At 43.2% G+C, this 143,413-nt stretch overlaps 2 protein-coding genes, 1 long non-coding RNA gene and 1 pseudogene across 5 annotated transcripts; 2 read left to right on the forward strand and 2 right to left on the reverse strand.

Annotated features, from left to right (window-relative positions):
* Window positions 1-5,418: 5,418 nt before the first annotated feature.
* LOC128122570 (U6 snRNA-associated Sm-like protein LSm5) lies at window positions 5,419-5,714 on the reverse strand (annotated as a pseudogene).
* Window positions 5,715-9,069: 3,355 nt separating this feature from the next.
* LOC128122490 (NACHT, LRR and PYD domains-containing protein 1a-like) lies at window positions 9,070-42,881 on the forward strand. 2 transcript variants are annotated; one of them, XM_052758110.1, is made up of 14 exons: window positions 9,070-9,489; window positions 10,362-10,994; window positions 16,558-18,220; window positions 23,187-23,357; window positions 24,109-24,279; window positions 26,759-26,848; window positions 29,005-29,096; window positions 30,263-30,425; window positions 31,474-31,697; window positions 34,103-34,365; window positions 34,870-34,995; window positions 35,840-35,981; window positions 41,453-41,497; window positions 41,923-42,881. In XM_052758110.1, the coding sequence occupies exons 2-14, from the start codon at window positions 10,952-10,954 to the stop codon at window positions 42,213-42,215; spliced, it is 3,486 nt and encodes a 1,161-aa protein (XP_052614070.1). In that variant the 5' UTR covers window positions 9,070-9,489; window positions 10,362-10,951; the 3' UTR covers window positions 42,216-42,881. The 2 variants fall into 2 exon arrangements, with proteins under 2 accessions (XP_052614070.1, XP_052614069.1); XM_052758109.1 differs by having other exon boundaries at window positions 10,686-10,994.
* On the reverse strand, window positions 17,160-65,199 carry LOC128122491 (uncharacterized). Its single transcript, XR_008222448.1, has 3 exons — window positions 65,053-65,199; window positions 33,766-33,854; window positions 17,160-17,272 (listed from the first exon to the last, which is right to left on the reverse strand). It is a non-coding gene; the product is annotated as an uncharacterized LOC128122491 (long non-coding RNA).
* A 117-nt stretch (window positions 65,200-65,316) lies between these two features.
* On the forward strand, window positions 65,317-111,580 carry LOC128122708 (NACHT, LRR and PYD domains-containing protein 1a-like). 2 transcript variants are annotated; one of them, XM_052758381.1, is made up of 15 exons: window positions 65,317-65,426; window positions 66,523-66,818; window positions 67,653-67,811; window positions 84,926-86,588; window positions 91,120-91,290; window positions 92,027-92,197; window positions 93,427-93,516; window positions 95,646-95,737; window positions 97,083-97,182; window positions 98,815-99,038; window positions 101,408-101,670; window positions 102,158-102,283; window positions 103,239-103,380; window positions 108,082-108,126; window positions 108,548-111,580. In XM_052758381.1, the coding sequence occupies exons 2-15, from the start codon at window positions 66,554-66,556 to the stop codon at window positions 108,844-108,846; spliced, it is 3,810 nt and encodes a 1,269-aa protein (XP_052614341.1). In that variant the 5' UTR covers window positions 65,317-65,426; window positions 66,523-66,553; the 3' UTR covers window positions 108,847-111,580. The 2 variants fall into 2 exon arrangements, with proteins under 2 accessions (XP_052614341.1, XP_052614343.1); XM_052758383.1 differs by lacking the exons at window positions 103,239-103,380; window positions 108,082-108,126; window positions 108,548-111,580 and having other exon boundaries at window positions 101,960-102,272.
* Window positions 111,581-143,413: the final 31,833 nt, after the last annotated feature.

The raw sequence follows: 143,413 nt of genomic DNA on the forward strand, positions 1-143,413 counted from the left end.
TACTGAGATTAAAGGCATGCACACAAATCCCAATCCTTCAGTAGTTTCTCACATGCTGATTTTTTTTCTCCAGGAACTGGAGTTGTGCTATCGAAGCCCTGGAGAATCACAGCTCTTTTCTGAGATCTACATTGGCCAAGTGGAATCAGACATATGCCTCCAATTGAACCAGAAGATTAGTGGGAGTCAAGTATGGGAGGCCTTACTGAAACCAGGTAGGAGTAGAACAAGCCCAAAGAGTTAAGAGATAGTGTAAAATCGTTAATGAGTCAGCTGATATAAAGAGAGTTTACATGGCTTTTCAAGATACCCAATAGCTGTTATGACTTAAATTCAAACTCCAAACAATATGATTCTAGGCCCAGTTTTCTCTCTCTTATTCTCTAGTACCTCCACACTGTCCTGGAATTAACAGATTTTGACATCCATGATGCCTTTGGAAAAATTCTTAGTCATGCACTGGCTGTAAAATAAAGGAACAAAGCCTAAATGATTGGGTGATTGATGAGTTAAGCCACCATTGGCAACATCAGATACTCAATCCTGGATCAGTATATATGTTTTCAGGCAGAAAAGACAAATTAAATAATATAATTTCAGTCTCTGGCTCTAGCACTCATATGCACACAAAACCCCAACCCCCCTAACCAGCACTCCAGGAATGACCAATCCTGCTGTATGTGTCTCATACAATGGTCTTGCCTAAATAGTAGCAGTGTTGTTTTTATCTTTGCATTATTCCAATATCTTCCTCTTATTCATCTTAATTGTGTCTCTCGGTGCTCACAGAAATCTATTCTCTTCTGTCTGGGAAATAATTCAGATACTGGAAGACTGTGACCACAGCATCCTTTGTATCTCCCATCATTATTCAAGATAAACATCTCCAATTCCTTCTTTCATTCCTCTTAAATCTTTGCTTTTGCACTCTTGGTCACTCACGCACTTTCTTCAGAAGGTGCTCTAGTTTAGGGATAAGTCAGAATGAACCAAGACTGAGCACTCATTAAGGAATACAAAGAACATACACATCCCTCCTAAAAATAGACCCTGGGTCTCCAGTACCATAAGCTGGCAACTTGTGTCCATTTCCCTATACTTAGGTCACACTGAACTTAAGATCTGCTCAAACTCTTATGCTGTATTCACACAAGCTACATAATCTATGGAGAATTCCCTCTTCTCTTAGCAAGTGATTTTTAAACCTATTTTTCCACTGTTGTTGTTCCTACTAATTTTTTCTTGTTATTTCCATGTGCTGTCATTACTCTGACCTTGATTCTGATGCCAAATCCAGAACACATACGCAGTGTGTGAGTGTAAAAGACCAAACAATGGCAAGGAGATAGATTTCTTCTGAGAATAAGAAGTCAGATGGTTTAAGTCATCAAATAAGGGACTTGGTTGGTTCTCCACCAAGGATTCAGTTCAGGCCAAGACAGGATAGAAGTAAGGCTGTGATATGGGGAGAGATTTGTATTGCTTTTTCATACAGCCTCTATTTGAAAATTATCACAGCCTCTAGGCCTCACTTTCTCCATATGTTTAAGGAAGAGATTTTGACTAGAACAAGTCTAAGGGCCCTTCCTATCATTATTCTAGATTATAAAGGATATGTCTGAAGTCTGTTCTCAAAAACTAAGAATTGCATACGTGAATGAATATTTCAAGGTATGTGGTATACATTCAAAACTAGAACTATCACAGGTACTTGATCATAAGAGTAAAACATAGGGACTCATCTCATGCCTGCAATCCCAACACTGGGCAAAGTTGAGGTAAGAGAAGCATCAGTAGTTCAAGGTCATCCTGGATTACATTGTGAGTTCCAGGTTAGCCTGGATTATAGAATGAGACCCTCTTTCAAAATAAATAACTTCTTCATCTCCTCTTTCCTTCAGGAGACCTCAGATCTGCACCAAGACTGGATGCCCCAACCCCTGCAGGTCAGTAACCACTGACACAGGCCACAGGAGCCCTTGATAGTTCCAGTGGGTGCCCTCTGCTGCTGAAGGGGAGGGAAGACTGAAAAAAGGACTTTGTCATTGAAAACTTCATCAGGATGGGGATGGAGAGGTGTATGTTCAGGGGCAGAGTGAAGCCATTTATAGTGGTACATGCTTGTAATCCCAGCTCTGGGTCAGTGGATACAGGTAGATCTCTAGAGATCACTAGTTTGCCAACCTACATTAATTAGCAAGCTCCAGGCTAATTAAAGATCCTGTCTCAATAAATTTCAGCACCCTGAAAAAAAACACCCTTTCCTGGCTTTCACATACATGTGCACACACATGAACACATACAAACAGAAATGGAGAACAACAGTAGAACCTACCTAGGAGCCTTTAGTCACTACCAATCTCACCTTCACTCCAGATGCCCCTGCCTTGCTCCACTTTGTGGACCGCCATCGAGAGCAGCTGGTGGCCCGAGTGACATCAGTGGACCCTGTCTTGGACAAGCTGCATGGTGCTGTGCTGAGTGAAGAGGAGTATGAGACAGTGCGGGCTGAAGCCACCAACCAAGACAAGATGAGGAAGCTCTTCAGCCTCAGTAGGGCTTGGGACAAGACCTGCAAAGATCAACTCTACCGAGCCCTGAAGGAGACCCATCCTCACCTGATTATGGACCTCTGGGAGGAATGGAGCAGAGACTCCAGGAGTTGGGGATCCTAATAGTTCAGTAACTGAGATCTGAGTACTCACCTCAAGTCCTGATTTTGCTTGACCTTTTCTCAGTTGCTCCATATGTAAGCAAATTGCTGTCTGAGATGCCTGTCAGCTTGAGATATATGCATAATGCCTCTGCTGAGTATTATGTCTGTGGCCAAGGATGCCTTATAAGCATCTAGATTGCCTCATACTATATTACACACAAGATGGAACATTAAAATGGTTACAATAATTCCACATGCACCCTTAGAAAGAAACAAGGTAGAAATTTTGCATATCTTAGAGATTCCTTAAATAAAAGTAGAAGGTTAGAAGTGAACCTGCTTTGTAGACTTAAGGTAGTAATATCTTTGCCTCCTCCTCCCTTTTGCAAAACAAATTTAGTCACAAGTATTTTCTGTATTATATTTAGAGAGTCATTTAATTACAGTATGGCAGACTATACCATAAGACACTATTCTTATTTTTTTAATACAGTCATAATCAAAGCTGAACTACTTTTCCAGAACAGGTGCAAGTAGCTGTCACCAGGACTGGAGGCAGTGCTACCCACTCTGTCAAAGCTCAGAAATAAACTAGACTGAACAGAGCAGAAAAGTATCTTTAAACTTGTAACCTGGGAGAGAGGGTGGGGAAATGATTTTAAGCCAGAGGGTCAACAAACCAGAAACAACAACAAAAAGACCAGTGATCCCATTTACTATGCCAGAGTGATGGCCAGAGATCTAGTGCTGTGGGATGGTCTGTATGTCAAATGTGTTGCTGATTGGTCAATAAATAAATCACTGATTGGCCCGTGGCCAGGCAGGAAGTATAGGCAGGACAAGGAGGAGAATAGAGCGGGGAAGTGAAAGGCTGAGGCAGAGAGACACTGCCAGCTGCCATGATGAGAAACAGCATGTGAAGATACTGGTAAGCCACGAGCCATGTGGCAAGGTATAGATTAATGGAAATGGATTAATTTAAGCTGTAAGAACAGTTAGCAAGAAGCCTGCCACGGCCATACAGTTTGTAAGCAATATAAGTCTCTGTGTTTACTTGGTTGGGTCTGAGTGGCTGTGGGACTGGTGGGTAGCTCAAACCGGCAGCTGCTGCTCATTTGAGAGAGACAATTAGGAAGCTGTTTTTAGCTCCATTTTTCTCAATCTTTTTCTCAGTTTTTAGGTGGAAACTCTTGCCCCACGTTGGGCGCCATTGTGTCTTCTAGGAGACACATTGCAAAAATTAAAAACCACAATCTTTGGCTCTTGACATCTTAAATAAGTTTCTTTTGGCTTTCAAACATGATATTTTCATTGCCTATTAGGGAATTTCACATCATGCACCCCAATCACACTCATCCCCCGTCCTCCCATGTTCACTCCCTCACCCTCGTGACATCCCATCCAAAAAAAAAAAGAAGAAAGAAAGAAAATAAAGCAAAAAATACAAGTCCAATTTGTGTTGTCCATACACTCACTGGAGCATGGTTAAACTCCCAGTGGCCATTCCCTTAAAGAAAACTGAGTCCTTCACCACTTATACCCCCAGCAGATGCCATCAATTGTGGAGAGCTACACTTCAGCATCCTTATTACAAATTTTAAGAGTTCTCTTTGATGGCTTCCTTTTTAGGCTGTTACTGTTTTAAAGGGGGCTTGGGGATAGGGGTTGTCACAGAAGCCTTCTATGTCCATCTTTCTGAACTGTGAGTCTGCAGTCATTGGTACCACTGCAAAAGTAGCTTCATTTCCCTTCACAGTTACCAGGAGCATGGATCATGGCCTTCCACATGGTTTATGGTGACGGCATGGACCACGAACAGCCACATGGTATCCAGCATCAGCACATGTTAAGAACCTACACTTGGTCTCTGGTGGCAGTACAGACCGTGGACGTCAAGATGGCCCTCTGCCAAAGCAGCACCAGCTCATTCACATGCTCCAACAGCTCATAGTTGGAGTAGATGTTGGGGTGGAATGACTCTAAGTGCTGGATCTGGGCCCAGATGGTAGCTGAACTGATCAGCCTAGGCTGCTGCCTGAGAGGCCTGCCTGCCTACCTACATCCCTCCTTTTTTTTTTAAGCCACAAATACTTTTTTTTAGGCAAAAATGATTTTTTCCTCAAAAATAATTAATGATTAGCTTTTTCCCCCAAAATAATTATGATTAGCTCAGAAAATTGGGTGTATATTATACAAAGTAAGCACAGGACCACTCCAAGGTATGGTTGAGGGGAAAGTTTTATTGGAGATATAAGGAAGAGAACAGCCAGGGACATCTGGAAGAGTCCATAGCATGGAGAGAAAGTTGCAGACTAAACATGGTCAACAGACTGGAATTGATCATGAGAGGACTCAGGGAAAGCAAGAGAGGAGGGCCAAAGGGGGAAGACAAAAGAGAGGGCAAAAAGAAAGCGCAGGACCCAAAGGACAGGGCTGTGCAGGAATGAGGAGCTGGGGAAGGGAAACTCATGAATCCTTGAGAAGTGTAGGCTAGGGGCCAGGATGAGAAGACCTGAGAAGAACCACAGGTACTGGGTGAACCTGGAGGCCAGCATGTGCTTTGGTATGCCCATAAGCACCACAGATAGCCTTTTGTCCCTTATGACAATGATGAAGAATGGCCCGGTGAGAGAAAAAAGGGCACTAGAAATTTGGAGACTAGAGTTTCCTTTGGACCTGACACATATCTTCAAAGTACTTCCCTTTAATGGAAACTTCCCTCCATGAAATCTAAATACTAACAGTTGAAAAGAAACCAGAATCTAGCATAACTCAAGGAAATTCATTGTTACTTCAAGCTTTGCTTCTTCAGGAACCAGCACTGTTACATTATTTCCATTTAGAAAAATCTGGTCTAATTTTGTATCCTTTTTCCTTCTGGTGTAATTTCAAACTATGACATCTTCAACACAATATTGACAAAGTCATCATATCCAAGAAATGTATCAACAATTTCTTTATCACTTTTCACCACGGTGTCAATTCTTGACCCTATAAAATTGTCCATAAGCTCTAGTGGCAGGAGCTACCATAGGTTCATGGTTGCATTAAAAGCCATGGCCATGCAGGAAGTGTGTTTTACTTAAGTGTGCAGTGTTTCCTTCCAGATGTGGCAGCCATGTTGGTCTGGACACAGCTGGTGAATGATCCAGCCCTCTGAATCCTCGTCACCTCCATCTTGCAGCAAGCCTGATTGCAGTTCCCAACATGCCTAACTGCAGCAAAACAAGCGAACCTTCAGAGACCCTGGGAAGGGTCTTGTGAGCCTGGTGTCACCTCTGCCACTTCACACTAGGTGGCGCTAGGAACGAAAGTTTCCATCAATTCTGGGGCAGACAGAGCCTGGAGCCTATGCTGAAACACTTGGCTCAGCCTTGGTGTAGGGAGGAGGGGACTGGACCTGCCTTGGCTGAGTCTGCCAGGCTGGGCTGACTCCCCAGGGGAGACCTTGCCTTAGAGGAGGTGGGAGTGGGAGGTGGATTGGGGGGGGCTGTGGGTGGGAGGAGAGAGGATGAGGGAATCCGTGGCTGATATGTGAAATTAAGTTAATTATTAAAAAAAATACTAAAAAAAGTAAGAGAAGGTGGGGCAACTTCAGGGGAGGGATCCATGCAAATGTCTGTGGTCTTCCATTGCTCCATTAGTAATCTTGAATAAATTTATTTCTATTCATAAAGATGAGCTTAATAAGTCATTCTTTGGACAGTGGGATGGTCAGAAGTTAGGGGCAGATATTAATTTTACATCTCCCCAGAAAAGTCATACAACAGTTGATCAACAAATATTTGAGCATACACAGGTGAGACTATACACTAGACGCAGATACAAACTAAGTGTGAAAATGTATATAATGAAATACTATTTAAAACATATTATCAGGTTATTTAAACTCAAGAAATTTAATTTTATTGTTTCTTTTCTTGTCTTAAGTTTAAACAGTTCAAGAGATGTTAGAGATGATTCTACAAAGTACATCTAGGAAGTGTGTAGTTTTCAAAATCTGGGACCACACCTTATCAAAACAGACTAAGATTTATAAAGCCAACCATGTTGTTTTATAGTAATCATGTATCATGGCAGTGTTTTCATACTATAATAACACAACTTGAAATTATTGTAATGTATTTCTTGAAAAACTTATCACATATGTTCGAGCTTAAAATAATCTATTGAACAAGAATGTTCTAAATGGAAAATGTTTTAGATGATAGAAAATAAAAGTTTTGTTTTTCTAAAGTAAAATAAAATGAAAAAAAAACACTCATTGGTGACAAAGGTATTTATTCATTGGCAAAGAGAAAGCCTTGCTAACAAGTGGTGCTGAAAAACTGGATACCTGCATGTAGAAGAATGATCCTCTCCTCTCACCCTGCAGAGCACTCAACTCCAAATGCACCAAAGACATTAACACAAGACTTGAAACCCTGGATCTACAAGAGGCAAAGTGGGGAAAACACTTCCTAATGCAGGCAGAGCTAAGGCCTCTCTGAAGAGGACTCTACTCATCAAGACACAATGGAACAAATTGACAAATGGGACCACATGAAATTTAAATGATGTATTTGGAACTCATGGATGGAGTCCATGGCCATCATGGCTAGAAGCATGGCAGCAAGCAGGCAGGCATGGTGCTGAAGGAGTAGCTGAGAGCTTACATACTGATACATGAGCACAAGGCAGAGTGAGGGCTGTGTGGGCTTTTGAATCTTCAAAGCCCACCCCTAGTGACACACCTCCTCCAAAAAGGACACACTTCAAATCCTTTACAAAGAGTTCCACTAACTGGGGACAAACATTCAAATATATAAGCCTATGGAGGCCATACTCAGTCAAACCACCACAGGGTCTCAGCACAGCCAAAATGACTGTTCGTAAAACACAAAAGGCAAATGCTGCTGAGAAGAATTCTCAATCATTGTGTGAGGGAGTTGTAGTAGTCTCAATGATCAAAATATATGGTATCTGAAACTATTTACCAGAACATTGCAGCAGAGGTCATGGAGAGTGCTGCTCAGTGGCTTGCTCTCCAGAGTTTACTCAGCCTGCTTTCTTACATAGCTTGGGACTACCTGTCCTGGAGTGGCACTGCCCATAATGGGTGTGGCCCTCCTGGATCAATCATATTTTCCCAGGAAGAAAGTCACACAATAGGCAGCTACCACCAAGCCTGGTGTCCAGAATTGAGTCACAAAGTTACACATAGTGGAAGGAGAGAACTGACTCCTGAATGTTGTCCTATGACTAGCACATGTGATCCATGACATGTGCATACACAAACACACATATACACACACCACATCCATATACACATACAGCATGCACATACCACTAAACAAATATTCATATTAAGAAATAAAGAGGTCCCAAAGACTTTGAACACCTCTGTGCTGATATTGTGGGTCAGGCACTAACTTGGGCCCAGGGAAATAATGATCAACAAACATGGTTCATCATGTATTCCAGAGATTCCATGCTCTTTGTAGGTAGAAGTGACAGAAAGAAAGCAAGCCTGTGCTGTTGGGTGGCAACAAGTGTCAAGCAGAAGAATAAAGGAGGATAATTCTGGAAGGGCAGCACTACTTCAGAAAGCAGGGAGCAATCTTCTTACTAGTGGGAAATCATTACAAAAGAATAGAGAAGCCAGTTCAAAGGTCGTGAGGTGAGCAAGTTCCTGGTGTGTTCAAGGAATAGAAAGGTAGAGCAGATAACCCACAGCAGAGTGAGTGAGGAGCATGAAGTGGGATCTAATGTCAGAAAAGGGCAGGGTGGGATGGAGAAGGTCATGTAGAGCTCGGGACCACTGACAGGAACCAGTATTTCCCTCACAGTGAGACAGAAGGGATAGGAAGGTTTGACTAAGAGGTGACTTAAACTAACTTACGTATTAGATTGTGGCTCTGGCCTCAAGACTGAGAATAGACCATGAAGCATCAGCAGGAGAGTTAGGAAGCTGGAGCACAGACCCAGGATGCTGGCTGGACCAGCAGTCTCCTGGGCACAGTGAGAAGAGTCAGATTACAGATCTGTTTAAAAAACAGTGTCAGGGCTGGGGAGATGGATCAGTGGATAAACCACCTGCTATGCAAGCACGAGGACATTTGCTCTGATCCCAGCATCCTCACTAATGCATGCTGGGATGGCTACAGGCTTGTCATCCCAGAGCTCAAGAGGAGGAAACAGGAAGTACTCCCAGCTGGATGACTAGTTAGACTAGCCAAATCCATAAGCTCTCAAGTCATACACATGTGACTCCACATGCACATTAACATGCACACACACCACACACCTGCAGAAAAAAGATGATGTTAATGAAAATCAAATACCAGATTTGAGATTAAGGAGAGTCCAGAAGCGAGAAAGACCCAGGGTTTGGGGCCTGAAAGCTGTTTCCTGAAATGAAGAGCCTGTGGGCTGGGCAGGCTACGGAGAGGAGAAGGAGTGCAGAGATCCAGAGCACAAACCTGGGGAGATCCAGGAGCCTTTGCTAAACTGGGACCTGTTGGCAAACCTGGGAGGCCCACATTAGTAGATGAGTGAAGTGAGGCTCAGACATGAGTCCTGCACTCAGGAGACAGGGCCTCTGCAGGCCTGGCTGAAGCTCTCAAGCCTGACTCCTCCTCCAGCCCAGGCATCTGCAGAAACTTCACAACAGGAAATGAGCTGAGTAATGTTGAAACTCCACTCTCACAGCTCAGAGGAAGAGCATCTGCGCAGGCTCTCTGATGCCTAGCTTCCTGGAGGGGCCAGAGTTTCTTTCACTTTCAAAGAATACATTGACTAGCTGAGGAGCCTTGGCGTGGGACACACATCAGTGAGCCTCTTAGAAGAGCAGGGTGAGTAGTGGGAACAACAGAGTCCACCAAACCATTTGAGTTGTGGGAAGGAAATCCTGGCCCAACGGCACTAAAGCATACTGTGGCAGACATGGGTGACCCGTCCTGAGAGCCAGGGCCCAGGCTCCAGCCCTGTTTGGAGAATCTGCAGGTCAGCTCTGGTGAGAGGGAGGTGGCTGGATTCCCCTGTGTGCTTCATGTGCCTGTTCCTGTCATAGTCTATCCTGCACCCTCCTCTCTCCTGTCTGACCTGAAGCTGCAGGAATAAGGGACTCCATTGGTGAGGGGTTTTGTGGGAAGCCTGAGGATGAGAAATAAAGAAGACGAAAGTAGCAGCTTGGGCCAGTAGGTGTTGCCTAAGCTGATGACTTATGCCATGCAAATTTGTTTAAAAGTACAACATCATATAAACTATTTGCAGGGGAAAGTGGCCAAGGTCAAAAGAGATCTAAGTCAGACAATGTTAGCAGAAAGAATACAGGATGTCTCAGATACAGCTGCCTTAGGACTCATAACCACAGCCCAGGGGGAAGAGTCAGGTCCCCAGAAGGCACAACATCCTCTGAGTCACTGGCTCCAACATCAGGCCATCCTTGCTAGGTCCACCCCTAGACAAAGACAGAACTAATGTCCTTTTGTCTGTTCATCAGGACCTCTGGGAAAGTCTTGGGTCTGTCTGACTCCCCACACTTTGCCATGTGTCTCCACTTCAGCAGATCAATTTCAAACTCTTTTCCTGTTACCTGAAGTCATTCCACAACCTACACCCCCTTAAATCCTAGGGACAGACCCTACCACCACCTCCATCTCCTCCTCTCACAGGAAAGAGCCAGTAAGAGAATACACCTCCCCTTCTTTTTCTCTGTCCTCAGGGTCAGATAAATGATCTTAATAACCTAAAGAAGAAACCTTGGACAAGCTAAGAACTCCCAACTCAACATAATGATAAGCACACCTGCCTGACAGGAAAGTCAGCGCAGTAAGGAGAACACCCACTGACATCATTCATGAAACTACAGAGAACATATCCACTGATAAACTTTCCTCCCAGAGTTCCCTCTTCTGCCCTATAAAGCCCAAGCCCTGCACCTGGACACACAGTCTCCATCCCCAGGAGAGACTGGAGTCCTTCAGATGTCCTGACCAGAGGACAATTGTCCCAGTAAAGGCTACTCTACTCTTTCTTTTATTTCCAGCTCTCCTCTATCAGTTCCAATCAAACACCTTTTCCCAGCACAGAAATGGCTGACAGAGACAAGAATTCACTGGCCTCCTGCTTGGAGCAACAAGAGAAGGGAAACATGAAGCTGTATGGACAAGCGCTGCACAGTCAGGCATGATCCGGGGGCCCTATCAACACAGGAGCAGCTCAGTCCCAAGAGGCTAGTGCCAAAGAGGAAGCTCAGCATAAGGGTCAAAAGCTCTTGGACCCCTCCCACCACACCTGGAAACAGACCTAGAGATGCAGCAGCCTTTTTCTCTGTCAGAGGAGGACTTAATGCAAAGTAAGTACACCAAAGACCCCAACCCACCACTACAGTGACCCCTTCATTACCACTGAGCCCTCCTGACAGGTTTCCTGGGCAGGCAACCTGTTAAAAGAGTTCACAGGTCCCAGGAGAGGCTGGAACAGGAAGGCTTTCAGAAAAGCTGTAACTGAATGCTAAGCCACACACAGTTTTGTACACCTATGCATTTCAGGCTCTCATGTGGTCCTCATAGCCCCTGTGAAAAGCAGTCAGAAGCTGTAGTGAGGAGAGGCAGGCATTCAAAAGGGCTCTGAGGAGGCTGACACAGGGATCAAGCCAACTCCCAAGAGAAGTACTTAGTGACACTGAAGTTATAAGCCCAGACTTGGAGCTGGGCAGAGGCAGACTACAACCCTCCTTGAAGTCTCCATCTGGAAAATGGGAAGGTAAACAGTTGTCTCCCTAGACTGTGCAAGTAAAGTGATAATCCACATTGAATATTAAACAATATATTATTCAATAAATGTTCAGTAATTATAAATACAAGCCCATGTGCTTGCTGATGCTCTTATTATATTTCATAACCTTGTGGGACAGAGGCTCAGAGCCCCACATGAGGGAGCTGAGGCTCAGAAAGGAATACAGACTCCCACAGAGGACTAGTGTAGAACCAGGACAGCTGTGTGGACTTCATGGTCCCAGAGCAGGACCATTTCCCAGCAGCACTTGTGACAGTGTCTTTCTCCCCATGAGACTACAGAGAAGGGTATGAGGGTGAGCAGGAAGGACCACACCCTTGCTTGTTTGGCTTCTACGGCTGCCTCTCTGACAAACACAATCACTGTATCCTTCCCATTGCACATTCTTCTTCATTTCCCAGATCCACAAACACACCCAACATACATCCCTTAGCTGGACAGAAACCTTGAACCATGAGCTCAGACCATGAGACTTGGAGACACTTACAGATCTTAAAGGGGAAACTTTTTAAATTGGAACCTGAGGAGTCTGGATTCAGAAGCAAAGACAAGCTGAGCTGAGGGCTGTGGGTGGGACTTCAAGTCCACATAGATGATGTTTCTTCATGGGTGAGCCTCCACCTGTATGGGGACTTGGGATAGGGGACTTAAGTGGAAAGGCAGAGGGGCCATGGTGGAGTGCTAAGAGTCACAGGCTAGAAATGATCCCTCCGGGCTCTGCGGTGCTGAAACTGCATTTGACACAAGGAACCTGGAACCCATGGGGTCACCAATGAGCCTAGTGTAACTGGCATTCAGAGTTCAACTCAAAACACGAGTGGGAACTGAAAATCTCAGAGATTATGCAGGCCCTGAAGTTCCAAGGTCTATTCTCTTGGGCTGGACCCCAAGAAGAGGGTAGGCTCCTGTCTCAGCTTCAGCCAGTTTCTTCTACTCCCTAGACTAACAACTCAAAAGAAGGCTTCTCATGCCTGTTTCTAGAGTTTATGTTAGATAGTCTATGGCTTTTGTGGAAGCAATGTCATCCCAAATGGAATATCTTCATTAATGTGTGTGTGCATATGTGTGTGCATAGGTGTGTATACACGTGCACTTAGAAGTAATATATGTAATTTAAGTACATATGAAACAATGTAATTCCCTAAATAATATCCTTAGTGTTGTTTATCCCTCCTTCTATTTCTATATTGTCCTCCTTCCCTCTCTCCAATTAAAGCCCTTAACTTCATTTTTCCAATTTCCCTTTTCATAGAACCTGTATCATTCTATTCCCCTCTCTAGAGCTCCTTCCCACCCCATGGTTCCTTTTCCCTTCCCTGGTTTCTGCAGTGACTCAAGGCTATGTAATAACATCTGAAGATTTGGAGCTAGGAACCACAAGTGAGAGAGAACATGAGTGTGTCTTCCTAGGTCTGGGTAACCACACTTAATATAATATTTTCTAGTTATATCCATTTACCTGCCAAATTTGTGATTTTATTTATAGCTCTGTAATAAATCTTGAAACCTGGAATGGTAATCCCTCCAGCATTGTTTTGCTCAGGATTCTTCTGGCTGTCTAGGGTTTTTGAGGCTCTATATGAATTTTAGGATTTTTTTTTCTATTTCTGTGAAGAGTGTTGTGGTGAAGAGGGCATGGTGACACACGTGTGTAATCCCACTACTCAGGAGGCAGATCTCTGAGAGTTCAATGCCAGCCTGTTCTATCTACATAGTGACTTTCTTGACAGCCAGTGATACAGAGAGAGACTCTATTGAATAAACAAAAGCAAAAACAGGAGAAAAAATGTGTTGGGTGCAGAGACTAAAGAAATTGCTCTGTGGTTAAGAGCACTTCTTATTCTTGCTGAGGACCCAGGTTTAGTTCCCAGCACCCACACAGTGACTCAGAACCATCTGTAACTTAAGTTTCAGAATCATTGTTCTCTTGTGACCTCCTGGGCTCCCGGCACAAACATGGTACACATACATACATGCAGACAAAATACTCCTACACATGAAATAAAATAATCTTTCTTGGGCTGGAGAGATGGCTCAGAGGTTAAGAGCACTGGCTGTTCTTCCAGAGGTCCTGAGTTCAATTCCCAGCAACCACATGGTGGCTCACAACCATCTGTAATGAGATCTGGTGCCCTCTTCTGGCATACAGGCATACATGCAGACAGAACACTGTATACATAATAAATAAATAAATAAATAAAATAATAATCTTTCTTAAAAAGGAAAAACGTTTAAAAATTTTTAGCAGATGTTGTAGGCATTTTGATTGGGATTGCATTGAATATGTAAGTTGCTTTTGGCAAAATGCTCATTTTTCACAATATTCTGCCAATCTACAAGCATGGGAGTTCTTTCCATTTTCTAGTGTCTTCCTCAATTTCTTTCTTCAGGGATTTGAAGTTTTAATTGTAGAAGTTTTTAACCTATTAGTTAGGCTTATTCCTAAATATTTTAATTTCTTTGATGCAGGTAATTAATGGATGCTGAGAAAGAGAGACTCAGTCTTCTCCAGAGATGAGTCCCTTGTAGGTTATCCAGTCCCAAGTGGTCAACATTAAATACACAACAGCAACGTGGAATAGACTCGGCAGAATGTGTATGTGCATGCATGTGTGTATGTATGTATGTATGTGTGTATGGATGGATGGATGGATGTAGCAATCATTAAAGAAGAAAAGGAGAATTTGAGAGGAAAGAAGGGGACACAGGAGGAATTGGAGGGGAGACTAAGAAGGGTGGAAATGATGTAAATATGGTATGGATGTAGTTAATTCTCAAAATGTAACTTAAAAGAAACTTTAAAAATGACAAATTAAACATACAAATCTAAATATAAGTATCATACACATAATATATGATTATATGTTATATGATCCACAAATAACAGGGAAAAATGTTGCATGGTTCACTAAGTAGAATATTTTCCATTCTATCAGTTTTATGTGGATTTTTATTGGCCTTTTCTTCTTCCTACATGTATATGTGTGTTTTGAATACATGTGTGTGTGCATCTTTGCATGTGTTTGGGCATACATATGTGGGGGGTTGTAATTTGTGCTTGTGAGCACCTAAATTGATATCTGGAATCTTCCTTGGTTGCTCTCCCATATTCATTGAGACAGAGCCCCTCATCCACGCCCAGAGCTTGTCTAGCTGGACACCTTGCTCTATGGATGATCCCTTGACTCAACTTTCTGAGCCTGGAATAACAGGGGCCAAAATGCAAATGCATCATGTACAGGGGATCTTGGGAAACAAATTCTAGTCCCCATGCTTTCTTGTCAAACTCATTAACTTGCTGCCCCAGATGCTTTTAGAGTATGACAAAACTGAAGAGGACTTAGATGTGTGCATGGTAACAGATACATCCCAGATGAGAGGTCTTGGAGAGCACAGCCAAGGAAGAGCTGAGCCCTTTCTTTGCACCTTGGGAAGACATGGCCTGAGTAAGGCAGACTTTGCCCATAGACATGAGTGATCAGCATGCTACACTCAGGAGATGTTAGATGTTGTCCTACAGAAGACAGTGTTAGCAGATCTGTAGATCCAGATTTCAAGGGAAGTTGACCCCTGAAAGCCAGGCTCTCAAGGGCTAATTGTGTGATAATATGCTCTCACTAAATTTTCTCCAGTACTTTGGCCAAGGCAGGACAGGTAGCTGCCTTATACTTTGGGAAACTAGCAGGTGCTGAGGATTGGATTCTGGTCCATGGGGCATCCTCCTATCTGTCTTATCTTCAGTTCCTTCCAAAGAAGATGCTGAGATGAGATTTGTGGTCAGGTCCACATGGAGAGAGGACTCTTCAGATGCACTGGTTGGAGGAAGGGGGAGTAGGGCAAGAGGGAGGAAGCCAGCGAAGTGTGCTGTATGAACAGTGGGGCATGTGACATCAAGAGCAAGTGTGTTAGTTGTTGTCCATTGCCAGGACAGGAAACAGAGACTGGGTAACTTTTGTTGTTCTTGTTTGATTGATTGATTGATTGATTGACTGACTGACTGTTTGACTGACTGATTGCAGCCCAGGATGTTTCCAAACTCATCGTATGGAAAAGCTGGCCCTGAACTCCTGATTCTCTTGCCTATTTTCTCAGTGATGAATTACAGGACTATACAACCATGCTTAGTGGCCTTTTTGTTTGTGTGTTTAGTTGGTTGGTTTTTTGTTTGTTTTTTTTAGAACCTGTATATTTAATTATACTTCTGGAGTTTGAAGTCCAAAAATAGAGACTACAACTACTCTCCTTAAGAAAAAAAAAGTATACAGGCGAGAGGCTGCCTGCAGGAGAGAGAGGGAAGCCCTTCCCACAACAGCTTGCCCATTCCTAGAAGAAAAGTATTGGTCAGCTAATAAGGGGCCTGCCCCCATGACTCTAAACCCTTAGTGCCTTATTAGACCCTTGTCCCCTTAGTGCCATACTGTCAACTGAGTTTCAGTGTGAACTAAAGACATCCAAAAGTAGTCACAAACAAGGCTTGTTGTTACCAATGATATCTGGAAGGCCTGGGGAGAGGGGTCCAAGTCTATGTCATGAAACATGAACCCTAAGCATCCCAAGATGATCCCTTCAGACCCACAATCTCAGGACTTACAGAATGATGTCGTCAGGACTGCAATGGTGGGGGCCAATGTGATCAGTCAGGAGCAGACATTGGCTCCAATGTCTATAATCTCCCCAGTACTCCATGGCCTCTTGCAGTAGAGATCACGGCCCCCAATTACAGATGGGAAAGCTGAAGCACAGTGGAGCTATGGGATCATCCCATAGACTGAATGAGGACAGAGCTGAGCCTGTGAACTCACTCTTTATTCTCAACCACTAGAACAGACATGGCACAGAGTAAAACATTAATAAATATCTAAAGTGTGAATGAACATTGTACAGCATTATTATTAATTAGACAAGTGAAGACTTGAACTAGATCCTTCTAGTCTAAATCTCACATTCTTTGCACTGCGCTTTTCAGAATATCTCAGCGCCCACAGCCAGTATGTTGTCCAGCTTAGACAGATGTTATCCAGGTGTTGAAGGGTGAAAAGAAAAGAAAGAATGAAAGGAGAAACACTCTACTGTGGACAGTTATGCTCCATCATTCTTCCCTAATTTATGATTCATTTCAGAAATACATCAGAATGAAGAGAGAGAGAATCTTTACCACACTGCGTCCTGGAAAACCAAGGATTTGCTCCAAAATTTCACACAGCTATTACTTCTACAAAAATCTTGCCCAAGAGGCTGGGACACCTTGGTCTGGAAAAGATGGCGTAAAAGTAAACCAGAGGAGAGGGGACACCTGATTGAGATCCAAGAATTATTTTATCCAAACCCAGATACCCAGGAAGAGCCTCAACTAGTCGTATTAGAGGGGGCTGCTGGGATTGGGAAGTCAACACTAGCCAGGCAGGTGAGGAGAGCTTGGGAGGAAGGCCAGCTCTACAGGAATCGCTTCCAGCATGTCTTCTACTTCAGCTGCAGAGAGCTGGCCCAGTGCAAGCAGCTGAGTCTGGCTGAGCTCATAACAAAAGACCAGACTGTGCCTGCAACTCCCATCAAGAAGATCCTGTCTCAGCCCGAGAAGTTGCTCTTCATCTTGGATGGCATAGATGAGCCAGCATGGGTCTTGGGAGAGAAAAATCCCAAGTTCTGTCTGCACTGGAGCCAGCCACAGCCTGTGCACACACTGCTGGGCAGTTTGCTGGGGAAATCCATCCTGCCTGGGGCTTTCTTGTTGCTCACAGTTCGGACCACAGCTCTACAGAAGTTCATTCCTTCTTTGGGGCAGCCACGTTGGGTGGAAGTCCTGGGCTTCTCTGAGTCTGGGCAGAAGAAATATATCTACAAATATTTCACAGAGAAAAGAGAAGCAATTAAAGCTTTTAGATTTGTTAAATCAAACCCAGTGCTCTCAACACTGTGTCTGGTGCCCTGGGTATCCTGGCTGGTCTGCACTTGCCTGAAGCAGCAGATGCAACAGGGAAAAGACCTCTCACTGACCTCACGGACCACCACAGCCCTCTGCCTGAAATACCTTTCCCAGACAATACCAGCCGAGCACCTGGGGACCCATCTCAGAAGGCTCTGCTCACTAGCTGCTAAGGGAATCTGTACAAGAAGGACCCTGTTCAGTGAATTAGCTCTCCAGCAGCAAGGGTTGTCTGAGGATGTCATCGACAATTTCCTGAAGGTGGGTGTCATTCAAAAGCAGCCCAGCTCTCTGAGTTACAGCTTTGCCCACTTGTGTCTCCAGGAGTTCTTTGCAGCAATGTCCTGCATCTTGGTGGATAGTGAAGATAGATATGGTGATATGGAAAACTACAGAATTGTGGAAACACTGATAGAAGTGTATGGAAAACATGACCTGTTTGATGCACCCATTTTGCGCTTCCTATTTGGTCTTTTAAGTAAAAAAGGAATGGGAGAAATGCAGAAGATCTCTGCCTGCAGGTTTCCTTGGAGGACATGGTTGTACCTGCAATGGCACATCCTAGAGGAAGCCCTGTACCATCAACCATATTCTCTGGGTTTGCTCCATTGTCTGTATGAGATTCAGGATAAGGAGCTCCTGACATTTGTGATGGAAAATTATCAAGAAACAAGGATGCATGCCCCAGTGGATATGCTACATCCAAGGTTCCTGACAAACATGAAGCATTTGCTGGTCCAGACAGACATGGAGCTCATGGTGGTCACTTTCTGCATTAAGTTCTGCTGCCATGTGGAGAGGCTTCAGCTGAATCATGGTGGACAGCAGGAGAAAGTGCTGATGGCCCCGAGGATGGTTCTGTGAGTATCCAGACACAGTACTCTCTCCAGCTTCCCTGTAGATCCCATGAGCACACATGTTCTGAACTCCAGCAGCACTCTTAGCTGGTTCCAGGGCAGCAGGATACAGGTCATCAGTAACATCTAATTGCTAAATTTGATTATCTTTCTCTACTTCCCTCTGTGTGCCTGACTATGTGATGGATTATGAACTTTTATCTCTCCCTATGCCTCAGCAAGGACAACCTACCTTCTCTGATTCAAATTTTCCTCACCCTTCACAAGGTTCAAATGGCGCAGAGTGACTCATCCTCTCTCTTACCATGCTTTCTCTCTGAGAGACTGCTCATTCAGCTCCTACGGACACCATCCCCTATCCCCATAAAGATGACCTTAGCACTGAGGTCTTTCTATCATCACCTCAGAAGGTATATATATATATATATATATATATATATATATATATATATATATATATATATATATATATATATATGTGAGAGTCCTTATATTTTTCCTGTCCAGATTACTTCCCTGTGTCAATGAAGGCTGCATGGGCCTGGCACTCAGCCTGAAGGCTTCCTAACTTCCTGCCAATCCAGCAGCAATGTAGACCTCCCCTTCCAGAGTCTCCTACTGCTGTGCAGAAGTGATGACTCAGTATCAATATGTGTTTCTCTCCTCTATAGATGATTCATTAAGTGCTGATTTTTATGTCACACCCTACCAATCAATTGCAAGAAGAGACATAGAGTTGCTGCCCCCGAGGATTTCAAAACTGGGAGAGAAGACAGCGAACTACTCTAATTAGGGCATGACTGTTGCAATAATAAGGAACATGCTAGTTATTTTGAGTTGAGGACTTTAACAACACAGCAAGAACCCATGTGAAAAACTCAAAAGTAGTGGAGCAAAGGTTGGAGAACAGGAAGAAGATGAAGAGAGGGGAAACGGGTCAAAAAGAACAAATGTGATCAAACTTTCTTTCATGTAGGAAGTTGTCTCAACGACTCTCACTTTATATGATTAGAATGTACCAATAAAAAACATGCTTGTTGTAGAAGAGTGTGATTTACCAATTATCAAAACAATAAAAATTAGTATCTGTGGTGATATAGTGTGTACCCTAATAAAATTGCCTGAAGTTCAGAGAACAGAATAAGCCACTAGATTAAACACAGAGGCCAGGCAGTGGTGGCACACACCTTTAATCCTAGCACTCAGGAGGCAGAAATCCATCTGGATCTCGGTGAGTTCAAAGCCACCCTGAACTACATGAGATTGACTCAGTCTAGGAGGGAAACAGAGCCAGGCAGTGGTGGCACACTCCTTTAATCCCAGCACTTGGGAGTCACACACCTTTAATCCCAGCACTTGGGAAGCACACATGCCTTTAATAGCTGGGCAGAGAAAGGTAGATAAGGTGTGAGGAAGCAGGAACTAAAACTTTTCAGACTGAGGAGTCCTAGAGGTAAGACGTGGCAGTGGCTTGTTCCTTTATTTCTCTGATCTCTCAGCATTTGCCCCAATATCTGGCTATGGGTTTTCTATTAAGACCTTTAGAAATTCAAGCAACAAGTATCCTCAAGAATTCAATTAAGGACAGCATTAAGGACTGGGATAGCTGAGCTTGGTCATACACACCTGTCATCCCAAATTCAGAAGACTAAGGAAAGGTCAGAAGTCCCAGTCCAGCCTGGGCTACATAGTGTGAGGCTGTCTCAAAATATTACAGGCTAAGGATGTAACTCATTGATAGAGGGATTGCCTAGTGTATTGGTTAATTTTCTGTTGCTGTGATAAAACAACATGGCCAAGACAACTTATAGAAGACTTCATTTGGGCTTATGGTCCAGAGGGATCAGGGTCTACCATGGCAGAGGAAAAGGATGCTAACTAGAGCAGCATCTGAGAGCTCATTTCTTGAACGACAAGCAGGAAGCAGATGGAGTGTCCTGGGAATGGCTCAAGGCTTTGAAATATTAAATCTTGCCCCACTGACATATTTTCTCCCACAAAGTAACACCTCCCAAGCCTCCTCAAAGAGTACCACCAATTAAGAGCCAAGCATTCAAATGCCATTGATTGGGTAGCATCTCATTCAAAACACCATACCTAATAGCCCAAGTCCCTAGGTTTGGTCCACAGCATGAAAGAAAAAAATGTGACATGTCCTTTAATATTTTCTCTATATACTTTTATATGGGAACATTAAGCCACACTATCTCTGTTGTCTTATATTCACATTTATTTTCTTACTGACTCAAGGATGTCTTCTCTGGTTGCTAATGGTCTAGTACAATATCATTCTGAATAGCCTTATGATATTGCCTAGGGAGAATACCTTGGTGAATTGGATCATTTTCTTGTTCTTGGCCAGTATAAATTGTTTCTAAGTGTATATGGTTATAAACAAGTGAGTCTTGAAGGACCTTGATACAGATGTTGCAAGTAGAAGTGGTCTGCTGTGGGGCTTCAGAAGAATTCTGAATATATACCGAGACAGAGACCAGATAGGGCGAGAGAAACAAGAACACCAGCCTGCTTGCAAAGGACAGTGGCCTTAAGAGCCTGGGGACAACACCAAGGGAAAGGGAGAGGCTTCAGCTGCTAGTAAGAAAGAACAGTTGAAGGGAAAAGTCAGACAAGGCAGGGAGATCAGCAAGGAGGCCTTTGCATACTAAGAAAACAGGAGTGGAGGCTGGCCAAAGTCAAGGAATCCAAAATGGCAGGTGAGTGTCTTAGTTAGGGTTTCTATTGTTGGAAAGAGACACCATGACCACAGCAACTCTTACAAGAAAACATTTGATTGTGGTGGCTCACTTACAGTTCAGAGATTCAATCCATACCATCATGGTGGCAGTGTACAGGCAATCACGGTACTGGAGAGGTAGATGCTACATGTTGATATGCAGGCAATTGGAAGAACTGTGTCACTGTGCATGGCTGGAGCATATATGAGACCTAAAAGCCTGCCTCCACAGTGACATGCTTCCTCCAGCAAGACCACACCTACTCCAGTAAGGCCACACCTCCTTAATTTGCTACTCCCTTGGTGGGGGGGCATTTTCTTTCAAAACACCACAGTGAGCAACAGCTTCTGTGTGTGTGTGGCTCATAATGGTGCCTTGTGTTTTTTTGAATAGCACATTCTGAAGTTCCACTTTCAGTCAGTATAAATACTAAACATGCATCAAAACTAACATCTTTTGGGGACTGAGAGAGTGGTTCCACCCTTAAGAGAGCCTGATGCTCTTTCAGAGAGTGTGGGTATTTCCCAGCACCCACATCAGATGGCTGACAACCGCCTTGCTCACAACCACCTTTATCTATAGTCCCAGAGGCTCTGATGCCCTGCTTCAAGCCTCTGCCGGTTTCTGCATACATAGAGTACACACAGACAAGCAGGCATACAAACATACACTGTCTTAGTTCAGGTTTTTATTGCTGTGAAGAGACACAATGACCAGAGCAACTCTTTTTTTTTTTTTTTTTTAGTTTTTTAGTTTTTTTTGAGACAGGGTTTCTCTGTGTAGCTTTGCGCCTTTCCTGAACTCACTCTGCAGCCTGGGCTGGCCTCGAACTCACAGAGATCCGCCTGGCTCTGCCTCCCGAGTGCTGGGATTAAAGGCATGCACCACCACCGCCCAGCCAGAGCAACTCTTATAAGGAAAACGTTTAATTGAAATGGCTTGGCTCGCTTACAGTTTCAGAGGTTCAGTCCATTATCATCATGGTGGGGAGCATGGCAGTGTGCAGGCCGCAGGAAGTTGACGAACATCCTCAGTGGTATCCTGAGCAAAGGAGACCTCAAAGTCTGCCCCCATGTGACACATTTCCTCTAACATGGCCACACCCACTCCAACAAAACCACACCTCTTAATAGTGCCATGCCCTATAAGATTATGAGAGCCAGTTACATTCAAACTTCCACACATACAAAAAGTAAAAAATAAATAAAACAATTTTTAAAACACCATCCTTCAAAGTTTAGTATTTGGTTTTTCTTAACATCTTTGTTTATAAAAGAATCCTATACTTTTGTTTCAGTCAAAGTTGGCCACCTTTAATCCGTGTTTTTGAACTTGTGGTTTTATTTTGATTTTGTTTAGTGTTAGGGATCAGATGTTGCACACACCAAGTCCTTGTGGTTTGGAGCTCAGCCTGATCTAAAATTCACCATTCTCCTGCCTCTGTAAACTTAGTTTCTGGCATTAAAGGAATGGACTACCACTCAAGGTGGTTCTCACTCTCTACCTCTCTGTCTTTCTCTATCTGCCTGCTTGTCTCTCTCTGTGTGTGTCTGTCTCTGTCTCTCTCTGTCTCTGTGTCTGTCATTTACTTCTATGTATGTCTGTGAATTTCTCTTTCTCTCTATCCTGCTCTGTCCTCTCTATGTATCTCTGTCTCTCCCTGTCTCTATCTCTACCTATCTACTTATCTATCTCTCTATCTATCTATTCATCCTCTCCCCTTTCTATTGTAAAGATATAGGGACCATATGGACCAACACATCTACAATAATGTTTATGACCATGCTTAACATCCCACCACAGAGTTGATCTCAACCTCTTCCTCTGTCCAGTTTTCTTTTATGAGATTCTAGAATTCTGTTCCAAAGAAAGCAGTTATATTCTCATCAAAAGGAAGAGGTTGAGTTACGAAGGTTCCCCCTTAGTGCCAGGGTCTGTGGTTGGTATTGTAGATTATAAAGAAAAGATGCTAGCCACCTGTTCATACCTTGTGGGACACTTAGACAGAGTCAGAAAGAGACATACAAAATGAACACACAGCATGCTATAAGGATGTAGATGAGGAACCATCTATCAAAACATTGGAACAAAGGAATATGTAGAAGCTGGTGAATCCTGGGGGTTGCATATTGAGGCCTGGTGCTCAGGGTAACAGAAACCTAATCTGCTGTGTGGGGCTCTGTGAACACACAAGTTACATCCCTCATGTCCTTCTCTTTCTCTTTCCCCCTCAGGTCCAGGTGGACCCCAATCACTAATGACAGTTGGAAGATTCTCTTCTCCACTCTTAAGTTCACAGGAAACCTGAAGGAGCTGGACCTAAGTGGAAATCCACTGAACAACTGTGCAATGCAAAGTCTTTGTAAGACCCTGAGGTACCCTGGATGTCACCTAAAGACATTGTGGTGAGTCTGGCTTGGGTTCTTCCCTGATGCTAGGATGGATGGCAGAAGAACAAAGTAAAAGCTGGGTCTGGAGTGAGACTTAGTATTCTTCAAATATTCACCAAATGTTTTTGACCACACCTGTAACAGATGCCAGACTTGTTATGATAATCAAATGGCTTCTACTCTTGAGGATCATGAAAGACTGACATTCAGCAAGGAGCCCCACTAGCTATTGCTAACAAGAGGCTCATGAGGTCCGCAGTGGAGCAAACTTCCTAAGGAAGTGGCTACAGGAGAGCTGAAGAACACGGAGTAAGAGGCTAAATGAATCAGGAGGGAAGAAAGCTCCAGGCCCAGGGAATGGCGTCTCCCCATTTCCTCCTGCTCTCTGCCCTTGTAACCAGCCTTCTACTCTGTTTGCATGGACTCCATCTTTACCAAGATTTCACATGATGAGTGATATCATGCCCTATTCTATGGCTGGTAAATTTCACTTCAGATGGCTCTTGAAATATACCAGTGAGCTGTTCTGGGCCTCATGGAGCTCTGCCAGGGCAAATCACAGCAGAGAAGTGGTCCCCAACCTGTACTCCATTGATCCTGCAGCTCAGCTGTGGGAAACATGGAATTACCCACCTAGACTAGAAAAGGCACTCCAGAGAGCTAAACACTGGTAGCACCTCATGCCAGGGCTCATAAAGTGAGACCGGAGCTCGGTTCCCAAGAGCAGTAAGCCTGGAGAAGCTAATGGTGATCATCTCCCATGCAGCCTTGTCAACTGTGGCCTCACATCCATCTCCTGTGCGTACCTGGCCTCAGTGCTCAGGGCCAGCTCCAGCCTGGCTGAGCTAGACCTACAGCTGAATGACCTGGGAGACCGTGGTGTGAAGCAGCTTTATAAGGAGATCAAGAATCCTGACTGCAACCTCAGAATCCTGTGGTAAGTAAGACCCCAAGATTCCTTCTGGGCAGAAGATAAGGCAATGGACACAGGGGTATTATTAGATGACAAGACATAGAAAAGAAAAGGGACAGATAATGCACAGTCAGCCTGGCTCCTGGCCAGCTGTGCCACTACTACCCTGGGACTTGGGTAAGTCATTGTCTTCTTTAAAACTCAGTTTCCTCATCTATTAAATAGAATGTCATACCTACCTCATAGATTGTAATGACACAAAATGTACATATGTAAAAACAAAGATAATACCAAGTGGGTAGCTTGGCAGGGTGGAATCACATGTTTTAGCAAGGATGTATATCCTGAAAGACTCCCAGGTTTGCCTTAGTCCAGGACAGTGATTTCCTCAATTATTCATACATGAATTCATGCATGCATGCATTCATATCAGGACTTCTATGTGTAAGCATTGATCCAGACCCTAGGGATGCAATCACAAACATGCATGGCTCTGTCCCCTTGAAGCTATGTGGAAAGAGACAGACATAGGTCACCCATCAGCACATGACTCTGTACTGACAAGCTCTGCTGAATGATGTGGAGTCAACAGTATTGTGAGAATGTCATGCTGTGAGAGATTCCACGTTATTGAATGGCTCAGGAGGGTTTTCTGAGTCCTGAAGAAAAAGTATGACTTGGGTGGGCCAAGCTGAGGCCAGGGCCCAGACAGAGGCAGAGTTGGGGAAAGCTCTGGAAAAGAAAGAGGCAAAGGCCTAGAGAGTCACCAAGTTTCACTACAGCAGCCTGAGATAGTCCCCTGTACCAGAAATGGTGCCATTCCCCCTGCACTACAGTTTCACACAAGCTCAGAAGCCTCAAACTACAGCCCTGGAGAACCTCGTCCTCCACTCAGCTCCTTCATGCTGTCTCTGAGCTTCTCCCTCTCCTGTTTCTCCACCTCCCCAGCACAGGCCACAGCCAGTTTCTAGTGAACTTCCCAGAGGTTGCTGGCCAGTGCCCTTCATGGACTCAGAGAACCACGGAGGCTCCCAATCCCTGTATCCAGATCTTCTGGCTCTTCCAGCCAGCAGGAGAAGCCCATCAGGCCTGTTCCCCGAGACTTCCTTTGTCAACCCTTCTTCTTCAACTCTATTATTGTTATTATTATGTTATTTATGTGTATGTATATGTCACTGGTTCTCAAGCCTCCAAATGCTGTGACACTTTAATATAGTTTCTCATGTTTTGGCGACCCCAAACCATAAAATTATTTTTTTCGTTACTTTATAACTATAATTTTGCTACTGTTATGAATTGTAATATCTGATGTTTCCAATACTCTTAAGGCAACCTCTGTGAGAGGGTCATTAGACACCTCCACACACAAGTCGCAAACCACAGGTTGAGAACCACTGGTATATATGAGTATGGGTGCCCCTAGAGACTAGAGGAGTCAAAGTCGCCCAGAACTGGAGTTACAGGTGGATATGAACTGCCTGATGTGGGTTCTGGGAATTGAACTCAGGTCCTCTGGAAGAGTAGTATGTGCTCTTAACCACTAAGCCATCTCTCCAGCTCTCTGGTTTAAATGCACAGAAGCAGTTGGGCAGTGAAGGGTCTTCTTTCCACCTCTCTGGGAGCTGAAACTAGCCCAGCTGCTTGGCACCTTTGTTCCCCAGCCTGCTTTCAGCCATGACTGTTTCTCATAGGCTGAAGAGCCTGTTCAGAGCTGGTGTCTGCTGCATGTGACATTGCTTAGCCTCTCACGGGTGCAGGACCCTTTCCCCTCCATCCTTGTCTGTGCCCCACAGTAGGTAGATGGGAGTGATATAGCTCTGGTTATGGACTGAGAATATGAAAACCCAGAGAAGGTCACTACCCTAACACCAGAAATCCTGGAACTTGAGGATCATAAGAACGGGACCAGCAGACCTCAGGTAGTGGCTGCTGTCTAAGGAAAAGGCTTCCTCCCTTAACACCAGAGGGAAGGGGGAGGGAGGTGAGAATGGAACCAAGGTTCTTTCCCTCAAGGAGAATACCCATGATCCCAGCACCTTGTGTTTACTTTAAAGAACTGCCCAGAGAGGCAGCATGGGAATATGGCCATGGCCTCCAGCTACAAAGAATGCCGATGGCTACTCCGTGGCCCCTTGTTAATATGATTCCCCTCATCTATGGCCATGTTCCCTTCCCTGGGACAGTCTGTCTCCAATGACTGACCTGGGGGGAAGGGGTTATAAATGTCAAGACCCTTATTTCAGCTCTGGAAAGTTCCAAAGGTCCTCATCCTGGCTTCAGATTTCCCTGCACATTGACCAACCTTACTAAGACTGTATCATGGACACATCTCCCTCTACTCAGCCTGCTGCTCCCTCGCTCTCCTTTGTCATAATTTTGGCTCAAGAATAATATGGCTCCTCACTGGCTCCATCTATGGACAACAGAACCCAGAATTCTGGACCCTGAGGCCTCATGATCCTGTGGGGGATCTCAGAAGAAACATCCCCCTCTGTGCTTACAGGCTGGACCAGGCCCCTCTCAGTGACCAGGTGATGATGGAGCTCAGGGCCCTGGAGGCAAAGAATCCACAGCTGCTCATTTCCAGCACATGGTAAGGAGTGGGCACAGAACTCCTATAGGTCAACCCAGGCCCTATGTGGCTGGTCCAGAGCTGAGAGGTGGGAACCGGGTCCTGAGATGATGGAAAAGACAAACAGATCCAGAGATCCAGGAACCACAGCAACAGAAGTGAGATTGTGTGTGTGTGTGTGTGTGTGTGTGTGTGTGTGTGTGTGTGTGTGTGTAATAGTTGTATAACCTTAAGAAATAGAACCATATAACATGTCTTCTTAATTTCTTCAATTGGGAAAAAAGAATATGAAAAGCTGATTTAGTGGTGAATCCTCTGGCACAGCAAGTGTGATAATAGTAGATAAGAGTAGCCAGCAGTGAACCGAGACCACTGGACAATGAAAGCAGTCACCACATCGAGGAGAGAAAGAAACAGACAGAAAGACTCTTAAGGAGAAAAAAAAAACCACGATGTGCATCACTGTCCCAACCCCAATACTCAGACACATGTGCACGCGCACGTGCACACACACACACACACACACACACACACACACACACACACACACACTGTACTGTGGGATTGAAGAGAAGCCACAGGACAGGAAAGTCATCTTCCACTCCAGAGACTGTGCTGAAGCCCCATGTTCTTCCACTTTGGCACATTTCATTTCATGACCATTAATCCCATCTGTTCTCAAGTTCCTAGCTGCTGTGACACACGTGAGATGGAGGGTGTGCTAAAGACTCAGGAGGGTCAGCCACTCATTGAACAGGCATTCCCGCAGACCTGCTGTGTTTCATACACTGTTTTGGGATCTGAGGGCACATCAGGGAACAAGGCAGGCGTGACCTCAGTCTGTCAGGGAGGAGGAGACATTTATTCCTCCACAGTCACGTAATTGTACCCGGGAAGGACATTAGTGCAGTGCTGGTCTGTCTGACCTCATCGAAGGCTGGGGTGAGCTGAGGTGAACTCTCAAAGATGGGAAATGAGGGATGAGCCAAGAAGGAGAAAATTCCAGGCAGACACAGAGGTTCTAAGGGAGCAGAGAGAGCAGCTCCACTGGGGGACAGGAAACAATGTGTGAGACCATCTGCTCCGCCTCACCATTACCTGGGAGCTCCACAGAAATGCAGGTTCTCACTCCATCCCTGCTGACTCAGAATTTTGGGTGGGGAAGCTTCCTTCAGTGAGCTTTCTGACTGAGCACCCTGTCCAGGTGACATTTGAGCATAGTGATTTGAAAGCCACTGGTCTACAGGTCAGTGAGCAGGAAAGGGTGACATAGAAGGACCCAGAGGTGGACAGAGACCACAGCAAGAACTATGACCCATCCTAAGAACCTTCTGTTTCTCCCCAGAGGAAATGAGAGGCTTTCCAGCACCTCAGCTATGAAGGGGCATCTCCACCCATTTTTTATGGTCAGCTACTACATAGAAAATGAGCTAGAAGGAACCAGATCAGAAGCAGGAATGCCTGTCAGAGGATGCTGCAGAGGTTCAGGACAATGCTCGCTTCATCCTAGGACAAGGATGGAGTCTGTGGAGGGGGAGAGTAGGGAACAGAAAGGAGAGAGATTTGGGAGATACTATCTAGGTGATTAGCATTCAGGGTGAATGGTCATTAGTTTGTATTGTGCAATTATAACACAATGTCTGACACTGGGCACTTAACAAAGAATTGAGATTATTTCTTGCAGATCTGGATACAGAGAAGGGTAAGGGCATGGACTCTGCATCTAGAGAAGCCCTTCTTCCTGTTCCATCCTACTGTGCAATTGGGAAGGCTGAGAGTGAGAGGCCAAGGTGGCTTTTGTGACAAGTCCTGTCAGGCCACAGGAATCTATGTCTGTGATGATGACATTAACACCTTCCTGATAGCAGAGCACTCATGATCTCATTGTGTCTTATCCTTCATCCCATCAGCACTGTGGCTTTGGGGATTACCATTCCCATGTATGAACGTTGGGATACACATTCAAACTAGAGCAAAGGAAGGGTTGATGTGCTCCCAGTTCTGGGGTGTGGACACCCAGGATAATGGAGGCATTCTTAGAGATACAACCCAGAAAAGAAGCATAAAACTGAGTTCAAATTCAAATGACTTAGATTTTATGTGGGCATATCATGTACACAACCCCAATTTCTCTGGTTTTTCCTGACATCTGAGGGAAAGAACTTGTCTGTGTATAGGAAGCCACGTGTGATGGATCCTACTAAGAAGCGGGATGGAGAAGAAATGGATGATAGCCCAAAATCACGTAAGCGGCAGAGACTACAGACAGGTATGTAATGAGTTCAGACTCAGCATAATGATTGCCAGATGAAGGGACATCTGTGAGAGGAAGTCATCATTTCTTTCTTTTTTAATTTCATTTTTTTTAGAATTTTAAATATGAGTATGAGTACTGTATTTAGATCATTTCTATTCCTCTATCTGCCCACTTCAAGTCTCCTTGTGACCCGCCTACAAACTCTCTCTCTCTAATTCATGAATTCTTCTTAAATATTATTATTAAATATATGTGTGAATAAATACATGTATGCATATGTGTATATTAATACAACCTGATGACCCCACTTGGTGTTGATCATGTATGCACCTTTAAGGCTGACCATTTGGGGTTGGATAACCTATTATGGAGTTCTTTCTGAGGAGGACTGATTTTATTCCTCTCTAGCAGCTGTTACCTATGACTGGGGCCTTGTGAGATTCCCCCCCATCCACAGTATCATGACAACTGGTGTAGTCATTGTGCCTCTTGTAGAGGCAGTGATATTGTGGAGATTTCATGAGTGCAACTTCCCTCTCACATACAGAAGACATGATCTCAGGTGTGCTGGAAATCATTTCTATCCCCCTGTCTCTGGCATGGACCAGGACAGTTCTCCACAAAGAGCCCCACCCCTCTAAAGGTCTTCCGCAACTAGAACGCAGAGGGAACACTGCTTCCTTCTCTCTCAGCCTTGGGGGTTGGCGCTGCCCCTCTATCAAGTCTCTGGCTTACATCAGGCTCTGTACCAGGGCTCCATGTCTTATTCTGAGCTCCTATGACCTAGGAATTACCTCCTCATCCCTGATTATTCATCTATTCAGTTAGGTTCTTTTCACAACCTACCCATTTGGAGACATGTTAGAAAAATTATCACTTATGGGCCAATAGGAAATGAAACACAACACCTGGTAGGGAGCAGATATTAGGGTGGTAGGATCACTCAGAAGGCAAGCAATGGTAAGAAAACAATACAAAATGCAATACATGTACTATATATAGTATATATAATATGCATATAGAGTATATCATATATATATATATATATATATATATATATATATATATATATATATATATATATATCATACACACAACCTGGAAACAGTGTTTAGCCTTGGGCCTACACTAGGGAGGGCTGAGGAGACATAAAGTGACCAGTGCCTGGCTTCTTCTAGAGGAGGGGTGCTCACAACTTGCACCACAAGAGACCTTCCATCCATCTCCTCCTGAGTCTCCAAAAGACAAGCACCTGAAACCACTGGGCACTGAAAATGACTTCTGGGGCCCTACAGGACCTGTGGATACTGAGGTGGTTGACAGAGAGAGGAACCTGTACCGGTGAGTGAACTCTGCCTGGCAAAGGCTGACTTTCCCCAGCACACTTTCCACAAGGGATCCCCACAGATGGCACCCACCTAGTCTCTACTGTGTCTCCTCCTCACTTCATCAAGGCAGGTAACAAGGCCAGGACTAGAATAAGAAGTGTGGGCTATTATAAAAATAGGGATCTTTATCATAAAAAATTTTCAAACATTTATAAAACAGGAGAGCACAAGAACTTCCCTGTCCAACTACTCAGCTCTAGCAAACATTTTTCCAAGTTTGTTCAACTACTCACATTCATCCTTTGTCATCACTGTGACAGTATTGTGAGTCCAGGACATCAGGTGACTTCACACACAAACATTTCACTATGCCTCCCCCGTAGTTAAGACAGGACCTTGTCTTCCATGACCAGCACACCATTACCACATCAACAGAGCTGACATAAGTCTTTCATTCCATCTAAACAGTCTGTGCTATACTTTGCTTATTATCTGAATTGTGATTTTTCTGCAGATTATTTTATTCATGATGTAAACAGCATCAGTCCCCTCATTATATTTCATTTCTCTTGTCTCTTGGATATCCTTAAATATATACTTCAGGAACATAGAGTCTATAAACTGAGGATGTACCTCAGTGGTAGAGCCTCTGACTAGTGTGAAAAGTCCTAGCTTGATCCACAGAACTTCACACACACACACACACACACACACACACACACACACACACACACACACACATACACACACACACACACACCTCTTTCATCACCACAGGAATATCTAACTGCTCTAGGTATATGTTACCTGTAGGTTTGCATTAGATCACTCAGTACTCATAGGTCCATAAGATGATGTTGACGTTGTTACCCCTATGTATAGATGAGGAAACAGATTTGGGAGTTAAGTGACTTAATCAGGGATCCACAGACAGACAGCAGAGGAACCAGACCTCAGAGCCATCTGGCTGAAGTCTGCTGTGTCCCCAGCCCTGCACTGGGTCTGCACCCAGCAGAGGAGCAGAGCTGGTGTTCACTGGTGTCTGCCTCTCCCTCTTCTAGAGTTCAGTTCCCTGTGCCTGGTTCCTACCACTGTCCCAACACAGGACTCCGCTTTGTGGTGACAAGGGCAGTGACCATCGAGATTGGATTCTGTTCCTGGAGCCAACACCTGGACAAGACTCCCTTGCAGCACAGTCACATGGTGGCTGGGCCTCTGTTTGACATCAAGGCTGAGCAGGGAGCTGTGGCTGCTGTGTACCTCCCTCATTTTGTGGCTCTCCAAGGTAACCAAGGGAAGCATAAGGAGTAGGGTGGTGGTAATGGGAGGTGTTGACATGTCACATAGCAGACAGTAGAATGGTGGTGATGAGGAAAGGTCTCATGGCACAGCAGGTTATGAAGGTGGACACTGAGATGTTTTGTCATCCCTTCTTGTCTGATATATCTTCTTTGAAGCACATGTCTCCCAGCCTACTGACCTTATTTCTGTTTTACCTGAAGGAGTCCCTGAATGGAATCCAGCTCAGAGCAGAGGAAGATAGTGTTTGTTCATGGTGATAAGGATTATGAGTAGCTCCAAAAGTGATCTTAATAGGGTAGATACAACAGCTGAAGAATCATAAAAAATAAGGTAGAAATACAGACTGTTCCAGGTTATATAAGATCCATGAATAAAAAGGTTCTTAGAATGACCTCTCAGCATTCTTGCAGGATCTTTGACTCAGGCACATTGCCTGGCCTCAGCTGCTTTCTGAAACTGTGCAGCATGACTCAGTGATCCACGAATGTAGCATCTTTCAACCCCCCAAAAACACAAAAACCTATAGTGATGATACTGCCAAGTTTTGTTGACAGTTTGAGATGTGGCCACCTTGGACCACATTTGTATGATGTGCTGACCATGGGAAACACTTCCTTGCATTTGCATTTGGGGAACAGGGAACACCATCACTTCAGGCTTTCTGCCTTTAAATGAACGTGGATCTTCACAAGATGAGTCTGTGAAGAGTGAGATTGTCCCTCGGGACCCCTTTCCTGTTGTCACCTGCACTGCAGCCTTCCCCTCAGTGACGCTGCTCTCTCACAGCTACAGTGGGTTGTGTAGAAACATCCTGGGTGTTTTCTGTCCTGAAACTTCTCCTTCCAAATTAGTCCCTTGTGTTTTAATTCATCTTCACTCATATTTCAGGCATTAACACAAAAAATCTAGACTCTTGGCCAAACTGTCACATGAATGGAACCTTAGTTCCCAATAGAAACCTTGCTGCTCTCTGCAACCTCATGGACTGGCCTCCACTGCCTCTCTCAGCATTCTTGTCTTCCTGCTTCCACCAGAATGTCCCCATAAGCTCTGCTCTCAGCATGGAAGAGCTTTCCTAGTCCTAAGTACAAAACTCTTCACATTCCAGCCACAAAACAGTTCCAAAGCTGAAGAACCACATGATTAGGTTTATTACAACAAAAACCTGAATCCTGGTGTCAATTTTCTGTCCAGGTTACTTGACTTGTAGCTCAAACAAAATACTTGACCAAAGAAACTTGGAAAAGAAGGATTTACTTTGCCTCACAGTTAAAGTCATGACATAGAAGTCTGGGAACACAGAGCATGTGTCAACTGGTAACTTATGTCAACAGAGTGAGCAGAATGCTTGTGCTCATGTGACCTTCTCCATTTTATACAGTCCTGGGTCCTAGTCTATTCAATGGTGCTACATACAGTGGGTAGGTCTTCTCTACTCAATTGATCCAATCAATATAATCTCCTCCCATCATCCCCTGAGGCCTGTATCCAAGTTGATTCTAGATTTCATCAAGTTCACATTTGACATAAACTATTCAAGAGATCCATCCAGCTTGTCTTCAGTGAACAAAAGTACCCTGGGCCTCTTTCATAATGTCAAAATTCTATTCTGCAACTAAGAATTTAGAGGACACTGCCAAACCCAAGACACTGAAGCTGTAATGGAAGCACCTCAGAGAACCTCCTGATTGTGAAGTTTCCGACAGTAGCCTCTGAGGCTGTATTCTTTATAGCATCTATAGATGAGACCATGAAGAATGTCCACTCTACTGTAAATACTCCCCCATCAGCTAGGCAGGACTGAGGGTAAACTGCCTCCAATGAGGGTCAGTCTGCATGAGTCACCACTGGCAACAGCCCACACTCACACTCTGCCATGGTGATTGATAATGAGGAAACAGTTGATGGTTCTGCTGTGCTGTCACTGGAAGTTAATTAATAAAACTTACATTTTGGTCATAGTTCTCCTCATAAACATCAAAAAGAAATACAAACTAAATAGAAATCATAACCAAAGCAACTTATAGAAGAAAGATTTTATTGGGACTTACAATTTCAGAGGCTGAGTCCGTGATCATCAAGGCTGGGAGCATGGCAGAAAGCAGGCAAATTGGCACTGGAGTAGTAGCTGAAAGCCTATCTACAAGGAGGAGGGAGAGAAAGAAAATTGACGAAGGCAAGAGATTTTGAAACCTAAAGCCCACCAGTGACAAAGCTCCTCCAACAAGACCACACCTTCTACTCCATCCCAAATAGTTCCACCAAATACAGGGGCCCATTCTCATTCAAACCACAACAATCTTCTAAATCATAGGGTGCTATTTTTCCAGCCTACCATAGATCAATAGGAACGTTAATTCTACATCTCTTGAATCTGTTCTTTCACAGGGGGACAAGTGGACATCTCCTGGTTCCATGTGGCCCACTTTCAAGAGCATGGGATGGTTCTAGAAACCCCAACCAGGATAGAACAGCATTATGCAGTACTGGAAAACCCAAACTTCTCCCCAATGGGAGTTCTAATGAGAATGATACCTGCTTTTGGACACTTCATCCCCATCACTTCCATCACATTGATCTACTATCACCTCAGTCTCAAGGAAGTGACATTTCACCTTTACCTGGTCCCTAATGACTGCACCATTCGGAAGGTAACACTGAGGACCACAAAAGTGAGTCCAGGGTGGGCTGAGAGAAAACTTGAGATGCAGCTAGTGAGCTCCTTGGAGAGATTCTTACTGGTAGTGGGGATACAGTTCTATAAAGGGAACCCATGTACATGTGTGTGTGTGTGTGATTCTTCCCTCTTCTTGGCCTCCCTCACTTCAGAGTTTCCCCCAAATGGCTTTGATGCCCATTTACTAATCCCTGCACATCCTTCTATAGCCTCTTTCCACCCATCAGAAGGATGGGAATTCTCCATGCACAATCTCTAGCCAATTCCCTTCTTCTGTGGCAGCATCCCTGTTCCCACAATGAATGTGACAGTGGCCAATAAGTCAATTATCTGTGTTGCAGAATACCAGGTATAAGAGTGTCTAGGGCGTGTCACTATCCCACCCCACAAAAAATCTACTAAATGATTATCTCACCTTATTTAGAACAGATTTGTGGGCCAGAAATCTAAATAAATCCCTGTCTGCAATGTTCCCTAGGCCATTGATGATGAAGAAATGAAATTCCAGTATGTTCGAATAAACAAGCCACCCCCAGTAGACTCTCTTTATATTGGTTCCCGCTACATTGTGTCTGGTTCTGAGAAGCTGGAAATCATCCCAATGGTGAGCATCCAGGTGTTTGCTACTATTCAAGGTCGGATGGCAGGCTTGGGAAACCTGTGGGGCAGGTTACAAGGCTTTAACAGCAAACTGAGATTCAGGAGAAAAGAATTGGGATATGGGATGAGCAAGAATACATCCAAGTTAGGTAGAAAGCAATTTAAGGGACCAAACAGGAATACAGAAGGCCTGGAGAAGTGAGAAATTAGATTCAATATGGCACAAAGAAGGGCTCAGCATAACATGGAATAGAGAGCAAGGCCTGGCTTAGGCTGTGTGAACAGGACTTTCAGGATGAGCTCTCACTCATCCTTAGGTGTTTGCGTTTGAATCTAAAAGGTCTCCTACAGGTGTAAATGTTTAAATACTTGCTCCCCAGACAGTGGTAGTATTTTGAGAGTTTGTGGAAACAAATATGTGAGGCCTGGCCATTAGACACCGATCATTAGTGTTAGGCACTGAGGGTTGTAGCCATGCCCTGCTCCCAACCTCATGGTATTATTTGCTCATCCCCTGGGATATTATGAGCCCTGCCATAATCTCCTGCCACCAAGAATGGAGCTCCAGCTTACATGAATTTCCCACCATGAAACTAAACAAAATAAACCCTTCCTCAAGTTGCTTCCTGTGAGGTTTTTGTCAGAGTAATGAGAAAAGAAACAGCAAGATGGGGTCCTAGCTGGGTCCTTAACCTTCTGAATGTGTGTTCAAAGGCTGTGGGTTACCTCAGTACAAAGACAGCCAGTGTCTGATGTGGTATGCAAGATCAAGAAAGTATGGGGGTGGGGACAGCCCTCCTTCACAGGACGAGTAGTTCATCTCACATAGTAATTCTTTCTCTCTTCAGGAACTAGAGCTGTGCTACCGGAGCCCTGGAGAATCCCAGCTCTTCTCTGAGATCTACATTGGCCACATGGCTTCAGGGATTAAGCTGCAAATCAGAGACAAGAAGCATATGAATCTCATATGGGAAGCCTTGTTGAAACCAGGTAAAATTAGTTTAAGTCCAGATACCCCAAAAGTTGAAGAAAGGCAATGAGTGGGGAAAGGTATATTGTCATTAATTCCTGGTGTCATGAAATAGTGAGATTCGTTATGTGTCTTTTGCTAGATCCAAAACAGGTGGTCTGACCATAGTTTAAACTATGACCCTGTGTTAGTCAGCTGTTCCCAATTGTGAGAAAACAACTTAAAAATAGAACTGTTTGTATTGATTTATGGTCTTAGAACCAAGTTTCAGTCCATGGTCAGCTGCCTCCATCTCTTTGAGACTAAGGAGAGACAGTATATCATTGAGTCAAGCTTGTGAGAGAGGAGGCTGTTTGCCTGGTAGGTCTGAAGTACGGAGGGAGAGGCAGTTAGAGTGAGAGTGAGGGAGGAGAAGAAGGGGAAGAGAAGGGGAGACAAGAGAGAGGGGAGAAGGGGAGAGGAGGGGAGAGAAGGGGAGAGGAGAGGAGGGGAGAGGAGAGAAGAGGAGGGGAGAGGAGAAGAGAGGAAGGAAAGGAATGAAGTCCTTGCAAGATGTTCTCTTCCAGGACATCCCTCTAGTGCCCTGCTTCTTCCAATGTAGACTCATATAGTTTCCATTCTCAGCACTCACATTAATGACTGCATTAGTGTATGGTTTCATTCATATTCACAGCCCTCAGGACCAGACACCTTTGAATAAGGTTGCAGGACTAATCCTTCAACATATCTGCATTATCATGGAACACATCATATCTAAATTACCACATACCCTAAAGCCCCATTTTCGCAGTCTTCTGTCCTGATTTCCTCCCCAACTACCCTTGAAATGACAGATTTTGAGATGCACAAATCATGCACAAACCAGTTCATGTAATAGCTCAGCCTTAAAATGTAGGGGAATTTGCTAATATGAGATACTTGGTCTCAAATCCTTACAAAATTTTAAATGAATTTTGTGTTTTGACAATTTTATCCATATGTACAATGCTTTCTAATAACTCCACCCTACACACACATTTTTATCTTCCTCCTACTCCTGCCAGCCCCTCCACTTTGATACAAATTTCTTTCCCACATTCAAAAAGTTTTGCTTTGTGTCCCTCAGAGTCTAACTGGGACCATCTGTATGCACATGGGTTTTGCAGTAAAAACCTAGTGAGCTTACCAGCAGGGATACACATGAATTGTATACCTCCCTTGTCCCCATCATCTACTATTTGTCAATAGTTTAGCAGTAAGTGGTACTGTCCCTGGGAGCTGCTTCCCCATGTCCAGCCGACTAATGGGCAGGTCCTACTTGTGTGGGTCCAGAGACAGTCGGTGCAGGTGATATGAGTTCATGATGGTCATGGTCATGTCATGCTTAGAAGACAGCACTTCACAGGCCTTCTCCGTATCTTCTGTTTCTACATTCTTTCCACTTACTTTTCCACAATGTCCCTAGAGCCTTAAAAGTGTGGTATAAATATCTACTTATAGGGATGAGTACTCAACCATGCCTTATGCTCAGTATCCTGCACAGCTGTACGTGTCTGCATTCAACCTCCATTCACAGCAAAGAGAGGCTTTTCTGATGAAGGCTGAATGTAGACTTTGTCTGCTGTATAAATACTGATATTTAGAAGGGCATTGATACTACGTCTACCTAAGCATCAATACCAGCTTCTCTCAAGGGACTAAGACCTCCACAGATAGGGGTTTTTAGAGTTTTACTAACTCTATAGTGCTAGCGATGGATTCTACCTTGAGGAGTGGGGCTGAAATTTAATTGGGAGCTACTGGTTGCTCCCATCACAATTGTGCCACTGTTGCAGCTGTGGGACCATCTTTCCTGGCGGTTTTTTAAAGATCATAGAGTACAGAGCTGGGTTAGACTGTGGTTGATGACTTTCCTTCTTCAGCAGCCTACATAACACTATGAAACCTTAGCAACAGGAGGGAAGCTTCCCACACAGTTCCAGCTTCAATTATCTATACCACGTATCCATGATGTATGGTGTCTTCAGCCGGAAGGTCTTGTCCACCAGTTCTGATGGGGAACAAAGGAAAATGAAATGCACCTGCATTGTCTCTGGAACCTCCAGGGCCTCCCTGCCCAACAGCTCCTATGGAGATAGCTCACTCCTGGAACTGGGGTTTTGTTCTGAAACTCACTACTGCTAAGACCTCCCATTTCAAGCACTGTAGCCCTGAATTCAAATTCTTTTATGTTTTTTCATATTGGGTTATGAAAGATAGGTTTCCTTGTAACTTTTAAATGCTGTCTTCATTTTTAATACAATCTCCCACCATCTTCTTTATCTCCTCCACCCACCACCCCACTTCTTGTTTGACCATTTCTGACCCCAGCATTCCCTCTCTTTTCTCACGTTACCTCTACCCTCATGACACTTCTGTCCTCCTTTCCCTCCTCAGGCCCTGCCCCATTTCTAGTGTTCTGGTTACCAGGGCACACCATGTTAACACCACAAAACTAAAGATTCCAGGACAGAAATTGATGTGATAAATATGGTGTTTTCTTTCTGGGCCTGGGTTATCTTGCTAGATGTTTTTCCTATTTTGTATGCTTACCTTTCATAATGTCATTTTCTTCACACCTGAATAAATTTCCATAGCATACATGTGCCACACGTTCATTATCTAATCATCTGTTGATGGACATCTAGGCTGATTGCATTTCCTAGCTACTGTGAACAGGACATGGTTGAGTGAGCATAGTTGTGCAAATATCTTCATAGTAGGATATAAATTCCCTTAGATATATTACTGGGAATGGTAAGGCTGGGTTTCGTGGTAGTTCTAGTACTTAAGAAGCCTCCAGGTTGACTTCCACAGTGGCTGCACTAGTTCGCACTCCCACAGGCAGTGTATAAGTGTTCCTCTTTCCCCACATCCACTCCAGCACTTGCTATCATTTGTATCTTCAATATTGGACATTCTCAAGAAATGAAATGGAATTGTAAGTAATTTAACCTCCACTTCCCTAATAGCTAAGTGTTTCCTAGCCTGTGTATTTTTTCCTTTGAGAATTCTCTGGTTTCTCCTATGGCTCACTTTGTTGTTGGGTTATTTCCTTGGAATTTGGTTTTTGAGTTCCATGTATATTCTAGTTCCTAATCTTCTGTCAGATCTTAGCTGGGAAAATGTTTCTCCCATTCTTGGCTGCATCTTCACTCAAATAAGTTTCCCATGCTATACAAAACTTTTTTTAGTGTCATGAGATTCGATTTAGAAATCGTTGGTTTTACTTCCTTATTCACACAATCCTTCCTTATGCTGCTATGTTGAAATATTCTCCCTACATTTTCCTCTACCTGGTTCAGGGTATTGGGTCTCCCATTGAGGTCTTTGGTTATTTGGAGTTGATTTCTAAAGGAGAGGTATAGGCACCTGGTTTAGTTTTTTTCCATGTGTTGCTCTCTAGGTTTTCCTGTATGATTTGTTGAACAGGCTGTCTTTTCTCATATTTTTGGTTTCTTTGTCAAAAGTCAGGTGGCTGTGGTTGTGAGACTTTTATTATGTCCTCTATTCTATTCCATTGGCCTGGGAGTTTTGTGTGCACGCCATGCTGTTATATTTACCATGGCTGTAGTATTAATTTGAAATCATGTGTGCTGACGCTTCCTACAATAGTGTTTTTATTCAGGATCACCTTGGCTATCCTATGTCTCTTGTGATTTAATGTGTATTTCAGGACATTTTTCACTATTTGTAAAGCATGTCCCCAGAACCATGATTGGGACTGCACTGAATCTGTAGAGTGCTTTTATTAGTTAGGGTGACCATTTTCACAATATTGATTCTTCCAAACAGTGATCATAATGGGATGTCTTTCCATCATCTAAGGCCTTCCTCAATATAATTCTTTGATGTATATCTTAAAATTTTTGTTGTAGAGTTCTTTCATTTCTATGGTTATGTTTTGTGTTCAGAATTTGTTTTATACATTTATTTATTGTTTTGTTTGTTGGCTCTTGTAAGACATCCATATTTTCAAGCTTACATGGAGAAGAGAAAGTCAAATAGTGACATTTCTTTAGTGCATCAACAATACAGTCTTAGTCCAGCACCCACAATGCCAAAACCAAACTCCCCTAACCAGTACCTCTGGAGAGGCCCAGCCTTGTCAGCTGTCAAACAGTGGTTGTTCAGCTTCTGAGCTGCTACAAACAGGCTACATATGTGGTCAAGGAGTAGATTTTTCTCATCCTTGAACTGAGTGACCCACAGGTGGAAAACTAACATGCCCCAGCATCAGGCCAGGGTTTGAATCTTACTCCAGCACTTCCTCATCAGGGAATCTTGTAAAATGACTTAACTCATTTGAGTCTAACATTCCTCACCTATAAACTGAAGATCAGATTGAGTAACTCATAGGCTAGTTGGAAAGGTTTAATGCTGTTCACACACAACTTAGAGTTGATCCTTGGCTGATAGCAATGTTGCTATTTTTATTTATATTAAGTCAACCTCTTCCACATGTTTTTCTTAATTCTGTTCTTCAGGACTCATTAGGGTCTATTCCCTTTCATATGAGAAAGTATTCTAATACTAGAAGATTATAATCATGGCTCTCTTGTGTCTACAATCTTATATTTTAGTTTTTAAATTCATTGTCATTCGGGGATTTTTTTTTTCTCATTAGATGCTCCAGTTTATCTATAAGTCAGGATGTACCAAGATGTTCCAGCTAGCATGGAGTGGAAGCAATATCATCCTTCCTTCATAAAAACAGAACCAGGGCTTCCAATACTACAAACTGGGTCCTTGGGATGACTTCCTCTAAACTCTTAGAGCACAGTGAATTTAGGGTCTTCTCACACTCTTGGGGCTTCTACATGAGCTGAAATTTATTAACCTCCTTCACTTGTTCCTAAAATCAACTCACTGTTCCTATGTGCTCAGTCTTGCTTTGTATTGATTCAGCCATCAAATCAAGAACACACATTTGTGACATGTGAGCATACAAGGTCAAACAAGGTCAAGAAAATAGTTTTCTACCAGAGTTAGATGTCAAAAAATTTAAACCAGGCTGGGTGGTGGTGGCGCACGCCTTTAATCCCAGCACTCAAGAGGCAGAGCCAGGCAGATCTCTGAGTTCAAGGCCAACCTGGTCTTACAGAGCAAGATCCAGGACAGGAACCAAAACTACACAGAGAAACCCTGTCTCAAAAACAAAACAAAAAAAATTTAAGCCAACCAGTAAGAGACTTAGTTGTTTCTCCACATGGAATTTATTATAAGATAAAATTGAGGCTGTGATCCTGTGGGAGAAATTATCTATTGCTCACTCACATGCCCTCTCTCTCTATGACAATAGGCTCAGGACCTAAAATTCCCTGCACACCTGAGGAAATATTCACCTTCTAGATTATATCAGAATTTCTGTACCTCATTCTCAAAATCTCAGGCATGGTTGGGAGTTTCATAGAGTGCACTGAGTATTGGTGACAGGCACCATTACAGATACATCATCTCTCCTTTCTTCCAGGGGACCTCAGGCCTGCACCACCCATGATCCCTGCAGCCCACAAAGGTCAGTAACAGGTATAAGGAGTCCAGAGGGGCCAACAGTGTTCCACTGGTAAATCATCTGATTCTTGAAAGAAGGGCAGTGAGAAAGGAGAGAACCTCTCCTTGTAAATTTCACCAGGATGGGTAAAAAGAGGTACATACCCAAGGCAGAGTTGCTCCCATGCACCTTGCTGCTTCCCATGGAGACAATAACTCCACCCACTCCTAACTTGAACACCCCAGGAAGAACCCCTCCCCCGATCAGGTAATTGTCAGACTAGTAACTGGTCTCAGGAAGGTAAGATATTCTTCAAATGACCTTCCAGAGGAAGAAGGGATCCGGGGGGACAGATGAGCTAGGTGAAAAGAACAAGAAGTGGGCAGCCCATCAGAGAGCCCATGGGGGAGCCTTTCTTCTCTCAGTGCCAGGCTCATCTTTACCCCTAGAATCTCCTGCCTCACTACACTTCCTGGACCAGCATCGGGAGCAGCTAGTGGCCCGAGTGACATCAGTGGACCCTGTCTTGGACAACCTGCATGGTGCTGTACTGAGTGAAGAGGAATATGAGGCGGTGCGGGCTGAAGCCACCAACCAAGACAAGATGAGGAAGCTCTTCAGCCTCAGCCGGTCCTGGACCAGGGCCTGCAAAGACCGAGTCTACCGAGCTCTGAAGGACACCCATCCTCATCTCATCATGGACCTCTATGAGAAGTCAGGTGGTGTCTCTGAGGAATCCTGACATCTTAGTAGCTGAGGAGTGAGCATTCTCACTTGAGTCCTGGCTCTGCCTGACCTTCCTTTGGCGCTTGGTTTCTTCATCTATAAACCAGTGGCCACCAGTGTTGCCTTTCAAGTGGCAATGTTTCCAGGACAACTCTTGGGGACCCAGATGTTCCTTCCTGGCCTCCCCCAGTCAGACGTTTACATTGGGTGAGCATCTCAGTAAATGTCCAGTGGAGCCAGCAAGTCTATACAGGCCTTGTCCAGCCTACTTTGTGGTGTGAGTGGCCAGCCTTGAGCCCATCTGACCCACAATAATTCCTGGAGAATGGAGACAAGGAGATGATACATTTCCCTGAAAAGTGAATGTTGTGGTGGCATTCCTGCTGAGCTGCACTTGGCCTGGCTCCAGAGAGCAGCACCTAGCCCTAATTCATCTTTTGTTTAGCAGACACCTTTTGTTTTCTTTGTTGCCCTCCATGTGAATCCTGTCTTGGAGTTTCCCAAAGATACAAAGGCCCATGCAAAATTTGGTTCAGGAAACCCAGAAAACCATGGTACCTGAGAAACCGAGGAATTTGCACTTGGCATTGTATTGTTGGGAGCCCATTTCAGGTTGTTTTGAGCATATGGAAATTAACTGGCTAAACTGTATTGGAGAGAAATAAAACTGCCCTAGGCGAAGGGTTAGTGCTTCATTCCTTTGAGGTTGAACCCCACCCCCCCCCGCAGCCATGAAAGGCTAGATTCATTCTTAAGATGCCTCTCAGTGTTCATTTCACAGACCCGTGTGAACCCACACACCCGTGTCATGACCACACAGTTACAGAATGTCATATGAATAAGAAAGGTAGGGGGCTTCTCAAACATTTCCTACCGTCAAAAAGCCCTTTATCCCAAATAATTTCCATATAACTCAATCAAATGTTTTTACTAAAATTAAATCTTAAAGAAATTTATTACAAACAACTCTTTGTTGTGATATAATTTTTACCATTTGTTAAAAATGACAGCAAATTTGCAAACTAGTGAAATGCTTGTATTTGTTTATGTTTGGCATAAGGAATTAAATCTTGATGGAATATTTGATACTGTAGACATTGGGAATCTTCAGTGTTTCTCAGAGTTGATGGATATTTTACATTTCTGGTACTTTACACTGATGTGCAGCACACATTCCAGAAGCTGGTAGAATTCTACTCCAATCCCAAGCCAAAATTCACTTACAATCTCTTTATATCACTCAAGTCAGCAACTCAAAACACCAACTTGTAAAACGGAATGTTCTCACATAATGCAATGCAAAGATATTTTAACTTGATTCTTACATGCTAGATAATGAAAATAAGAATATATTTAAATCTTTACATTCCAAAATTAAGGTATCATGTTTCTATGAGAACAGAAAATCTCATATGTACAGGGAAAATGCTGTAAGCAGAGCCAACAATAGCCTAGACTCTGAGCCAAGGTGTTTCAGGAGCATCATAGAGATTGTATGGTGCTCGAACTCAATCAGTGCAAAATACTCATATTGTGTGCTCAGAACTATAGGTGTGAGGAAGTCACATGGTACACACTGCAGAAACACCTCAGACTCAGTGCACATTTGAATTAATCTTGCCCACTGCATGTACACAAACCTGTTGCTCTTGTCAACATTTCCCAATCCCACATTTAGTTAAGTCATGCCGTATGGAAGTGGGATTCACAGCTTGAGAAACTGATGTACAATGGTAAAAAGGTGGGGACCAGAAGGCTCGGTGGCTAAGAACTGCTCCTGTAGAAGATCGGAGTTCTACTCCCAGAACCCACATCAGGCAGCTCACACCGTAACACCAACTCCATGTGGAGGAATTCATGGCACTCACACACAGGTGCACACTCAAATACACACGCACACAGAAACACACAAATATGTACACAAGTGGGCACACACAAACACACAAATCATTTTTTTTTAATTTTTATAAAACAATGACAAAATTGGATTCCTCTCCACTGCTCACCCATCTACCAGAGTAGGACTTGAGACGTGGCAAGGCTGTGTGTTTGCCACAGAGTAGGCCTGCCGGTCTCTATCCCCAGGCCACCCAGTTTCTTTCTGGATCAAGCTTCTGCTCCCCTCCCAGCCAGGTCATGAGTCTGGCTTCTCAGTGCCTCCCATCTTCTCTGGGCTCTGCAGGTGTGCTAGCTCTGACTGTGGGAAGCTCTGAAGCTCTCCCTCTTTTTCTCTCTTGGAACACAGTATTTTCCTTATTCTAACTCCTATCCTGCACTGTGTCACAGGCAGGTGGCTTCTCCCCAGACACCTTACCCAGAATCTTCAGGGGTTTTATTTGACAAGAGATAATTCCAAGTTTTGACCTCCCTTTCTGCTGTATTTATTTCATCAGAAGTTTAGAAATGACTTAAAACTGAACGAATTGAGTAGTTACAAGTGAGGTCAAGGTTCTGTTTGTTTGTTTGCGTGTTAGTTTGTTTTTTGAGACAGGGTTTCTCTGTGTATCCCTGTCTTTCTGAGAAATCACTCTGTAGACCAGGCTGGCCCCAAACTCAGAGATCTGGCTGTCTCTCCCTCTCGAGTGCTGGGATTGAAAGCCTATGTCACTACACCCAGCCTGAAGTCAAGGTTGTGTATGACAGATGAAAACACTGGGGTTATTTGTAAATAAGTGAAAATGCTAAAAAAAAAAAAAATCAATAGCTAAATATCAATTTCTAGGTAGCCCATGCCTCCTTACTGATGTGGTTAGGATGCTCTGAGAAAAAAAGCCATGATAGAGCAGACTCTGTGTCAGGCAGAGAGACATAGTCTCTATAACTGAGTCTTCAACTTGGCTCCTCTGGAGGACCTGTCATCTGGACAGTTGCAAAGGTTTTGTGGCTTCAGTCCGATACTGGCACATTCACGGGGAAAACAGAGAATAAAATATCTCAGTATTAATTTTCCTTCCAAGAAATGTTATGATGCCCTTTCTGTGTTGGACGTCTCAAGATGCGATCTGTGCAGGCTGCACAGCTGTTGTCATTTTACAAACACACTTCGTGGTGCCACCAAGAGACTCCTGAACCTGCAGTAAGTTTCAGATCCTTTAAAAGGTCTGAAAGGGACAATAAGTATTTAGAAATAGACTTTAAAGTATACTTTAATCCAACAGGAGCTAGTGATTTGAGAAAAAAATGTGTTTTATATAATGAAAAAGAAGTTTATTGACATGTCTACATCTTTTGTGTTAATGATAATTAAGCACAATTATAAGGGTAAAACTCTCAAAATTGAACTTTAAGATGACTAAGGGTTCATCCTTTTTAAATGTCCTGTAGTCCTTAGCTTTCATTAGGAAAATTTATGTGACATTAGGTTTTAAAATGGCAACTATCAGCTCAAGTAGCAGTCTGGTCGGAGGAACAGCTTTTTTTATTTTTTAACTGCAAATACCCTTTAATGAAGACGTTTTGGGATCAAGTTACCAGCTGTGGCTTAGCTGTGAATAAAATGAGTTTTTCAATGTCACCTGATACCAATAGTCACAATAAAGAGCTGAGGGAACGTGCTTCTTTGCTTGAGGTGGGGGGTGGGAGGTGGCTGTGTTTTCATTTTGCCTGGTCCTTCCTTACATTGTTAGAATATTTTATTTAACATTTTGTGTCTTCCAGGAGAAATATTACAAAATTAAAAACCATAATCCTTGGTTCTTGACACCTTAAATGTTCTATTTTTTTTTTTAGCCAAAAACACCTTTATTTTTTAGTCCATATATATATATCAAATCTTCTTATTCCTAAATTATCAGGATTAGACTAGAAAATTGGATGTTTTCCTTCAAAGTATTTCCCTTTGACAGAAACTTCATTTTATAAAATCTAAACATTAATAGTTTGAAAAAGAACAGACTCTAACATAACTCAAGGAACTCCATTGCTACTTCAGCCCTTCACCAGGAAGCAGCATTGTTACATTGTTTCCATTTAATAAAATCTGATGTAATTTTGTATCCTTCTTCCTTCTGGTGCAATTTCAATCTGTGGCATCTTCTAACAGCATATTGACAAAACATCATCCAATCCTAGAAGTGTACCAACAATTTTTTATCACTCTTCGTCACAGCATGAGCTCTTAATCATATACGCTTGTACATAAGGTCTAGTGAAGGAGCTGCCACAGGTTCCTGGTCATGTTAACCACCATGGCCATTCAGGAATTATGTTTTACTTTAACACATGTACAGTGCTTCCTTCAAGGTGTGGCAGCCATGCTTGGTCTGGGATGTGTATAATCTGGTAATCGAGCCTAGACCTCTGAATTCTTGTCACTCCATCTTACAACAAGCCCAAATGTCCAACATGCCAGAATGCGGCAAAACAAGCTAACCTTCCCACGGTGAACAATGTTGGCTCAAACCAACAGAACCCCTTTTAAGGGCAAGGGCAAAGTATACACAAACACACTAACTCTTATCAGTGTGATCCTGGGGTCACCTCTGCTGCTTTCCCACTAGGTGGTGGTAGGAACAAATGTTTCCATTAATTCTGGAGCAGACAAAGCCAAGGTAATAAGAGCTTGGTGAGAGAGGGTGGGGCAACTTCAGGAGAGAGGTCCATGCAAATGACTGGACTTCCATTGCTCTATGAGTAATCTCTAGTAAATATATTTCTATTCACTAAGATAATCTTAATAAAGAATTCTTTGAGATGTGGAAATGTCAGAAATTAGGAGCAGATGTTAAATTTACATCTCTCCAGAAATATCACACAACTGTTGGTCAACAAATATTTGAGCATACATAAATGAGGCTATATACACTAGATGCAGATACAGACTAAGCATGAAAAAGGTATACATTCAAGTGTCACTTAAAATATATTATCAGATAATTTGAACTCAAGGAATTTAATTTTACTTATTGTTTCTTTCTTATACAATTTCTTTCTAAACAATCCAAGAAAAGTTAGAAATGACTCTACAAAGAATATGTAGCAAGTGTGTGACTTTTGGACTTCTGAGACCACGACTTATCAAAGCATACTAAGATTTATAAATCTAACCATGTTTTTTTATGGTAAGTTAATCACTGTCTTTATTACGGTTTCTATTGCTGTGAAGAGACACCATGACCATGGCAACACTTACAAAGAAAAACATTTAAATACCATAGCTTACAGTTCAGAATTTCAGTCCATTACCATTATGGTAGGACATGGTGGTGTGCAGGTAGACATGGTGCTGGAGTAGGAGCTGAGAATACTACATTTTTGAACTGCAGGCAATGGAAAATAAACTGAACTAGGCATAGCTTGAGCATAGGAGACCTCAAAGCCTGACCACACAATGACATATTTCCTCTAAAAAGGCCATACCTACTCCAACAAAGCCACACCTCCTAATAGGGCCACTCCCTCTGGGGGTCATTTTCTTTCAAACCACCACTCCCTGGTCCCCAAAGACTTGTAGCCATATTAAATACAAATGCATTCAGTCCAACTTTCAAAGTTCTCATAGTCTATAACAGTCTCAAACTTATTTAAAAGTCCAAAGTTTAAAGTTTCTTCTAAGATTCATGCAATCTCTTAACTGTTATGCCCTGTAAAATCAAAATCAAAATGCAGATCACATACTTCCAACATATAATGGCACAGGATATACAATATCGTTCTGAAATGGAGCTATAGTGAGGAAATACTGGAACAAAGCAAGACCAAAATATAAGCTGGGCAAACTCCAAACCCTGCACCCCCATATCTGATGTCAAAAGCTCTTCAGATCTCCAACTCCTTTCAGCTTTGTTGACTGAAACACACTTCTCTCTCTTGGGCTAGTTCCACTCCCTGTCAGCAGCTCTCCTCAGCTCCTCCATAGTTCTGGCATCTACAACAACTTGGTGTCTCCAAGGCAATCTAGGCTTCACCTTCACAGCTTTGTGAAATGGCCTCTCTAAGTTTCCATTCAGGGACACCCTGGACACATGCCTGGCCTCCGTGACTTTCCTTAGTCCCTCCTTAACTCTAAAGCCAGAACCATGTGGCTAAAACTACCAAGTTCTGCTACTTGCTAGGGCTGGAACTTGGCTCCCTTGTTCAATTGCATTTTCACCAGTTTTCTGTTTTCAATGCTTTCCTCCACTGCCTAAGCTTGGCTGTTCTGGAACTTGCTCTGTAGACCAGGCAGGCCTCGAACTTAGAGGTCCACCAGCCTTTGCTTTCCAGTGCTGGGATTAAAGGCATGTACATTCACACCCAGCTCTAAGCTTTTCTTAATGTATTTTCACAAGTTGGAAAGTTGGCTGAGTGGGGACTTGCCCTGAGATCACCACTCCTGTTATTCCATTTATTAATCTGTTTATCTCCTTGAAAACAGGACTTAGCTCCATTTCACATGCTGATGCTCTTTTTCTCCTAGAATTGTACATCTTATGTTTTTCCTTGTTCATCTTGATTCTTTTGATTATATATATTCATTAGAGTTTTTCTGGTGCCCAACATTCATGGTATGAATTCACAAAAAAGCTGCCTGCCTGTGGCCTTGCAGGACCCTGCTCAGACCCAAGCTACCCTCAGCTAGTTGTGGTGAAGCACACTGGTTGGATTTGCTGAAGGAGGCAGAGGCAGGAGGATCCTTTGAGGGCAGCCTAGGAGGCTTGCTAAGGAGAAGCTTTGGCCAGGGCCCAGGCACAAACGGTGACAGCAGGACCACGGAGGCAGAGGCTGCTGCTCCGAATTGCTGGCTCCTTCTCATCATGTTGGTGACTGCGGTGATGCTGCTACCTGGGACAAAGAGTTTACTGCTGCTTGTTCAGAGAAGAATTGCCATGACCATCGTGTTACAAGAAAGGATCGGCAAAGGTCAGTTTGGAAAAGTTTGGCAAGACAAATGGTGGAGAGACATTGCTGTGAAGATTTTCTGTTCTAGGGAAAACATCATGGTTCCAAGAGACAGACATTTATCAGACTGTGATTACTCCAAACCACAGACGAGGCACACACACACAAAAAAAAATCTGCAGGGAACCATGACCACGCCTAACAGCAACTTTGAAATCTTCAAAAAGAATGATGAGACCCCACAAAGATGATTCCACATGGACTACGATAAAGCCATTAAGCCATTCACACCACTGAAAGATCGACTTTGGACAACAAACTGCTCAGGACAATTTGAGATGATCCAGCCTGACAGACTACTTGAACAAGGACTTGAAACAAGCCCTGCACTTTCTCATGATGCAGCAACTGGACAAATGATACAGGACTTGACAATTAACCCAAAATTTTCTTTTCAGGATTCCCTAAAGATATCTTTGCCCCTAGAAAGTAGGAAGTAATTTTAAGAAAACGACGCCCACATTCCCAAGAGGTGGGGTGGGTGGTTTTGGGTTGTTTAATGAGTTATGGATATTGTCGTTGTTTACAATGGTTTGTTACAAGTTGTTAATTGTTAATGGTCAGGAAAAAAAGCTGAACAAGGAGATTAGATTCAGAGGTTTTGTTTAAAGAAAAAGGAAAAGGAAAAGGAAAAAGAGAATATAGATATGAGGTAGATCATCGAATCTGCTCTGAGAAAAAAGATAAAGAAATAATAGGATAAATGGGTAGATCACTGAATCTACACTGAAAAGAAAAAGGGGAAGATATAAAAATGACAAAAGGTAGATTATTAAAACTTTTATGCAAAGAAAAAAGAGAGAATGTGAATATAAGATTAAAAAAAGTCAATTTTTTTTAGCCGGGCGGTGGTGGCGCACGCCTTTAATCCCAGCTCTCGGGAGGCAGAGCCAGGAGGATCTCTTTGAGTTCGAGGCCAGCCTGGTCTCCAAAGCGAGTTCCAGGAAAGGCGCAAAGCTACACAGAGAAACCCTGTCTCGAAAAACCAAAAAAAAAAAAAAAAAAAAGTCAATTTTTGAATCTACTTTTAAAAAGGAACTACTTGTTTTAAATAGGATAAGTAATGAAAATTTTTTTTGTCTGAGTTTATCAAATGTTACTGGACTGGACATCATTAATACATATAATGGAGTTTTTGTCTGAATCTGTCAAATGTTAATGGACTAGACATTATTAATGTAATCTTGACTGTGTATATTGTATATACTTATTGAATATAATTTTTCTTGTATTAGTTATAAGTCTTTTTTTAATTTTAAGCAAAAAAGGGGAAATGTGGTGGTATTGTGTTCCCCAAAGTATTGTGCACCTTAATAAACTTATCTGGGGTCAGAGAATGGAACAGCCACTAGATACAGAGGCTAGAAAATGGTGGCACTCACACTTTTAATCCTAGCCTTCTGGTGGCATGGATCTCTGTGAGTTCAAGGCCACACTGGAAACTGCCAGTCATGGTGACACATTCCTTTAATCCCAAGAAGTGAGCCTTTAATCCCAGGGAGTGATGGCAAAAACAGAAAGATATATAAGGCTTGGAGACCAGAAACTAGAAGCATTTGGCTAGTTAAGTATTTGCCTGGTTAAGCATTCAGGCTTTCCAGCAGCAGATCAGCTGAGAGCCATTGGGATGAGGACTCAGAGGCTTCCAGTCTGAGGAAACAAGACCAGCTGAGGAACTGGCGAGGTGAGGTAGCTGTGGCTTGTTCTGATTCTCTGATCTTCCAACATTCACCCCAATAACTGGCCTCAGGTTTGATTTTATTAATAAGACCTTCTAAGATTGATGCTACATCTTATATACAGCAGAGTAATGTGTATACTTGGCAATATTGAAATTTCCTTAGCCAATGCAATTAATTCAAAACTTGTTACTCTGGGGTCCAGCAGACATTTTGGACAAGGGCAAAAAGAAGCCACATTTTCCACCAAAATATCACAAGAAAGATCTTTAAGCAACATCCTAAAATTCTTCTCCTCTGAAATCTCTTGAGCCAGGCCCTTACAGTTCATCAAATCACACTCAGCACCTGCTTTCTATGCTCCTTCCAGTGTGGCCCATTAAGCAGCACTTAAAGCATTCAATTGCTTTTCTAATCCACAGTACCAATGTCCATATTCTTTCAAACAAGAGCATGAACAGGCCTATCACAACAATATCCCAATTCCTGGTACCAACTTCTGTCTTACTTGAGTTTCTATTATTGTGAAGAGACATCATGACCATGGTAACTCTTATAAAGGAAATAATTGCATTAGGGTGGCTTACAATTCAGAGGTTCAGTCCATTTTCACCATAGTGGCACATAGCAGTATGCAGGCAGACATGGTGCTGGAGAAGGACCTGTGAATACTACATCTTGACCTGCAGGCAGCATGAAGTGAACTGAACTAGGTATAGCTTGAACATAGACTTCAAAGCCCACCCCAGAGTAACACACTTCATCTAACAAAGCCACACCTCCAAATAGGGCCATTCCTTTTGGGGGACATTTTCTTTTTTTTTTTTTTTTTTTTTTTTTTTTGGTTTTTTTTCGAGACAGGGTTTCTCTGTGTAGCTTTGCGCCTTTCCTGGAACTCGCTTTGGAGACCAGGCTGGCCTCGAACTCACAGAGATCCGCCTGGCTCTGCCTCCCGAGTGCTGGGATTAAAGGCGTGCACCACCACCGCCCGGCTTTTTTTTTTTTTTTTTTTGGTTTTTTTTCGAGACAGGGTTTCTCTGTGTAGCTTTCTTAAAAGCCACCACAATCACCTATACTGCAATGTTTTCATCCTATAGTAACAGTTTGCAACTATGTTAATGCATTTCCTGAATAACTTATTATCAGGGACTATGGGGGTTCAGCTATTCAGGGTCCAGGAAGAATCTACAACCATCTGATAATCTAATCTTTGATGATATTAAATGAATCTATGTACATGAAACTGTTTAGTCCATTCACTTTATTTTTCTGAGTCAAGATTCTTTCTACACGGCTTCAATTCTATTCTTATACTTACCTCCTCTCTGTCATTTCTCCTCCTGTCCTCTCATAACTCTAACTCTTTTCCATCTCCATCCTCACCTTCATCCTCTTTCTTCTCCATCGAGGTTCCTTCCTGTTTCTCTCCCAGAATCAGTCTCTCCCTTCCCAGCAGCCTGACTCTTCCAATACAATGCAAAGCTCCCAAGGTCCCTATAAGAGCCATGATATCCAGCTTGATTTGCAACCCAAAAGGGGAGTGAATAGAGGAGGTGGGATCAGATAAAACCTGGAATAAGTCAGAAAGGGAATTTATGTGCTCAAAATATTCTTATAAGTGGTTAGGTGAAAAATTACAAGTCTGTCATAAATGTGCTCAAACTACAATCTTACAGGTGGTTAGATAAAAGAGTCTATAAGTCACTAAAATAAAACTGCCTCTATTTTTTATGCTGCCATATACGGGCAGGGCAAGGTACCTTTTCTCAGAGCTAGGAAACCTGTCTCATAACTACATTGCACCTGGTATGCAAAAAACCCTTTTGTTCTGAGTCAATTGCTCTGGAATGCCATTTAGGCTTTGAGAGAAAGGAGGGTCTGAGCTTCATTTGCACAAGAAACAAAGCTAAGCCTAGGAGACAGGTGGTGTCTCCCTAGGGGTGTTTACATTAATTCAGGAAACAACAGTTGGTCTGTTTGCTATTTTGGCCTAGGATGCTTGAGAAGAATTTCAGGTGAAATACACTGTTGAAAGATCTTGGGGAAGTTATGAGTGTACACGAAATTCATAGCAGAGGACAGCTGATATATTAAAAGCTTAATAGCACCAAATATTCCTTGATGTTTGGCTTCTCCTCCAGAAGGATTCCTTGATCCTACTAGGTGTTGGTTATGCCGCCGAGCTGCCCCTCGTGGCTGGTCACCGCCCGCGGCGGCCATGCCCGCAGAGGAGCATGCCCGCGGAGGAGCGTGCTGATTGAAAGAACCATAGCCATGGTTACCTTTTTAGAGCTTTATTGGGGTGGGGGAGAGACAGAGAAAGACAGAGAGAGAGAGAGAGAGAGAGAGAGAGAGAGAGAGAGAGAGAGAGAGAAGGGGGGGAGAGGGAGAGAGGGGGACCGACAGGGGGAAGGAGCGCAAAGGAGAGGGGACAGAGAGAGCCCACAGGGGGCTCAACCGCTTTTTAGGCTGGGAAGCCGGCGAAGGCTGATGACGTAATTAAAGGATGTAAATAAGGACCAAAACCTTACATCTCAGACTTTCCCTTATTATAAAAAAAAGCAGGTAGATGGGACTAGGGGCGTCGTTCCTCTCAAAAACTGCTTCCAGCTGACTTTTGGACGTTGGTTGGCTCTGGGGGGAATGGAGAAGGGGAGTCTTCTGAGGTAGACAGGCGTTGTGGGATGCTGTCTGTCATCCGTTTGCTCTGGAGACATGTATCCCTCTTGGCTGTGGCTGGGAACTTTCTGTTTGACAAGATGCTGGTGACACAGAAAAAACTTAGAGAGAGAAAAGAATCATTATTATTTTATGTTGACATTTATGTGAGGTAGATCCGGCCCGTCCCTATGGATTTTGAAACATGTTAAGCTTTATCAGAGACAGATTATTTTAAAGTACCTGTTTCCTTTACTGGTTCAGCATCTAGGAGACAGGTGATCAATTGTTAAAAGCATCTCATAGTAATAGATGTTAACATTAAAGTCTTTTTGTAGCGCCCAGACGCTTTTGGGTCTGGGGGTGTAAATACCTTTTAGCTGTTACAGTTTCTTATTTGATGATCTCTGGTCTCCGGTTCTGTGGTGGTCCTGTACCATTAGCTGAACAGTGAGTTAGAACAGGGAACTGGGAAGAGAAAAGCTTGTGGTACATGAGAATTTTTTTTTTTTTTTTTTGGAATTAGGGACAAGGCAAAGATCAGGGCCCTGTCTGTATGCACATGAGAAACACAGGCAGTGGATCTGGAATGAAGCAATGAGCTCTTATTTTAGGTGGAAATCTTTTTTCATTAAGTAACTCTGAAAGTGCAATTAAATCAGGTGAAGTGGTAAGGCTGTCCTCTGTACCCGACAATAAAGGAGAGGTGGCATCCCAAAACTCCCAGGACTGAGTCAGTGGCTCTGGTGTCCAGAAGGAAAGAATTGGATCGCTTCCCTGCTGCGTTCTGGGTTCCCTGCCATGTCTGTAGCCAAGCCTAGGTCTGCTGAAGGTCTTAGCTTGATGTACCTATGCATCTTGGTGCCTGGGGGCAGTCAGCTGACTCTGTCTTTCTAGGTGGCACTTTTAACAAGGCTATCGATGGCCTGGCAGGGCATTCTCTAGCCCGTGGCCTTTTCCTCACTTAAAACAGGGACCCAACAGCTTTTGGGAGTCAGCGAGTGCCAGCACTTGGCAATTTTGTTTTCGGGCTTTTATTTCTTCCCTGGCACACCTTAAATGCCACAGATGACTCTTTTGCCTGTGGGGTCAGGAGCCTTGCTCTCCAGATGCTTAAGTTTTAGTCGGGGAGGTCTGGGGAACAAGAGACGAATTTTATTCTATGTCCTGAATTTTTTTTTTTTCCTGCTGATTGATGGCTTAAGGACAGCTTTTGGAAGATCTGCCAGTAGGCAGACTATAAACCGATCCTTTCCGGAAGACTTGTCTGAGGCTATAAGCAGTTTTTTTGGCTTAAGAGCCATCCTGACTACTGTAAACTTATTTGTATGGATCTTAGCCGCTTTTAGACCCGTCTGTGCTTCTCAAGGCAGTTTGAGAATGAGTGGGTGGAGTTAAGGTGAGTTAGGGCGAGTCCTAGAAGCCGCCCAAGCCTGCCCACTTGAGCCTGCCCACCGCCTGTGGAAGTTAGACAGAAAAGGTTGCACGTGGAGACGCAGAAGTGGGGAAGGAGCAGGGTTTCAGAACTTTAGCAGAAAGCTTGGAGATAAAGTGACTCTTATTTGCCCGTTCTCTGGCAGAAGTTCCCGCGACTCTGTTATGCGGCCAGATTTACACTGTTATGAGACCAGGTTTACCGGTGCCCGCCCCTATCCACCAATATATCCGCCCTTTTGTCGCATGGGTGTAGCCGAGAGAAAAAAAATAAAAAATTAAAATAACAAACCGGGATCAGACTACAATCTTGGGTGTCCCCAAAGAGTGGAGAGAGATCCATGAATCAGCTCAAGTTCACCATCCTCTTCGTCAAGGGATGTGAAGGGCTGCAGCTGCGCCGCAGTTGATCCACCCGGTAGACCAAGACAGCATTTACTTTCTCGTCAGAAACGAAAATGTGCCCGTTGCTGGTGCAGCTCGAGGACAACCCCCGGGGTGTCCGTCACAAATAATATAGCTCAGACTACAACTGCGCGAGAACGGCGGACTTACTGTGGTGAAGAATCATGGCGGTGGCGGTGTGGGGGTCCAGCGGAGGCAGTGAGGGACGCACGCGCGCTCGCGGTCTCGCGGTCTCGCTGGATGGGGGAAGAGGCGGCAAGCAGCAGCAGTCAGCAGGTCCTCGGTGTTCGGTGGTATATCCGAGTCACGGCACCAATGTTGGTTATGCTGCCGAGCTGCCCCTCGTGGCTGGTCACCGCCCACGGCGGCCATGCCCGCAGAGGAGCGTGCCCGCGGAGGAGCGTGCTGATTGAAAGAACCATAGCCATGGTTACCTTTTTAGAGCTTTATTGGGGTGGGGGAGAGACAGAGAAAGACAGAGAGAGAGAGAGAGAGAGAGAGAAGGGGGGGAGAGGGAGAGAGGGGGACCGACGGGGGGAAGGAGCACAAAGGAGAGGGGACAGAGAGAGCCCACAGAGGGCTCAACCGCTTTTTAGGCTGGGAAGCCGGCGAAGGCTGATGACGTAATTAAAGGACGTAAATAAGGACCAAAACCTTACACTAGGTATAGTTTTATCATATACAGCTGAATCTCTATTTCATATTCCTGCAGCCCATAGCAACTTATCAAATATATTCTAGCTTAAAACAATCTATTGAATAAGAATGTTTTGGAAAAAATGTTTTAGACACAAAAACATTTCCCACAAAAATCAACTAATTTGTGTAGGGAAAAGGGGCTGGCTAAGAAACCCTCCCTGACCCTGGAGCCCAGAACTAAGGAAAGATGGTTCAGATAAGTCCAGTGAAAGAAACACAGTTTGGTTCAAATAAGAGCCATCTATGTCCCTGGCCAAGTGACTCATGAAACCAACCAATCACAGAGCAGGACAATAGAATCCTAGCCCTGGGGCCTAGGACCAGGGAAAGAAACACAGCCTGGGATTGGGACCTGAGCCAGAGAAATGAACCAAGGAAACATGCTCTGACTCTGAAACCAGTACAAAAGAAACATTCTTGGTCCCTAGAATCAGAGACAGTGAAAGAAATGTGCCCTGGCCTTAGAATTAGCTAAGTAAGGCCAGTGAAAGAAACACAGTATGGCTCAAATCAGAGTCATCTCTGCCCCTGGCCAACTGACTTGTGAAACCAACCAATCACAGAGCAGCACCCTGTCCCTGGGCTCAGTGAGATCGGAGCCATCTCTGATCCTGGCCAAATGACTTGTGAAACCATTCAATCACAGAGTAGGACAGTAGCATCCTGGCCCTGGGGTCCAGGACTAGGGAAAGAAACACAGCCTGGGTTTGGGACCTGAGCCAGAGAAATGAACACTTTATCTCCAAATCCAGAACCAAGAAAACATGCCCTGACTCTGAAACTAGTGCCAAAGAAACACTCCTGGTCCTTAGAATCGGAGTCAGTGAAAAAATGTGTCCTGGTCTTAGAGGCAGTGTCAAAAAGCCAAGAAAGGCCAGTGAAAGAAACTAAGTTTGGCCCTGAAATCAGGACCATCTCTGTCCCTAGCCCATAAAACTGCCAATCCCTGGGCAGAAAAAAACTAACCAATCACTGGTTTACTCTGCCCCCAAGACTTCCAATATAATCCATGCTGCCTGGTCAGTTGTGGGCTGTTCTCTCCACCCTGGTAAAGGTAGTTACTCTCCTGGACTTCTCCTTCCCAAATAAATCTCTTTCTCAAAAGTTTTGGATGTGAAGATATTCATTCACTGGCATAGAGAAGGTCCTTGCTAAGACATCCCTCAGTAGACAGAGCAAGGAGTAGTTGAACAGAAGACCCTTGCTGAGATGTCCCTCAGTGGACAGAGCAAGAAGGAGCTGAACAGAAGATCCTTGCTGAGATGTCCCTCAGTGCACAGAGCAAGGAGGAACTGAACAAAAAATCCTTGCTGACATGTCCCTCAGTGGACAGAGCAAGGGAGAGCTGAAAGAGCTGGAAAAGTAACACTTTTCTTCTGAGCCAGAGGAGATTGCTACATTTCTGCAATTTCTTAGGCAGGAGAAGCAGAATTCTGCTAGGAAGACCCCTTAAGTGGGGGCTGAGCAAAGCTCAGCTGTAGTGGCTCTCCAGGAGAGGAGCAGGATTGTAATATCCTACAGGGAGACCATCCCCCATCACACCAGGTATAGCCTGACTCTCCAAAACAGTTAGGATACCCTTCCCTGCAGAGCTGTCCTGGCAGCTTCAGGCCTGACTTTCCCAAACAGTCAGGATACCCTTCCCTGCTGAAGCAGTTTCAGGCCTGACTCTCCTGAGTCAAAAAAGCTTCCCTTCCAGGGCTGAGCTATCTCTTTGCAGCTCCAGCCATCAGAGCTGTCCTAAGCAGCTCCAGGTGTCTGGGACACCTCTAGGGTAGAGCTTTTCTGAGCAGCTCAAGGTATTCTGGATACTTTGCCCTCCAGGGATGAAATGTCTCTTTGCAGCTCCAGCCATCTGTGCTGTCCTAAGCAGCTCAGGGTGTTGCCTGACTCCCCAGGTAGTCAGGATAACTTTCCCAGAGTTGCAGAACTCACATTTTGATGCCAAACCCTGGGACCAAACCCATAGAGTTGCAACAAATTTACTTACAATTAGGATTCATAGGGGATCACAGATACTGAAGCAACAATCACAGAGCCCATATGGGTATGAGCTAGGTCCTCTGAGTATATGGTATGGTTGTTAACTTGGTGTTACTGTGGGACTCCTAACAGTGGGAGTAGAGGTATCTCTGAATCTTTTGACTGCTCTTGGGATCCTTTTCTTCCTACTGTGTTACCTCATCCAGCTTAGATATGTGGGTTTATCCCCAGTCTTATTGTAACTTGTTATGCCATGTTCAGTTGATATCTCTGGTAGGCCTGCTTATTTCTGAAGGGAAATTGAGGAGGAGTGGGTCTGGGAGAAAGGGGAGGTGTGGGGGTAGACTTGTAGGAGTGGAGGGGGAAGAAGTTATCATCATGTGATAGATGAGAGAGGAATAAATTCTTTTAATGTTTTAGAAGAAAAACTAAGGGCTTTGTTCTAAAGTAAAATGACAAGCAAAAAACACTCCTTGGTGACAAAAGTATTCATTGACAAAGAGAAAACCTTGGTAACAAGTGGGGCTGCAAAAATTATATATCTACATGTAAAAGACTGATTTCCCCTCTACCCTGCAGAGCAATCAACTCCAAATGCACCAAAGACATTAGCGCAAGACTTGAAATCCTGGGTCTGCTAGAGAGAAAACAGTTCATGGTGCCAGCAGAGATAAAGGCCTTTCTGAAGAGGATTCTACTCATCCAAGAAATGGGACAAATTGATAAATGGTACCATATCAAATTAAAAACTTGAGGCTGATGTTTTGGAGTCCATGACCATCATGCGAGGAACATGGCAGCGACAGGCATGGTGTTGGGACAGCAGCTGAGATATTACATCCCTATAGGCAAGGAGAAGGTGGAAAGAGCTGTAGCAAGGGATTCCACAGAGCCATTGCATCTGGCTTGAATTTCAGAGTGATAGCACCTAGACTTTGAACTACTTTTTGTTTAGAGTCAATGATTGTTACCTTTTATTTAAAATCAGGGATAGATATCTGAGTTGCTCTTTTGAAGGATTTACAGAGCCTTTGCCTAACTTACTCTTGGATTACCTGGCAAACAAGGAGGTTTCATGGCTGAGAATTGTTTAGGCAAATGGTTCCTTCAAACAAATCCAGATAAGAGTTCTTGGTATACAGAAATTGGCTTGCTAGAGGTGCGATTTGTGTAACAATAAAGGAGATTTTGCAAAGCTACAAAGAGTCAGTCCATCTAGACTTTTGCTAAGCCTGAATTACATTTTGGAGTGACCTCTTTTCTTCAACTGACCCACAATAAGCAGAACACTGACATGGGTACCCAATGTGGTGTTTGGAGAAAGAAGGGATCTGGACACTCCAGGACTGGAGGTTAAAATTGTACTTATGTGTGTAAGTAAGGACTCCAGGATTTGGTAGGGACACGAGGAATTTAAACTCCCCATCTCTGAAGCAACATTATGTGCAGTTGTTAAAATGCTTGTAAAAAGGAAAAGCATTAACTGCACAATTACTGCAAATATAAAAGATACACATAAAATGGCTTCCAAGACAAAGAATAAATCAAGAGAAAAGGCCCTTCTCAGTAGAAAAGGGGGAAATGTTTAGTCAAGAAAAAAACATTTTCCTGGTAGAAGAAGGGGAATGAAAATGCTCTCCCCAATAGTTATTAGTTTGAAATTACAGACATAATAGATCTGAAGCAATTTAAAGAAGAAATGGTTGCATATGGAATGCATTCACCCTATGTAAGAGTTTAAATAATGAGGCTGCTCAGAATAAAATTATTCCAAAAATTGGAAGAGATTAATGATAACTGGAACCCAGAGCTCTCTGGCTGCACACTGCTGTCAGCTCTTGTAGCAGAGGGCCCACCAGCAACTGAATTTCAAGACTGATAGGCAGGGACCCACAGCTGTAGCATGAACTAGCACAGCAGGCCTAAAACTTAGAATTTTCTTGTTTGTTTATTTACTTAATTTTGGTTTAAATGATTGTAATTTTTCCTTCAGAGCAGGAATAAATTAATATTAAAGGTCCTTTCATGGGAAAGTTTTTGTTATTCCCTAATGTCAGGAATAACATAATACCAATGATCTTTTCATGTGAGAAAAACATCCCGAATTACAGGAATAACTTAATATCAATGATCTTTTCATGTGAGAAAAAATTAAAACATGCCCAACTTCTAGTAAAAAAAAAATAACAATCAGGACATAAAGTACTGAGCCACTGCTGTTTGAATTTTCAGAGATATTAGTCATTGATTGTATGGAGGATGTTCTCCCCTCTTGATCATCTAATTAATGCTTAAATGAATGCTTAATTTTCATAGTAAACAAATGAAGAGAGTAAAATTCATAATTTTAAATTATATCATTGTGTATGCTATTATCTAATTGTCCCTGCTTGGGACTTGGCTCTGCTCTTTGGGCTGCTTTCTGGAGACTTATGGTTGAATTCTATAAAAATGTAACAACTGAAACAGAGCAGATTCTCAGCTTATTAAATAATGTGGCTGCTAAAGTGAAAGCTCATAGAAATAAACTCTTACTGATAAAGAGCCTAAGAAATTATTGTTCCACAAAATTAAATGCAGGTAAATTATTTGTTCCACACTATTAATAATCAACAGGTCAAATTAACATGTTACTTGGGATCTGTAAAAAAAAGTTTCCTTTTTTTTTAAGATTTTATAAAAATGCTCCATGGGTATCACCTAAAGTAACCTCTTAAAATCCTATTGAGATTGTTTTTAATGTTTTTATTAATGACTTTTGAAAAGCACAAAAAGCATATTTACATACAAAGTCCACATGTTCCACAAAAAAAATTGTACCCACTGTGGGTTATACTGCTCAAATTAATATTCCTACATTTCAGAAACAGCTTATAGAATCATGTTAAAAAGTAGATACATTCCTGGAAAAGGTATAGGAAAGAATTATCAAAGAAAATCCCAGGACCAGGGTGCTGCTGTTCTGCTCTGTGATTGCTTAGTTTCACTGGTCAGTTGGCCAGAGGCAGAGTTGGCTCTGATCTCACTGAGCCCAGGGCCAGGGTGCTGCTCTATGATTGGTTGGTTTCACAAGTCAGTTGACCAGGGGCAGAGATGGCTCTGATCTGAGCCAAACTGTGTTTCTTTCGCTCCCCTTATCTGAACCATCTTTCCCTAGTTCTGGGATCCAGGGTCAGGGTGAGTTTCTTTATCCAGCCCCTTTTCCCTACACTAAGTGTGAAAAATGTATATAATGAACTATTTAAAACATATTGTGAAATTGTTTAAACTCAAGAAATTTAATTTTACTTATTGTTTCTTTTCTGGTCTAAGTCTACACTGTTCAAGAGAAGTCAGAAATGATTCTACAAAGAAGATGCAGCATGTGTGTGGTTCCCAGAGTTCTGGGACCATGCTTTCTTAGAACAGACTAAGAGTTATAAATCTTACCATGAAGTTTTATGGTAAATTAATCACCTATCCTGGCAGTGTTTTCATCCTGAAGTAAGACAGTTTGAAATTATTTCAGTATATATCTTGAACAACTTGTCAAATAAGTTCTGACTTAAAACAATCATCAAGGGGATGTTTTACTTTTGTAATAGATATTTTATCTGTAGCTCTGAGAAAGCGAAACTAGAGGCAGCCAGCAATATGGTTTGTATAAAGAAAGCAAGCAGAGTAGGTAGCAAATACACTTCTGGGGTCATGCCCAGAATTATGAAGCAAACTATACATTGGCCTTGCCAAAATGGGTGAGTTTCTCCAGGGTCTTGCCACAAGGAGAATTTGTTCATGCTATTCTCAGGCCTTGTCCCCTGAAGAAGTCACATGGCTCCCAGCAATCATGGCTAGGAGCATGGCCACAATCATGCAGGCATGGTGCTGGAGGAGTAGCTGAGAGCTTACAACCTGATCCCTGAGCAGCATGCACTGGGACCTGTGTGGGCTTTTGAATCCTCAAAGCAGATCACTGGTGACATACCTCCTCCATCAAGGACATACTTCAAATCCTTTCCAAACAGCTGCACAAACTGAGGACAAACATTCAAATATATGAGCTATGGGGACCATTATCACTCAAATCACCACAGCATCTTAGCACAGCCAAAATGACTGTTCATAAAAAAAAAAAGACAAATGCTGTAGCAGATATGGAAAAATAAGAATTCTTAATCATTGTTGGTAGGAGTTGTAGTGGTCTGAATGATCAAAATATATTGTATCAGAAAGTATTTTACCAGAACACTGCAGCAGAGGCCACGGGAAGAGTGCTGCTCACTGGCTTGCTCTCCAGGGCTTGCTCAGCCTGCTTTCCTATACAACCAAGGACCACCTGCCTAGAGATGGCACCACCCACAATGGGCATGGACTTTCTGTATCAGTCATATTTTCCCAGGAGTAGATTCACAACAGTCACCTGCCACCAAGCCCAATGTCCTGAATTGGATCACAGGGTTGTATGTGGTGGGAGGAGAGGACAGACTCCTGAATGTTGTTCTACAACTTGCACATGTGATCCATGGCATGTGCACATACATATATCACCCACTACTCTATCCCCCTACTCACACAAATAATCAAATGTTAATATTAAGAAATAACCCCTCTCTGAATACTCATTACCATACAGGCTCAATCGTGTGTGAGCTGCAGAGTTAACTGCTGCCAAAGATCTCAAAGTGGTGCTGGGCTTGCAATCTATGTGTTCGACACAGAAAAGACCAACAGAAGTCCTAACCCACCCATAGCCAGTAGGCTAAAGGCAACTGAGCCATTCCCTTCCTTAACGAGCCTTACTGCAAATTGGAGTCCTTGTAAGATGGTATCTCAAAAGCAAATGGAACTTGAGTTTATAAATTTATAACTTTCAAAGCCAATTGAAATGTATATAACTATTGAATTAAATTTATCATGTCCAATAGAATGAAAGATTAACTAACTGTGGTAGGTACTTTTGCTGGCAGTAGTAATTGGTTACTACTAGCTGTAGTAACCACAGCTAGTAGTAACCAATTATGAAATGGTAATCCCAGAAACAGTAGCAGCAGTGGCCGCTACTGCTATAACAGCAACAATGGCAGCAGCGATGTCAAATTCTCTTCTGGAGCATGTGGGCATCCACTGGCATGAACACAACTCCAGGAACACGAACTGCCAAGGCCTATTTTTCTTGATCCCAGCATGACTTAAGCTGGAGCTCTGCAAAAGAACAACTAAGAACCATAAAGAAAAAGCAGGCAGCTCACAAGGAGCAGAACTAATGGTCTCATAATGGCTACATTCAGCCTCACAAATTTTAAGGTATCTTCAAAGAGGGCTAAATGAATTTCAGGAGGTCAATAAATGTTGCACAGAGCCACTCCTGAAAAGTAGGTACTACACCAGCTTGAAGAGAATTGCGAAAATGAAAAGGCGGGTAATGCCTGCGGGGCACTCACCAACCTAAGACAGAGCGCCTGTGTGGCCTGGGCAAGTGTCTCCATGATGGGTAAGGTGACCTGCTGACGTCCTACTCAACCTAAGTCAGAAACTCATTTTTTAGTAAAAGGGAAGACTTGTAGGTCCCTGGCCCCAGTTTTGGGTAACTGTTGCCTTGCTTGCTGACCTTGACCTTGATATCCTCCCTATGCTAATTCCCTGCCGGGTTCCACCCTCCTGAATGCTTAAGGGAAGTTCCTTGTCTGTGTATCCTGCATATTGGGCATTAACAGCTTAGATGCAAGTTTGTAAAACATCAGTAGCGAACTTCTGCTCTCCAGGGTTCTCCCATTGTGCTGTAAGCCTGTATTTAAGACCTCCTCCCTCCTTCAATAAATGGCATTCAGCATTAAATAAATAAATAAATAAATAAATAAATAAATAAATAAATAAATAAAAATAAAAAAGAATCAGGAAGATGCTTTGCATGAGCAAACACAGCCCATTGGGCAGAGCAATGTCATTAGGAGCCCAGCCTTCCTGTATCAAACAAAAAGATGCATATTCAAATCAGGGGTGTGATGATGTTTTATTTGTGCTGAAATGTGATATTTTATTTGTTAATAAATAAAGTTTTCCTGGAAAAAAAAGAAAGAAAGAACCACCTCTCAGTGTAAGCACTTCTGTGCCAATATTGTGGGTCAGGCACTAACTTAGGCGCAGGGGACATAACAATCAACAAACAAGCTAAGTCCTGTTTTCCAAGACTTTCCATTATATTTGTATTAGAAATGACAGAAACAAATCAAGTCTGTGCTGTTTGGTGGTAACAAGTGTCAAACAGAAGAATGAAGGAGGGTAATTCTGGAAGGGCAGCTCTGCTTCAGAAAGCAGGGAGCAAGCTTCTGAGTAGTGGGAAGTCATTCCAAAAGAATGGAGAAGCCAGTGCAAAGGTCCTGAAGTAAGCAAGTTCCTGGTGTGTTCAAGGAATGTGGAGCAGTAGGAAGGTAGAGCAGACAACCCACAACAGAGTGAGTGAAGAGCAAGAAGTAGGATCTAATGACAGAAATATGGCAGGGTGGGGTGAGTCAGGTCATGTAGAGCCTTATGACCCAGTGGAAGGAACCTGTGTTTCTTTCAGAGCAAGACAGGGAGGATTGCAAGACAGAGGTGAGGAGGTGATTTAAACAAAATCTATATATTAGCTTGTGACTTTGACTTCAAAACTGAGAATATAAAGCATCAGCAGGAGAGTTAGGATGCTGGAGCAGAGACCCAGGATGCCGGCTGGACCAGTAGTCTCCTTGGGCACAGTGAAGAGTCAGATTACAGATCTGTTCAAAAGCCAGGGTCAGGGCTGAAGAGATGGATCAGTGGATAAAGCACATGCTATGCAAGCATGAGGACATTTGCTCTGATCCCAGCATCCTCACAAATGCATGCTGGGATGGCTACAGGCTTGTTATCCCAGAGCTCAGGAGCAGGAAACAGGAAGTACCCCTACCTGGATGACTAGCTAGACTAGCCAAATCCATAAGCTCTCAGATCACACACATGCACATACATGTGACTTGACACGCACATGAACATGCATACATACCAGGAGTGAGAAAAGACCCAGGGTTTGGGGCCCTAGAATCACTTCCTGAAATAAAAAGCCTGGGGGCTGGGCAGGCTACAGGGAGGAGAGGGAGTGCAGAGATCCAGAGCACAAACCTGGGGAGATCCAGGAGCCTTTGCTGAGCTGGGACCTGTTGGCAAACCTGGGAGGCCCACATTAGTAGATGAGTGAAGCGAGGCTCAGACATGAGTCCTGCACTCAGGAGGCAGGGCCTCTGCGGGCCTGGATGAAGCTCTCAAGCCTGACTCCTCCTCCAGCCCAGTCATCTGCAGAAACTTCACAACAGGAAATGAGCTGAAATAAATTGAACCTCCACTCCCAGGGTTCAGAGGAAGGGCATCTGCGCAGGCTCTCTGATGCCTGGCTTCCTGGAGGAACCAGAGTCTCTTTCACTTTCAAAGAATACATTTGCTTGCTGAGGAGCCTTGGGCAGTGACACGGACATCAGTGAGCTCCATAGAAGAGCAGGGTGAGTAGTGGGAACAAAAGAATCCACCAGTCCATTTGAGTTGTGGGAAGACAAGTGCTGGTCTCACTCTACTAAGCCATACTGTGGCAGACATTGAGACCTCATCCTGAGAGCTAGAACCCAGGCTCCAGCCCCTGCTTGGAGAGTCTGCAGGCCAGCTCTGGTAGATCATAGCTTACTGGGTTCACCTGCATGCATCATGTGCCTGCTCCTGTCTTACACCCTTCTCTCTCCTGTCTGACCTGAAGCTGCTGGAATAAGAGTCATTAATAGTGAGGTATTCAAAGGCTAAGAAATAAATAAGACAAAAGCCATAGTTGTGTGCAGCAGTTCTTGCATAATCTGATACTTATGCAATACAATTTTATTAAAAAGTACAGTATTGTATGAACTAATTGCAGGGAAGAGTGGCCAGGGTCAGCACAGAGATAAGTCAGACAATGTTGGCAAAAATAACAGGATCCCTTAGACACAGATGCCTGGGGGAAGTGTCAGGTCCCCTGTCTTCAGTCTCATCTTACTCATCATAGCCCTGTCTATTAACTGTTTTCACATGTTTCTCCAGAAGTAAATGACAGCAATCACGTGATTCACTGTAGCAGATCAAGTTAAAATTCTTTTCCTGGTTCATGAAGTCACCCTAACCTGCACACCCTTAAACCCTAGGGACAGAGACTAGCCCCACCTCCATCATCCCCCTTTTGCAAGAAACAGCCAATGAGAGAATACACCTCCCTCCACTTTTTTATAAATCTGTCTTCAGGGTCCGGAATGAAATGTTAAACATTAAAGAAGAAACCTTAGATAAGCTGAGAGCCCCAGACTCAGCATAACAGCACACCTGTCTGACAGGAAAGCCAATGCAGTAAGGAGAACATCCACTGACATCATTCATGAAACTATAGAGAACACATCCATTGATAAACTCCCTCCCAGAGTTCCCTCTTCTGCCCTATAAAGCCCAAGCCCTGCACCTGGACACACAGTCTCCATCCCCAGGAGAGCCTGGAGTCCTTCAGTTGTCCTGACCAGAGGACAATTGTCCCTGTAGAGGCTGCTCTGCTCTTTTTTTTTATTTCCATCTTTCCTCCATCAGTTCCAATCAAACACCATTTTGCAACAAAGAAATGGCTGGCAGAGTCAAGGATCCACTGACCTCCTTGGAGCAACAACAGATGGGTGTCGTGGAGCAGTATGGGCCAAAGCTGCACACTCAGGCATTATCTGAGGAACCTATCAACACAAGAGCAGCTCAGTCCCAGAAGGCAAGTGACACAAAGGAGGCTCAACATAAGGGTCAACAGGGCTTGGACCCCTCCTACCACACATGGGAACCATTGTTCATGGAATTCCAGGGACCCCTTTCCCCGTCAGAGGAGGACTTAATGCAAAGTAAGTACACCAAAGACCCCAACTCACCACTACTGTGACCCCTTCATCACCACTGAGCACTCCTGACAGGGATTCCATGGCAGGCTAACCTCCTGTCAAAAGAGTCCCAGGCCCAGGAAAGGCTGGAACAGGAAGGCTTGCAGAAGCCCCAACTGAAACCTAGGGCCACACCCTCTTGTACACCATGCATTCTTATGCCCCCAGCTGGTGTTTACAGCCCCTAGGAAGGAGCACTCAGAAGCTGTAGTGGGGAGAGGCTATAATTCAGAGAGGATCTGAAAATGGGTTCAAGGTTCAAGCCAGCTCCAAAAAGGAGTGCTTGGTGACACTGATGTTACAAAGCCAGACCTTGGATCTGGGCAGAGGCAGACTCCAGTCTTGGCTCTACCCATCAATGGACAAGTCACTTTACAGCCCTCTGCCTTCACCTGGGAAATGGGAGAGTCAACACCTGCCTCCTTGGGCTGTGTGAGTAAAGTAATAATCCACATCAAATATTAAATAGTCTAATATCCAATAAATGTTCAATCGTTATAAGCACAAGCCCATGCAATTGCTGCTGCTGTTATTATAGTTTGAAACCCTGTGGGACAGAAGCTCAAAGACCTACATGAGGGAGCTGAGGCTTAGAGAGTAATAGAGACTCAGGGCAGGTGTGTGAACTTCATGATCCCAGTGCAGAACCATTTCTCAGCACCATTGGTGAGAGAGTCATCCTTCCCATGAGACTGTGAAGAAGGGTGTGAGGGTAAGTAGGTAGGACCCAAGTCTTGCTCCCCTGGCACATACCTTTGCCTCTCTGACAAGCACACAACCGCTTTCTCCTTCCCACAGGACATTCTTCCTCCTTTCTCGGTCCCAGAAGCACAGTTAACATAGAAATCCCTAGCCTGCCCCACTTCATGGAACTACAGAGCCATAAATCTTGGAGACATTCTCAAATGCCAAAAAAAGAAATTGTTAAATCTGATGAGCCTGAATGCAGAAGCAGAGGTAAGCTGAGCTGAGGGCTGTGGGTGGGACTTCCGGTTCACATAGATGTTGGTTCTTTACAGCTAAGCCTCCACCCGTATAGGAACCTGGAATGAAAGACTTATATGGAAGAGCAGAGGAACCATGGTGAGGTGCTCAGAGTTACAAGCTAGAAATGATCCCTCTGGGCTCCACAGTGCTGAAGTTTCATTGACAGATGAGGAAACTAAACCCCAGGGGTCAACAGTAAGCCTATCCAATTGACAGCCAGAACTCAGCTCAGAATCCGAGTGGGCACTAAAGTCCCAGGGGTCATGCAAGTCCTGAAGTTTCAAGAATGTCTAGTCTCTTGAGATGGACCCTATGAAGAGGGTAGTTTTCTGCCTCAAATTCATCTAGTTTCTTCTACTGACTTCCCTTATTTCAACTTAGGCTGGCCACATCCTTGCCTTTTCCTCTTCTCAAGCATCGAAGTAGCCACTTCTCTCCAGTGCACAAGGTCTAGAGAGAGGTTAACTTGTCCAAACTCATAGCACGTAGAGACAGACAAAGGGATGGAATCTAGAACACTGGGAGCCTGAGAAATTATTTCCTTCTCTTTCATCCTGCTGCTATTTGGTGAAAGTCCTGCCCATGCCTAACCCTTGTCTCTCCCTTCAAAGTCCATTCTTCCCACCCCACATTAAGTTATAGAAATGTTGACCACAGAGACAAACTCCATTATCCTCACTCCACCCATCTGTATCACATCTTCATCATTTGAGCCTTCAGGCTGCTTACCCTTAGCTCCACTGCCACCTCAGCAACAAGTGCAGATCTCACATGTTCATGATCCACACAAATCCCTTGCACACAGAGCTTAGGGAAGACTCCATTGATGATATTATAGCAGAGGTTGAACTGTTCATGTCTCTCTCCCCACAAGGGTTCCTCTTATTCTTCCACTAGCATTCTTCTCTCTCCTGCCTTTTCCTACACTGTTTCCAGATACCCAGTTGTTCCATTTAGAGCAATTCCACTCCATCTCCAACTTGTGTGCTCAAGTTTAATTGGCTGTCAAAACTGTGCCTGACAGTAAAGATGCCCACCCATCATGGGATATCACTTAGTAACTGTCAGCTATTATTTGAAATATGGTTCTCAGCCCCCAGGAAGTTCATCAGAATATCTCCATTTTCACCTAGAAGTTTTAGATCAAAAAATAAGAAAAATCATATGGCCTAACACTAAGATTATTAACTATGCAGAGACATATTCCTGTAATCTCAGAACCAGGGAAATTGAGGCAGGAGGAACCTAAGTTCAAGACAACTTGAGCTACAAAGTGAGATCCTATTAAAATTTGTTAATTCAGATGTATTAGTTGCTTGTCATGTTATTGGAACATAATGTCTGACAAACCATTTTAAAGAAGAAAGGGCTTATTTAGCTCACAGATCAAGAATGTAGTCCATGACCCCAGAAAAGCCATAGTTGCAAGAGACTGAAACAACTACTCACATTGTGCTTAGTCAGGAAACAGAGAGATGAATGCTAGTGCTCAGCTCACTTTTCCTTTTTATTCACTCTAGGACTCCAGCCCTTGGGATGGTGCCATCTGCAATTAGGGTGGGCCTCAGTAAACCTAACCTGTCCCTCAAAGTGTTCCCAGGTGTTTGTCTGCTAGGAGATTCTAGATCCTATGGTATAGAAATGCTAGCCAATGCACCATCTCACAGGATCATTGTAAGAGTTCAAAATTCAAGAGTCTGAAGTACACTGGGCGTTGGAAAACTACCTGCTTCTTCCCTGTCTTTTCTCACTGGTAGAGCCCTAATCACACCTTCACCAAGCTTTTTCAGCCACACCCTCAGACCATGAGTTTCCAGGCCAAGAGTCACCCAGTCTTCCAACATCAGAGGGTGTGTCTGAGAACTGGGAACCTCCTTCTAACCCATAGCACAGCAATCAGGAACCTCCTGGGATAAGGCAGCCTCTGCCTGAAAGTTTAAATTCACTATTCAGGTGACATGAGCTTCTTAAGATGACACAAAAACATGAGCAAGACTCAGTTACCTGGGGCAAAGTGCCAGCATAGCACCCCAGATCAAGAGAGCCCTAGAGAGCAGTCAAGCAATCCTGCCCCTGGAGCCTCACTGGGCATGGCACTGCTCCCTGGAGGCCCTTGGAATTAAGGGCAGTGTCTTCTCCAGCACGAGAACACAGCTGGGTTTCTGGGTAGGGAACTGACAGACAGGAGAATCCATTACCACACGATCCCTCATCACTCACCATCTCAAGTGGCCAAGGGGTCATCAGGGGTTTGCTGAGCACCCACTCATGTCAGGCCCTGTTCCCAGGACTTCCCTTGCATCTCACTCACACTTAAATCTCACAAACACTCTTGAGAGAGAGACTGCTGTTGTCCCACCTTGGGGACAAGAAGACCAAGGCTTAGTGAAGTGGAGGTTCACAGTGGAGGAACTGTATTCAGCCTTCACTGTCACTATTCACACACTGAATGCCTCTGTCTCACTCTCTCTGGCTTCAGGACAATAAGGACAGTCACATCAAAGCCAGGGAAATGCATACTAAGGGCCTGACCTTGAGCAATACCACCTCTCAGTACTAGAAGATGCCACCTTTGAAATCTGAGCTACACTCAAAGAAAAGCATTCCTTCTACTGCCAGCTTGCAGTAAACTTGTAGAATCCAGGGCCTTGAAATATGGCCCAGGCTTAAAGTGTATCAACTCACTTAATCAGTCCCATCACTTCCCATTCAAAATAGAAAGAGGGGAAGAAAAATAGGAAGGACTTGAGACATCTTATGGAAACATACAAATGCACTTACATCAATGTAATACAGTAACCTTAGAAATGAAAATGGCAAGTATGAAGCTATGAGGATTAAAGAGTTGCTGTAACTAAACAACCCATTGGATTAGAGGATCCTGGCAGGCAGAGTGATAGGGAAGTGGGTTTCGTATTAGCTAATATCAGCCGCAGAGAAAAGACTGATTGAAAAGGAAGGTACTTTTCATTGATTCTAGGTCCCAATGGGGTGTCTCATCTGAGAACTTGAATAATGTAAAATCCAACAACAGCTTCATTGTAAATGCTCAATCTACATGGCATACTTTGTGATTATATCAAGAGGGAAGGAAACTCTGAGTCAAGTACATGACAGGTGATATCATACGTTTTGTGGGTCTCTGTCACACCTGTACAGCTCTGCTGACACAGTGTCAAAGACAGCCCGGACAACAGAACAACAACACAGCCATGCTGCACTCCAGTGATCCTTTGTTTATTAACACTACTTTTTTGTTTTGTTTTGATGTTTTGCTGTGGTTCTGGGCAATGCTGTAGCTGTGTGGTCGCTACACGTGTGTATGGGTTCATGCTGGTCCGTGGAATGAAGACACAGAGGCATCTTAAGAATAAATCTAGCCTTTCATGGCTGCAGGGGGGTCCAGCCTCAAAAGACTGAAGCACTCTTCCCTTCACCAGGGCATATTTATTTACTCTTTTTTACAGTTTAGATAGTTAATTTCCATACCTTCAAAGCAACTCAAAAGGAGCTCCCAGAGACCAAAAGTCAGGTGCAAATTACTTGATTTCTCAGGTACCTCGGTTTTCCGGGTTTCCTGGACCAAGTTTTGCATAGGCCTTTGATCCTTGGAGGACTCTCTGATCCTTGACTCTCAAATAAGATTCTCATAGGGCGATAAGAGAAACAAAAGGTAAGAGAAACAAAAGGTGTGATTAAACAAAGGAAGGATTAGGGCTAGGTGCTGCTCTCTGGAGCCAAGCCAGGAGCTCAACAGGAATGCCACTACACAATGCCATGCTTTTCTTAATTTCTTTTTCTTTAATTTTTTTCCTTTTGCTTCCAGAGATGGATTCCATGACATTTTCACATACAAACATCATCAAATTCTGTTATTTTTCTCCTGCCGTCCTCCCCTCTGGCCCTCCCTCTCCTCCTCGCCCCTTTCTTTCCCCAGGTAGCCTCCTTCCTTTCATGACATACATGCTGCATTACAGTTTCCTGTCCCCTTCCACTCTCCGCAGATTTTTTCTGCTGATGCAGAAGCCATGGAGAAGTGCTGTTTACTGGCTTATTTCTCATGGCTGGTCAGTCTGCTTTCTTACAGAACACAAGATCACCAACCCATGCATGGCACCACAATTAATGTACTGAGCCCTCCCCCATCAATCACTAATTAAGAAAATGTCCACAGGCTTGTCCACAATTTCATCTTATGGAGCCATTTTCTCCATTGAGGCTCCCTCCTCTCTGATGACTCTAGCTTGTGTCAAATTGACATAAAACTAGCCAGTACAGTAGGACTTCCAGTACAGCATCTTCTCGAACTAAGAAAGCAGGTCCTCAGGGAGAAGGCTTCTGGACCAGATATACCTTGAATCCTCCAAGTCTTGTCTTCAAAGTGTGAGGTGTTTTCAGCAATAAGGACTTACCTTCAACTTCTAAGAGGCAACCAAAGGCAACAGCAATAGCCTCTGTTGTTTTGGGAGCCCCTTGTACCCCATTGATTAACAACTCACAAGGAGGTTTCTCATGCCTGTTACTAGAGTTTATATTAGACAGTCTATGGCTTTAGGGGAAGCAATGTCATCCCAAATGGAATATCTTTATTAATGTGTGTGTATGCATATGTGTGTACCTATATGTATATTTACATGCACTTAGAAGTAATATATGTAATTTTAAGTACATATAGAACAATGTGATTCCCTGAACAATATCCTTAGTGTTGTTTATCCCTCTTCCCTCTACTTCCATATTGTCCTTCCTCCCCCTTCCAATTAAAGCCCCCCCACTTCATTTTTCCCATTTCCTCTTCATAGAATTTGTACCATTTTATTTCCCTCTCTAGAGCTCCTTCCCACCCCATGATCCCTTTTCTCTTCCCTGGTTTCTGCAGTGACTCCAGGTTATGTAATAACATCTGAAGATTTGAACCTAGGAACCACAAGTGAGTGAGAACATGAGTGTGTCTTTCTAGATCTGGGAAACCACACTTAATATAATATTTTCTAGTTAAATCTATTTACCTACCAAATTTATGATTTCATTATCTTTACAGCTATACAATATCCCATTTTGTACATGTGCCACATTTTCATTATCTATTCATCAGTGGAAGCATTTGCATTGTTTCCATTTCCTAGCTATTGTGAATAGAGACTATGACCACAGCTGAGCAAGTTTCTGTGGAGTATGATGTTGAGTCCTTTGAGTATATGCCAAGGAGTGGTACAGCTGGATCAGATGTTAGATCCATTTAAAGTTTATTTTTACAATTTCCTCACTGATTTCCAGAGCAGGTGGGCCAGTTTGCAACCCCACCAACAGCGAATGAAGGTTCCGTTTTCCTCACATCCTCCCTAGCATTCATTGTTTGTTATTTTCTTAATCATAGCCATTCTGACTGGAGTGAAATGAAATCACAAACTTGTTTTTGTTTGCATTTTCCTTATTCTTTGTTAATTCTTTATTATTTTTTTTTCATTCTACATACCAACCACAGATCCCCCTTCATCCCTCCTCCTGATCCCCCCAGCCTTCCCCCACAGCCCACTCCCTATCCCCTTCTCCCAAAACATATGGCCTCCCATGGGGAGTCAGCAAAGCCTAGTACATTCAGCTGAGGCCGGTCCAAGCCCCTCCCCCTGCATCAAGGCTATACAAGATGTCCCACTATAGGTAATGGGCTCCAAAAAGCCAGCTCATGTACCAGGGATAGATCCTATTTCCACTGTCAGGGGCCCCTCAGACCAAGCGACACAACTGTCTCGCCCATGCAGAGGGCCCAGTCCAGTCCCCTGCAGGCTAAATGCCCTAACTGTCATCACAGAGCCTTCATCCAATAACTGAAGGAAACAGATGCAAAGAGCCATAGCCAAGCACCAGGCCAAGCTCCAGAAGTCCAGTTGAAGAGAGGAAAGAGGTATTCAACAAGCGGCATCAGGACCATGATGGGGAAACTTAGAGATGCATTTCCTAATTGCTAAGGAAATGATGAACACTTTTTCAGATATTTCTTCTCCATTTTTATTTCTTCTTATGAGAACTCTTTTCAAATCCATAGCCCATTTTTCAATTGGACCATTAGGTTTTTTTTTTTCATTTTTCTTTATTATTAAGAAAATTTTTACTCACTCTATATACCATCTACAGATCCACCTCCTTCCTCCTCCTACCCCCCCGCCTTCTCTCCCAAGCCACCCCACATTCCCACATTCCCCAAAACAAGGTCTCCCATGGGGAGTCAGCAGAGCCTGGCACACTGAGCCTAGGCAGGTTCAAGCCCCTTCCCACTGCACCAAGGCTGTGCAAGGCTTCACACCACAAGCACCAGATTCCCAAAAGCCTGCCCATGTACCAGGGACAGATCCCAGTTCCCTACCTGGGTGCCCCCCAAACAGTTCAAGCCAAACAACCATCTTCTGTATCCAGAGGGCCTAGTCCAGTCCCATGGGGGCTCCACAGCCACCAGTCCACAGTTCATGGGCTTCCACTAGTGTGGCTGGTCATCTCTGCACATCTTCCCATCATGATCTCGACGTCCCTCACCTGCAGAATCCCTCCTCTCTCTCATCAATTAGATTCTTGGAGCTCACCCTGGTGCCTGGCCATGGATCTCTGCATCTGCCTCCATCAGTCATTGGACAAGGGCTCTATGATGACAGTTAGATTATTCGCTAGACTGGTCACCAGAGTAGACCAGTCCAGGCACCCTCTAGACCACTGCCAGCAGTCCAAGGTGGGGACCATTAATTTTTTGACTCTTGTTTTCTGAGTTCTTTAGAAATTCTACATATTATTCCACTGTCAGATGTATAGATAGCAAAGATCCCCTCCCTCTCTGTTGACTTCCTCTTCACTCAACTTAAATCCAGTTTCAACTCACAGAATGATGGATTATTAACAAGCAATTGAATTTGATGTTCAAATTATGTGCATTTATCTCTAAACCCAGTGCATAACTATTGAGCAGCTCAATGTCTACCATACAGTAAATGAACTCTGTTGGAATGAATTTAGAAGAACATTGCCCTTATGAAGCAATTAATTAGTTTTCCCAATTAGTTGATCCAAATCAATTACACTTATAACCAAGAAAATACATCCAGATTCACTCATGACATATTTATTTCCTCTAAATATTGGGCTTACATGTACCTCCTTACAACTTCCTAAGAACTCAGTACTAAAAGCGTTTCTCGAAACAAGGAAAAGTATTCATGTCTCTAAAAATACATTTGAAAAGATATAACTTCAGAGTTTTGTTCATGAGTCAAAATATCCTGAACTCCAGGCATCTATTTAAAAAATTGTTTTCTAAATGTACAAAAGGGTTTTAGTTTGATGGGGTCCCACTTATCAGTTGTTGGACTTAATTCCTGGGCAAATGGAATCCTATTAAGAATGTCCTTTCCTACACCTATATCCTTTAGGGTACTGCCTATGTTTTCTTCTAGCAGTGTCAGTGTTCAGGTTTCAAAGTTATGTCTTTGAGCCATTTGGATTTGATTTTTGTGCAGGATGACATAGAGGGGTCAAGTTTCATTCTTCTACACGTATGCGTCCAGTTCTGCCAGGCCCACTTGTTGAAGATGTTGTCATTTATCCAGTGTACATTTTTGGCATCTTAGTTAACTGTCAGATGGCTATAGTTTTATGTGCATGTGTGTTGTGAGCTTCTGCTTTGTTCCACTGGCCTACATGCCTGTATTGAGCTCGTATCAAAATGCTTTCATCACTACAGATCTGTAATAAATCTTGAAATCTGGAAGGGTAATCCCTCCAGCATTGTTTAGCTCAGGATCACTTTGGCTATTTGGGGTCTTTTGTGGCTCCATATGAATTTTAGGATTTTTTTCTAGTTGTGTCAAGAATGTTGTGGTGAAGCAGGCATGGTGGCATATGTCTGTAAACCCAATACTCAGGAGGCAGAGGACGGCAGATCTCAGAGCATTCAAGGCCAGCTTTGTCTACATAGTATGTTTCTGGACAGCCAGAGCTATAGAAAGAGACTCTATCTAAAAAAAAGAAAAAAAGAAAAGAAGAGTGTTGTGGAGGGTGCAGAGGCTGGAGAAGTTACTCTGTGGTTAAGAGCACTTATTGCTTTTGCAGAGGACCTAGGTTTAGTTCCCAACACCCACACAGTGGCTCACAACCATCTGTACCTTGAGTTCCAAATTCATTGTTCTCTTCTGACCTCTATGGGCTCCAGACACAAACATGGTGCACATATGTACATTAGGGCAAAATACTCCTACACATGAAATAAAATAATCTTTCTTAAACAGGAAAAAATGTGTTAAAATTGTTTTCCTCTACCACATCCTTTTTTCATTTTTTTTATTTAAAAGTTTTCTTTTTTTTCATTTTATATACCAACCACGGTTCCCCCTCCCTCCCCTCCTACCGATCACCTCCCCACCTTCCCCCCACTCTGCCCCACCCCCATCCACTCTTCAGAGAGGATTTCAAAATTTTTAACAGGTGTTGTGGGCATTCAAATTGGGATTACATTGCATCTATAAATTGCTTTTGGTAAAATGCTCATTTTTGACAATATTCTGCCAATCTACAAGTATGGAAGCTCTTTCCATATTTTTTGTCTTCCTCAATCTGTTCATTCAGGGATTTGAAGTTTTCATTGTAGACATGGTTCAAATATTTTATTTTCTTAGATGCTATTGTAAATGGGAAAGTGTCCATGTTCTCTTTCTCAGCATATTTGTTGGCCATGCATAGAAAGGCTACTAATCTTTGTTAAGTTGATTTTTTTTTTATCCTGCCACTTTAGTGAAATTAGTGACATTTAAGGAAGTCTTCTGGTGGAATTCTTGGGATCTCCTATGTATAATGTCATATCGTGTGTAAATAGAGATGATCCAATTTATTTTCCTTGTTTTCTGTTTATTTTCCTTCTCTTGATGAAATGGGGGGTGGCTAGAGAGGAGAATCAGCAGTTGAGAGCACCAGCTTTTCTTCTAGAAGACCTGGGTTCAACTCCCAGCACCCACATGGCAGCTAACAACTGTCTGTAAATCCAGTTCCAGGGGATCTGACACCCTCTCCTTACCTTTGAGGGCACTGCACATACATGGTGCACAGACATACATACAGGTAACACACACATACACATAGAATAAAAATTACAATAAAATGATTTTAAAGGAAGAAAAGGAGTGGGAATAGGGGACAACCATGTCTTGTTCATGATTTTAGTGGGATTACTTTGAGATTTTTTTCACCATTTAGGAAAATGTTGGCTGTGTGTTTGTTGTAGAAAGCCTTCATTATGTTGAGGTTTAGGTCCTCTGATCTTGTTCTCTCTATAACCTTTCTCATGAAGGAATGTTGGATTTTGCCAAAGGCTTTTTCTGCATCTACTGAGATAGTCATGTAAATTTATCAGGAGGCTTATTTATATGATTTATTATCATAATTAGTTTATATTTTGTCTTAGTGTTTTTATTGCTGTGAAGATACACCTTGACCATGGCAACTCTTATAAGGGAAACCATTTAATGGGGCTGGCTTACAATTTCAGAAGTTTAGTCATTATCATCATGGTAGGACATGGTAGTGTATAGTCAGATATGGTGCTAGAGAAGGAGCTAAGAGTTCTACATCTTGATCTGCAGGATGTAGGAATCTGTGTTCACATGGACATTACTTGAGCATAGGAGACCTCAAAGCCTGTCCCCACAGTGACATACTTCCTCCAGCAAGGCCACAACTACTCCAACAAAGCCACACTTCCTAATAGTGCCACTCCCTATGGGGACCATTTTCTTTCAAACCACCACATATGTGTTAGTTGAATCAATCCTACATCTCAGTATAAAAACCAACTTGATCATGGCAGATGATCATTTTATATATATGATTGTATCCAGTTTACAAGTATTTTATTAAGGATTTTTGCATCTATGTTCATCAGAGAAATGGGCATGTAGATTTTGAGAGATTTTTGTTGTTAATGTGTGTGGGGGTTGGGTATTAGAGTCATACGGGCTTCATAGGAGTTTGGAATTGCTCCTGTTTCTGTGGGGATTTTGATTGTTAGTTTTGAATAACTTAAGAAGGATTGTTGTAGATCTTGTTTGAGAATCTGGTAGAACTACTGTTAATCTGCCACTGTCTGGCTGGTTTTAGTCAGAAGGCTTTTTATTAATGTCCAGTCTCCTTATTTGTTATTTGTGTGTTTCAGATCTTTTCTTGGTTTAACTTTGGGGACTTGGATAAGTCCAGAATTTTGTGAGTTTCTTTTAGATTTTCCAACTCAGGTTTTTTTCTCCTACCATTCTGAATTTCTTTGGTGTCTATTGTAATGTTTCCATTTTCATTTCTGATTCTGTTCATTTGGATCCTCTTTTTTATTTTGGGCCAAGATTCTGTCAATTTTCTTTATTTTCTCAAAGAAACAACTCTTAGGTTCATTGATTCTTTGTACTGTTTCCCCTGTTTCTATTTCATTAATTTCTGCCTGTTTTGTATTCTTTCTTGCCATCTACTGGATTTGGGGTTGGTTTGTTCTTGTTTTTCAAACTCTTGAGTCTCTTCATTAAGTCGTTCATCTGTGCTCTTTCTGGTACTTAATGCAGGTACTTGGACCTACACATTTCCCCTGTAAAACTGCTTTTAACTCATCCCAGAGGCTTTGTTCAGTTGTGTTTTCTTTTTCATTTAGTTACATAATTTTTCTTATTTCTTTCTTGTTTTTTTTTGTTGACTTATTCATTATTCATTGATGAGTAGTTTAATCTCCATGAGTTTGTGGATTTAGATTTGTTTGCTGTTGATTTTAATTTTTATTTCCTTGTGGTCAAATACATTGAGGTATTTCAACTTTTCTGAATTTGTTAAGATATGCTTTGTGTCTCAGGATGTGGTTTGTTTAAAGGAAACCTCCTTGGACTGCTGAGTAGAAGTATATCTTTTGTTGTCTTGGTGGAATATTCTGCAAATATCTGTTGAATTCATTTGATTTATAATGTTATTTAATTCTTTCATTTCTCTGTTAACTTTTTTTTTTCCAGATGAGCTGTGTGGTAGAGAAAGGGGAATATGAAATCACCTGCTATTCTTAGGTTGATGTTAGTCTGTGCTTTCATTCCAGTACTACATTTTTTACAAAATTGGGACCACCAGAGTTTGGTGCATATATTTTTAGTATTGTAATGTCTTCTTGGCTAATTGTTTCCCTGGTTATAATTATAAGAAGTGTCCTTATTTATCTCTCTTGATTCATTTTAGTCTATTTTGTCAGGTACTAGGATAACTGCTTGCTTCTTGGTCCCAGGTGCTAGGAATAGTTTCCATCCTTTCTCTGTAAGGTGCTGCCTATCTTTAAAGCCAAGATGAATAATTACAGACAATAAAAAGAGTGATTTCCTTTCTTAATCCATCAAGCTGGCCTTTTATGAGGGAACAGATGCCATTGACACTATTGAAGTTACTATGGAAAGTTGTGTATATTGATCATCATGATTTTGTTGTTGTTTGCTGTTGGAGGTATTAGTCACACTATGTGTTTCAGTAATTATGTTTTCCTTCTACTGTCTCTTAACTATGCTTATTCCTCTCTTCAGTAAAAGTATTGCTTACAGTATTCTCTGCAAGGCCAGCTTGGTAGACATGAATTATTTTAGCCCATTTGTATCATAGAAAGCTTTTCATTCTCCTTCAACTATGACAGACAGTTTTGCTGGGTACAGTTAGTCAAAGTTGTCATCCATGGTCTTTAAAATATGGAGTGCATTACTCCAGGACCTTCTGGCTTTCAAAGTCTCCATTGAACAATTAGCTGTTATTCTGCTGTGTTTGCGTTTATATTTGACTTGAATTTTTTTTTATCTTATAACTTTCAATAACCTATTTTGTTCTGCATATTTAAGTGGATTTGGGGTTGGTTTGTTCTTGTTTTTCAAACTCTTGAGTCTCTTCATTAAGTCATTCATCTGTGCTTGCGTTTATATTTGACTTGAATTTTTTTTATCTTATAACTTTCAATAACCTATTTTGTTCTGCATATTTAAGTGTCCTATTACATCAAGAGAAGTCTTTTTATGGTGCTTTCTACTAGTGATATCTGGGCTACTTATATCTGTGTGGGGCCCCACTGAGACTGTGTCATGTGTAGCTAGAGTTTTCCTGCCTGGCCCACAGTCAGGACAAATCTTTGTCACCCGCCAGTCCCACAGCCACTCAGACCCAACCAAGTAAACACAGAGACTTATATTGCTTACAAACTGTTATGGCCATGGCAGGCTTCTTGCTAACTGTTCTTATATCTTAAATTAACCCATTTCTATAAATCTATACCTTGCCATGTGGCTCGTGGCTTACTGGCATCTTCACATGCTGCTTGCTATGGCAGGGGCTGGCAGTGTCTCTCCCATTCAGCCTTCCATTTCCCAGAATTCTCCTCTCTCCTTGTCCCGCCTATACTTCCTGCCTAGCCACTGGCCAATCAGTGTTTTATTTATTGACCAATCAGAGCAATTTGACATACAGACCATCCCACAGCAGTTCCTGATGGAGAAGGATATGTGATCTAGTGAGTCCTAACTAAAGGGAGAAGAGCCAAGAGGAGTTCATGATCCATCAGAAGCAATTGCAGACCTATCAGGGTTGAGTGGGGGATGCTCTAGAGAGTACATGTAGAATATCTAAGTCTTCACACCACCAGGATAAGTTAAGATGTTCCTAGTGATCAGGTGGGTCCCATGGGGAGGGAGAGTGTCTAGAAGGAGATCAGCATCCCTGAGAAGCAGCTATAGAGTGAGCAGAGGGAGGGGTGCTGTGTCTGAGAACACATGTCTAGAATATCTTTTATTTATTTGTTTGAAAAGTTCATATCTTTTTGCACTGTACCTTGATCATATTCACTCTCAAATCCCTTCTACTCTCTTCCCCAGAATACCCTCTCAACCACTGGCTCCCATTTTCATGTCCTCTCTGTTTTTTCATTTTGTTGTTGTCATTGTTGATTTGCTTGGGTTTTGTTGTTGTTGTTTTTAACCTCTCAATCCAATTAGTGCTGCCTGATATAATAACTTTGTTTGGCCGGCCTTGTGCAAGTCATGCACAAGCACCTATAGCTGTAGTGAGTTCATGAGCACAACAGCCATGTAACATCCAGAAGAACACATTTCACAGGACACACTCTTTCCTGTCCTCCAGCTCTTTCATTCTTTCTGTCACTACTTTTGCACTGTTCCCAGATCCTTGGTGACCCACTTAGACATTCCACTTAGGGCCAAGCACACAATATTCACTTAGCATTTTGACTATGGATCTCTACATTAACTGCTGCCCACAACAGAGAGAAGCTTCTCTGGACAATGTTGAGAGAAACATTATTCAATGGGTATAACCATAAGTATTCAGAAGGCAGTTTAACAATACACCCATTTTTCAAAATAGCAATAAGTCTTTCCCTCAGGGCCATAACCTCCTGAGCCATAAGCAGTAGACTGTGTTTACAGGTGTGAATTCCCTCCTGTGAAATTCAAATCTAATGTGAAATTCTTCAAATCTCATCAGGAGGGAAATGGCTACCCTATAATCTCCATGTCATTATTGCATCTCTAGGCATGTCTCACCTATCAGGTCAGTTTTGCAGCATCCAGGGTCACCGTCAGATAATATCATTGATGACTGTCTCCCCCAGTGTCCTCATAGCACCTCCTAGTATTATGACAGTTACCCAGCATGAAAGAAGTTTCATATCTGTTCTAACTTGGAGTCTCTAAGTCCTGTAACAAATGTTGTGTCTTCAGCAATAGGGTCTTAACTGTAGTTCTGGTAGATCACCAAGAGCAACAGCAACAGGCTTTGCTGCTTTTGGAGTCTCTGAATCCTCCCTGACCAGTAATGCCTAGGAAGGTACTCCATGCTTGCCACTGGGATTTCTCTTTAATAATTCATGTCTTCTGAGGAAAGCACCATGCACTCATTACACAATAGTCTATATTTATTTGTTATGATTAGCTTACAAAGTGGTGTGTGTCCATAGGATGTTTCATACACTGTTAGTTTTGGTTTATCATCTCACCCACTCCTCTCCCCTATCACACAATCCCTATCCTCACTTCAACCTTGAGCCACATAAACCTCACTTAAACATTTTCACATCAAAATGGTTCTACTCTGTCTCCACCCCTTAAGGTTTGTTACCCTACCCCTCTATTGGGCTTATTATAATTTCCTTATCTCTAGAGAGTCTCCAAATAAGTCTCACATGGTCCCACCTCTAGATGAAAAGCTACAGGCAATTAATAGCTGCTGAGAGAGGGAGAATCAGAATTCTCCAGAGATGAGTCCCTCATAGGTTATCCAATCCCAAGTGGTCAACATTAAATATATAACAGCAACACTACATAGACTCAACACACTGTGTGCATGCATGTATGTATGAATGTATGTATGTATGTATGTATATATGTATGTATGCATGGATGGATGGATGGATTATGTGTGGATGTAACAATCACTAAAGAATAAAAGATAAATTTGGAAGGGAAGGAGGTGACACAGGAGGAGTTGGAGGGGAAAAGACTAAGAAAGATGGAAATGATGTAAATATGGTATGGACTAGGAAATTCTCAAGTTTTAAATTAAAAACCTTTAAAAGCAAATTAAACATACAAATCTAAATATATGGATCATATACATAACATATGACCATTTGTTATATGATCCACATACACAGAGAAATGTGACATTTGTCTCTCTGGGCATGGTTACTTCACTAAGTAGGATATTTTTCATTTCCATCCATTTTCTGTGGATTTTTCATTGGCCTTTTCTTCTGTTCATGTGCATATGTGTGGTATGTGTACATGTGTGTATGCATCTTTGCATGTGTTGGGTCACACATATATAGGAGTTCACACTGTGTGTGCTTGTGAGTACCCTAAATTAATATCTAGATTCTTCTTCAGTTGCTCTTCCATTATTCCTTGAGGCAGAGGTTCTCATTCATTCCCAGAGCTTGTCAGTGGAGCAAGTCTAGCTAGCTACCTTGCTCTGTGGATCCCTTGACTTAGCTTTCTGAGCCTGGAATAACAAGGGACCAATGCAAATGCAGCATGTACAGGGGATCTTGGGATCCAAATTCTAGTCTACATGCTTTTTTTGTCAAACTCATTAACTTGCTACCCCAGATGCTTTTAAGTGTGACAAAACCGAAAAGGACTTAGATGTGTGCATAGTAACAGATACATCCCAGATGAGAGGTCTTGGAGAGCACAGCCTAGGAAGAGCTGAGCTCTCCCTTGGCACCTTAAAAGCAAACATGGCCTGAGCCAGGCAGACCTTGGACACATTCATGAGTGATCAACCTACTACACTCAGGAGATGTTAGATGTTGTCCTACAGAAGACAGTGAAAGCAGATCTATATATCCTGATTTCAGAGGCAAGTTGGCCCCTGAAGCCAAGGGCTAATTGTGTGAACTGATGCTACACTCTGTGCTCTCACCAAATTTTCTTCAGCACCTTGACCAAGACAGTACAAGCAGTTGCCTTGTACTTTAGGTAACCTGAGGTGCTGAGGCATGAACTTGAATTCTGGTCCATGGGGCATCCTCCTGCCTGTCTTGAGTTCCTTCCAAAGAAGATGTTGAGAGGAGATTTGTGTTCAGGTCCAAACTGGAGAGAAGACTCCTCAGATGCACTGGTTGGAGGAAGGGGGAGTAGGGCAGGAGGGAAGAAGTCAGCAAAGTGTGCTGTAAGAATGATGGAGCAGGTTATATCAAGAGCAAGTGTATTAGTTTGTTTTCCATAGTCAGGACAGAAAACAGAGACTGGGTAACTTTTGTTGTTTTGTTGTTTGTTTGTATGATTGATTGATTGATTGATTGACTGACTGACTGATTGTAGGCCAGGATATTTCCAAACTCACCATATGGAAAAGCAGTCCCTGGACTCCTGATTTTCCTGCCTTCAGTCTTCTGAGTGATGAGTTACAGGACTACACTGCAGTATTCAGTGTTTGTTTGTTTGGTTGGCTGGTTGGTTGGTTGGTTGGTTGGTTGGTTGGTTGGTTGGTTGGTTTTTTGTTTATTTGTTTTTAGAACTTGTATATTTAACTATACTTCTAGAGTCTAGAACTCCAAGAGTAGAGACTATGACTTCTTTGCTTAAGAAAAAAAGTATACAGGCAAGCAGGTGACTGCAGGAGAGATAGGGAACCCCTTCCCACAACAGCTTGCCCAATTCTAGAAGAAAAATATTGGTCAATTATTAAGGGGCCTTCTCCCATGACTCCAAACACTCACAATAGACCCTTGCCCCCATACTTTTACACTGGCAACTGAATTTCAATATTGCTTTCAACATGATTTTCAGTCAGGACTAAAGACATCCACACAGTAGTCATAATCAAGGATTGTTGTTACCAAAATCTAGAAGGCAGTACAAAACATGCCTGGGGTTTCCAGTCCTGGGGACAGGGGACAAATTCCATTCCTTGAAACATAAACTGTAAGGCATCTCAAAACCATCCCTTCAGACCCACAATCTCAGGACTTACAAATGATATAGTTAGGACTGCAATGGTGGGAGCCAATGTGATCTGTCAGGAGCAGACATTGGCTCCATTGTCTATAATCTCCCCAGTACTCCATGGCCTCCTACAGGGAAAAACCACAGCCCCTAAATTACAGACAAGAAAGTCAAAGCTCAGTGGAACTACTGCATCATCCCATTGACTGAATGAGGATAGTTGTGTCTGTGAGCTCACCCTTTATTCTCATACCCAAGAGTGGGTCTAGCAGGGAGTAAAACATAATAAATATCTGAAGAGTGAATAAACATCATATAGCATTATTATTATTATTATTATTATTATTATTAATTATCAGTCAAGTGAAGACTTGGACTAAATTCTTCTAGTTGAAAGCTCACAATCTTTGCACTGTACCACTCAGAATATCCCAGCGCCCACAGCCAGTTGGTTGTACAGCTTAGACAGATGCCTAAATTCATCCAGTTGTTAAGAATGGAAGGAAGAAAGGAAGGAAAGAATGAAAGAAAGAACAAACAACCTTACTATGTACACTTATGCTCCATCATTCTTTCCTAATTTGTGATTCATTTCAGAAATACATCAGAATGAAGAGAGAGAGAATCTTTACCACACAGAGTCCTGGAAAACAAAGGATTTGCTCCAAAATTTTACACAGCTATTACTTCTACAAAAATCTTTTCCAAGAGGCTGGGAGACCTTGGCCAGAAAAAGCTGGCATCAATGTAGAAGAGAGCAGAGAGGACTTCTGATTGAGATCCAAGACTTATTTAAGCCAAACCCGGATACCCAGGAAGAGCCTCAACTAGTCATATTAGAGGGGGCTGCTGGGATTGGGAAGTCAACGCTGGCCAGGCAGGTGAGGAGAGCATGGGAGGAAGGCAAGCTCTACAGGAATCGCTTCCAGCATGTCTTCTACTTCAGCTGCAGAGAGCTGGCCCAGTACAAGCAGCTGAGTCTGGCTGAGCTCATAGCAAAAGACCAGACTGTGCCTGCAACTCCCATCAAGAAGATCCTGTCTCAGCCGGAGAAGCTGCTCTTCATCTTGGATGGCATAGATGAGCCAGCATGGGTCTTGGGAGAGAAAAATCCCAAGTTCTGTGTGCACTGGAGCCATCCACAGCCTGTGCACACACTGCTGGGCAGTTTGCTGGGGAAATCCATCCTGCCTGGGGCTTCCTTGCTGCTCACAGCTCGGACCATAGCTCTGCAGAAGTTCATCCCTTTCTTGAGGCAGCCACGTTGGGTGGAAGTCCTGGGCTTCTCCAAGTCTGGACGGAAGAAATATATCTACAAATATTTCACAGAGAAAAGAGAAGCAATTGAAGCTTTTAGCTTGGTTAAATCAAACCCAGTGCTCTCGACACTGTGTGTGGTACCCTGGGTGTCCTGGCTGGTCTGCACTTGCCTGAAGCAGCAGATGCAACAGAGAGGAAACCTCTCACTGACCTCACAGACCACCACAGACCTCTGCCTGAAATACCTTTCCCAAATTCATCCAGGTCATGTCTGGGGGACCCAGCTCCGAAGGCTCTGCTCACTAGCTGCAGAGGGGATCTGGAGAAGAAGGACACTGTTTAGTGAATTCGATCTCTACATGCAAGGGTTGTCTGAGTATGTCGCTGCCCATTTCGTGAAGATGGGTGTCCTTCAAAAGCAGCCCAGCTCTATGAGTTACAGCTTTGCCCACTTGTATCTCCAGGAGTTCTTTGCAGCAATGTACTGCATCTTGGAGAGTAATGTGCAGAGTCGTAGTTATATGTATGTCTACAGAATTGTGAAATTACTGAAGGAAGACTATGGAAGGCGAAATCTGTTTGAGGCACCCTTTGTGCGCTTCCTATTTGGTCTTTTAAGTGAAAAGGGAATGAGAGAGATGAAGAAGATCTTTGCCTGCTGGTTGCCTTGGGAGACAAAGTGGTACCTGCAACAGTATATCCTAGAGGAAATCCAATGCCATCAACCATATTCTCTGGGTTTATTCCATTGTCTGTATGAGATTCAGGATGAACATTTCCTGACAGTTGTTATGCACAATTATCAAGGAACAAGGGTACACTCCCCAGTGGATATGGAACACCCAGTTTTCCTGACAAACATGAAGTACCTTTTGGTCCAGACAGACGTGGAGCTCATGGTGGTCACTTTCTGCATTAAGTTCTGCAACCATGTGAAAAGGCTTCAGCTGAATGGGAGTGGACAGCAGAGACAAATGCCGATGGCCCCCAGGATGCTTCTGTGAGTATCTAGATAGAGCCCTCCCTCCAGCTTCCCTGTGGATCCCATGAGCACACATGTTCTGAGCACCAGCAGCACTCTTAGCTGAATCTAGTGTAGTAGGATACAGGTCACGGTGACATCTAACTGCTGAATCTGACCACCTTTCTCTATTTGCCTCTGTGTGTCTGACTATGCAATGGGTCTATGAGCTTCTATCTCTCCCTACACCTCAATGAGGACTTCCATCATCTTTGATTCAAATCTTCTTCATCTTCCACAATGTTAAAATGGCCCACAGTTACTAGTCCTCTCTCTTACCATGCTTTCTCTCTGAGGGACTGCTATTCAGCTCCTACAGACATCATCCCCTATCCTCACAACAGTGACCTTACCTCTAAGGTCTTCCCACCATCACCTCAGAAGGCAATGTGTTAGAGTCCCTATATTTTCTCTGCCCAAATGACTTCCTTGTATATGTCATTGAAAGCAACATGGGCCTGGCACTCAGCCTGAAGACTTCCAAATTTCCCACCAATCCCAGCAGCAAGGTAGAACTCCCTTTCCAGGGTGACCTGCCACTGTTCAGAAGTGGTAACTCAGTATGTGTGTCTATGCTATCTAGATGATTTGTTAAGCACTGATTTTTATACCAGGCCCTACCAATTAATAACAAGAGAGAAATAAAGTTGCTGCCTAAGGATTTCTAACCTGTGAGAGAAGACAGCCAACTATTCTAATTACATAGGGCGTGACTCTTGCAGTAACCAGAAACAGACCAGTTATCTTAAGTTGAGGACTTGGACATCAATCTAAACAACATAGCAAGAGCCCATGTGAAAAGTAAATAACTTGAAATTAGTGGAACAAAGGTTAGAGAACAGAAAGAAGATGAGGAGAGGAGGGAAAATGATTCAAAGAGAACAAATGTAATTAAACTGTGTTACAGACATATAGGAAGTTGTCTCAATGACTCTCATTTTATATTTTTTTTTTTTTTTTGGTTTTTTGAGACAGGGTTTCTCTGTGTAGCTTTGCGCCTGTCCTGGAACTCACTTGGTAGCCCAGGCTGGCCTCGAACTCACAGAGATCCGCCTGGCTCTGCCTCCCGAGTGCTGGGATTAAAGGCGTGCGCCACCACCGCCCGGCTCTCATTTTATATTAATAGGTGGACTAATAAAAACATGTTTGCTGTAAAATAGTGAGAATTTATCAATTATAAAAAGAACAAAAATTAATGTCCTTCAGAATTCCATATCTCAGAGAGCACAGCATTAAGAATTGGGGTCGCTGAGCTTGATAGCGCACTCCTGTCATTCCAAACTCAGAAAGCTGACACAAAAAGGCCAGAAGTCCCAGTCTAACCTGGGCTACATAGTGTGATGCTGTCTCAAAATATCCCTGACTTGGGATGTTACTCATTTGGTAGCAAGATTGCCTAGTGTATTGGTTAATTTTCTGTTGCTGTGAAAAAAACACCATGGCTAAAACAACTTATAGAAGAGTTTATTTGGACTTTATGGTTCTAGAGGGATCAGGGTCCACCATGACAGAGGGAAAGGATGTGACTGGAGCAGCAGCTGAGAGCTCATTCCTAAACCGCAAGCAGGAAGCAAAAAGAGGGTACTAGGAATGGCAGAAGGCTTTGACATCTTAATTCTGCCCCCAGTGGCATATTTCCTCCCACAAAGCCACACCTCCTAAGCCTCCCCAAAGAGTACCACCAATTGAGGACCAAGCTTTCAAATGCCCAAGACTGGGTGACATCTCATTCAAAACACCACACCTAATAGCCCAAAACCCTAGGTTTGATCGATAGCATTAAAGAAAAAAATTGTGACATTCAGTTTAATCTTTTCTGTACATATTTTTCTGTGAGATTATTGAGACAAAAATCTCTGTTATCTTACATTCACATTTATTTTCTTAATGAATTAAGGCTGTCTTCTCTCCTTACTAAAGGTCTAGTACAATACCATTCTGAATAGCCTTATGATATTGCCTAGGGAGAATACCTTAGTGAATTGGATCATTTTCCTGCTCTTGGCCAGTCTATGATTGTAAACAAGTGAGCCTTGAAGGGCCTTGATACAGATGCTGCAAGCAGAAGTGGTCTGCTGTGGAGCTTTAGAAGAATTCTCAGTGTTTACAGAGACAGAGACCAGTTACAGCAAGAGAAACAAGGAACACCAGCCTGCTTGCAAAGGACAGTGGCATTAGGAGCTGGGGACAACCCCAGGGGAAAGAGAGAGGCTTCTGCTGCTAGTGAGAAAGAAAAGTTGAAGGGAAAAGTCAGACTAGGCAGGGAGATCATCAAGGAGCACATTGCACACTAGAAAAACAGGGGTACAGGCTGGCCAAAGTCAGGGAATATACAATGGCAAGGTGAGTGTCTTAGGATTTCTATTGCTGTAGAGACATCATGACCACTGCAACTCTTCTTGAGAAAACATTTGATTGTGGTGGCTCACTTACAGTTCAGAAATTCAGTCCATTATCATCATGGCAGGACATGGCTACATGTTGATATGCAGGCAACTGGAAGAACTGTGTCACTGGGCATGGCTTGAGCATATATGAGACCTCAAAGCCTGCCTCCACAGTGACATGCTTCCTCTAGTAAGACCACACCTACTTTAATAAGCCCACTCCTCCTAAAATTGCTACTCCCTTTTGGGGTCATTTTCTTTCAAAATACCACAGGGAGCAACACCTGTGTGTGTGTGGCTCATGGTGGTGCCTCTTGTTTTTTGAATAGCACATTCTGAAGTGCCACTTTCAATCAGTGTAAATAGTAAACATGCATCAACATTACCATCCTTTGTGGGCTGAGAGAGTGTTTCCACTGTTAAAAGAACCTGATGCTCTTTCAGGGGATGTGGGTTCATTCCCAGCACCACATCAGATGGCTGACAACCACCTTGCTCACAACCACCTTTATTTATAGTCTGAGAGGATCCAATGCCCTGCTTCAAGCCTCAGCTGGTTTCTGCATGCATAGCATAGACAAGCAGGCATACAAACATACCCTGTGTTAGTTAGGACTTTATTGCTGTGAAGAAACACCACGACCATGGCAATTCTTATAAGAAAAATATATAATTGAGATGGCTTGCTCACAGTTTCAGAAGTTCAGTACATTATCTTCATGGTGGGGAGCATGGCAGTATGAAGGCAGACATGGTGCTGGCTACATCTTGATATGCAGGCCATGGGAAATCGACTGGCACTCTCAGTGGTATCCTGAGCAAAGGAGACCTTAAAGCCTGAGAGTGGCACACGTCCTCCAACTAGGCCTCACTCACTTCAATAAAATGACACTTCCTAATAGTGCCACTCCTTATGAGATTCTGGGGGACAATTACATTCAAACTACCACATATACATAAAGTAAAAAACAAATAAAGCTTTTTAAAAACACTATCATTGAAAGTTTAGAATTTGGTTTACTTAACATTCTTTGGTCTTGTAAAACTAAAAGAAAACATTCTATACTTTTGTTTCAGCCGAAGTTGGCCATCTCTAATCTGTGTTTTCACACTTGTCATTTTATTTTGAGTTTATTATGTTGTTTTGTTTACAGTGTTAGGGATCATATGTTGCACACACCAGACACATAGCAACTGCCAGCCCCTTGTGGTTTGTAGCTTAAGCTGGTTTAAAAATTCACATTCTCCTGCCTTTGTATGCTTGGTTTCTGGCATTAAAGGAATGCCTTACCACCCATGGTGGCATTCTCTCTCTCTCTCTCTCTCTCTCTCTCTCTCTCTCTCTCTCTCTCTCTCTCTCTCTCTCTCTCTGCCTGTCTCTCTGTGTATATATCTCTATCTCTCCCCATATGTCTCTCTCTGTATGTCAATTTCTCTCTCAGTCTATCACACTCTGTCTCTCTCCATGCGTCTCTGTCTTTCCCTGTCTCTATATCTGTCTGTCTGTCTGTCTGTCTATCATCCATCTATCTATATTTCCTCTACCCCTTCTCTTGGAAAGATATGAGGATGTGTGAACCAACACAAATGTAATGTTCACTGACCATGCTAAACATCTCATCATAGATTCGCTCTCAACCACCTCTCCTGAGCTCTCTTCCCACCTCCCCTTTCCAGTTTTCCTTTATGAGACTCTAGAATTCTGCTCTAAAGGAAAGCAGTTTATTAACATCAAAAGGAGGAAGGCTGTCTGAATTACCAAGGTCCTCCATTGTACCAGGGCCTGTGCAGGGCACTGAGATTAAAAAGAAAAGATGCCAGCCACCTGTTCATACCCTGTGGGACACCTAGACTAGTCAGAAACAGACACACAAAATAAACACACAGCATGCTATGATAAGGATGTAGATGAGGAGCCACCCAGAGGAGAGGATCCAGATGGTGGAGCAAAGGAGCATCTAGAAGCCAGTAAATCCTGGAAACAGCATATTGAGACCTGGTACTCAGCGTAACAGAAACCTAATCTGCTGTGTGAGGCTGTGTACCCCAGACCATGCACATGCAATTCACATCCCTCATAACCCCCCCCCCTCTCGCTCTCGCTCTTGCTCTCTCTCCCACAGGTTCCGGTGGACCCCAATCACTAATGCCAGTTGGCAGATTCTCTTCTCCACTCTTGAGTTCACAGGAAACCTGAAGGAGCTAGATCTAAGTGGAAATCCACTGAGTTACTCCGCAGTACAAAGTCTTTGTAGGACCCTGGGATGCCCTGGATGTCGCCTTAGGACATTGTGGTGAGTCTGGCCTGGGTTATTCCCTGAAGCTGGAATGGATGGCAGGAAAGCACAAGCAAAAGCAGCATCTAGGGTAAGGTTTAGTATTTATCAGATGTTCACCAAACTCTTGACTGTACTAGTGACAGATTCCAGACTTGATATAACCAAAAAAAAAAATGGGATTCTGTTAGTGATCATGAAAAACTGACCTTCAACAAGGAGCCACACTAGCTAATGATAGCACCAGGCTCATGAAAGCTTCACTGGAGCAAACTTCCTGAGAAAGGGGCTAGGAGAGCTGGAGAACACAGAGGAAGAGGCTAAATGAAGCAGGAGGGGAGAAAGCTCCAGGCCAAGGGAATGGCATCTCCCATTCCCTCCTGCTCTCTGCCCTTGTAACCATCCTTCTACTCTGTTTCTATGGACTCCATCTTTATTAAGATTTCACATAACAAGTGAAATCATGCCCTATTCTATGGCTTGTGAATTTCACTTCAGATGGCTCTTGAAATATACCAGGGAGCTGTCCTGGGCTTCATGGAGCTCCGCCATGGCCAGTCACAGCAGAGCAGTGGTCCACTGCTCCTGCAGCTCAGTAGTGGGAAGCATGGAATTATCCACTGAGAATAGAGAGGGCACTCCAGAGAGCTAAGCATTGCTAACTCAGTAAACTAAGACTCACAAAGGGAGACTGAACCTGGTTCCCAAGAGCAGTGAGCCCTGGAGAAGCTGATGGTAAGCATCTTCCATGCAGGCTTGTCAACTGTGGTCTCACATCCAACTACTGCCTGGCCCTGGCTTCAGTGCTCAGGGCAGGCTCAAGCCTGGCTGAGCTAGACCTGCAGCTGAATGACCTGGGAGACCATGGTGTGAGGCTGCTGTGTGAGGGGCTCAGGAGTCCTGCCTGCAAACTCAGAATCCTGCGGTAAGTAATAACCCGAGATTCCCTCTGGGCAGGAGGCAAGGGAAGGGTCACAGATGTGTTACTAGATGACAAGACAAAGAAAAGAAAAGGGACAGATAATGCACAGTCAGCCTGGCTCCTGACCAGCTGTGCCACCAATAACCTGTGACTTGAGCAAGTTTCTTTCTTCTCTAAAACTCATTTTCCCCATCTGTCAAATGGAATGTCGTACCCACCTCCTGAATTGTAATGACATAGAATGTACATACGTAAATACAAAGATAATGCCAGATAGGTAGCTGGGCACAGTGCAATCATATGTATTAGTAAGGCTATTATCCTAACAGACTCTCAGGTTTGCCTTACTCCAAGACAGCACTTCAATCATTTATTCATTCATGAATCCATCCATGCATGCATTCATATCAGGACCCCTGTGTACCAAGCACTGGTCCAGACCCTAGGGATACAATCACAAACACGCATGGCTCTGTCCTCCTAAAGCTGTGTGGAAAGAGAGAGTCATAGATCCCCTGTGAGCCTGTGATTTGTTATTGACAAGCTCTGTTAAATGCTGTTGACTCTACAGCATTGTAAGAATGTAATGCTCTGAGAGGGCCTGCTTTATTGAATTGCTCAGAAGGGCTTCTTCTAGGCCTGATAGAGAAATAGACCTTGGTTGGGCCAACCTGGAGACAGTAGCCCCGGCAAAGGCAGAGTTGGGGAAAGCTCTAGAACAGAAAGTGGCTGGAGCCCTGGAGGGCCATGGGGTTTCACTACAAGAGCTTATGGTGGTCCTCTGTCCAGAATTCCTATGGGGATATGGCCATGACCTCCAGCCACTGGGAATGTTGATAGCTACCATGTTGCATGCTGCCCTTTAGCAATAGGAATACCCTCATCTATGGACATGTTTCCTTCCTGGAACAGTCTGTTTCTAATGACTGACCTGTTGGGGAGAGGTATAAAGGGCCACCCCCTCATTTCAGCGTTGTAAAGATCCAAAGGTCCTCATCCTTGTATTCTCTCTGCACACTGACCAAGCCTCACTGAGAATGTGTCATGGACACACCTCCCTCCTCTCAGCCTGCTGCTCTCCATCCTTTGTCCTGGTTTTGAATGAGGAATAAGCCTTAATAAGGCTCCTCACTAGCTCCATCTACAGACAACAAAGTCCAGGATCCTGGACCCTGAGGCCTCATAATCCTGTGGTGGATCCCAGAAGAAACAGCCTCCTCTTGTGCTTCCAGGCTGGACCAGGACCCTCTCAGTGATGAGGTGATGATGGAGCTCAGGACTCTGGTGACAGAGAATCCACAGATGCTCATCTTCAGCACATGGTAAGGGGTCAACCTAGGCTGTATGTGGCTGCTCCAAAGCTGAGAGGTAGGAAAGGGGTCCTGAGGTGATGGGAAAGACAGATCCAGGAAGAAACCAGGAAACTACAGCAACCAAAGTGAGGAAGTTTTGTTAGGAAGTTGCATTATTTTTATTTAGCAAAAATATAATCATATAACATGGCTACATAAGTTCTTCCATCAGAAAAAAAAAGAGTATATGAAAGGTGAGTTAGTGGTAAGCTCTCTGGGCACAGCACGTATGACAATGATAGCCATCGTTAAACTCAAGCCACTGAACAGTAAAAGCAGAAACCACATTTTAAAAAGATACAATCTCTTAGAGAACAAAAACCACTCTTGTCCCAACCCCAATACCGCCACTACACACACATACCACAGGAGTATATGCACAACACACACCGACACACATACACACACACACACACACACACACACACACACACACACACACACACACACACACACACACACACACTGTACTGTGGTATATAAAGCCTCAGGGCAGAAGAGTCACTTTATACCCCCAGAGCCTGTGCTGAAGCTGGATGTTTCTCCCAGTTTAGTTATTTCAGCTCATGGTCATGAATTCCACCTTTCCTCAAGTTCCTAGCTGCCATGCAACAGGCGAAAGGGAGAGTTCTATAGACATAAGACAGTCATCCATTCATTGAACAAACATTTGTGCAAGACCCACTGTACTTTATACACTGTTTGGGGATCTGAGGGCACATAGGTGAACAAGGCAGATACGGTCCAACATTCATTATCTCAGTCCAGCAGGGAGGGGACACTTGTTTCCCCATAGTCCATGGAACTATACCTGAAAACCTATGAGTGCAGTGTTGGTCTGCCTGACCTCATCCTAAGCTAAAGTGAGATAAGGTGTTTTCTAAAAGATGAGAAATGTGGGGTTGATCCAAGAAGAAAATTCTAGGCACAGGTAGAGGATAAGGAAGCAGAGGGAGGAGCTTGATTGGGGAACAGGAAACCGTCTGCGAGACCATCTGCTCTGCCTCACCATTATCTGGGAGCTCCACAGAAATGCAGGTTCTCAGGCCCTACTCCATCCCTGATGACTTAGAATCTCAGGTGGGGCAGCTTTCTTCAGTGAGCTTTCTGATTTAGCAGGCTGTCCAGGTGACATTTTAACACAGTGATTTGAGAGTCACTGGTCTAGAGGTCAGTGAGCAGGAAAGGGTGACATAGGAGGGCCTGGAGAGGGACAGGGGCCACAGCAAGAACTATGAACCATGCTAAAAATCATATGTTTTCCCCAGAAGAAATGAGAGGCATTCCAGTGCCTAAGCCATGAAGGGGCATCGCCACCCACTTTTTATGGTCGTCTACTATGTAGAATATGTGCAAGAAGGGACCAGATCAGAAGCAGAGATGCCTGCCAGAGGATGCTGCAGTGATTCAGAACAATGCTCACTCCATCCTTGGACAAGAATGGAGTGTGTGGAAGGAGAGAGTAGAGAACAGAAAGGAGAGAGATTTGGGGGGTACTGTCTAGGTGATTGGCATTCAGGGTGAAAGATTACTAGTCTGTTTTGTGCAGCTATAACACAATGTCTGACACTGGGCATTTAACATGAAGAAATGAGGTTATTTCTTGCAGTTCTGGATACAGGGAAGGACAAAGGCATGGACCCTAGATCTAGGGAAAACCTTCCTGTTCCATCTGACTGCACAACTGGGAGGGCTGAGAGTGAGAGGCTGAGCTGGCTTTTGTGACAAGTTCTGTCAGGCCACCAGAAGCTATTCCTGTGATGATGACATTAACCCCTTCAAGAAAGCAGAGATGTCATGATCTTATTGGGTCTTATCCTTCATCCTATCAGCACTGTGGCATTGGGGATTGACTTTCTTATGAGTAAACATTGGGGAACACATTCAAATTAAACAAGGGAGGGTTTGAGATGATCTCTATACAGGAAGCATGAATACCACGGAGGATGGGGGCCTTCATACAGTTCTGGCCCAGAGAAGAAGCACAGGACTGAGTTTGAATTCAGATGAGTTAGATTTAATGTGGGGATATTGTATACACCACCCTGGTTTCCCCAGTTTCTTCTGACGTCTGAGGGAAAGAACATATCTGTGTGTAGGAAGCCACATGAGATGGTCCCTAATAAGAACCCGGATGGAGAAGAAATGGTTGATAGCCTGACCTCATTCAAGCATCAGAGACTACAGTCAGGTATGTGATGGTTTCAGACCCAGAGCATCATGATTGGCAGATTAAGGGGCATCTACAGGAGGAAGCCATCATTTCTTTCTTTTTCTTAATTAATTTTTTTAGAATTTAATACACAAGTACTATATTTATATCACTTCTAGCCCTCAGCCCATAGTCAGCCTACTCAAAAAACTCCTGTGTCCCACCAGCAAACTCTCTCTAAAATTTATGACCAGCACTTAAATATTATTGTTAAATATTTGTGTATTTACATATGTATACATACACACACACACACACACACACACACACACACACACACACACACATATATATATATATATATATATATATATATATATATAATCTGATAAGTCCACTTAGTATTGGTTGTATATATGTTTCAGGTTCACTGCTTGTGACTGGATAACCTATTAGTAAACTCTTCCTGGGGGCAAAGACTGATTTGATCCCTAATTCTACCAGCTATGAATTGCCTATAACTCTTCATTTAGGAGTGGGACATTACCAAATTTCCCCTATCCACATTAGCATGTCAATTAGTGTTGCCATTGTGCAGATCTTGTTAAGGCAGAGATATTGTTGAAATTTCATTGGTGCAACATTCCTGTCATATACAGAAAACATTATGTAGAACAGATATCCTGGGAGTGGTTATCATTTCTATCCCTCTGTCTCTGACACTGAACACTACAGACTCGGTAGTCTGAATACTATAGACTCTCCAATAAGAGCACCACCCCTTGCAAGACATTCCACACCTAGAACCCAGAGGGAATACTGCTTTCTTCTCTCTCTGCCTTGGGGGATGCTGATACCACTTTCTCAAGTCTGTGGCTGGTATCCAGCTCTATACCAGGACACTATGTCTCATTCTGAGCTGCTTTGGCCTAGGACTCACCTCCCTATCACTTGCTCATCTATATTGTGAGTTACATTCTTTTCTTTTTCAACATACCCACTTGAGACATGCTAGGAAAATCAATACTTAATAGGACCAGTAAGAAAGAAAACACAACAGCTGGATTGGGAGCAGGTATTGTGGTTGAATGGTTGGTCAAAAATCATGGTGGAAAGGCAATAAAACAAATATATATATATATATATATGAAAAGCACGAAGGTAGCCTGATGAAGAGTGATGAAAACTGAAGGCACACTTCCTGCTAAGACCTAGACTGGAGAACCTGGAAATGAGTTCAGCCATGGTCTGTCCATTTCTGGGGAAAGCTGTGGAGATGAGTCTGAACAACACAGAGTGACCAGTGTCTAACCTCTTCTAGAGGAATGGTACTCAAAACATGCACCACTAAAGACTTTCCATCCATCTTCTCCTGCCTCTCCAGAACACAAGCACATGGAACCACTGGGGACTGAAAATGACTTCTGGGGCCCTACAGGGCCTGTGGCTACAGAGGTGGTTGACAAAGAGAGGAACCTGTACCGGTGAGTGAGCTCTGCCTGGAAAACGTGACTTTCCCCAGCACACTGTCCACACTTCTCACCTGGTCTCTACTGTGTCTTCTGCTGCCCTCACTATTGCAGGGGCAAGGCCAGGACAGGAATATGACATTTGGGCTGTTATAAAAATAGAGAGTTGTTTAATAAAAAATTTTCAGACATTTACAAAACTGGAAAGCACAAGAACTTCCCTGTCCAATTACTCAGCTCTAGCAAACATTTTTCCAAGTTTGTTCAACTACTCACATTCCTTCTTTGTCATCACTGTCGCAGTATTGTGAGTCCAGGACATCAGGTGACTTCACACATAAACATTTCACTATGCCTCCCCCGTAGTTAAGACAGGACCTCATCTTCCATGACCAGCACACCATTACCACCACATCAACAGAGCTGACAGGAGTCCTTCATTCCATCTAAAAAGTCAGTGCTCAACTTGGCTCATTATCTGAAACATGATTTTTCTGCTGGTATAAACAGCATCCCTCCCCTCATTATATTTGGGTCCTCCTGTCTCGTAGACTTCCCTTAAATCCTTGTAGTTTCTGCACTCCTGCTTCACTAACAACCACTGTGTGCCAAGAACCTACTAGGAGCTGAGAACATGAGGATGAATTCAGCAGCTTTATCCTCCAAGGGCCATAGTTCCTTGAGTAATGAATAACTATATCCACAGTCATGGTGTCTTCTATAACCTGTTACCCTCCTCCAACACTGTCACAGTCACTGTCTCAGCTGGAGAAACTGTCACATTCAACGTCCACAGAAACTGACACCTGTCCACCCACCAGTTACCAAACAGGAAGCCTTGAGAAAAATCACTGAAGATATTGGTAAAGTCTTTTTCAGGACCAAGGATTTATCACTAATATTAGCAGATGGATTCTTATTTGGGGGAAATATATTCTTTAAGAATGTAGACACTGGCCGGGCGGTGGTGGCGCACGCCTTTAATCCCAGCACTCGGGAGGCAGAGGCAGGCGGATCTCTGTGAGTTCGAGGCCAGCCTGGTCTACAGCGCGAGATCCAGGAAAGGCGCAAAGCTACACAGAGAAACCCTGTCTCGAAAAAACCAAAAAAAAAAAAAAAAAAAAAAAAAAAAAAAAAAAAAAAAAAAAAAGAATGTAGACACTGAAAACTGAAGATGTACTGCAGCGGTAGAGCCCTTTTCTAGTGTGTACAAGGTCCTACTTTGATCCCTAGAACTTAACATTAACATGCACACACACACACACACACACACACACACACACACACACACACACACACACACACACACAGAGAGAGAGAGAGAGAGAGAGAGAGAGTCTATTACATCACCCTCATCATCATCACAGGCATAGCTAACTGCTCCATGTGTGTGTTACCTGTAGGTTTGCTCTAGATCACTCAGTACCCACAGGTCTGTAAGATGGTGTTGTCATTACCCTGTGTACAGATGAGGAAAGAGATTTGAGGGTTAAATGACTTAGTTGGGGATCCACAGACAGACAGCAGAGGAACCAGAACTCAGAGCCATCTGGCTGAAGTCTGCTGTGTCCCCAGCCCTGCACTGGGTCTGCACCCAGCAGAGGAGCAGAGCTGGTGTTCACTGGTGTCTGCCTCTCCCTCTTCTAGAGTTCAGTTCCCTGTGCCTGGTTCCTACCACTGTCCCAACACAGGACTCCGCTTTGTGGTGACAAGGGCAGTGACCATCGAGATTGGATTCTGTTCCTGGAGCCAACACCTGGACAAGACTCCCTTGCAGCACAGTCACATGGTAGCTGGGCCTCTGTTTGACATCAAGGCTGAGCAGGGAGCTGTGACTGCTGTGTACCTCCCTCATTTTGTGGCTCTCCAAGGTAACCAGGGGAACCATAAGGAGTAGGATGATGGTATTGAGTGGAGTTGACAGGTCATATAGGACAGTGTAGGGTGGTGGGTGATGAGGAAAGTCTATGACTTCCTTAGTGAGGCCAAGCAGGTTATGAAGGTGGGCACTAAGATGTTTTATCATCCCTTCTTGTCTGATGTATCTTCTTTGAAGCATGTGTCTCCCAGCCTTATAAATTTATTTCCATTTTACCTAAAGGAGTTTCCTTAGTTTTCCTCAGGAGGAAACAGAATAAACTGAGCAATGTGAAGAGATTGTTGCAAAGTAAGAATAAGGAAACTAAGAAGGATCATTTGGTACCCGGGGTCTACCAACACTGTAAGCCATTACACTGCTGCAGGCAGGGAGAAAATGGTGTCACTAGATTCCATTTGAGAACTGGAGCTAAAGAAGAGGGGTGCCCTAAGAAAGAGGGGGCTCATAAAGTGTCCGAACCTCAGTCATCACCAAAGATTCCTTCAGAAGATATTTTAATAAATATAAGATCCCCAGTGAAAGATCTCATGAAGAAAGCCATTACTCCAGCTCTCTCCAGGCTGAAGGCGGGACAATTTAGAATTCAAGAGCAGCCTAGACTACACAGCCAGACTATGCTTAAGAAAGGAAAAAGCAACAGTAAGAAAGAATCAAGTGTTCTACCAGTGACTACTGAGACCAACTTCCTCTCCTGCTTCAAGGAGCACAGCAATAGGCCCACCATAGAGACCAGGAGAATCCAGCTCACAACAGATGAAGATGTGCTTGTTCATGGTCTGAAGGTGATGAGCAGAGGGGCAATCTGACAGCTGAAGAAGTCATGAGATGTAACACAGAAACAGGGGCTGCTCCAGCCAATAGAAGAACAACTAATAGAAATCAAGTTGAGCATCCCCTAGGTTAAAGATACTCATATTTAATGACAACCCACCAGAAGAAAAAATGAAGATGAAGAAACCAAGCAGGACTTGGTTGAAAAGAACTCACAAAACAAATATAAACAATAGTGACATTCACAAACACATGAGACCTGAGCTCCAGACCCTGACACAGGGGCACTGCTACCGGATGATGCCTTCCTAGTATCTGAGGCCCTCCAGCAGGTCCACACTGAGCTCCTGCTCTCCCCACAAACACTTGCAAGCTTCTTTCCTGCAGGCCACCACCTTTCCTGTTTCTTATTCCCACTCTCAGATCAGACAATTACCCCATTGGAATACAGTAAGTAAGCAACAATACATGTAGCAATGACAACACAGGACCAGGTGGTGGCATGTACCTGCAATGCCTGTATTTGGGAGGCTAAGGCAGGAGAATTATGACTTCTCTCTAAAAATACATAGTAGGTCCCTGTCTCAAAAAACCAAAATGAGAAAAGAAATGAAAGAACTTGGTAAGTTGTCTTAAATGCCCCAGTAAACTTCTGGTATTAACAATGAAAATTCAGTACCACATATTCCCCTCAGGTCCTGGGAAGGTCATGACTAGAATTTACCCTAGCAAGAAGGGAAGTTGGACATGTACAGCATCTCCCCAAATTCTGCCAAAACTGGCACAGAACAAAGCATGGGTAAGCACCAGGATCTGGTGCTGGGACTAAAGCTGACTTCAGGAAAACCAGGAATTCTAGTCCACAAATAGGCAAAGGGGGCACATTTTAATGCTGTGGTGCTCCCTGTGAAACTATTACCTAGCATCACTGATTGAAATTCCAAGCTGTACTGCTTCCTGGAGTAGCAAGTCCATTGTCTCATTCTTTGCTGCTTATCGATTCCAAAGCAATCACCCCAGAGAAATAGAAAAGCTCTCTGCTAAACAACATACACTGCAACAGTCTTTGTCACGGTGCAAGTTGGAAGCAAACTCAGTATTGAGAGGACAGGCCAATGGTGGACGGCAGAGTAGTGCCTCCATTAGCAGGAGTCATATCATTCTCATAAACATCAAATAATAAGTAAAAGTGAAAAAGACATCATGACCAAGGAACTTATAGAAGAAATATTTCATTGAGAATTAAAGATTCAGAGGGTGAGTCTGTGACTATCATAGCAAGGAGCATGGCAGAATGCAGGGAGCCTTGGCACTGGAGCAGTAGCTGAGAGCTTACATCCTTATTGTCAAGGAGAGAGAAAGGAACCTGGAAACAAGAACATGCTTTGAAACCTCTAAGCCCACCCCCAGTGACATATCTCTTCCAACAAGCCCACACCTCCTACTCCTTCCCAAACAGTTCCACCAGCTATGGATGCTATTCTCATGCAAACCATCACAGTCATTCTAAATCCTAGGGTGCTATTTTTCCAGCCAAGCATGAGTTAGTGGAAACACTAAATCTACATCTTTGGATCTGTTCTTTCACAGAGGGACAGGTGGACATCTCCTGGTTCAGTGTGGCCCACTTTCAAGAACATGGGATGGTCCTAGAAACTCCTGCCAGAGTGGAGCAGTACTGCACAATCTTAGAAAACCCAAGCTTCTCCCCAATGGGAATTCTACTGAGAATGATCCCTGCTGTCAGACACTTCATCCCCATCACTTCCATCACATTGATCTACTATCACCTCAATCTGAAGGAAGTCACCCTTCATCTCTACCTAATTCCCAATGACTGCACCATTCGGAAGGTGACACTGATAATCCCATAAGTGGGACCAGGGTGGGTTGATAGAAAGCTTGAGATGCAGCTAGCGAGCCCCTTGGAGAGATTCTCCACTTACAATGGGAATGCAGTCCTATGAAGAGAACACTGGTATTTATGATTCTGCTTGGCACCCTCACACCAGAGTCTCCCCCAACTGCCTTTAATGCCCCTTTACCAATCTCTGTACAACCTTCTATGGCCTCTTTTCACCTATCAGAAGGATGGGAATGTTCTATGCCCAACATGTAACCAACTCCCTTCTTCTCTGGCAGGGACCCTGTTCCCACAATGGACATGACAGGAGTCAATAATTCAAGTCTATGTGGAAGGACACAAGACAGAAGGGTGCCTAAGAGGTGTTACCACCCCACCCTACACAAATGTACTGATCAATCATCTCACCTTATTCAGACAATATAGATGCTGTAGCCCAGAAATGTAGCTAAATCGCTCTCTGAAATGTTCCCTAGGCCATTGATGATGAAGAAATGAAATTCCAATATGTTCGAATAAACAAGCCACCCCCAGTAGAGTCTCTTTATATTGGCTCCCGCTACACAGTGTCTGCTTCTAAGAAGCTGGAAATCATCCCAAAGGTGAGCATCCAGGTGTTTGCTACTCTTCAGGGTCAGATGCCAGGCTTAGGAAACTGTGGGGCAGGTTACAAGGCTTTGCATCAAACTGAGATTGGGGAGAAAACACTTGCAATTTAGAATGAGCAACAATACTTCAAAGTTAGGTTGAAAGCAATTTAAGGGACCACAGAGGAATACAGAAGGCCTAGAGAACTGAGGAATTAGAATCAGTATGAAGAATTCATAGAAAGGGGGGCAGCCTAACATGAACAGCAAGCCCTGACTTAAGATACGTGAGCAGGACTTTCAGAATGAGCTCTTATTCATTATGGTTTGAATCTTAAATGTCTCCTACATGTGTAAATGTGTAAACACTTGACCCCCAGTTTGTACTAGTATTGGGGAGTTGTAGAAACAAGTATGTGAGGCCTGGCCATCAGAAGCAGGCCACTAGTGGCAGGCCTTGAGTATAGCCATGCCCTGTTCCCCACCTCAGACTTGATGATCCTATGGGATATAACATGCTGTGCCTCAATCTCCTGCACAAAGAATGGAGCCCCAGCTTCCATGTATGAAACTGAACAACATAAACCCCTCCACAAGTTGCTTCCTTTCACTTTTTTTTCAGAGTGATGAGTAAAGAAACAGCATGATGGGAATCCCAGCTGGGTCCACAAGCATTTTGCATATCTTCTGTTGCTACATTCTTTCTATGTCCTCTTCCACAATGTTCCAATCTTCTGATTAAAGATGTGCATTCAAAGGCTATGGCTTATCTCAGTGCAAAAGATAGCTAGTGTCTAATGTGGTATGCAAGATCAGAAAGTGTGTGGGTGTATGGAAAGCCCTTGTTCACATGAGTAGAGGCTTCTCACACATTCTCTCTCTCTCTCTCTCTCTCTCTCTCTCTCTCTCTCTCTCTCTCTCTCTCTCTCTCTCTCTCTGTCTCTCTCTCTCTCTCTCTCTCTCTCTCCAGGAACTGGAGCTGTGCTACAGGAGCCCTGGGGAATCCCAGCTCTTCTCTGAGATCTATGTTGGTCACATGAGTTCAGGGATTAAGCTCCAAATCAAAGACAAGAAGCATAAGAATCTCATTTGGGAAGCCTATCTGAAACCAGGTAAAACTAGTTTAGGTCCAGATATCTCAAAGACTGAAGAAAGGCAATGAATGGGGAGAGGTGTGTTGTGATTAATTCTTGGTGTCATGAAATAGCCAGAGTAGTTATGTTGCTTTTGTTAGATCCAAAATATGTGGTTAGAGTTAGAGTGAGAGCAAGGAGAAGAGGAGCAGGAAAAGGTGAAGAGAAGAGGAGGAGGGGCAGAGGAGAGGTGGAGGAAATGGAGAAGAACCAGGAGAGAAGAGGAGCAGGGAGAAGAGAGAAGGAGGAGAAGGAAGAGGAAGGAAGCTTATGCAAGATATACTCTTCCAGGACAAACCTCCAGTGACCCAATTCCTCCAACTGTACACTCTTATAGTTTCCAATACTGTTCTCAGTACTCATGCAATTATGAGTGCACTAGCGTATGAGTTCATTCATAAAACCGCATGCCTTTAATCCCAGCACTTGGGAGGCAGAGCCAGGCGGATCTCTGAGATTGAGGCCAGACTGGTCTACAGAGCAAGATCCAGGACAGGCTCCAAATCTACACAAAGAAACCTTGTCTCGAAAACAAACAAACAAAAAATCACAGTCCTCATGGCAAATCACGTCTGAATATTGCTGCAGGACTAATCCTTCAACCCATGATCATTTATCAGGGAACATACTGCATCTATAACAACGCATATCCTAAGCACCATTTTCTCACTCCTGTATCCTGATTTCTGCCCCCAGTGTCCTAGAAATGACAGATTTTGAGATGTACAAAAGATCTGGCACCAGTTCACATTTAAATGTGAACAGTTAAAATGAAGGCATTTTTGTTATCATGAGATATTCAATCTTAAATCCATACATAATTTTTAAATACATTTTTAACAATTTTATATATTCATATAATACTTTCTAGTAACTCCATCCTAAACACACCTTCTTATCTCCCTCCTGTTCTTGCCAGTCTCTCTTCTTTAATACAAATTTCTTTTCCATATTCATAAAGTTTTGCTTTGTGTCTCACAGAGTTTACCTGGGACTATCTGTGTACTTTGAACTACTTTGTGTTTTGAACTACTCAGTAGAACCGAGTGAGTTTGCCGTGGGTACAGATGGATTTGTATACATCCCCTTCTCCACAATCTATTATTTGCCAATATTTCAGCAGTAAGTGGTACTGTCCCTGTAAGCTGCTTCACATGTCCAGCTGACTGATGGGCAGACCCTACTTATGTGGGTCCAGAGACAGTAGATGCAGGCGATTCTGTCCCACCAGTCTTTCCAATTTCTCTTCTTAGAGGCTCAAGAGAGTGATAAAAATATCTACTTATAGGGATGAGTATTCAACCATCCCTTATTCTCAGTATCCTGTAAAGAAATAGGGATGTGTATTCACCTCCATTCACAGCAGTGAGTGGCTCTCCTGAAGAAGGCTGAAAGTAGACTTTGTCTGTGGTATAAACATAGATATTTAGAAGAGCATTGGCACTGTGTCCATTTATTTAGGCAGCGATAGTAGCTTCTCTCAAGGGCCTATGATATCCAAAAACCTGGATTTGTTCCTTTTATCAGTTTAAAATGCTAGAGGAGGATTCTATTTGTGGATGGGCCTAAAGTGTAATCAGGGAGCTACTGGTTGCTCCCACCACAGTTGTGCCACTGTTGCAGCAATGGGACCATCTGGCCTGGCAAGATGGCTGTTGATGCCTTTTCTTCCTCACCAGCCTGAAAAACAGCATCTGACTCTATAAAAGCTTCCAACTCAGTTCCAACTTTAATTCTCTATATCACATATCCAAGATGTGTGGTATCTTCAGCAATAAGGTCTTATCCACTAGTTCTGATGGGGAGCCAAGAAGAATGAATGCAACTGTATTATCTAGGGAACCTCAAGGGCCTCCCTGCCCAAGAGCTCCTATGGAGATATCCCACTGTTGGAACTGTGTTTTGTTTTTGAAACTCATTACTTCTAAGACCTCCAGTTTCAATCCTCAAAGGGTGTCTTGTATTGGAGCTCTTTTATGATGTTTGTATTGGGTTACAAATAATAGGTTTCATTGTGACTTTTAAATACTGTGTGCATTTCCAGTAACCCATCCCACCCACCCCCTTATCTCCTCCATCCCCCAACCCTCTTGCTGTTTGAACATTTCTGCCCCCAGTACTCCCTCTCTACTGTCATTTTACCAACACACTACTGTCCTTCCTTCCTCCCTAAGGCCCTGCCCACTTCTAGTTTTCTGGTTTCCAGGGGTACACCAAGTTAAACCCACAGAACTAAAGACTTCAGGACAGAAACTGAATGTGAGAGATGTGATACTTTCCTTTGGGGCCTGGATTATCTTCCTCTATATATTTCCTATTGTCTACACTTACTTTTCATAATGCCATTTTCTTCACACCTGAAAATAATTCATGGTATACATGCGGCAAACAGTCATTATCTAATTAACTATTGATAGACATCTAGGCTGATTGCATTTCCTAGCTATTGTGAACAGAACTTCACTGAGCATGTTTGTACAAATGTTTCCATAGTAGAATATGTATTCCTTTGAGCACATTCCAGGAGTGGTAGGATTGGTTTATATGGTAGTTCTATTTCTAGTTCTTATGATGCCTCCAGAGTGATTACCACAGTGGCTACAATAGGTTGCACTCCCACAGACAGTGTATAAGTGTTACTCTGTCCCCACATATACTCAAACGTTCATTATCATCTGTATCCTTGTTGTTGGACATTCTCAAGGGATGATATGGGAATCATAAGAGTTTGTTTTGTAAAGGTGAGATACAGGCATCTAGTTTAATTCTTTCATGCAGTGTTATCTAGGTTTTCCACCACCATTTGTTTAACTGTCTGTCTTTTCTCCAAAGTATATTTTGAGTTCTTGGTCAAGGGCCAGGTAGCTATGGCTGTGTGGACTTTTACCCAGATTTCTATTCTATTTTATTGATCTTCACATCTCTTTATACGAATAATATGCTGTTTTTACTACTATGGCTGCAGCATTGGTTTGAAATCAGGTGTGATGAAGCTTTCCACAAAATTATTTTTGCTCAGGATTACCTTGGACATCATATGTCTCTAGTGGTTCCATGTGTGTTTCAGCATTTTTTCCCACACTGTCTATGAAGAATGTCCCTGGCATATTGATTGGGACTGCATTGATTATATAGTGTGCTTTTAATTGGGTGGCTATTTTCACAATATTTATTCTTCCAAATAATGAGCATGGGGGGAGGAATGTCTTTTCATCTTCAAAGGCCTTCTTCAATTTCTTCCATATATATATATATATATATATATACATACACACACATATATATTAAAGTTCTTCTTATAAAGTGTTTTCATTTCCATGGTTAGGTTTTTCTATCCCAAAATTTTGTATTTTTATTTATTTGTTGGCTATTATAATTCATTCTTTTTTTTCAAGCTGACATGGACAAGAGACAATCAAATAGTGACATTTTTTTTGGTGAAGTAACAATACAATCTTAGCCTAACACCCACAATGCCAAAACCAAACCCCCCTAATCAGTATCTCTGGGGATGCCCAGCCCTTGACAGCTGTCAAACAGTGGTTCCTGCTCCTGAGCTGCTAGAAACAGGCTTCACATGTGGTCAAAGAACTGCCTTTGCTCAGCCTTGACCTGAGTGACCCACAGGTGGAGAACTGACCTGCCCCAGCATCAGGTCATGGTTTGAATCTCTTGGAAAATGGCATAACTTATTTGAGTCTGATCTTCCTTACCTGTAAACTGGAGATCAGAATGAATAACTGGTAGGGTGACTGGAAAGGTTAAATGCTGTTCATCACCATCTCACAATGTGATCCTTACCTGATGGGAGCAATGTTGCTATTTTTCTTTATTAAGCCAACATCTTCCTCATGATTTTGTTAATTCTGTTCTTTGGGATTCATTAAGATTTATCCCCTTCCATGTGGGAAAGAATTCAAAGACTGCAAGATTATAGTCATGTCCCTCTTGAATCCCCAATCTTACATTTTGGTTTTTAAATCCATGTCACTCAATCACATTCTTCATTAGATGCTCCTGTTAATCTGCAAGTCAGGAAAAACCAAGAAGGTCCAGCTAGCATGGAGTGTACAAAATATCATCCTTTTTCATACAAATGGAACCAGGGCTTCTGATACTACAAACTGGGTCCTTGGGCTCACTTCTCTAAGCTGTTAGAGCACGGTGAAATTTAGGGTCTTTTCAAATCCCTGGGGCTTATTCATGAGATGAAATGTATTAGCCTCCCCCACTTGGTGCTAAAATTCACTCACTATTCCCATTCGCTCAGTCTTGCTTTATCTTGATTCTGCAATAAAATCAAAAACATATGTTTGTGGCATGTGACTGTACAAAGTCAAACATAGACAAAAAAATAGTTTTCTATCCAAGATTGAATGTCAAATGATTTAAGCCAGCAAGGGACTTGGTGAGTTCTCCATGAGGAATTCAGTCTAGGATAAATTTGAGACTGTGGTCATAAGGGAAAAAGGTCTATTTCCCATTCACATGTCATCTGTCTCTATGATGATAGTTCTCATGCATAGATTCCTTGTGTGAGTAAGGAAATGTTCACATTCCAGATTATAAAGAATCTATAGTTCATTCTCAAACTCCCAGGCATGACTGGGAGTTTCACAGAGTGCACTGAGTGTTGGTGACAGGTATCATTACAGATGCATCATCTCTCCTTTCTTCCAGGGGACCTCAGACCTACACCGCCCATGATCCCTGCAACACACAAAGGTAATTAACAACTATACAGGGCCAGAAAATCCAGTAGTAATCTACTGGTAGATCATCTAATCCTTGAGAGAAGGGCAGTAAGAAGGAGGGAACCACACTTTGCAAACCTCACCAGGACAGGTAGGAGAAGTGCATTCCCAGGGTAGAGTTCCTCTTATGCCCCTTGCTGCTTCCCATGTTGAAATAATTCCACCCACTCCCAACCTGAACACCCCTCCATGAACTCCTCCTCCTGGCTAGGCAGAGTGTCAGGCTAATAACTGGCCTAGGAAGGGTACAGATACTTTTTTTCAAGTGACCTTCCAGAGGAAGGACAGAGTCAGGGGTGCAGATGGCATACATGAAAATAGCAAGAAGTGGGCAGCCAGTGGGAGGACCCATGGAGGAGCCTTTCTTCTCTCAGTACCAGTCTCATCTTCAGCCCTAGATGCTGCTGCCTTGCCACACTTCCTGGACCAGCATCGAGAGCAGCTGGTGGCCCGAGTGACATCAGTGGACTCTCTCTTGGACAAGTTGCATAGTCTAGTGCTGAGTGAAGAGGAGTATGAGGTGGTGCGGGCTGAGGCCACCAACCAAAACAAGATGAGGAAGCTCTTCAGCCTCAGTAGGTCCTGGAGCTGGGACAGTAAAGACCAAGTCTATCAAGCTCTGAAGGAGACACATCCTCACCTGATCATGGACCTCTATGAGACGTCAAGAAGTTTCTCTGTGAGATCCTGACATCTTAGTGGCTGAGGGGTGAGCACTCAAATGATTCCTGACTCTGCCTAACTTCCTTTGGCTACTAAATCTATAAACCAGTGGTCTTCTCAGTGGCCTTTCTGATGGCAGAGTTTCCAGGACACCTCTTAGGGAACCAGATGTTCCCTCTTGACCTTCCCCAGCCAGATGTTCATGTGGGATGAGCATCTCAGGAAACTTCCAATGGAGCCAGCAATCTATTCAAGTCTTGTTCAGCCTGCTCATAATACAAGCAGGACTGGAGAGTATGGAAATGGAGATGATGAGATGGTACTTTCCCTGGAAAGTGAATATCTAATGAATAGGAAAGGAAGGGGGTCTTCTCAAACATTTCCTACCCTCAAAACCTTTTTCCAAATAATTTTTATGTGACTCTGGATATGTAGATATATAAGTATATAAATCAAACATTTTTACTAAAAATAAATCTTAAAGAAATTTATTATAAACAAGGCTTTGTTGTAATATAATTTTACCATTTGTTAAAAATGACAGCAAATTTTCACACTAATGAAAAGCATGTATTTGTTTATTTTGCATAAGGAATTAAACCTTGATTGAATATTTGATGCTATAAGATGTTGGGAATCTTCAGTGTCTCTCAGAGTTGGTGGATATTTTGCATCTCTCATGCTTTACACAGATGTGCAGTGCACATTCCAGAAGCTGGTGGAAATCCTGTCCTAATCCCAAGGCAAAATTCACTTAGCATCTCTTTATGTAACTCAAGTCAACAACTCAAAACACAAACTTGTAAAACCAAATGTTCTCATATAATACAATGCAAAGATATGCTAATCCAATTGTTACATGCTAGAGAATAAAAATGGGAATATATTTAAATTTTTACATTCCGTAATTAAGGTATCATGTTTCTCTGAGCATAGAAAATCTCCTATATACAGGGAAAATGCTGTAATCCCAGCCAACAATAGCTTAGACTCTGAGCCAAGGTGTTTCAGGAGCATCATAGGCATTGTGTGGTGTGTAGGCTAAAGCAGTACTAGTATTCATGTTGTGTGCTCAGAACTACAGGTATGGGGAAGTCACATGATGTAACATGACTCATGCTGTCAGAAACACCACAGACTCAGTGCACATTGAATTAACCTTGGCCATTGCATGTGCACAAACCTGTTGTTCTTGTCAATATTTCCCAATCCCACATTTAGTTAAGTCATCCCGTATGGAGGTGGGATTCACAGCTTGAGAAACTCATGTACAATGGTAAAAAGGTGGGGACCAGAAGGCTCGGTGGCTAAGAGCTGCTCCTGTAGAAGATCGGAGTTCTACTCCCAGAACCCACATCAGGCAGCTCACACCTGTAACACCAACTCCATGTGGAGGAATTCATGGCACCCACACACAGGTGCACACTCAAATACACATACACAAAAACATGTACAGAAGTAGGCACACACAAACACACAAATAATTCTTTTAATTTTTATAAAACAATAACAAAATGGGATTCCTCTCCACTGCTCACCTATCTACCAGAGTAGGACTTGAGACTTAGTAAGGCTGTGTGTTTGCCACAAGGGTAGGCCTGCCTGTCTCTATCCCCAGGCCACCCAGTTTCCTTCTGGATCAAGCTTCTGCTCCCCTCCCAGCCAGACCCATGGCCAGAGCTATTAGCCTGGCTTCTCAGTGTGTCCCATCTTTTCCTCTGGGCTCTGCAGGTGTGCTAGCTCTGCCTGTGTGAATCTATGGACCTCTTCCTCTCTTTCTTTCTTGGAATACAGTATTTTCCTTATTCTAACCTCTGCCCTTTACTGCATTACAGGCAGGCAGCTTCTCCCCAGACTTCTTACCCAGAATCCTCCAGGGTTTTATTTGACAAGAGATAATTCCAAGTTTTAACCTATATTTATTTCATCAGGAGTTTAGAAATAACTTTAAACTAAACAAATTGGGTAATTACAAGTGAAGTTAAGGTTTTATTTGTATGTTTGCTTGTTTTTCAAGACAGGGTTTCTCTGTATAGCTCTGTCTTTCTGAGAAATCACTCTGTAGACCAGGCTGACCTCGAACTCAAGAGATCTGCCTGTCTCTCCCTCCCAAGTGCTGGAATGAAAAACCTGTGCCACTACACCCAGCCTGAAGTCAGGGTTCTTAAATGTGTATGACAGATGAAAACACAGGGGTTATTTGTAAATAAGTGAAAATGCTAAAATATCAATAGCTAAATATAAATTTCTAGGCAACCCATGCCTCCTTACTGATGCAGTTAGAATGCTCTAAGGAAAAAAGCCATGACAGAACAGACTCTGTGTCTGTCAAACTGACACAGTCTCCATAAACGAGTCTTCAACATGGCTCCTCTGGAGGACATGTTACCTGGACAGTGCTTCCTTCAAGGTGTGGCAGCCATGATTGGTCTGGCCTGTGTATCAGCTAGTGAATGAGCCCAGACCTCTGAATTTTTTCACCTCCATCTTACAACAAGCCCAAATGGGGCTTTCCAACATGTCAGACTGCAGGAAAACACTCGAACCTTCGCAAGATGGACAATGTCAGCTCAAACCAACAGAACCCCTTATAAGGGCAAGGGCAGAGTTTACATAAACACCAAACTCTAGCAGTCTGAGCCTGGGGTCCCCTCTGCTACTTGCACACTAGGTGGCACAGGGAATAAATGTTTCCCTCGATTCTGGGGCAGACAGCTTGGTGAGAGAGGTTGGGGCAACTTCAGCGGAAGGGTCCATGCAAATGTCTGTGGTCTTCTATTGCTCTATGAGTAATCTCTAATAAATGTATTTCTGTTCATAAAGATGATCTTAATGAATCATTCTTTGAAATGTGGAAATGTCACTAGTTAGGAGTAGATGTTAAATTTACATCTTTCCAGAAATATCACACAACAGTTGGTCAACAAATATTTGAGCTATATATAAATGAGGCTATAAGTGAAAAAGACTAAATGTGAAAAAGGTATACATTCAAGGTTCTCTCAAAATTTATTATCAGATAATTTAAACTCAAGAAATTTAATTTTACTTATTTTTTCTTTTCTTGTATAAGCCTAAAGAGTCCAAGAGTATACCCTAACTGTCATCATAGAGCCTTTATCCAGTGACTGATGGAAGCAGATGCAGAGGTCCATGCCCAGGAGCCAGGCTGAGCTCCCGGAATCCAATCAATGAGAGAGAGGAGGGATTCTGTGGGCAGGGGACATCAAGATCATGATGGGAAAACGTGCAGAGATGACCAGCCACACTAGTGGAAACCCATGAACTGTGGACTAATAGCTATGGAGCCCCCATAGGACTAGATCCAGCCCTCTGGATATAGGAGACAGATGTTTAGCTCAAACTGTTTAGGGGACACCCAGGCAGGGGGATTGGGATCTGACCCCGGTGCATGGGCAGGCTTTTTGGTACGACACCTTGAACAGCCTTGGTGCAGTGGGGAGGGGCTTGGACCTACCTCAGCTGAGTGTGCCAGGCTCTGCTGACTCCCTATGGGAGACCTTGATTTGGAAATTGTGGGGATGAGGGGTGACTTGGGAGGGAAGGCTGGGGGGTGGGAAGAGGGAAGAGGTGGGATCTGTGTTTGGTATATAAAGTGAATAGAAAATTATTAATAAAAAATGAAAATAAATAAATAAAATAAATTTGTAAAAAAGAGTCCAAGAGAAGTTAGAAATGACTCCACAAAGGACATGTAGCATTTATGTGATTTTCAGCCTTCTAGGGCCACATCTTATCAAAACAGATTAAGATTTATAAATCTAACCGTGACGTTTTGTGGTAAGTTAATCACTGTCTTAATCAGGGTTTTTATTGCTGTGAAAAGACACCATGACTACAGAAACTCTTATAAAGGAAAACAGTTCAGAGGATGGCTTACAGTTCACAGGTTCAGTCCACTATTATGGTGGAGCATGGTGGTATGCAGGCAGACATGGTCCTGGAGTAGGTGCTGAGAATACTACATTTTGATCTATAGGCAACAGTAAGTGAACTGAAGTAGTCATAGCTTGAACATAGGAGATTTCAAAGCCCACCCCACAGTGACACACTTTATCCAAAAAGGCCATACCTACCCCAACAAAGCCACACCTTCTAATAGGGCCACTCCTTTTGGGGACATTTTCTTTCAAGTCACCACATTTCACTCCCTGGTACCCAAAGACCTGTAGCCATATTAAATACAAATGCATTAGTACAACTTTAAAAGTCCCCATAGTCTATAACAGTCTCAAATTTATTTAAAAGACCAAAGTTCAAAGTCTCTTCTGAGATTCATGCAATCTTCTAACTGTAATCCCCTATAAAATAAAAATAAAAAAGCAGATCACATGCAATGAGCACAAGATCTGGTCCCACTGCCTGGATGCCTCCCAAACAGATCAAGCCAATCAACTGTCTCACCCATTCGGAGGGCCTGATCCAGTGTGGACCCCTCAGCCATTGGTTCATAGTTCATGTGTTTCCATTCATTTGGCTATTTGTCCCTGTGCTTTATCCAACCTTGGTCTCAACAATTCTCACTCATATAAACCCTCCTCATTCTCGTTAATTGGACTCCCAGAGATCCACCCAGGGCCTAGTCATGGATCTCTGCATCCAGATCCCTCAGTAGTTGGATGAGGTTTCTAGCACAACAATTAGGGTGTTTGGCCATCCCATCACCAGAGTAGGTCAGTTCGGGCTGTCTCTCGACCATTGCCGGCAGTCTGTTGTGTGGGTATCTTTGTGGATTTCTGTGGGCCTCTCTAGCACTTTGCTTCTTCCTGTTCTCATGTGGTCTTCATTTACCATGGTCTCCTATTCCTTGTTCTCCCTCTCTGTTGTTGATCCAGCTGGGATCTCCCGCTCCCCCAAGCTCTCTTTCCCTCGACCCTCGCCTTTCATTACCCCCACTCATGTCCAGGCTGTTCATGTAGATCTCATTCCATTTCTCTGTCATTGGGCGATCCCTGTGTCTTTCTTGGGGTCCTGTTTTCCGGGTAGCCTCCCTGGTGATGTGAGTAGCAGACAATTCATCCTTGTTTCATGTCTAGTATCCTGCTATGAGTGAGTACATACCATGTTTGTCTTTCTGAGTCTGGGTTACCTCACTCAGGATGATTTTTTCTAGATCCATCCATTTGTCTGCAAACCTCATGATGCCATTGTTTTTTTCTGCTGAGTAGTATTCCATTGTGTATATGTACCACATTTTGTTTATCCATTCTTCAGTTGAAGGGCATCTGGGTTGTTTCCATGGGGCCTATGCAGGATTGTTTGGCTCGGCCTGGGAGGAGGGGACTAGACCTACCTGGACTGAGTCTACCAGGTTGACCTCAGTCTGTGGGGAAGGCTTTGCCCTGGAGGAGATGGGAATGGGGGGGGGGGGGCGTTGGGGGGAAGGTGAGGGGGATGGGAGGGGGGAGAACAAGGGAATCCGTGACCGATATGTAGAACTGAATTGTATTGCAAAATAAATTAAAATAAATTAAAAAAAAAAAGCAGATCACATGCTTCCAACATATAATGGCATAGGATATACCATTCTAAAACAGAGCATAGTGAGGAAATACTGAACCAAAGCAAGACCAAAAATGAGCTGGGCAAATTCCAAACTCTGCATCTCCATGTCTGATGTCAAAATGCTCTTCAGATCTCCACCTCTTTTCAGCTTTGTTGACTGCAACACACTTCTCTCTCTTGGGCTAGTTCCACTCCCTGTTAGCAGCTCTCCTCAGCAGGTATCCCGTGGTTCTAGCATCTCCAACAACTTGGAGTCTCCAAAGCCATCCAGGGTCACCTTCACAGCTTCATGAAATAGCCTCTCTAGGCTTCCATTCAGGGACTTTTTTTGACTCATGCCTGGCCTCAGTAGCTTTCCTTAGTCACTCCTTAACTCGAAAGCCAGAGCCATGTGGCCAAAGCTGCCAGGTTCTGCTGCTTGCTGGGGCTGGAACTTGGCTCCCTTGTTCAATTACATCTTTGCCAGCATTCTGTTTTTGATGCTTTGTTTCACTGCCTAAGCTTGGCTGTTCTGGAACTTGTTCTGTAGACCAGGCAGGCCTCAAACTCAGAGGTCAGTCATCCTCTTCACGCTGAGTCTGGGATAAAGGCATGCACTGCCACTCCCCTCTCTAAGCTTTTCTTTAATTCCTTTTCACAGGTTAGAAACTTAGCTGGGTGGGGTCCTGCCCTGAGGTTACCACTTCTTTTATTCTATTTATTGATCTGTTTATCTCCTTGAACACAGGACTTAGCTCCATTTCACTTTCTGGTGCTCCTTTTCTCCTCCAATTGTACATTTTGTAATTTTAATTGTTCAGTTTGATTCTTTTCTTTATATATCTTCATTAGAGTCAATACTAATAACCACACAACAAAGTCTATACTGGGCTATATTGACTGTTAGCCAATGCAATAATCTAAAACTCTTTACTTTAGCCTTCAGCAGACTTTTGGGACAAGGGCAAAATGCAGCCACATTATTCACCAAAATATCACAAGAACCATCTTGGGCAACATGTTAAAATTCTTCTCCTCTGAAACCTCTTGATCCAGGCCCCCATGGGTCATCAAATCACACTCAGAAGCTCTTATCCATGCTTCTACTAGTATGGCCCATTAAGGAGCACCTAAAGCATTCAACTGCTTTTCTAATCCACAGTAGCAATGTCCATATTCCTTCAAAGAAAAACATGGTTCAGCCTATCACAACAACATCCCAGTCCCTGGTGCCAACTTCTGTCTTAGTAAGAATTTCCATTTCTGTGAAGAGACACCATGACCATGGCAAATCTTATAAAGAAAATCATTTCATTAGGGTAGCTTACAATTCAGAGGTTTGGTCCAGTATCATCATGGCAGGACATGGTAGTATGCAGGCAGACATGGTGCTGGAGAAGGACCTGAGAATACTACATCTTGACCTGCAGACAACATGAAGCGAACTGAACTAGGCATAACTTGAACATAGGACACTTCCAAGCCCACCCCACAGTGACACACTCCATCCAACAATGCCATACCTACTCGAACAAAGCCACACCTCCTAAGAGGGCTACTCCTTTTAGGGGACATTTTCTTTCAAGCCACCACAATCACATATACTGGCAATGTTTTCATCCTATAGTAACAGTTTGAAATTACTTTAATGTATTTCTTGAATAACTTATCAAATATGTTCTAGTTTAAAACAATCCATTGAATAAGAATGTATTGGATAAAAAATGTTTTAGACACAAGAACATGGTCCACAGAATCTACTAATCAATATTCATGGGGGCTCACAGAGACTGAGCCACAATCACAGAGACCATATGGGTATAAGCTAGGTCCTCTGCATATATGTAATGGTTGTTAAATTGATGTTACTGTGGGGCTCCTAACAGTGGAAGTGGGGGTGTCTCTGACTCTTTTGCCTGCTCTTGGGATCCTTTTCCTTCTACTGAGTGACCTCATCCAGCTTTGATATGAGGGTTTGTGTCCAGTCTTATTGTATCTTGTTATGCCATGGTCAGTTGATAGCCCTGCAAGACCTGCTTTTTTCTGAAGGAAAATCCAGGAGGAGCAGATCTGGGAGAAAGGGGAGGTATAGGTGGTAGACTTGGAGGAGTGGAGTAGTAAGAAGCTGGAGTCATGTAATGTATGAGAGAGGAATAATTTTTTTAATGTTTTAGATGAATAAATAAGGGTTTTGTTCTAAAGTAAAAATGACAAGCAAAAAACACTCATTGGTGACAAAAGTATTCATTGACAAAGAGAAAACCTTGCTAACAAGTGGGGCTGCAAAAACTACACACCTACATGTAAAAGACTGATTTCTCCTCCACCCTGCAGAACAATCAACTCCAAGTGCACCAAAGACATTAGCAGAAGATCGAAACCCTGGGTCTGCCAGAGGGAATACAGTTTATAGTGCCAGCACAGGTATGCTTTTCTGAAGAAGACTCTAGTCATTCAAGAAACGGGACAAATTGACAAATGGTACCATATGAAATTAAAAAGATGGCATTTGGAGTCCATGACCATCATGCTAGGAACATGGTAACAGTCAGGTAGGCATGATGCTGGGGCAGCAGCTTAGAGCTTACATCCTTATAGGTAAGGAGAAGGCAGAGAGCTGTAGCAATGGATTCCCCAGGGCCATTGATTCTGGCTTGAACTTCAGAGTGATGGCACCTAGGCTTTGAACTACATTTGGTTTAAAGTCAATAACTATCACCTCTTACTTAAAGTCAGGGATTGGTTTTTTGTTGTTGTTGTTGTTGGGTTTTTTTGTTTTTTTATTTTATAATTTAATTTAATTCTACATATCAGCCATGGATTGCCCTGTCCTCCCCCCCTCCCCCCGCCTTACCCCCTGCCCACCCCCCATTCCCATCTCCTCCAGGGCAAAGACTCCCCTGGGGATTCAGCTCAACCTGATAGATTCAGTACAGGCAGGTCCAGTCCCCTCCTCCCAGGCTGAGCAAAGTGTCCCTTCATAAGCCCCAGGTTCCAAACAGCCAACTCATGCACTAAGAAGAGGTCCCTGATCCAGTTGGGGGCTCCTCAGATATTGGTTCATAGTTCATGTGTTTCTGTTAGTTTGGCTATTTATCCCTGTGCTTTTTCCAATCTTGGTCTCAACAATTCTCTCTCATACAATCCCTCCTCTTTCATACAATCCCTCCTCTTTCTAGCCAATTGGATTCCTGGAGCTCCACCTGGGGCCTGGCCATGGATCTTTGCATCCGGTTCCCTCAGTCATTGGATGAGGTTTCTAGCATGACAATTAGGGTGTTTGGCCATCCTATCACCAGAGTAGGTCAGTTCGGGCTGTCTCTCAACCATTGCCAGTAGTCTATTGTGGAGGTATCTTTGTGGATTTCTGGGAACCTCTCTAGCACTTTGCTTCTTCCTATTCTCATGTGGTCTTCATTTATCATGGTCTCTTATTCCTTGTTCTCCCTCTCTGTTCTTGATCCAGCTGGGATCTCCTGTTCCCCTAAGCTCTCTTTCCCTCAAACCTTGCCCTTCATTACCCCCACTCACGTCCAGGTTGTTCATGTAGATCTCATCCACTTCTCTGTCATTGGGCAATCCCTGTGTCTTTCTTGGGGTCCTGTTTTCTAGGTAGCCTCCCTGGAGTTGTGAGTAGCAGTCTGGTCCTCTTTGTTTTACATCTAGTATCCTCCTATGAGTAAGTACATACCATGTTTGTCTTTCTGAGTCTGGGTTACCTCACTCAGGATGATTTTTTTCTAGATCCATCCATTTGCCTGCAAACCTCATGATGTCATTGTTTTTCTCTGCTGAGTAGTACTCCATTGTGTATATGTACCACATTTTGTTTATCCATTCTTCAGTTGAAGGGCATCTAGGTTGTTTCCATGTTCTGGCTATTACAAACAATGCTGATATGAACATAGCTGAACAAGTGCTCTTATGGTGTGGTTGAGCATTCCTTGGGTATATGCCCAAGAGTGGTATAGCTGGGTCTTGGGGGTTTTATGCCAGTACCAAGCTGTTTTTATTACCGTAGTTCTATAGTAGAGCTTGAGGTCAGGGATTGTGATGCCTCCAGAGGTTGTTTTATTGTACAGGATTCTTTTGGCTATCCCAGGTTTTTGTTTTTCCATATGAAGTTGAGTATTATTCTTTCCAGGTCTGTGAAGAATTGTGTTGGTATTTTGATGGGGATTGCATTGAATCTGTAGATTGCTTTTGGTAAGATTGCGATTTTTACTATGTTAATCCTGCCTATCCATGAGCATGGGAGATCTTTCCATTTTCTGACATCTTCTTCAATTTCTTTTTTCAGGGACTTAAAGTTCTTGTCATATAGGTCCTTCACTTGCTTAGTAAGAGTTACCCCAAGGTATTTTATATCATTTGTGGTTATTGTAAAGGGTGATGTATCTCTGATTTCCTTCTCAGCCTGTTTGTCAACTGTATATAGGAGGGCTACTGATTTTTTTGAGTTGATCTTGTATCCTGCTATGTTGTTGAAGGTGTTTATAAGCTGTATCAGTTCCTTGGTTGAATTTTTGGGGTCACTCATGTATACTATCATGTCATCTGCAAATAGGGAAAGCTTGACTTTTTCCTTTCCAATTTGTATCCCCTTAATCTCCTTATGTTGTCTTATTGATCTGGCTAGAACTTCAAGTACTATATTGAATCAGTATGGGGAGAGAGGACTGCCTTGTCTTGTTCCTGATTTTAGTGGAATCGCTTTGAGTTTCTCTCCATTTAATTTGATGTTGGCTGTTGGCTTGCTGTAAATTGCCTTTATTATGTTTAGGTATGTTCCCTGTATTCCTGATCGCTCCAGGACCTTTATCATGAAGGGGTTTTGGATTTTGTCAAATACCTTTTCTGCATCTAGTGAGATGATCATGTGGTTTTTTTCTTTAAGTTTGTTTATATGGTGTATTACATTGACAGACTTTCATATGTTGAACCACCCTTGTATCCCTGGGATGAAGCCTACTTGATCATGATGGATAATTGTTTTGATGTGTTCTTGGAGTCTGTTTGCCAATATTTTTTGAGTATTTTTACATCAATGTTCATGAGGGAGATTGGTCTGTAGTTCTCTTTCTTTGTTGCATCTTTGTTTGGTTTAGGAATCAGGGTAATTGTGGCCTCATAGAAGGAGTTTGGTAATGTTCCTTCTGCTTCTATTGTGTGGAACAATTTAAAGAGTATTGGTATTAATTCTTCTTTGAAGATCTGGTAGAATTCTGTGCTGAAACCATCTGGTCCTGGGCTTTTTTTGGTTGGGAGACTTTTAATGACTGATTCTATTTCCTTAGGGGTTATTGGATGATTTAAATAGTTAATCTGGTCTTGATTTAACTTAGGTATGTGGTACCTATCCAGAAAATTTTAGATCCAATTTCATCCATTTCTTTTAGATTTTCCAGTTTTGTGGAATAGAGGTTTTTGAAATATGACCTGATGATTCTCTGAATTTCCTCAATGTCTGTTGTTATGTCCCCCTTTTCATTTCTGATTTTGTTAATTTGGATGCTCTCTTTCTGTCTTTTGGTTAGTTTGAATAAGGTCTTGTTTATCTTGTTGATTTTCTCAAAGAACCAACTCTTTGTTTCATTAATTTTTTGTATTGTTCTCTTTGTTTCTATTTTATTGATTTCAGCTATCACTTTGATAATTTCCTGGCATCTATTCTTCCTGGGAGACTTTGCTTCTTCTTGTTCTAGTGCTTTCAGGTATGCTGTTAAGTCACTAGTGTGAGATTTCTCCAACTTCTTTATGTGGGCATTTAGTGATATGAATTTTCCTCTTAGCACTGCTTTCATAGTGTCCCATAGTTTGGGTATGTGGTGTCTTCATTTTCGTTGATCTCTAGGAAGTCTTTAATTTCTTTCTTTATTTCTTCCTTAACTCATTGGTGATTCAGTTTGAGCATTATTCAGTTTCCATGAGATTGCAGGTTTTCTGTAGTTTTTGTTGTTGTTGAAATCTAACTTTAAACCATGGTGGTCTGATAGAATGCAGGAGGCTATTCCAATTGTTTTGTACCTGTTGAGATTTGCTTTGTGGCCAAGTATGTGGTCGATTTTAGAGAAGGTTCCATGGGGTGCTGAGAAGAAGGTATATTCTTTTTTGTAAGGATGGAATGTTCTGTACATATCGATTGAGTCCATTTGCACGTGCCTTTAATCCCAGCACTCAGGAGGCAGAAGCAGGTGGATTTTTGTGAGTTCAAGGCCAGCCTGATCTACAGAGCGAGATCCAGGAAAGGCGCAAAGCTACACAGAGAAAACCTGTCTCGAAAAGCCAAAAAAAAAAAAAAAAGGACCCTCTTTTTACGATTTTATAAAAATAGTGCTGGGATTAAAGGCGTGTGCCACCACCGCCTGGCTTGGTCCTTTTTTTTTTTTTTTTTTTTTTTAAATAAATCCCAACTAACATGTTAATGTGACCTGTCAATTAAAACAGTGTATAACAAACATTTTGCTTGCATTTAATTTCATGGGAAAAATAATTCTGTAGGCTCCAATGGTACTGCCTAAAATAACCTCTTAAAATCCTATAGAGATTGTTTTTAATATTTTTATAGAAGGCTTTTGAAAAGGACAAAAAGCATGTATAAACACAAATTCCATGTTCCACCAAAAAGATTGTATCCACTCTGGGTTATACAGGTCAAATTAATATTCCTACAATTTCAGAAACGGCTCAGAGAGTGATGTTAAAAATGGGATACATTCCTAGAAAAGGTATTGAGAAGGATTGTCAAAGAAAATCAGAGGTTATACAGGTTGTCCAGCAGCAGGACAAAGAAGGAATTGGCTACCCAAATTTGGAATAGGGGCCACTGCCAGAAGCCCAACTGCTCTACCTTTAAAAAAGCTAACTAATAAGCCTGTATGGGTAGAGCAATGGCCTTTAACTAAAGAAAAATTGCAGGCACTTGAGCAGCTAGTAAGAGAAAAGTTTGATGTTAAGCATATTGCAGAAACTACTAGTCCTTGGAATTCTCCTGCATTTGCAGTTAAAAAGGAAATCTGGGAAAATGGAGAATGTTAACTGATTTCAGAGCTGTAAATAAAGCAATTCAACCTTGGGGTCTTTATAACCTACAATTCCTTTACATTCTTTATTACCCAAAGATTGGCCTGTTGTAGTTATTAATTTACAAGAGTGTTTCTTCACTATCCCTTTACAAGAACAAACAGAGAGAAATTTCCTTTTACACCAACTATTTATAAAAACGCCCACCTTGTAAAGACATATCAATTCAAAGTCCACATACATGACCAAGGACCATGCCAATCTGAGTGGCCTGTGCTGCTCCCTTGGGCAATTGTGACATCCTGGCACAGGCTGATGCCAAAGAACACGTCTGGGTTTTTGGTCCTACTGCAACTGGGGTCTGTGTTGAAGTCCAAGGTCAACACTGCTACCAAAGGATACACAGACGCCATGGGTCTGGGCTACAACCTGTGGCCTTGTTGTTGTCTAAGAGCCATACTGTTTCTAGAGCCATGGTATACTTCAGGCCCAAGCTGCTGCTGAAGGCCATGTCTGGGTCCATGGTCCTGCTGCAGCTAGGGTCTGTGTTGTTGTCTGTAGCCTGTTTTACCACAGGAAGCCATAGGAACCCATGCATAATGAAATCAGAGGCACATGATGAGCCAGACCAACCCTTTGCTGGCCCTGGGAAAGCTGGTGCTGCCCCTCACTGGTGACTGCAGCAAGAAGGCTGGCCATGACCCTCATAGCAGAACTAGACCTGCACTCAAGAGAGATGCCCCCACCCTCATCACAGACATGGGAGAACTGGCTCCAATGCATGGGCATAGAGTAGTTTGTTCTGCCTCTTGCCTGAAGGGTATAGCCCCAGTGGCCCTGACTGACTAGCTCAGCTACCAACCAGGCCCACAGCCAGGGCCTTGGGTTGGCCCACTCAAACATCTACTCCATCTGTGACATGCTGGAATGCATGAAAAGACTGGTACTGTGGAATGATACCCACAGGACCTTCATGACTCAGGGCAGCCACAGAATATCCAAGAAGAGTTTGGTGAGGGTCCAGTGATGATGGTATACCAAAAACCAGAGGCCTTGAACCAGACCAATGACTCACTGCAGTGAACATTTACAAGGAAAGCTGATTGGTAGACTGTGTGACACACGGTGGCTCCCAGTGCTACTAAGACAAATGAAGAGAAGTTAGAAGGTGGAAAAGATGAATAAGGAAAGAGAATTTTTTTTCTATTTGTTTGTTTGGTTGGTTGGTTTGGTCTGGGTTTAATTTTTTTTTATTTCTTTTCAGGAGGATGCTACAAAGGCAAAGGGCAGATATGGAAGGACTGGGAAATGAATGGAATTTGGGTGCATATGTGAAATTCTCAAAGAATCGATACAAATTAAGTTTTAAAAAAGGAAGAGATCAATTGCGTACTCAATGATTTTCAAAAATTATTGGGTGATATTAACTCACTGCAGCCTACCATTGGACTGACTACTCAAGAATTAAGTAATTTGTTTCAAATGTTCCAAGATGACTCAGACTTAAACAGTCCAAGGCAATTAGCAGCTGAAGATGAAAAGGAATTGGCTCAAAGTAGTGGTGGTGCATGACTTTAATTCCAACACTTGAAAGGCAGAGGCAGGTGGATCTCTATGAGTTGGGGCCAGCCTGGTCTACAAAGTGAGTTCCAGGACATCTAGGATTGTTACACAGAGAAACCTTGCCTCAAAAAAAAAAAGAAAGAAAGAAAGAAAGAAAGAAGGAAGGAAGGAAGGAAGGAAGGAAGGAAGGAAGGAAGGAAGGAAAGAAGGAAGGAAGGAAGAAAAGAAAAAAAGAAGAGAAATTGCCCCAAATAGAACAGAAATTACAAAATGCCTGTGGAGATAGGTTAGATCTTACAGTTGAATGCATTTTAGTTATTTTACCTTCTACCCATTCCCCTACTGGACCAATTATGCAAAGGGGGGATAATATTTATAATAGATTTTTTAAGCTCAAAAGCAGAGTAAAAAAAGTTTTCTGAATTAATTATAAAAGGAAGTGTAAGACTTCATCAATTGTCAGGAATGCATCCAGCTGAAATTGTACTACCTTATACTAATACTAAAATTATCCAATTATGGGTGATTAATGATGACTGACAAAGAGGGAAAATTAACAACAATTATCCCAACTGTAACTGGCATCAATTTAGAATAAGAACTGAATGGGTTCTTCCCCACATAGTGAAAAGAGTACCTATTTCTGGGGCTCTTACCTTCTATACTTATGAAAATAAATTAAGAATGACTGATTATTAAGCAGGAAATATAAGTAAAATAATTCAAAGTCCATGTTCCAGTCCAAAAATCAGAGTTATATGCCATTCCAATGTTTTATTAAACTTTAATGAATCTCTTAATATAATTACTGATTCTCAATACGCAAAAGGGGTTGTATTCCATATAAAAACTGCTCAACTAATTCCTGATTATTCGGAATTAACTTTGTTATTCATACAACCACAAAAACAATTCTGGACAGAACTCAGCCCACTATGTATCATCCATATTCAATCTCATACTGGACAGCCGGGGCCATTAGCAAAAGGAATAAAGAAATTGATCAATTATTGATAGAAAATGTGTTGGAGGCTTCAGAATTTCATAAAAGACATCATGTTAATAATAAATGCATAAAAAATTCTTCCATTACCTGACCACGTGATGAAAAAAATTACAAAAAATTGCCCTACTTGTTCTTTGTATAGTCAAGTACCTTTACCTGTGAGAAGTAATCATAAAGGTACACAAAAATACAATAAAATTTGACAAATAGATATATTTAATTTAACAGATTTTGAAAAATTAAAATATAGTAATCATACCATTGATACATACATACTCTAGATTCCAATGAGCATCTGCTCTGAGTTCTAAAAAGGCTAATTCTATAATTACATATTAGAGGCAATGACTCTAATGAGAATACCAATATAAATTAAAAGTGAAAATCGACCTGCTTATGTTTCCAGCAAGAGAAAACAATGTGTTTGCACATTATAGCATAAATCACATTATAGGAAAACACTGTATAATCCTACAGGACCAGCAGTTATTGAATGATCTAACAGCACTCTAAAAGATAGGCTTTTTAAACAGAAGGGGGAATGTGAGGACTCCCCAGGATAAATTGAACAATGCTTTACTAACTTCTAATTTTTAAATGCTAATGAAGCAGGGACAACAGCTTCTGAAGGCATTGGATTGTGAAGAAAAATCTGCTGAAATGAGTGAGCCTGTGTACTACAAGGATGTTGTAACATCAGAATGGAAACCAAGAAAGGTGTTATGTTGGGACCAAGGTTATGCTTATGTTTCTGCAGGAGATAAAAAGCTGTGGAAGAAAGATTTTTAAAAGCCTTTGAAGAGGATGGCTGATTCTCCTACCTGGGGACAGCTTAAGAAATTGTCTGATGAAGGGGAAAGAATAGTTTGACCAGCTGGGGAAACTTTGAATGCTAGAATTTGTTTCTTGTGATGCTGTCTGTGGTAAGTATACAGGTAACAGGGACCAAGCATACATACTGGGCATATATTTCTAATCCTCCAATTAACATAAGAGTAAGTTGGAAAGATAAGTGTAGGAAAAAGGGGCTGGCCAAAGAAACCCACCTTGACCCTGGAGCCCAGAACCAAGAAAAGAAACACAGCCTGGGTCTGGGACCTGAGCCAGAGAAAGAAACACAGTTTGGTTCTCATCTCAGAGCCATCTCTGCTCCTGGCCAACTGACCAATGAAACAAAACCAATCACAGAGCAGAAAAGTAAACACCCTGGCCCTGAAGCCCAGAACCAGGGAAAGAAATACAGCCTGGGTCTGGGACCTGAGCCAGAGAAAGAAACACCTTATCCCCAAACCCAGGACCAAGGAAACATGCCCTGACTCTGAAACCAGTACCAAAGAAAATTGGCTCTGAAATCAGGGCCATCTCTGCCCCTAACCCACAAAACTAACCAAACCCTGAGCAGAAAAAAAACTAACCAATCCCAGGTTGACTTTGCCCCCAAGACATCCTATCTAGGACTATGGAGGCCCAGCCCCTCGATAGTCCCCTCCCAGGGTCTGGGAAGAATCTACAACCAGATGATAATTTTATCTTTGATGAAAAGAAATGAATCTATGTACATGAAACTCCTTAGTCCACACACTTTATTATTCTGTGTCAGTTCTCTCTCTACACAGCTCCTGTTCTGCTCTCGTGACTGGCTCCTTTCTTGCCTGATTTAACTCTTCCTTTATCTGTTGTCCCTTCTAAGTTCTATCTTAATTCTCTCATCTCAATTCTGCCCCATCTGCGTTCTCATCCATCTAGTTCCTTCCCATCTTAGCTCCTCTCCCATCTCCTTCTTCCTCATCTTGTTCTTCCTTATCTTGTTCTTCCCCATCTGGCTTTTCCTCATCTTCCATCTTGTTCCTCTAGTATTCTCTTTTAGCCCTTCAATCTAGTTCTTCCCATCTAGTCTGTTCCTCTCCAGTTCTTACCCATCTAGTTCTCCCGTTCTCTTTTTTCCTCTCTCTCCTCCTCTCCATCTCCTTATTCTCTCTGTTCTCCCTAAGTCTCTCAGGAATCCAGTTATAAACCCAAGCAATAGCAATCCTCTCACAGAGCAAGGTCACCAGGCTTGAATTCTTATAGGGTCATAAAGGCAGGTAAGAATTTTCCTCAGGCAGTGACCACCAGGCTTTCTTTTACAACCCCAAAGGGGAGTGGTAAAGGAGGAGGTCACTTGAGAGCTAATGATCAGTTAGTATATCAAGAAGGGGATTTATGTGCTCAATCTACATTCCTAGAAGTCGTTAGGTGAGAAATTAGGAGTCTATTAGTAAGTCTGTAAGGAAGGAGGGTCTTACCCTAAATTGCATAAAAAATAAATCTACCCTTCTCACCTAGGAGACAGGTGTTGTTTCATTTGGCCTTGGATGCTTGATAGGTATTTTAGATAAATAACACTGTTAGGAGTTCTTGAAAGCACACATAGCTTTACAAGAAAATCACTGTAGGAACCAGCTAATATATATACAAAAGCTAAAATATCACCAAGACTTCTTAAGTCATGGCTTGATCTTTGGAGAGGTCCTTGACTTTTCCAAGTAGTAATTTTTGTGATAGTAGCTGAATTTCATTACATTTTCCTCTGGTTAGCAGCAACATCCTATATAAACCAACCTTCCTGATCAGTTGTGGGCTGTTCTCTCCACCCTGACAGAGGCAGCCACTCTCCTGGACTCCTCCTTCCCAAATAAATCTCTTTCTCAAAAGAGTTTTGGGTGTGAAGATCTTCACTCACCAGTACAGAAGAAGATTGCTAAGATGTTCCATAGTGAACTGACCAGAAAAAAAAACTTGCTGAGATGTCCCTCAGGGAACTGAGCAAGGGGGAGCTGAACGAAGAACCTTGCTGAGATGTCCCTCATGGGGCTGTGCAAGGGGGAGCTGAATGAAGAACCTTGCTGAGATGTCCCTCATGGGGCTGAGCAAGGCGAAACTGAAAAAGTAACACCTTTCTTCAGACCCAGAGCCAGAGGAAATTGCTACATTTCTGCAGGGGTTTCCTTTTTGCAGAGTGAAGCAAAAGAAGCAACATCTTAGGTCAGAGAGGAAGCAGAGCTCTGCTAGGAAACACTCTTAAGTGGGAGCTGAGCAAAGCTCATCTGTAGCACCTCTCCAGGAGAGGAACAGGATTGCTATATCCTGCAAGGAGAGCATCCCCCACCACACCAGGTATAGCCTGACTCCCAAACAGTCAGGATAACCTTCCCTGCTGAGCTGTCCTATCAGCTCCAGGCCTGACTCTCCCAAGCAGTCAGAATATCTTCTCTTCCAGGGCTGAGCTGTCTCATTGCAGCTCCAGACATCAGAGCTGTCCCGTTAGCTCTGGGCCTGACTCTCCCAAACAGTCAAAAATACCTTCCCTTCCAGGGCTGACCTGTCTCATTGCAGCTCCAGCCATCAGAGCTGTGCTAGAAGCTCAAGGTGTTGCCTGACTCCCCAAGTACTCAGGATACCTTTCCCCCAGAGTTGCAACACATTTACTTACATTTTGGTGCCAAAACCTGGGACCAAACCCACAGAGTTGCAAAACTTACTTACACTATGGATATTCCTGTAGTGGTTAATGAATCTTCTTGGCTACCTGGTCCCTATGACAACTGAGGAGCTGCTAAGCCTATAGAGAAGGGTAAGGAAATCATAAAGTATACTATGGGAATGCAAGGAATTTCTATTTGTTTTTTGTTTGTTTGTTTGTTTTGTTTTATATTTTATAATTTGATTTAATTTTACATATCAGCCATGGATTCCCCTGTCCTCCCTCCTCCCACCCCCCACCCTCCCCCCAGCCCACCCCACATTCCCATCTCCTCCAGGGCAAGGACTCCCCTGGGGATTCAGCTCAACCTGGTAGATTCAGTCCAGGCAGGTCCAGTATGGGAAATGGAATTTGAAGTCTAAATATAACTTTTCAAGTGTGATTATCTATAGTTAATACTACCCAGGATTTTCCTAAGTTCTATATGCTTTATGCATCTGCTTTTAGTGGACAAGAGATTAATGCTACTAGTTCCTTAAATCTGCCCTCTTGTGAGATGAAGTTTACCAACAAGGAATCTGACTGGGTACAATGGCAACAATGTAAAAGCGAGAAACCTCAGGTGATTATTAATATCTCCCTTGGAGAAGTTATTGATTAGAGCCCTTATACCTTCCCTCAGGGAAAATATTCTCACCCAGAATTGAGATGATAATGGTATAATTCAAATGGAACTATGGAAATTAGCTCTACTGTTAATTAACCTATTTGATGGCGTGGAGTTGGAATCCAAGTCAGGTCCTCTCTTGAAATTTGGTAATTCAGTTCAGACTAAGTTATGGAAATTAGAAAGTGCTTTCAGCCCTCTTAAAGCATGGGGAGGAAAGTTAAACATTAAGGATGATAAGTATACTTTGTCTTTTAGATTAAATCAGAGTCATCCCTTTGTAGCATGGATACCATTATCTTATTAGTTACTGAAAGGGCCTATGCAATGGCACCCTAATAACTTTAGTATCACTTGTGGACACTGTATTCTTCATGTCCTTCATATCTGTGTTAATTCTAGTATGTTTTTAAATGCCACCTCTGAAAGTTTATACATTCTTAGAGCAAGGCCAACAGTCTTGATACTGGTGAAGCAGTCGGGACCATGGCAAGACTCAACTGTAATGATTCTAATACAGAAGCTCACTAAAAGAGTATTAAGAAGAACTCTTCAGATAATTGGACTGATTACTGCTATGGTTATGGGAATTATTACATTAACTATTGTAGCTGCTACAGCTGGACTGGAGCTTCATCAAGAAATTCAAACTGCTCAGTTTGTTAGTGCCTGGCATAACTATTTTACAGAACTTTGGACTCAACAGAATAAAATACATAGTGTCATAGTTAATGATATACCTGATTTGAGACAAGCTGCAATACTAATGGGAGATCAGTTAGAAACGTTGAAGGAACAGATAAAATTAAAATGTGATTGGACTATTCCATCTTAATGTATTATACCTTTGAAGTTCAATAATAGCAAGTATGACTGGGAAAAGGTTAAGATGCATTTGATGGGTCATCCTAGATCTTCTCAAATGATTTATGACTTACAGCAAGAAATTAAGGAAACCTTTTCAAAAAGGTTACCTGACAAGACAGGAATGGAAATGTTATAGAAAGCCATGTAGATGCCTTAGCCTCTTTTAATCATGCACATCATAATAAATTTCTTGTTCTAGCAATTGTTACCCTTGTTATAGCAATAATAACTTTATTGGCTTTAAAATGTATTTTGGCAGTGCTGGAGAGATGGTTCAGCAGTTTAGAGCACTGGCTGCTCTTCCAGAGGTCTTGCTCTCAATTCCCAGCAACCACATGGTGGCTCACCATCTGTAATGAGATCTGGTGCCCTCTTCTGGCCTGCAGGCACACATACCGGCAGAACACTTGTATATATAATAAATAATTAAATCTTTTTAAAAATTGTGTTTTGGCTTATTTGCTTAAGATTGTGAAACAACACAATAGAGAAAAGGCTATATTTACTATAAGGCTACATAATCTTCAACATAATTAATTATAGCTTAAACAAAGAAGGGACATGTAGCAAGAGATTCCACAGAACCCTTGCGTATAGCTTGAATTTCAGAGATAGCACCTAGGCTTTGAACTACCTTTTGTCTAAGTCAGGGATTGTTATCTGAGCTGTTCTTTTGAAGGAATTACAGAACATTTGCATAACTTAGTCTTGGAGTACCTGGCAAACAAGGAAGTCTCATGGTTGAGAACTGCTTCGGCAAATGGTTCCTTCAAACAACTGCAGTTCAGAGGTTTTGGTATGCAGAAATTGGTTTGCTGGAGGTATGATTTGTGTGACAATAAAGGAGGCTTTTCCAAAGCCACAGGGGTTAGTCCCTGGAGATTGTTTCCCCCTGGTCCTTTTGCTGAGCCTGAATTACATTTTGGAGTGACCATTTTTCTTCAACTGACCCACACAAAACAGAATGCTGACAGAGAACTAACTGGGAATGATGTGGGTTTTTGAAACCTTACAGCCCACCAACTTGACAAACCTCCTCAAACAAGGTCCCCTAATCCTTCCCATACAGTTCCACCAAATGGGAACCAAGCATCCAATATATGAGCCTGTAGGGACCATTTTCACTCAAACCACCACAGCATCTCACAGTTCAAAAATAAAATTAAGGATAAGAATAACAAGACAAATCTCTCAGGTCTCCAGCAAGATGATTCAACAGGTGAAGGCAGTGATCTATAGCAATTTTGTCTGAGCTGAAATCTCCATCTTAGAGGGAAATTTGTTAAGACACAGATGTCATTATTTGGTTTCTATTGCCTAGATAAACACCATGACTGACTGACCACAAGCAGCTTGGGGAGAAAAAATTGATTTCACTTTATAGTGAAAGCCTACTGTCTTTGCTAGGAAACAGGGCAGGAACCAAGGGTCAGAAAACTGCAGCAGAGGCAATGGAGGAGTGCTGCTTACTAGCATGCTCTGCTGGGTTTGCACAGCCTGCTTTCTTACATGGCCCAGGACCACCTGCCCTGGGGTTGCACCACTCACAATGGTCATGGCCCTCCTGTAAACCACGTTTCCCCAGGAAGAGTTTCACACAGGTGAAGGGACACTAGCCCACTCCAACATGTGGCTCCGGCAGCCCTTGTCCTTCTCTCTAGTTCCCTCTGCTCTGATATAAACTGTTACATTACATTCCTGAAGTTAGCCCCCAAGATCCATACCCTTATCTGGCTAATCCCTCCTCTTGAGACTGACAACCAAGTTTCAGCTAGCAAAGTATTGAAATCCAGGAATCAAAAGCCCCCTTTGGCTCACCTAATTCACATGCCCAATTGAAGTTAAACACCTCATCCCAACACGGGGTTCCCCCTTGTGCCTTTAAACTGGCATTTTTCCTAAGGGCCACATCTGTCTCCTCTCTATCCAGAGGCAGTCCGTTGTCCTCCAGGACAAATACCCTGCCCCTTTTCCCTTGTTCCCTTCCCCTTCTCTCTCTTCCTCTATCTTCCATCTTTGCCCCTTATCCCTGCCCTCTTCTGTCCCTCTGGGACAAACAAATCTCCTTTGCACTGAGAATTTGGTCCTTGGGGTCCTGAGCCAATACTTTCCCTTTCAATAAGCATCTACCATCAAGCCTGATGTCCTGAGTTTGACTGCAGGGTTACACACGGTAGAAAGAGAGAACTGGATCCTAAGTGTTGTCCTATGACTGCACATGTACTCCATGGCATGTGCACACAGATCACACACACACACACACAGACACACACACACAAATACACCACAAGCACATACCACACATACATATGCGCACACCATACACAAATAGATAAATGTTAATATAATAAAGAAATAACCACCTCTCAGACCCTGTAAGGACTTTTGTGCTTATATTGTGGGTCAAGCACTAACTTGAGTCCATAGGATATAACAATCAATAAACACACTTCATCCTATCTTCCAAGAGTTTCCATGCTCTTTGTAAGTAGAAGTGACAGAAACAAATCAAGTCTGTTCTGTTGGGTGGTAACAAGTGTCAAGCAGAAGAATAAAGGAGGGTAATTCTGGAAGGTCAGTGCTATTTTCAAAAAGGTTCAGCAAGCTTCTACCTAGTAGAAAGTCGTTCCAAAAAAAATGGTGAAGTCAGTGCAAAGGTCCTGAGGTGAGCAAGTTCCTGGTGTGTTCAAGGAATGGAAGGGTAGAGCAGATAACCCACAGCAGAGTGAGTGAGGAGCATGAAGTGGGATCTAATGTCAGAAAAGGGCAGGGTGGGATGGAGAGGGTCATGTAGAGCCAGTGACCACGGAATGGAACCAGTATGTCCCTCACCGTGAGACAGAAAGGATAGGAAGGTTTGACCAAGAGGTGACTTAAACTGATTTATATTTTTGACTATGACTCTGACTTCAAGACTGAGAATAGACCATGAAGTATCAGCTGGGAGAGTTAGGATGCTGGAACAGGGACCCAAGATGCTGGCTGGACCAGCATTCTCCTTGGGCACAGTGAGAAGAGTCAGATTACAGATCTGATTAAAAGCCAGGGTCAGGGCTGGGGAGATGGATCAGTGGATAAAGCACCTGCTATGCAAGCATGAGGACATTTGCTCTGATCCCAGCATCCTCACTAATGCATGCTGGGATGGCTACAGGCTTGTCATCCCAGAGCTCAGGAGGAGGAAACAGGAAGTACCCTCAGCTAGATGACTAGTTAGACTAGTTAAATCTGTAAGCTCTCAGATCACACACATGCACACAACATGTGAGACCACATGCACATGAACATGCACATACACCACACACCTACAGAATAAAACATGTTAGAAGGAGCCAAATACCAGATTTGAGATTTAGGAGAGTCCAGGAGTGAGAAAAGACCCAGAGTTTGGGGCCTGAGAGCCACTTCCTGAAATGAAGAGCCTGTGGGCTGGGCAGGCTACAGGGAGGAGAGGGAGTGCAGAAATCCAGAGCACAAATCTGGGGAGATCCAGGAGCTTTTGCTGAACTGGGACCTGTTGGCAAACCTGGGAGGCCCACATTAGTAGATGAGTGAAGTGAGGCTCAGACATGAGTCCTGCACTCAGGAGGCAGGGCCTCTGCAGGTGTGGATGAAGCTCTCAAGTCTGACTCTGACAGCCTGAGCATCTGCAGACTTCAAAACAGGAAATGAGCTGAACAATGTTCAACCTCCACTCTCACGGTTCAGAAGAAGAGCATCTGCACAGAGTCTCTGATGCCTGGCTTCCTGGAAGAGCCAGAGTCTCTTTTACTTTCAAAGAATATGTTTACTACCTGAGGAGCCTTGGCCTGGGACACACATCAGTGAGCCCCATAGAAGAGCAGGGTGAGTAGTGGGATCAACAGAGTCCACCAAACCATTTGAGTTGTGGGAAGGAAGTGCTGGCCTGACTTCACTAAGGCATACTGTAGCAGACATGGGGACCCGTCCTGAGAGCCAGGGCCCAGGCTCAGCCCTGCTTGAAGAGTCTGCAGGCCAGCTCTGGTGGGAGGGAGGTGGCTGGATTCCCCTGTATGCTTCATGTGCCTGTTCCTGTCACAGTCTATCCTGCACCCTCCTCTCTCGTGTCTGACCTGAAGCTGCAGGAATAAGGATCATTAATAGTGGGGTATTTAGATTGAGGACAGGGATGAGAAACAAAGAAGACAAAAGCAGCAGCTGGAACCCGCAGGTGTTACATGAGCAGATTAATTAATCCAAGCAAGTTAGTTAAGAAATCTAGCACCCCATGTACTATTTGAGGTATGGTGTGGACAGCCAAGCTCAGTAGAGAGCTAAGTCAGACAATGTTGGCAAAGAGAACACAGGATCCTTCAGACACAGTTGCCTTAGGACTAATAACCACAGCCCAGGGCGAGGAGTCAGGTCCCCAGAAGCTACAATTTCAATTCCTCTGAGGCACTGACTCCAGCTGTCAGACTGACTTTGCCAAGTCCACTTCTGGACATGTCACAGAACTAATGTTCCCTTTGTCCTTTCACCAGGGCCTATGGGAAAAGTCTTGGATCACTCTTACTCCTCACACTTACCCAAGTGTCTCTATGGTTTTCTCTAGGTAATTTTTTTCTTCCAGACAGTTGGTTTTGGATTGTTTCCCCTGTGTGGTGCCCAGGGACAGGAAACTTCTAAAGATTCCTTCACAGGGCCTAGCTTGAACTCAAACTGGACTCTTGAGTTTCCCTCTGTGATGTGTCTCCCCACCCTACACTTTGTCACCGTAATGGCTGAAGGACTTACCTCCTCAGAGTGGGACACTAGGAAAGGAAGAAGCTGAGAACACAGAATAGTGAGTGTCCTGCACATTCCATCCCTGCATCTTCCATCCCTGTCTTCCTATCCTCTCATGCTCCTGTCCCTGTAATCCCATGTCCCAACCTCTTCTCCCTTGATTCACATCCTCTAATCCTCCCAGCTGTCCTACATCCTTCCATCTTCTTGCTTTCCCATCCCTACAGTTCCCACCCTCCATTCTCCAGATGCCCACCTTCGCACTCCTCCCTCTCCATCACTTTTCATGGCTAGGCCTGAGTCAAGTCTTTGCTGCTGTGGTTCTCCAAAGTTAGAGACCTGGATCTCCTGTCTGCTGCTGGTGGTGGGAACTGTGCCTTCCTCCAGGAACAGCGCTGCTTCTGTGCCAACAAACCCAAGCTGGTAGAGAGGCTGAAGACTTAATTAAGGAGCAGAGGAAGATTCAGTGACAGTCATCTTCCTAAGGACGGGCTTTTGTTCCCTCCCACTCTGACTCCTCCCCTTGGTCTCTCCATTCCTCCTTATCCTCACACTTCCATTTTCCCTGTCCTTTAAAAGATTTACACAAGTTCCTCCCGGATCAAATCACTGCCATCACTAGGTCCACATTAGGGCAATGGCTGCCCTGGCTAGGAGCTTACTGGGTCCCCTGTCTTCAGTCTCATCTTACACTGTAGCCCTGTCTAATAACTACATTCAAAGTTTTGTCCATGACTGAATAATGACAATCACAAGATCCGCTGCAGCAGAACAAGTTAAAACACTTCCTACTACATGAAGTCACCCTAACTTATTCCCCCTTAAAAACCTGTGAACATAGCCTAGCCCCACTTCCATTATCACCCTCCCACAGAAAACAGCTAAAGAGAGACTTCACCTCCCCCCCTTTTTATTTGTCCTCAGGGTCAGATAAATGACCTTAATGACCTAAGAGAAGAAATCTTAGACAAGCTGAGAGTCCCAGACTCAGCATAACAGCACACCTGCCTGACAGGAAAGCCAGTGCAGTGAGAACATTGCTGGCATCGTTCATGAAACTATAGAGAACACATCATTGATAAACTCCCTCCCAGAGTTCCCTCTTCTACCCTATAAAGCCCAAGCCCTGCACCTAGACACACAGTCTCCATCCCCAGGAGAGCCTGGAGTCCTTCAGTTGGACTGACCAGAGGACAGTCTGTCCCTGTCGAGCCCCCTCAGCTCTTTCTTTTATTTCCAGGTCTCCTCCATGAATTCTGGTCAAACACCCGTTTCCAGAGCAGAAGCGGGTGGGAGACAAGAATCCACTGGCCTCCTGCTTGCAGCAAAAACAGAAGAGAAACGTGAAGTTGTATTGGAGTTAGCTGCACAGCCAGGCACTATCGGAGGACTCTGCCACCATGGGAAAAGCACAGTCCAAGGAGGCAAGTGACAAAAAGAAGGCTCAGCATGAGGGTCAACATGTCTGGGAACCCACCCACCACCGAAGGAGGCAGATGCACCTGGAGCTGAAAGGGAACAAAGCCCAGGCAGAGAAGGACTTAATGCTAAGTAAGTACACCAAGGCCCCCAACCCACCACTGCTATGACCCCTTCATCACCGCTGAGCCCCTCTGCCAGGGTTTCCTGGGCAGGCTAAACTGTCAAAAGAGTTCACAAGCCCCAGGAGAGGTGGAACAGGAAGGTTTGCAGAAAGCAGTAACTGAATGCTAAGCCACACACAATCTTCTACACTTGTGCGTTTTCAGGCCCATGTGGTCCTCACAGCTCCCAGAGAGAAGCACTCAGAAGCTGTAGTGGATAGAGGATGGCTTTTAGAAGGGGTTTGAGAGTGGTCAGCACAGAGTTCAAGCCAGCTCCCAAAAGAAGCCCCTGGTAACATTGGTGTTACAAGCCTAGACTGTGGAGCTGGGTAGAGGCAGACTACAGCCCTCCTTGATGTCTCAGTCTGGGACATGGGAAGGTAAACAGCTGTCTCCTTGGGCTGTGGGAGTAAAGTACAATCCACACTGTATAATAAATAGTCTAGTATCTAACAAATGTTCAATAATCATAAGCCCATGCAGTTGCTGCAGCTGTCATTATAACAGTTTGCAACCCTGTGGGACAGATGCTCAGAGCCCCATAGGAGGAAACTGAGGCTCAGAGAAGAATAGACTCACGCAGAGGACTAGTTTGGAACCAAGAGAGGTGTGTGAACTTCATGGTCCCAGCAGCACTTAGGAGAATGTCCTTCTCCCTGTGAGACTATAGAGAAGGGTATGATGGTAAGCAGGAAGGACCCCAGCCTTGCTTGCCTGGCTCCTGCCTCTGCCTCTCTGACAAACAAACAACCACTCTCTCCTTCCAACAGGACGTCCTTCATTGCTTAGATCCACATGCACACCCAACATATAGTCACTTGAATGGACAGAAAACTTGGAACTTTTGAAATCAGACAATGAGTCTTGGAGACACTTTCAGATCTCACAGTATAAATGTGTTAAATGGGAGCCTGAGGAGATTCAGAAGCAGAGATAATCTGAGCTGAGGGCTGTGTGGGGACCTTCAAGTCTGCATAGATGATGTTTCTTCCCAGCTGGTCCTCCACCTGTCTGGGGACCTTAGCTGGTGGACTTAAATGGAAGGACAGAGTTCAGCTGTAACAGAGAGCTCAGCTCCAAATATGAACAGGAAATGGGGATGCCGGGGGTCATGCAGGTCCTGAAGCTCAAAGAAGGTCTATTCTCCTGAGAAGGACCCTGTGATGAGATTAAGTTCCTGCCTCAGCTTCAGCCAGTGTCTTCTACTGACTTTGTTGGTTTCATTCTCACCTACCAGGCCACACCCTTGCCTCTTCCTCTTCTCAAGCATCAAAGTCTAGAGAGAGAGGTTAACTTGTCCAAATTCACAGCACATAGACACAGACACAGGGATGGAATTCAGAACCATGGCATCTGAGAAATGACTTCCTCCTCTTTCATCCTGCTGCTACTCTGTGAAAATTCTGCCCACACCTAACCCTTGTCTCTCCCTTCACAGTCCATTATTCCCAAAAAAAAAAAATTAAGCTGGTGGTGCCTGAGTTCAAGACTAACCTGAAATCCATAGGGAAGTCCTATTAAAAGTTATTGACCCTGAGGTATTAGTTACTTGTCATGTTATGGTGACCAAAGAAATTTAAAGAAGAAAGGGTTTATTTGGCTCACAGATCAAGAATATAGTCCATCAGGGCAGAAAAGCCATAGCTACAAGAGAATGGAACAGCTGCTCACATTGTGTTTAGTCAGGAAACAGAGAGATGAATGCTGGTGCTCAGCTCACTTTTCCTTTTTATTCAGTCCAGGACTCCAGCCCTTGGGATGGTGCCACCTATAATTAAGGTGGGCCTTCCTACCTCAGTTTACCTAACCTAGCCCTCAATAATCTTCCCAGGGACATTTCTTCTAAGTGCTTCTGGATCCTGTGACATTGACATCTAGCCATCACAGAGCATCTCACAGGATCATGGTGAGAGTTCAAAGTGCTAGTGTCTGAAGCACAGTGGGTGTTGGGGAGACAGCTGCTTCCTCCCTGACTTTTCTCACTCCGAGAGTCCTGTTCACACCTTCACCAAGCTTTTCCAGCCATACCCTCAGACCATGAGTTTCCAGGTCAAGAGTCACCCAATCAAACAACATCAGAGGGGATGTCTGGGGCCAGAGAACCTCCTTCCAACCCACAGTACTGAAAGTCAAAATTCACTGTTCAGGGCATATGAGCTTCTTAAGGTGTAGCAAAGACTCAGTCTCCTGGGGCAAAGTGCCAGCATAGCAACCTTGTTCTGGAGAGCCATAAAGAGCAGCCTAGAGTTCCTGCCCCTGGAGCTTCAATTTTGGATATAGCACTGCCCCTTTGAGGCCCTTGGAATTAAAGGCAGTGTCTAACCCAGCACAGGAACAGAGCTGGCTTTCTGGGCAGGGAACTGGCAGACAATTGAGTCCATTACTACAGGATCCTCATCACTCACCTTCCCAGTGGCCAAGGGTCATCAGGGGTTTGCTGAGCACCCACTGATGTCAGGCCCTGTGCCCAGGGCTCCCCTTGCATCTCACTTGCACTTAAATCTCACAGTCACTCTTGAGAGAGAGACTGCTGTTGTCCCACCTTGGGGACAAGAAGAACAAGGCTTAGAGAAGTGAAGGTTCACAGTTGAAGAACCGTATTCAGCCTTCACTGTTACCATTCACACACTGAACGCCACTGTCTTCCTCTCTCTGAAATCAGGGCAGTGAGGACAGTCACATCAAAGCCAGGGAGGTACAAGCTCTGTGTGCCAAGGGCCTGACCTTCAGTGATACTGTCTCTCAGTGCTGAGATGCCACCATTCAAATCTGAGCTACACTCAAGGAAAAGCATTCCTTCTACTGCCAGATTGCAGTAAACTTGTAGAATCCTGAATCTTGAAATATGGCCCAGCCTTAAAGTGCATCAACTGACTTAATCAGTCCCATCACTACCAATTCAAAATAGAAAGAAAGGAAGAAAAATAGGAAGGACTTGAGGCATCTTATAGAAACATACAAATGCAATAATATCAATCGAATACAGTAACTTTAGAAATGAAAATAGTAAGTATGAAGGTACAAGGATTAAAGAGTTACTGTAACTAAACAGCTCATTGGATTAGAGGATCCTGGCAGGCAGAGTGATGGAGAAATGGCTTCTGTATTAGTTATTATAAACAACAGAGAAGAGACCAATTGGAGAAAAAGGCATTTTTCATTCATTCTAAGTCTCGAAGGTATATCATCTGAGAACTGGAATAACTTAATATCTAACAACAGCCTCATAGTAAATCCTCAATCCACATGGCATGCTTTGTGATGTATAAAAAGGAAAGGTGGGACTAAGTAAAGTACGTGATGGCTGATATGTAGGCTTTGTGGTTCTCTGTCACACCTGTACAGCTCTGCTGACACAGTCTCCAAGACAGAATACACACAATAGAATGACAAATGGCCATGCAGTGCCCCAACGATGCTGTGTTTACTGATGTTCTTTTTGGTTTCATTTTGATTTCTCACTGTGGTACTGTACAGCATCATGCCTTTTCATTCTTTCTTTTCTTTTTTTCTTTTTTCTTTTTTTTTGGTTAGCATCAAGAATTGGGTTCCATGACATTTCCATATATAAACATTATCAAACACAGAAGCTGTAGTGGGGAGAGACAGGCATTCAGAAGGGCTCTGAAAAGGTTAACACAGGGTTCAAGACAGCTCCCAACACAAGCACTTACTAACACTGAAGTTATGTGCCCAGACCTTGAAGCAGGGCAGAGGCAGACTACAGCCCTCTTTGATGTCTCCATCTAGGTAATGGGAAGGAAAACAGCTGTCTCCTTGGGCTATGAGAAAAATGGATAATACATATTGAATAATAAAGAGTCTAACATCCAATAAATGTTCAATAATTATAAGCCCATGCCCATGCAATGCTGCTGCTTTTATTATAATAGTTTGAAACCGTGTGAGACAGAAGCTCAGAGCCCTACATGAGGGAGCTGAGGATCAGAGAGAAACAGAGACTCACATAGAGATCTAGTGTAGAACCAGGACAGGTGTGTGGACTTCAATGGTCCCAGAACAGGACCATTTCCCTTCAGTACTTGTGAGAATTTCTTTCTCCTTGTGAGACTATAGAGAAGGGTATGATGGTAAGCAGGAAGGACCCCAGCCTTGCTTGCCTGGCTCCTGCCTCTGCCTCTCTGACAAACACACAACCATTGTCTCCTTTCCATAGAATGTTCTTCATGCACATCCACAAGCTTCCCTGAATTGATAGATACCGGGGAAGTATTGAGCACAGGCCGTGAATCTTGGAGACACACTCAAATCTCAAAGAAGAAACGTGATAAATGGGAAGATTCAGACTCTGGATTCGGAAGCAGAGGTAAGCAGAGCTGAGGGCTGTGAATGGGACTTCAAGTTCACATAGATGAGGTTTCTTCACAGGTGAGCCTCCACCCCCATTGGGACCTGGGATAGGGGACTTAAATGGAAGGTCAAGGAACTATGATGGAGTGATAAGAGTCACAGGCTGGAAATGGTCCTTCTGGGCTCTGCAGTGCTAAAGTTGCGTGTGACTCAAAGGTAAACTGGAACCCATGGGGTCAGCAGTGAGCCTACCCCAACTGGCATTCAGAGTTCAGCTCAAAATATGAGTGGGATCTGAGGATTCCAGGGGTCATGCAGGTTCTGAAGCTCCAAGATCTGTTCTCTTAGCTGGACCCTGGGAAGAGGGTAGGCTCCTGCCTCAGCTTCAGCCAGTGTCTTTTACTGACTTCCCTTATTTAACTTACCCAGGCCACACCCTTGCCTCTTCCTCTTCTCAAGTATCCACCTCTCTCCAGTGCACAAGGTCTAGACAGGGAGATTAACTTGTCCAGGCTCACAAAATATAGATACAGACACAGGGATGGAATTCAGAGCCATGGCATCTGAGAAATGACTTCCTCCTCCTTCATCCTGCTGCTACTCTGTGAAAATTCTGCCCACACCTAACCCTTGTCTCTCCCTTCACAGTCCATTATTCCCCCCAAAAAATTAAGCCGGTGGTGCCTGAGTTCAAGACTAACCTGAAATCCATAGGGAAATCCTATTAAAAGTTATTGACCCTGAGGTATTAGTTACTTGTCATGTTATGGTGACCAAAGAAATTTAAAGAAGAAAGGGTTTATTTGGCTCACAGATCAAGAATATAGTCCATCAGGGCAGAAAAGCCATAGCTACAAGAGAATGGAACAGCTGCTCACATTGTGTTTAGTCAGGAAACAGAGAGATGAATGCTGGTGCTCAGCTCACTTTTCCTTTTTATTCAGTCCAGGACTCCAGCCCTTGGGATGGTGCCACCTACAATTAAGGTGGGCCTTCCTACCTCAGTTTACCTAACCTAGCCCTCAATAATCTTCCCAGGGACATTTCTTCTAAGTGCTTCTGGATCCTGTGACATTGACATCTAGCCATCACAGAGCATCTCACAGGATCATGGTGAGAGTTCAAAGTGCTAGTGTCTGAAGCACAGTGGGTGTTGGGGAGACAGCTGCTTCCTCCCTGACTTTTCTCACTCCGAGAGTCCTGTTCACACCTTCACCAAGCTTTTCCAGCCACACCCTCAGACCATGAGTTTTCAGGCCAAGAGTCAATTAGTCTTCCAATATCAACCAGAGTGTTTGGGGCAGGAGAACCTCCTTCCAACCCATAGTACAGCAATCAGGACACTCCTATGAAGAGGTTGCTTCCAGCTGAAACTCAAAATTCTCTGCTCAGGTCACATGAGCTTCTTAATGTGATGCAAAGACTCAGACCCCTGGGGCAAAGTGCACAGCATAGCACTCTGACCCTGGAGACTCACTATTGAACATGGTACTGCTCCCATGAGTTCCTTGGAATTAAAGGCAGTGTCTTCTCCATCACAAGAACACAGGTGGCTTACTTGTCAGGGAACTGGCAGACAGGAGAATCCATTACCACAGGATCCTCATCACTCACCTTCCCTGGTGGCCAAGGGGTCATCAGGGGTTTGCTGAGCACCCACTCATGTCAGGACCCATGCCCAGGGCTTCCTCCTGCATCTCACTTGCACTTAAATCTCACAGTCACTCTTGAGAGAGAGACTGCTGTTGTCCCACCTTGGGGACAAGAAGAGCAAGGCTTAGAGAAGTGGAGGCTCACAGTGGAAGAACTGTATTCAGCCTTCACTGTTACCATTCACAAACTTAATGCCTCTGTCTTCCTCTCTCTGACATCAGGGCAATGAAGACAGACACATCAAAACCAGAGAAATGCACAGGTCCTGGGAGCCAAGGACCTGACCTTGAGCAATACTGCCTCTCAGTGCTGAGTGATGCCACCTTTCAAATCTGAGCTGCACTCAAAGAAAAGCATTCCTTCCACTGAAAGCTTGCAGTAAACATGCATAATCCAGGGCCTTAAAATACTGCCCAGGCCTAAAGTGCATCAACTGACTTAATTAGTCCCACCACTACTTATTCAAAATGTATATATATAGAGAGAGGAAGAAAATAGGAACTCCTAGAGGCATTTTGTAGAAACATACAAATGTAATAATTTCTCTGGAATGCAGTAACCTTAGTAATGAACATAGCAAGTATAAAGCTATGAGGACTAAAGAGTTGCTGTAACTAAGCAGTCCATTGGATGAGACTATCCTGACAGGTCGGGTGATGGGGAAATGAGTTATATATTAGCTTTCATCAACAGCAGAGAAAGACCAATTGAAGAAAAAAGGCACTTTTCATTGATTCTAAGTGCCGACAGGGTGTCTCAACTGAGAACTTGAACATGTAATATCCAACAACAGCTACATAGTAAAGGCTCAATCCACATGGCATGCTTTGTGACGCATCAAGAGGAAAGGTGGGAAACTCAGAGTCAAGTACATGATGGCTGATACTGTAGGCTTTATGGGTCTCTGTCACACCTGTATGTCTCTGCTGACACAGTGTCAAAGACGACACAGTGACAGCAGAGATGACAGAACAATAAGTAACCATGCTGTGCTCCAATGATGCTGTGCTCCAATGATGCTGTGCTCCAATGTCTCTTCTTTTTGTTTCACGTTGATGTTTTGCTGTGGTACTGTACAATGTCATGTCCTTTCTTTCTTTCTTTCTTTCTTTCTTCCCTTCCCATCACTTCTCCTTCCCTCCTTCCTTCTTTCTTTCCTTCTTTGTCTTTTTTTTTTTTTTTGGTTAGCATCCAGAGATGGGCTTCATGACATTTTCATATATAAACATCATCAAAGTCTCATTTTCCTCCCATTGTCATCCCCTCTGACCCTCCCTGTGATGATATATTGTGTACCCCAATAAAGCATACCTGGGGATCAGAGGACAGAGCCAGCCACTAAATTCAATGTAGAGGTCAGGCAGTGGTGGCAAGCACCTTTAATCCTATCACTCGGGAAGCAGAGACCCATCTGGATGGCTGTGATTTCAAGGCCACACTGGGCTACATGAGAGAAACAGAACTAGGCAGTGGTGACACACACCTTTAATCCCAGGAAGTAATAATGCAGGACACAGAAAGATACATAAGGCGTGAGGAAACAGGAACTCGCTCTCCTGAGGCTGAGGATTTTGTAGATGTAAGTTAATCACTGGCTGTTCTTCTCTGATCTTTCAGCTTTCATCCCAATACCTGGCTCTGGGTTTTTTATTATAAGACATTTTAAGATTTGTGTTACACCTCCCTCTCTTCCTGGCCCCTTCCTCTCCCCAGATAGCCTCCCTCCTTTCATGACATACCTGCGCTATTACCCTTTCTTGTCCCCTCCCCCTCCCTTCATATTTCTTCCTTTCCTTCATGGGCAGTCCTCTTACACTAAAAACTAAATTTTGAATTTCATATACTTTTCATAATATGAAATATTCTTCTTCTGGTTTTATCTGTTTACACACTTAACAATTATTTCTATTATTTTTACCTTACAAAAATAAGTGGCCTGCTGAGGTTGGCAAACATTGGCCAAATATAACTCTCTCTCTCTCTCTCTCTCTCTCTCTCTCTCTCTGTATTTGTGTGTGTTTGTGTATATATATATATATATATATATATATATATATATATATATATATATATATAATAATGACTGACCCTGTTGTGCTGGGATTGCATAAGTCATGTACAAACAACTATAGCTTGTAGTGAATTCATGAGCACAATAGTCATGTAACATCTAGAAAAACACATCTCAGGGACATACTTCTTCTT

The sequence above is a fragment of the Peromyscus californicus genome, unplaced genomic scaffold, assembly GCF_007827085.1.
Source record: "Peromyscus californicus insignis strain IS unplaced genomic scaffold, ASM782708v3 Scaffold_3__1_contigs__length_106647218, whole genome shotgun sequence".
In the NCBI taxonomy this organism is placed as follows: Eukaryota; Metazoa; Chordata; class Mammalia; order Rodentia; family Cricetidae; genus Peromyscus; species Peromyscus californicus.

Excerpts from the sequence above, each read along its gene's own strand:
- LOC128122708 (XM_052758381.1), top strand. The coding sequence starts at position 66,554 with ATGGCTGGCAGAGTCAAGGATCCACTGACCTCCTTGGAGCAACAACAG. Across the intron at positions 67,812-84,925 it reads GCCTGAATGCAGAAGCAGAG|AAATACATCAGAATGAAGAG; the intron begins GTAAGCTGAGCT and ends GATTCATTTCAG. Across the intron at positions 91,291-92,026 it reads TGTCGCCTTAGGACATTGTG|GCTTGTCAACTGTGGTCTCA; the intron begins GTGAGTCTGGCC and ends TCTTCCATGCAG.
- LOC128122490 (XM_052758110.1), top strand. The coding sequence starts at position 10,952 with ATGCAGCAGCCTTTTTCTCTGTCAGAGGAGGACTTAATGCAAA. Across the intron at positions 29,097-30,262 it reads GCGGCAGAGACTACAGACAG|AGGAGGGGTGCTCACAACTT; the intron begins GTATGTAATGAG and ends GGCTTCTTCTAG. Across the intron at positions 30,426-31,473 it reads AGAGAGAGGAACCTGTACCG|AGTTCAGTTCCCTGTGCCTG; the intron begins GTGAGTGAACTC and ends TCCCTCTTCTAG.